Here is a 144,179-nt window from a genome sequence, read left to right on the forward strand (position 1 = left end):
TGAAATGAGAGCCTTCTCCATCATGGTCGGTTTGGAGAAGATTTTCATGCATGCCCACATGCAATCGCCATGGGGAGTTCACTAGGAGACGCCATGTGGAAGGAGGAGGCGAGAGGCGCTGAGGGGGTGTGGCCACACCCAGGTGGAGCTGTCCCATGACCATCTTTGCATGGACGGTTCTCTACTAGGCCTGGGCTGCTGCTACGTTGGTGCTTGGCCTAGATTTGCATGGTACATGGGCCTTTCTTCTATTTGCTTTGAGCGGGTCTGCGTTACGCTTTCTCTGATGGCACACTTTGATCAAATTTTCCACGTATTCCAAATATATGTCCTACAAAACACTGATTCTCCAATACATGTGGAATTGTGTTAATATAAATAACATATGTGTACAAGTTTGCTTAGTTCTCCTATTTTTGTATCTTATTTGGTGGTCGGATTTGGTCAATAAGGACCGCCAACAGGTCATAACCATAGGAATCCTCTCTACTCATACCTTAAACCTTGATTGCTATCCTTGGACAAACTAGTTGTTAGACAACACACACGTTTCCCCATGGATATGATACTCAATAATACTCTAGGTGAAAACTACTTCGATACCCGTGCACTTGGGGATTTTGTCTCTGTGTGCCTCCACAGGTGTCAACAGCCGATAGATCACTAGACCAACCATGGGAACACTCAGAAAAATGTCTAAGTACATGATGCATGCACGGACTGATCGGCAAAACACCAAAACATTCTGCTAGAACACTCAGAGTCCAAACCAAAAACACCACCCAAGAGCACCCCTCTACAAGCATGCTCCTCATCTCCCTCCCCTAGAAGTGGATTGCTAGGTGGTGAAGGAGCTCCCATTAGAAAAGTCTTATTGTTCTTTTAAGGTCGGTATCTGTTTTGAATCATCTCTAGCCCCCTCGAAAGTCCCTAGCCTTGCTCAAGATCAAGGTCATGATATAGGGCTGGAATACCACGAAGGTATCCATCCCTATCCTACACTCTCCCATCTTATAGAACATCCAACTGAGCAGATCCATCCCCTATCTAGTAATAACAACAGTGATGATCTCATAGTAGTTGGTCCAGACTGCGTGCTTGTTCCTGGACTTAGGTGCCAGATTGCGCCTTAGTAGCTCAATAATGAGCCTAGGAATCCTCCTCATATCCTGCTAGCCATAATGTGCAAATGCCCCCTCAGATATAGCTTGGCTATCTTATCATCTAGAATGGTGGGAATCATCTATGAAGCCACCATCTACCTCATCTCTGCATAACCCAATTTGCAAGCCACTACAAACTTCTAGAAAGTCACTATTAGCCTCTTCTTCGCTGCCATCCAATCATCTCCTTGGTATCAAAGTATGTTTCTAAAGGGGAATAGAATTGTCTGATGGTCGAATTGTTCCAATCCAATCAAAATGAAGTCGCCTCTCTCAACCCCAGGGCCACAAACATCTGAACTACCCTAGCCACCTCTGAAAAGGCCTCCAGCCAAGACCTCTCAATGTACTATGTGGTGTGCACTAGCCTCCTATCAAAGTTACCCCCAAGAGCAGATCACACTTTGTCCAAGTGTGGAAGAATGGTGTCGGTGAAGACTACTCCAGATGGTACTACTTAGTTTTGATGGCCTGCGGGAATTCCCTCAACTTCCAAGGGAACCTCTCTGTCGGTGGTGCCCCCAAGTCAATAAGATACAACACCTCTTCCTCATCCTCCTCATTATCATCATGGGAAGAATAAAGTTGACACGGTGATTTTTCTCCTGAGGTTCACATGCTTGCCAACACGCTAGTCCCCGTTGCATCGACCGCTCACTTGGTGGTTCGGTGGCTAATTGGCATCACTCGCCAAGCCCGCACGTCGGGTACCGCAAGAACCTACCCCAAAAGTGAGGGTAGCTCAATGACACACTTTACTAGAGTTGCTCTTCACGGCTCCTGCGGGGCAAGCACAATACCCCTCACAAAGCACTTCTCCAAAGCACCACACAAGCTTCTTGCGGTCTTCGATGGTGACCACCACCAAGCCATCTAGGAAGTGACAACCTCCAAGAGTAACAAACACCACTGGCTTGCAAGACAACCACCTAGTGCCACTCGATGCATCCTCATGATGCAATCGCACTAGAATCGCTCACTCGCTCAATTGGATGAATACTCTCAAGCATATGTGAGATGGAGGGCTCCCAAGCACCACCTGTCGGGTTCATAAACCTGGGGTCCCTCATGGACTAGCTTCACTAGCAAAGGCTCTGTGGCAGAACCTCCTAAGGAATCGGGCCCACATGCACCTATCGTTGTCTTAACAGACCTCGGATAGCGTTCACGAGTTCCCAACAACTCAACAGGTCTGTCGGGTGTCCTCAGGAAACCCGAATCATCCACGATTCTCTTTTCAAACAGGATCCTAATCACAGACATTGTAGATTACAACAGTTTATTCAAATATATCCATCAGAGTAAAAGATAGCGAAAGTCTTAAGGTAACATAGGTTACAAACCAGTTGTTTTCAAACTTACAATACCATAAGTGTTATACAACCATAGTAGCGGGATAATATTACATTAACTTTATTTATCATACAAACTAGTGCCTTGTCCAAAGGCCATTCATCACTCCTCATCGTCATTGACTTCAAACACAGACATGCAGCAGGGACCAAAACAAGCCTGCGCATGCGACTCACCTACAACAAGGGTTAACAAACCCTAAGTACAAAGGTACTCAACAAGACTAACCTGACGTAACGGGGTGTAAGACTTTAGAGATGCAGGGGTTTGGGACAAGGTAAGGATGTAGCAAGATTCAAAAGTTCTTTGCCAAAAGCTTACTATTCTTCATTCTATTTTCAAGTTTTACCCCTAAGTTCTTTTAGTTCATTACCTCAACTAAATGTACATTTCCCATATTCCAATCCTTCTCATTCCATTCTATTCTCATGTTTTAGTAATTCACCAGTCCTGCATTGCTTCTGTAATGAATCGAGTCTCCATATCCGTGGAGCACCGGCAATTCGAATTGATTCAAGTCCCAGCTGGGGATTCCTTATCACACGACATATGTAGAACTTAATCTTGCATATATCAACCTCGCTACCGGATCCTCCTATACTAAGCCGTCTCCACGCCACCCGAGAGCACAGCACACCTCAAATCCGGCCACATTCCAGCCACGAGGGTACATGCTACTCCCGCCATCTCTCCACTCCCAGTGCTGTGGGCATTCGTCTTAGTATCGGATTAGCCGAAGTAGGCTTACCGGAGTATGTGACCAGTACTACAAAGTGTCTCGTTCAGAAGATCCACAATGAGTGGCCTTTAAGCGACATAGTCGGCAACATTACCCAACATTCAAGATAAGTCACCCGACTAGTCTCTAGTTCATTCTATCTTCTTTCTTTCTTTGGCCAGTATGCCATCTTTGATTGTATCGAAACTTTTACTTTGAAAGCCTACCATAAAGCATACTAAGCATTCTACGCCTTTGTAAATGAAAATCATCTTCAAGGATGGTAAACAATTAACAAGGTAGGCAATGCATCAAGTAGGTAACATTTGAATTAATTCAACTTAATGCAATAAGTAACATAGGTGATAAACTTTTCAAAGTAAACAAGGTAAGGGTTTAATGCATAAACCGGGGCTTGCCTTCGTTGACGATCTCGGGTTCCGGATCAGTACCACAATTATCGAATCCCGAGACAACCGGGGATTCTTCCAGAACTTGCTCAACTAGAATCGTTTCACTCTCGGGTTCTACACGAAACGATAACATATGCTTTAACATGATGATAATGTAAACATGATGCTTTCACGGTACATGAAATGTAAAAACACCCCGCAAATGATTTTCCTTCACGGTACAATTGCAAGCCAACAAAACCAACTTGTAATCCTACCGTCAAGAGCCACACATGTAATTTGACCAAATGGATCTTGAAACCCTACTAGTCACAAAACATGACCAAAACAAGATTCAACACTAATCAAGCACTTAGAGTTTGCTTTTATTTATTTTTGAATAAATTGGGAATTAAGCCCAAAAATGAACTTGTTCCAAATGACCTTCAAAATTTTATGTAAGCTTCCTCTTGACAAATTAGTGTACCAAAACAAATTTCATAATTTTTGGAGTTATGCAGTGGCCTACAAAAATCATGGAAATTGCATTTATCAATTAATGGACTGAATATTTGAACATTAAAAATTTATTCAAATTTCAAGTTTCATATTTTTAAACCATACTTGAGCATGTAAAGAAGCTACACACAGATTTTCAGAATTTTTGGAGCTATGATTATTTTTCTACAAATTCCCAAAGTTTCAGCACTATTCACAATTTCAGAAAATACAAAATCGCACTATTCTTCTTCCCCTCTCGCACTGACAGCCAGGCCCCGCTTGTCAGTGACCCAAAGAGGACGCACGGCGGCGCTGTCTGCTCCGATCGGCAAAACGCGCCGGCGGTGAAGCTCCGGCGAAGCAGACCGCACCTACATGCCCTACTCTTTTCCCCGAACCTATCCCAGCTATCAGAAAGGCAAAAGGCACACCGGAGATAGCCCCACGCTGGGCATGGCGGCCTGGGCATGACGGTGTACGGCGTAGCCACGGCGACGTTGCAGTAGAGACTAAAGTGAAATGATATTCACGTTCAGGAGCTCACCGTGATCACGTAGGTAGACTCGGTGAAGGCGGAGATGTACTGGATCGACGGGACCACGGTGAGACCGATGATGGCGGAGCTTCGGCCGGCTCCGAAGAAGACGACGTCGCGCGGTGGCACTGACCGGCTAAAGGCGAGGCGAGCAGGTCGAGAATGAGCGGCAGGGCGAGGCGGAGCTTCTGGCCAACGCAATTGGCCCTAGGTACTACGGTGAGGACGAATTTCACGAGTGCGGGCAGGACACCGGCGGCGAGCAGTCGACGGGAAACTGGGAAATGACGACGGTGTGCTCCTATTTATAGAAAGAAGGAAGGCGTGCGGTGTCGACAGCACACGAGCGAGCTCACCACGGAGGCATTGGCGTGTCACCGCGCGTGAAAGCGGCGAAGAAGGTCAGCGGCGAACAGCGGCGTGTCGCCGATGGCAAACAGGCAATGTCGATTTTGATTTTTGAATTATTTACAGAACTGCCACTGAGTCCATTTTTCAAATTACTCTCAAATTTTCTAAAGAAGTTGAAAATCTCCAAAAATGAAAGTTGTTCAATTTTTCAAACTCTACAACTTTGCTTCTAGGAACATTTTCAAATTCTGCCTCCATTTTGAAATTTGAATTTGGGGTGCATTTGAGCATTTGAATCATTTCAAAATTACTCCAAATTTTATATGTAAACTTGAAAAACTTTGAATACCAAAGTTGATCTACATAAAATAATCTCCAACTTTGCTTTTTGCCTCAACCCCAAATTCACATGGATTTTGAATTAGTCAAAAGGGGCAAAAAGGACTTTTGTGATTTGAATTTGAATTCAAATTTGATTTGTCTTCCTTTTACTTAAATTTTGATTTTTGACCAGTAACATGGCCCATTAGGGTTATTTGAGTCAAATGACACATGACCTCACATGATCACATGAATTTTGATCCATTGTAGTCATGATCTTTATTTAGGGTTTTGAATCACATCACATGAAATAACAACATTATGAAATAAACCTTATTTAGTGAATGCATTCAAAACTTTATACTATATGAATGCTTTGCAATGCATATGATGACATGTCAAATTTTAGTGCTAGGTCAAAACACCAGAGGTGTTACAACCCTTCCCCCTTAAAGAAATCTCGTCCCAAGATTTAAAACTCAAGGCTAAGTAATGGAAAAGGAAATGTGTCAAGCTAACACATCATAACTTTATTCAAAAGGCTAGTGAGGGGGTTTTCCATTCTGTTGACAAACGAGACAAGTTACAATATAGACAAGATATTGCAACTAGATAGAAGCGAAGAAGTCAGTAAAATTTTCTTCTAAGTAATCCTCGGACTCCCAAGTAGCTTCATCTTCAGTGTGTTGATTCCATTGTACTTTGTAGAACTTGATTGTACGCCTTCGAGTAACTCGATCTTTTGATCTAAGACTCTAATGGGGTATTTGGCATAAGTCAAATCAGGTTCTAATTCTACATCACCAAAGTCGATCTCTTGGTTAGGTACTTGAAGACACTTCTTTAGCTGAGATACATGGAAGATATCATGCACAGCTGACATGTGATCTGGTAGCTTGACTGCGATAGGCGACTGGTCCACATCGTTGTTGGATCTGAAAAGGACCTACAAAATGGGGCGCCAACTTTCCCCGAATCCCAAAACGATGAACTCCTTTCATTGGTGATACCTTGAGGTAGACATAATCTCCCACTTTGAATTCTAGCGGTCGTCTCCTCTTATCAGCATAGCTTTTCTATCAGGATTGAGCTATCTTCATATTAGCTTGTATGAGTTTAACTTTCTCTTCAGCTTCCTTGACCACATCCGGTCCAAAGAACCAACGCTCTCCAGCTTCTGACCAATTTAAAGGTGTCTGACATCTACGGCCATACAGTGCTTCGAATGGTGCCATTTTAATGCTCTCTTGATGGCTATTATTATATGAGAATTCAGCTAAGGGAAGGCATTCATCCCATTTAGCACCAAAGGAAAGAACACATGCTCTTAACATATCTTCCAGAATTTGATTTACCCTTTCAGTCTGTCCATCTGTTTGCGGATGATAAGCAGAACTATGGATAAGTTTAGTTCCTAAAGACTCATGTAGACTTTTCCAAAACTTGGATATGAACAATGACCCTCTGTTAGAGACAATGGTCTTGGGTGCCCCATGCAGACTAAAGATTCTATCAAGATAAAGCTTTGCATACTGCTCCGCTCGATATTTATCTCTAACTGGTAAGAAATGAGCTATCTTGGTTAGGTGATCAATAATAACCCATATGGAATTGTAGCCTGCAGATGTCCTGGGCAATCCTATGATGAAAGTCCATACAAATATCTTCCCACTTCCAAGATGGAACTGGCAACGAATGTAATGGACCTACAGTCTTCAAATGAACTGCTTTGACTCTCTGACAAATATCACACTTGGCCACATATTGAGCTATTTCTATTTTCATTTTGGTCCACCAATATCTCTTTCTCAGATCATGATACATTTTATTACTACCCGGATGAATGGAGTATCTTGTAGAATGAGCTTCATCAAGAATCTGCTTTCGCAGCTCCGGATTTTTGGGTACTACCAATCTATCTTTGAACCATACGACATCTGAATTCATCAATATTGAAACATGTTAGTTTTCCAGATCTAACTTTATCCTTGATATGGGCTATACCCTTACTTTTCGTTGAGCAGCAATGATCTGATCTTTGATAGTAGACTCGACTGTAATATTGAATAGGGAACCTTGTTCTATAATTTGTAAATTCAGATGCTCCATCTCTTGACACAATGTTCGTTGCATAGGTTCTACAAGTCAGACAATGGCAATGACTCTTGCGACTCAGGGCATCGGCAACCACATTAGCCTTGCCCGGATGATAGTGCACTTCTAAATCATAATCTTTAATAAGTTCCAACCATCTTCTTTGCCTCATATTCAACTCTGACTAAGTGAAGATATATTTCAAACTTTTGTGATCCGTATAGATATGACATATATTGCCCAATAAATAGTGTCACCAAATCTTGAGTGAATGGACAACAGCAGCTAATTCAAGATCATGGGTGGGATAATGTTCTTCATGCTTCTTGAGTTGTCTGGAAGCATATGCTATGACTCTGCCTTCTTGCATAAGAACACAGCCAATACCAATTCCAGATGCATCACAATAGATATCAAACGGCCTCTCGATATCAGGTTGTGCTAATACTGGTGCAGTTGTCAGCAACTTCTTCAATGTCTGAAAGGCCTTCTCACATTCTGTTGACCATACAAACTTAGTTTGATTTTTCAGCAATCTAGTAATTGGCTTCGCAATTCTAGAGAAGTCAAGGATGAACCGACGATAATACCCTGCCAACCCCAGAAAACTACGAACTTGATGAATAGTGGTAGGTGCTTTCCAGTTAAGGACTTCTTCTACCTTGCTTGGATCAATAGCTATACCATCAGCAGATAACACATGACCCAGAAATTGTACTTCCTCTAACCAGAATGCACATTTGCTGAATTTGGCATATAGTTGGTGATCTCTTAATCTTTGTAGAACAATACGGAGATGTTCTGCATGTTCCTCTTTGCTTTTAGAGTAGATAAGAATGTCATCAATGAACACCACGACAAACTTATCCAACTCGGGCATGAAAACTGAGTTCATCAGGTACATGAAATGAGCCGGGGCATTGGTCAGCCCAAAAGACATGACTAGATACTCATATAGACCATATCGAGTAGTGAACGCTGTCTTCGGCACATCTTCTCGTCTGATCTTAATCTGGTGATAGCCTGATCCTAAGTCTATCTTCGAGAATACCTTAGCTCCCGCAAGTTGATCAAAAAGCAAATCAATTCGGGGTAAGGGATATTTGTTCTTTATGGTGACTTCATTTAACGGCCGATAGTCAACACATAACCTTAAGGTTTGGTCCTTCTTCTTCATGAAGTTGCAGGGCATCCCTAGGGTGATGAACTAGGTTGAATGAAACCCTTGTCTAACAACTCTTGTAGTTCCATTTTTAATTCTGCTAGTTCTTTGGGTGGCATCCTATATGCTCTTCTGGACACTGGTGCTGTCCCTGGTTTTAGATCAATTCTGAACTCTACGTCTTAGTCTAGTGGCAAACCAGGCAGATCATCGGGAAAGACATCTGTAAACTCACATACCACTGAAATTTTCTTGGCTCCTTCAACAATAGTTGCACAGACTGTTTCCACTGTACTCTTAGGAAAGGGAAGTTGGATGAGAAGTTGGGTTTTGCTGCCAGGTGCATTTACCCTTATGGTTCTACGCAGGACATCTATGATAGCCCCATGTTGGGTTAACCAGTTCATACCAAGGATCACATCTATATCTTGATCCTTTAATTTCAGCATATTAGTAGGGAACTCATCCTCCCAAATCAATATGTACATGCTGAACTACCTCCCCTGTATAGATTCATCCCCTGGGCGACTGTATATGATAGGGTTCTTTTGTTTCCCCAATAGCTATCCCATGCTTCACAACAAATGTACGATTGATGAATGTATGGGATGCACCAGAATCAAATAAGGTAATTGCAGGATGCTTAGCAATGGGAAACATACCCATCATTACTGGTTCTCCTTCTGGAATAGATTCCACCTAAGTATAGAAGACCCTTCCAGTTTTCTTCTCGGCCTGACCCTTCTGATTGATCTGAGCATTGCCCTTGTACTGATTCTGAGCTTGAGTAACAGGGGCTTTGGGTGCATCAGGATTGTTCTTCCTGGGATATGGACATTCTCGGGAAAAATGTCCGGGTTTACCACAATTATAGCATGGAAAATTGTGATTCTGGGGAGTAGCATTGCGGTTTGCATTATTTGTATTATTTTGCTGCTGCGGTGCTTGATGAGTAAGAGGCGTATTAGTTGCAGGGCGAATAAAGATCTGCTGCCTGCTTTGGCCTTGTTGTGGGCGGAATGGTGCACGGCCATGATTCTGAGGATGGTAGATTCTCTTTTGACGCTTTTCACTCGATGATCCGGAAGCAAATATTTTCTTCTTCTTCGCCTCCTTGTGTTGGCGGTAATTCTCCTCTGAAGCGATAGCAATATTGATTGTCTCATGATAAGATGCATTACCACAAGTTGCCATCATGGTCTGAAGTTTAGTGTTCAAGCCTCTAAGAAAATGATTCTTTTTCTTCTTGTCAGTATTCACATACTCAATAGCATACTGCGACAGGTGGTTGAAACGCCCAACATAATGCATCACCAGGTGCTCCCCTTGCTTAAGAGCCAAGAACTCTTCTAACTTCATGGTCATCACACCGTCTGGAATATAGTGTGCCCTGAAGGCATCCTTGAACTCCCTCTAGGTGATTTGGTGACCAGCGGGCTGTACTGCTACCAAATTTGCCCACCAGGCACCAGCAGCTCCTCGGAGTTGCTGTGCCGTAAACCTAGGTTTCTGAACCTCAGTACAGTGAATCAGCTCAAACTTTTGCTCTATTGTCCTAAGCCAATCGTCTGCTTCTAAAGGTTCTTCTGCCTTAGAGAACACCGGTGGACGTGTGTCAGTAAAATCAACATAGGTTGACTCGTCATTTCCATTATTACGACAGCCACGATTAGGGTATGGTGCCTGCTGGTTCTACGCCAATTCCCTTAACAGCCTAGCATTCTCTGCCATTGCGTTGACGAGTGCGGCTATGGCATCTGCCATAGTCGAAGGCGTTGGTGGAGGATTTGGGCACTCATCATCATCATGTGAGCCACTAGCACCAGTTCGGGTGATAGGACGAGGCATTTGTTAGAGAAACACGTTTACTTACATTATTCTTTATTGAAAGCATATAAACGGTTTCTTGCTACAAAGGGTTACTTATTTAAATTACATGTCTTGTATCCCACAAGACAACCCTAGTTTACTAGGAAAGCAGTAAAGGAACTATTACTACTCCGAGCTCTCAGTCTTCGGCATCCGTGCCCATATCGGATGAAACCTCATCTTCATCTGAGAAGTACACTAACTCCTCAGGATCCTCCTCCTCTTCATTCTTGATTTCTCCTGGATCTACAATCATTTCTTCATCTGTAACTTCACCATCCCCATGAGGAGGATGAAGTTGAGCATACAGCATGTGGACATTCTCATGAAGAATGGCATTGTCCATCTCTAGGTCTTCTACGTAGAACTCCAACTCATGGACGCGTTCATTGGCCGCATCCTCTCATGTCCAGGCTTCATTCCGCAGCTCCATGGTCATGGTGATGCCCCTTTGCATTTCCGCCAGCTCTTCTTGATCTTTGGCATGAGCTCGATGAAGAGTGTTGAGCTCCTTGGTAAGGTTCTCGATGTTGGCGGGGTTGCTTGAAGATCCTTCATCTCCTAGGTTCTTGGAACTTTCTTCACCAAGCTCATGGTTTCGTGGTGCCAACAGGTGACGAGGGACTCCATGAGGTCCGATGGACTTGCGTGCGGTTATCTTGGTCTTTGCCATAGCCTATAGAATTTAGGGTAGGACTATAAGAATAGCTTGAGGATAATGGAGGTTAGCAAGAATGGGATTGACATTACTTACCCAACCACTATTAAGGGGAATTATTATGCAAGGTGCTCAAGCATGATGCATGAATCGATCTTACGAATCTAAGTACAAAAGATTTATATAATCATAAGTACTAGATTTTGAATACATAGGACAAACCTAAGCATATTATCCGCCACAAACTTTCAAATAAGACAAGATTGAGGCTAGATCAAAGGTAAGAAGAAAGAAATTTGAACTTTAAAATATCAAGTTTACTTTCTTTGATCCAAATCAATTTGAAGGTTTTCCAAAGCAACCTACAATGCTCTTAGATGGGAACTGCTCCGATACTAGCTATGGCAGAACCTCCTAAGGAATCGGGCCCACATGCACCTATCGTTGTCTTAATAGACCTCAGATAGCGTTCACGAGTTCCCAACAACTCAACAGGTCTGTCGGGTGTCCTCGGGAAACCCAAATCATCCACGATTCTCTTTTCAAACAAGATCCCAATCACAGACATTGCAGATTACAACAGTTTATTTAAATATATCCATCAGAGTAAAAGATAGCGGAAGTCTTAAGGTAACATAGGTTACAAACCAGTTGTTTCGAACTTACAATACCATAAGTGTTATACAACCATAGTAGTGGGATAATATTACATTAACTTTATTTATCATACAAACTAGTGCCTTGTCCAAAGGCCATTCATCACTCCTCATCGTCATTGACTTCAAACACAGACATGCAGCAGGGACCAAAACAAGCCTGCGCATGTGACTCACCTGCAACAAGGGTTAACAAACCCTAAGTACAAAGGTACTCAACAAGACTAACCCGACGTTACGGGGTGTAAGACTTTGGAGATGCAGGGGTTTGGGACAAGGTAAGGATGTAGCAAGATTCAAAAGTTCTTTGCCAAAAGCTTACTATTCTTCATTCTATTTTCAAGTTTTACCCCTAAGTTCTTTTAGTTCATTACCTCAACTAAATGTACATTTCCCATATTCCAATCCTTCTCATTCCATTCTTTTCTCATGTTTTAGTAATTCACCAGTCCTGCATTGCTTCTGTAATGAATCGAGTCTCCATATCCGCGGAGCACTGGCAATTCAAATTGATTCAAGTCCCAGCTGGGGATTCCTTATCACACGACATATGTAGAACTTAATCTTGCATATATCAACCTCGCTACCGGATCCTCCTATACTAAGCCGTCTCCACGCCACCTGAGAGCACAGCACACCTCAAATCTGGCCATATTCCAGCCACGAGGGTACATGCTACTCCCACCATCTCTCCACTCCCAGTGCGTGGGCATTCGTCTTAGTATCAGATTAGCCGAAGTAGGCTTACCGGAGTATGTGACCAGTACTACAAAGTGTCTCGTTCAGAAGATCCACAATGAGTGGCCTTTAAGCGACATAGTCGGCAACATTACCCAACATTCAAGATAAGTCACCCGACTAGACTCTAGTTTATTCTATCTTCTTTCTTTCTTTGGCCAGTATGCCATCTTTGATTGTATCGAACCTTTTACTTTGAAAGCCTACCATAAAGCATACTAAGCATTCTACGCCTTTGTAAAAGAAAACATCTTCAAGGATGGTGAACAATTAACAAGGTAGGCAATGCATCAAGTAGGTAACATTTGAATTAATTCAACTTAATGCAATAGATAACATAGGTGATAAACTTTTCAAAGTAAACAAGGTAAGGGTTTAATGCATAAACCGGGGCTTGCCTTCGTTGACGATCTCGGGTTCCGGATCAATACCACAATTATCGAATCCCGAGACAACCAGGGATTCTTCCAGAACTTGCTCAACTAGAATCGTTTCACTCTCGGGTTCTACACGAAACGATAACATATGCTTTAACATGATGATAATGTAAACATGATGCTTTCACGGTACATGAAATGTAAAAACACCCCGCAAATGATTTTCCTTCACGGTACAATTGCAAGCCAACAAAACCAACTTGTAATCCTACCGTCAAGAGCCACACATGTAATTTGACCAAATGGATCTTGAAACCCTACTAGTCACAGAACATGACCAAAACAAGATTCAACACTAATACAGCACTTAGAGTTTGCTTTTATTTATTTTTGAATAAATTAGGAATTAAGCCCAAAAATGAACTTGTTCGAAATGACCTCAAAATTTTATGTAAGCTTCCTCTTGACAAATTAGTGTACCAAAACAAATTTCATAATTTTTGGGATTTATGCAGTGGCCTACAAAAATTATGGAAATTGCATTTATCAATTAATGGACTGAATATTTGAACATTAAAAATTTATTCAAATTTCAAGTTTCATAGTTTTAAACCATACTAGAGCATGTACAGAAGCTACACACAAATTTTCAGAATTTTTGGAGCTATGATTATTTTTCTACAAATTCCCAAAGTTTTAGCACTATTCACAATTTCAGAAAATACAAAATCGCACTGTTCTTCTTCCTCTCTCGCACTGACAGCCAGGCCCCGCTTGTCAGTGACCCAAAGAGGACGCACGGCGGCGCTGTCTGCTCCGATCGACAAAACGCGCCGGCGGTGAAGCTCTGGCGAAGCAGACCGCACCTACATGCCCTACTCTTTTCCCTGAACCTATCCCAGCTATTAGAAAGGCAAAAGGCGCACCGGAGATAGCCCCACGCCGGGCATGGCGGCCTGGGCACGACGGTGTACGGCGTAGCCACGGCGACGTTGCAGTAGAGACTAAAGCGAAACGATCTTCACGTTCAGGAGCTCACCGTGATCACGTAGGTAGACTCGGTGAAGGCGGAGATGTACTGGATCGACGGGACCACGGTGAGACCGATGATGGCGGAGCTCTGGCCGGCTCCGAAGAAGACGACGTCGCGCGGTGGCGCTGACCGGCTAAAGGCAAGGTGAGCAGGTCAGGAATGAGCGGCAGGGCGAGGCGGAGCTTCTGGCCAACGCAATTGGCCCTAGGTACTACGGTGAGAACGAATTTCACGAGTGCAGGCAGGACACCGGCGGCGAGCAGTCGACAGGAAACTGGGAAATGACGACGGCGTCCTCCTATTTATAGAAAGAAGGAAGGCGTGCGGTGTCGACAGCACATGAGCGAGCTCGCCACGGAGGCATTGGCGTGTCACTGCGCGTGAAAGCGGCGAAGAAGGTCGGCGGCGAACAGCGGCGTGTCGCCGGTGGCAAACAGGCGATGTCGATTTTGATTTTTGAATTATTTACAGAACTACCACTGAGTCCATTTTTCAAATTACTCTCAAATTTTCTAAAGAAGTTGAAAATCTCCAAAAATGAAAGTTGTTCAATTTTTCAAACTCTACAACTTTGCTTCTAGGAACATTTTCAAATTCTGCCTCCATTTTGAAATTTGAATTTGGGGTGCATTTGAGCATTTGAATCATTTCAAAATTACTCCAATTTTTATATGTAAACTTGAAAAACTTTGAATACCAAAGTTGATCTACATAAAATAATCTCCAACTTTGCTTTTTGCCTCAACCCCAAATTTCACATGGATTTTGAATTAGTCAAAAGGGGCAAAAAGGACTTTTGTGACTTGAATTTGAATTCAAATTTGATTTGTCTTCCTTTTACTTAAATTTTGATTTTTGACCAGTAACATGGCCCATTAGGGTTATTTGAGTCAAATGACATATGACCTCACATGATCACATGAATTTTGACCCTTGTAGTCATGATCTTTATTTAGGGTTTTGAATCACATCACATGAAATAACAACATTCTGAAATAAACCTTATTTAGTGAATGCATTCAAAACTTTATACTATATGAATGCTTTGCAATGCATATGATGACATGTCAAATTTTAGTGCTAGGTCAAAACACCAGAGGTGTTACAGGCTCGGCCCAGCAGATGACGTTGAGAACGACGCACAACTCCTGAGCCGGCCCAAATACATTAATGATAGGCCAGAAGGGCAACCTAATCTCTGACTGGAAGGTCTGGCCAAGGAGAAACGACGCCCGCTTCCGACTCTGGCCCGCCTCCGGATGGCCTCTCTGACCGAAAGACTTGGCCAAACACCACTTCCAACTCTGACCCACGTCTCCAACAGGGGATGCGTCGAACCCCTGCATACAGCTCTTCTCCGACTGGCGCAATCAGAGTCAACTAGGACCAACCGACCGGGGACGCCTGCTCGGTGAGGACCAGGGAACGGACGGAGAAAGTAAGGCAGGACACTAAAGTCAACTGCAATACCAAGGATTATACCCTGTACACCTGCAGGACAGTACCCTGCAATCTTCCTGACATGATAGAACCCAAGCAGTGTTGTAGGTGCCGACATTTTCCCTACAGTGTTGTGGGCGCCATCAACTCTCATACCAGACAAACATAGTAAGGCTCCCCCCACATGCCTCTGGGGATCAACAGTGTTTTAGGCACTGGCATTTACTATACCAGGCGAACATGGTAAAACCTCCCACATGCATCTGACATTAACAGTGTTATGGGCGCCTACAATCATCTTGTACCCAATGGTGTGGGCAATAAGACCTGGCATACGTATACTCTCCCTCTCTCACTTGTAAGGCCATCCCCTTCATCTATAAAGGGGGATGCACTCTCTCCCAATAGATAGATCCCTCAGTTCACTTACATTGATTCACCCTCTGTAACTTTAGACACTCTAAAGATATACAGAGCACATGCTCGAACACTTAGCACATAGCGGAGCTCCCATCACTCTCAGCCCTTCAGACCAGAGTCCAACCAGACCTCTTATACCCTCATCTTTCTCCCTTTCGTTTGTAACCCCACAGCAAACTTCAAGCACCTGGGCTCAGGAATAAAGTCACCAACCGACTCAAACTGGACGTAGGGCACATTGCCTGAACTAGTATAAACCCTATGCCATTGAGTACTAGGCCACCTCCGATGACAACGTACAGCAAATCTACAAATATTTACGTGTTGGTCATTTTCTGCACCGATAGTTGGCGCCGTCCATGGGGAAGACACTGTACATTCAACACTTTTTGGTCAGTGGATGGCCCACTTTTCCGCCACCTTCACCATGGCGGGGTCGAGCGATATGACTCGCTTTGGCTCGCTAGAGTTTCCCGCACTCCCACCTATTGGGATGTGGGTTCCACCCATCTTCGAGCTGTCCCAGGCCTTCCTCTTCGGAAGCCTAGACTTCATCGACGACCGGCTCGGTGTACTACAACTCCACGAGGAGGCACTCATCCCGGCGCCCATCGGAGGGGCGCCCTCCATCAGCTCCGGGACACATGACGACTTCAACAATGAGGCACCAGCGATTTAATCTGAGCAAACTCTCTACTCAAACACCACTGAGTAATGTATATACTATTATTTACTTGCTATTTACTATCTCCCATAGATTATCCATAGGGACCGCATTGTCCGCACCGCAACCACCGCATGACCGGTTCCCCTATGGCCTCGCATCCCCCGCGGATGCATACGCTTGGGGGCTCCGAAGGACACTAGCACCGCCCCCTCTCACATCTGAATTCATGGGAATGGCGAGCTATGCTCCCACCATGTTCCACGAACTCCTAGATAATGAGGTTGAGAGCGACGGCTCCAGCATCGGCGACATGGCACCTAGCCACCGTCTGTCCCAAGAGTGCGCTATGGTAGACGCTCTGGGACAGCCGCCGGTGGTAGCGGAGTCTTTGCAGACTCACACCCCTCTGGACCCACGTGTGGGGTCCTCACGCTCACACAAGAGCACGCCGAGGAGCTACAACAACGGTGGCAGAACCAGTCGCCGCCTGTGCCGGCGCGCTCGGTGCAGCATGTTACGCCCCATGCATGTGACCCGGCGAGAGGCGCCCGGGGTCACGCCTGCCAGGTCCAGCACGACTTCATGAATGAGGGGAACGACCCCCCCCCCACAGTTCGCTCGGGCTAGCCAGAACATCGCCGCTGCTGTAATGCTTTTGCGCGATGTTCCCGAGCCCGTCGACCCCCAGGAGCGGGCGGTCTACCGGAACCCCTGGGCACTGGTTGAAGCCACTAGCGTTCATCAGGCGGAAAGCTCCGCATCATGAGTTCCTACGAGATTACATCCATAGGTTCTCCCAATGATGCAACTCCCTCCCTGATGTTGTCGACGCGGACATCATCAGCGCATTCCTCTCTAGGACGACCTACGAGTCCCTGATCCACAAGCTTGGCTGCCTGAAGCCCCGTACCACCCATGACTTGCTCGACGTCGCCACTAACCACACCTCTAGCAAGGAGGTGGTCGAAGCGGTCTTCAATGGAGGCCGGGACAAAGGCAAGGCCAAGCTCGGGGACCAAGACGAGGGCCCCTCCACACATAGGGGTAAGAAGAAAAAAAAGGAATGGCGCTGACCAGACAACACAGTGTTAGTCGCCGCAGCCGATCGCGTGGGCAAGCAGCCCTAGCAGGGCCTACCTGACCACTTCAACAAGCTCATGGATAGCCCATGCACCAACCACACCTACCCCGTCAAACACCTCTACAAGTACTGTGAGCTCCTCAAATGTTTCTAGCGATAGGCCGGTGGGCCGAAGGAAGGAGACGACAAAGAGGCGGTAGCCAAGAAAGGAGCAACGGCAGGCAAGGACGGGGATAGCTTCCCTGACCCCGAGGAATGCATCATGATCTTTAGGGGATCCGACGCCATCTACTCCAAGCACCAACACAAGGTACGCTATAGAGAGGCACGCACCACTGAGATGGCCATCCCCTCCTTCCTTAGCTGGTCGGAATCTTTGATCACCTTTGATCAGAGGGACCATCCCTCTCACGTCACCAGACTGGGACGCTACCCGCTCATCGTCGACCCCATTGTCCGTAAGAAGCACCTCACCAAGGTGCTGAAGGATGGAGGCAGTGGCCTCAACATCCTCTACGTCTACACCCTCGACGCCATGCGCATCCCCTAGTCAGAACTCTGCCCTGTGGGCTCTCCCTTCCATGGTGTGATCCCGGGATCGCAGGCATACCCTCTCGGGTAGATCGACCTGCCCGTCACGTTTGGCAACCGAGCCAACTTTTGCTTGGAGGTCCTTGCCTTCGAAGAGGTGGACTTCCTAGGGTCCTACCACGCCATCTTGGGGTGGCCATGCTACGGGACTAACTTCACCAGGAAGAATTTCTTGGACTTCAGTGATGGGTACAACATTAGGATCGACTGGGCCTCGGTCGAACATCCATGTAGTAACAGTTAGGTCGAGCGTGCCAATGTCATGGTCCTCCAAGGACTTAAGCCATGCAACTTCGACTGACTCAACAAGTTCACCGGGCTATGGGTTGTAGAGTTCCCAGCGATCCTCTAGAGCCTGAGAATGACCCCGAACCAATCCATAGGGTTCACACCCTTCTTCCTAGCCTATGGAGTTGAAGCAGTGCTACCCTCCGACCTTGACCATGGCGCCCCAAGAGTGAAGGCTTTCGACCACGACCGAGCCGTGGAGGCTCAGCAAGACGCAGTCGACCTACTCAAGGAGGCCCATGAGACGACCATCATCTGCTCTGCTCGCTACCAGCAAACTCTCCGTAGGTACCACGAAAGGAAGATCAGGGGGGAGGATCCTCGAAGTCGGTGATCTCATACTTTGGAGGACCCAATCAATGAAGGAGAAACACAAACTCTCTCCACCATGGGAAGGACCCTATACTGTGTCCGAGGTGATCCGACCGGGCGCCTACCGATTGAAGGACGACAACGGCAACGTTCTCACCAACACTTGGAACATTGAATAGCTACGTCATTTTTCCCCTAAATTTGGTCTTGCCGCTTTTATTCAACACTTGCTCCTATAAAGCACCCTAGCCTGAACAATTTTAGCTTGGGTCACTCGGGGGCTCCATGAGGGTACAATACTAAATACTACCTCTCTTTTTTACTATCACATGGTAAAAACTTTTTGATCGAACGAAAGCGCATTCCATTCCTTTGATTACCCTACGTGACTTTGTTTTTTACTCCCGACCGAGCGCACCCCGCCATGACCTATGGTTACTTGCAGCTGAGCCTCGAGGGCCATGCCAAGGTTCTTAAAAGCTGCGGCCTACCGAATGAACGGGCAGGTGCAAAAAAGAAAGGATAAAAACAAAGCTATGCTAGGATAAAAAACAAGAAACGGATAGTAATTCTCTCACAAAACAGAACTGATGTATTCATTGATACTGTCAGCATGAAATTTCATCCCATGCCAGGGCACACGAGCAAGCCAGAAGGGTCTGCTCGATGGAGCTAGAGATCCACCTAGCTTCAACGCAGGGATTATCGATCCTACGCACTCCTCCCGAGACGTGCCAGTCAATTTGACACTGCAATTGACAATGAGAGAAAGCTAATCAGTAGTTTAAGGCGAAACATGTCGGTGTTACCCAATAGTCCCAAATGTGCGGCTCTGAGAGCCAATGTGGAAGGAAATTGACTAAATAGCCAACTCCAGCATACTCATAAGAATAAAATAGTTAAAGCTCATGGGGTCGTGGAAGAAAAATCGGTTATCATTCAGGATGAATATCATTATTTAGACAAATATTAATCAATGGTAATAGGATATCAACAATAATCAGTCTATGCTAAGCCAATAACTGCAAGTAACTGAATCCCTTTTTATACAAAAGAAGCAGTTCATCATCATTTAACCATTTAATAGAGATAAATTTAATGAACATGTTAGATCTTATCTATCGTTATGACCAGTGGGACATGAGGCAAATCATGCAGGCCGTAATACAATAATAAGATCATGGGGCTAACACATTTTTCAACCTATCTTTACTTCAACGGTCTCATCACATGAACTGCATATGTGAAAGCACTCGATGTCGGCTAAAATAGCCGATTCAGGCTTAGCGCACAGTTAAGGTCATGCCCTATTAGGAACAGATCTACCAAATAACGATCCCCACTCCACAATGCTAATAGTGGGGTGTGAGGCAGAATCACACAGGCCATGATAACTGGCCATGGAACGGTTTTTGTTAGCCAACAGATCTATTCAAGGCCAGACATGCCTTAACAACACACTATGCACGATCAAGATTGACATAAAACAGTCGATAAACCATAACTCATCATTTAAGATGCAGATTAAATCAGTTTAGATTAACAAACAATGGGTTAAACAGATATAAGGCCGATCTAGATCAATCCCAATCGAGCAAAGTGATATTGCTGTAATTAAATAAATAATGAAAGCAATAAGAAATATCGGTAACTTAATGAATCTATCCGAAGGACGCCACCCTTAGATAGAGCCGATAACTTGACCTTAATCTAGTTCAAGCAGTGGAGGTCGACTGGATCGATGTAGCTGTACTTGAACTAGACAAGAGTCGATAACTAGTTTATACCAGAGTCGCAGTGGAGGTCGACTAGATCGATGCAGCCGTACGAACAGAAGTATAAGCCATGATGGTACTTACAGACAAGCCGGAGGTCGGCCAGACCGATGCAGCCCTGCTCGCTGAAGAACTTGCTGAGATCTACTCTACTCCTACTCCTAAGGGGTGGTCGGAGCCAAAAAAAAAGTAAGTAACTTGTATTTGATTGATTGTGTGTCCTTTACAATAGCCGGAGTCCAATATTTATACCCATAGCCTAAACATGAATCCTATTCGAGCATGACTCATTACAATCTTCAGCATAGAAGAAAACATTCCTAATTTAAGATAACCTAGACCCTAATCTTTCCTTTTTTGTAGAGTCCGATATATAGTTTCCTGGCGCCAACTGTAGCTCAACATCGCTATCTGTTGACGTTATCCAAAAAGATCTGATTCCAGAGTCATATCTGAATCAGCTGATATCGATCCTTATGCAATCGATTCCTTGATCGACACAATTTTAGAAGCTTCGAGTTCCCATGTTTTTCTCTCCAAATTTTGGTGTAAACATGTGCCCCCCAATTTTGGGATAAAAGTGATTTTATTCCAAAATTCCTATTTATCTGCTTACCACGCCGCAACCATTTTGCTCCGAGATATACGCGCGAGTCCTGACTTCTTTTCTAACTCACTCGGCCTGTTTGCTTTGCCATCTTTCTCAAGCAAGTCTCAACAGCCGACGCCGCCATCGCCAAAGCTTCAACCCTTGTAAATCTTCTGCCCCGTCAAGCTCTTAATCAAGTGGTCTTCTTCAGATTCACATCTGTCTCGACGGTAATGGTGACCAGCGACCATGTCCCTGAGGTATGCTTTCAAGCTTTTATTCTCCAAGTACCGGCTGCTACCCTAACTTTCCTTTCTTTTTAAATTTATTTTATCCAATTTCTAGGAAATAAGGAACGAAGTCTTAATTCCATCGGCTGTTGTTTCCAATGTCTATTTTCTTGGGCCTATGGGTGACTCTGACCCATCTGATTTTATTGACCAAGAGACCAACCAAATCCCCTTCAAACAATCTACGGTAGATTTGTCTTCCTGGACTATCAAAACCCCCTTCAGAAACTGGCCTAAAATGCCCAAGGGGTGGAGAGATTGGTTCCATAGGGTATCTGAGAAAAAGGGCAGAGATTGGGAGGTGTATGATTTGAATCAATCTTTGACACTCTCGTTGTCCGGGATGGAGAGGAATGATTCACTCTTGATTTTCACATCTTATTTCTGGTACAATGCCCTGAACGGTTTCGTTTTCGGTCATGGCCCGATGACCATTACCCTAGTCGATGTTTACATGCTGACCGACCTTAGAATAACTGGATCAATGTAGCCTTATGAATACTTGAGCACTGGATCCAAGAGATTAGCCAAAATATCAAATTGCTTAGGATGGGTAAGTTATATTATGAACCATATTGGGGACGAATCAACTGTCAGTGAGAGGGAATATGTGGCTTTTTTGAATATGTGGTTGGAGAGATTCATCTTCTGTGGGTCGTCTTGTGGTCCGACTTACAACCATAAGCTTATGGCAGAGCATCTGACAGTAGGCAAGAACGTCCCCCTTGGAAAGTATCTACTAGGGGCTACTTATCATCTGATGTATCAGGTAGTTGCCCAATTACTGAAAAATGAACCAGTGCATACTATCAGTGGCCCTTGGTGGTTGATGCAGCTATGGCTGAATCTGTATATGCACAAGATTGTAAGACCTGATCTTAGAAATCTTAGCTTTCCTTCCTCCAACTTTGATGAGGAATATAAGGGTGAAGAAGGAAGAACCCACCAGTGCACGAGCTATGGCGAGGCTGCATCGGCCATAGTAATTGATGTCGATGTTGGCCATCTCTTCAAAAAATTTTACAGAGGGTTTGATGTAGACGTCCTTACTTGGTTACCCTTTGATGAGGATGAGAACAATGAGCTAATCTTCTCTTTCAAATTTCGATTTGAATTAGGCTGTTTGGATGAGGCAACGGCTATAATCTTCAATTCCTTCATCAAGCCCTGTGTTCTTCCAGTCGAATTTCATCATGGTCGCGACAAAATGGCTACAGGTTCCTTCATCCTAGGCAACCTTCCAACTTATGAGTTTTACAACCCTTCATTTGTGGCTCGTCAGTTTGGCCTCGGTCAATTGCCTCCTCAACTGTTCTTCAAGAACATACTGAAGCCATGGGAAGATATCAGTGAGGTGACGGAAGCCTCCATAGTCTTTCAATTGGGATCAGATCTTCCTTCCCTTTGCTTGCATGACTGGATTAGGGCTATCTTATCTTCCACTCTTTTTTATTCCTGGTGGAAAGAATGGCGCTCCCACCTCTTCTGTGGGCTGGTTCACCCTTTGTGCATAGCTCTAGACGGGGAATTTGCTTCTGATAGTGTGGTAACTTTTCATTCCCTTCTCAAAGAAATTACTTGGTGAATTCTCCTACCAACTGTTCTAACCGACCATTTCAGGATATTGAATTCAATCCTCCAAGCTTGGATAGGAAAGGGCATCCTATAGATTATTAGCCACCATGCCTAGTCTCAAGAATAGGATTGGCCGCACCTTCACTGAAGAAATTGATGAAAACTCATGCTGCCCCATGATTGTGACTTATCAATCATCCAATCGCAAGATGGTTCAAGGGGCAACTCAGAAAGCCATCATTGGACAAAGACTTCATAGGACAAGACCATCAGCTACTCAAGTAAACGATCCATATTCTCCTCGAACTGACGTTTAACTTCTGATCCCATTCTTTCACAGTTATCGAGCATTGTGTCCCAATCTGCTCTGGGTGCGGAATTGCTGTCCCAGGTGCTTCATTTAGCACCAACTAAACCTCCATCGGCGGATCCTCAAAAGGAGCCGATTTCGGGTGAAATAACTGATGCTTCCATAGCAGCAGAAAATGTGAGTTTCATCCTTGATGCTTGTTAAAGTATTTTCTTTAATTTCTTCATTTACTCAGTTTTTTCATCTTTCATTCGACTTCTTACCATGTCAGATACTCCCTGAGGCAACATCTATGCAAGAGCAGGAGCCTGATAGTCCACTTAATGACCCTGTCGGCATCAAAGGTGATCTTGCTACTATCGACACTCAGATTGTCGATTCGCTAGTTCGGGACATAACTGATGATAAGGAAGTTATATGCTCAATTTATTTTCTCTACAAAAACATGAGCTAAAAATCTTTCCTAATGTTTGCAGATGTTAACGTTGAGAGTCCAAAGTCGATTCAACCAGACATCACCGGTGCATCATCAGCTGTCCCTTCCCCTCAGAGAGAAGCTATCATGGAAAAGGTATTGCGTTCATCTCGCCGTTCATTTCGTCATAAACTGATCCAATCCTCTTGATCAAGATTCTTGTAAATGTAGGCATTTGATCTTTCAGTCCTGAGTTACTCCTTCAATCTTGATGAGTATCTTGATGAGGATGAAATCATATCGTCATCTACTTCTTCCAAGGAAGTTTTCTCAGAAGAGACCAAAAATCAGCTAAGAAATGTTCTGCCAATGTTTGAGAAGAATATATCCGATTTGGTCCAAGACACTGATCCAATGCATAGAGTCTTCTTGGCCATTAAGGGTAATCCATCCCTAGCTCTCTCCAGAGTCTTGCCTCCTTTATCTATCTTTGAAGATCAGGTCCTGAAGGTAAAACAGGCTCAGTGGAATCTGTTTGATCGTGAAACTTTATTGGCCAAGGGGAACTCCAACAGGCAAGAGGCTAAAGAGCTAACACAGTTGATTGATCATTTGAAGAATTACTCCCTCAGTATCGACCTAGAACTATCTCAACTGGAAGCCAGGCATGCGGAGCTTGAGAAGGAGCTAGAAAATGTGAAGGCTACCATTGATCGTCATAAGTCTACCCTGGCTTAAATACCTGATGTCATCTAGCAAAAGAAATAGGAACGGCTGGCCAAAGTTAGAGAAGGCAGAGCCATCCAGAGTAGGCTTGAGAGCATTCCTGGATCAGCCGAAGAAGATAAACAACAGATCACAGAAGTTAACGCCATTCGACTAGAAGTGTTGAAAGCGATCTAGGATGTTCTAGACCTATAATTCATGTATCAACATATGTCTTGTGTAGAACTAATGGCAACCATACTTTCTGCTATCTCACTGTGTTTCTTTGTTTTGGCTAACGAGCCAATTTAAAAATAGCCGATTCCAGACTTCCAATCCTAATCCAATTAAGTCTAAAAACATAGCCTTTATTAAGAGAGCCCTTCGATTTTCTGCCCTAAGTCGCCCAACCGTATTCTTTGGCATTAGTGAGGCGGCGCTTCGCCTTCCATTAATTGTGGTTGCCTTTTGCATGTCCCGAGGCATCTACCTCTTCGCACTGCGGCTTCAAACACCAGCCGAGGGCTCCGGCCTCGAACACATCTGCACTCACAACTGCTCCTATTCCTTTGCACTTCTCCGCCCTCATAGAACTTTGTAGCAGCTTTCCTTCCTTCTTGTAGATCTGATCAACTTCATGGCTGGCGAGGACAACTGTGGCAAGTGTGCGGCGGCGGAGGTCCTAGAGGAGAATATGCCGATGAACCAGCGCCTCCGACGCATGAGGTGAGATCAACACCTTCTGTTTGCGATGATGAACTATTCTGATTTGTTTATAGATTCATTTTAAATGACAGTCTCCATCCTCTTCCTAGGGTCGGCGAGCCCTCTGACGCCGCATCTTCTGTGCTGGCCTCGTCGTTGGATTCTTCTGACTCGTACAACAGTGATGACGCCTAGTATTTTCTTCACGAGTGGAGGGTGGCTTAGAACCGCTATGCCAAGGCGACTTAGGAAAATAGCCAGCTCGAGATCTGCCTCAGGGCCTCTTAGGCTGCCCTTCATGCGGCTGAGGAGGAGGCCTGTGCCGTTTGAGCGTGGCTGACCGAGTCTGACGTCGTGGTGGTGGGTAAGATGAGTTCCACGAACACTTCTAATCTGATTTCCACTGTCTTTATCTTGATAGTTCTTCTATTTTCTGGGATCATCAGCCCAGACAGTACAGTTGGAGTCCCGCCAACTAGCAATGAATGTGGCCGCAGACACCATCAATGCTCAGGGTCCCCTCATCAATAGTTGCCTCCAAGACATCTTGGCCAGCGTTCAGGAAATCGCCCTCCACGGTGTTTGTCGTGGCACGTCGATGGCGCTAACTGCGGCGCAAGTCTAGACTGGGTATGAGCTCCATGCCATGGAGACTGGCTTCCCAATGGGCGATGGCCCTAAGGAACATGAGGACCTACTCGAAGAATTTGTCATTGCAGCGGAGGCCATTGTGGACATCACATCTGCTCAGGATGTGGTGAACAAGGTCATTGACTAGTTTGTACTTAGGGCGAATCAATGAATAAAGTCTCTTGCTCTTCCATGAACGTATCTCAGTGCAATGCCCCTATGTATGTCATGAATGTCTTTGTTTTTATTTTTTGCTCTGGAGGCAATACATATCGTATCGGCTTTCATATATTCGAAGATCTTTATTTTTTGAACTAGAGGTGATACCTTTCTGGTACCGGCTATTAGAGCCGACAACTAAACGAATCGGCTATCAAGTGTTGATCAAATGCTAGGATAACATCCCTTTAAGTATTTTTCGTCGATCGCTATTGATAGGTTGCACCAGAACTTTTCAGACCAAAGGTTAAACGATCGATCGATCCAGGTTAAGCATCTTATTAAATGAAACAAAACTTCCTTTAATAGATCTATCAACTCTGAATTGCACTTATGATTCGACTTAGCGTTCACATACGTCGGCCTATGCCCATCTCCAGGACCAATGCTTATTCTTCCTTAATCCAATGGCTGACATGAAGCCGTGACTATTTACTAAAACAAACTCTCAGAGCTGATTGCTTGCATCAGTTGTTGGCTTTCATTGCTGATTTTAATGAAGCCTCCTTTCCATAACTTGCCAGAAAAGCATTCAAAGTCTGCTAGCTCTCAAAAAACTAGATCAGCTGTTGCGATACTTACAGACTCATCAGCGTGAACTAGTTCAACATCATCTCTATGCCATTGGATCAAACACTGATGCATGTTCGATGGTACACAACAGTTCACATGAATCCAATCACGACCAAGGAGCAAACTATATGACCCTTTTCCATCGATGATGAAGAATGTGGTGAGCAGAGTCTTACTCCTGATTGTTAGTTCGATGTTCATTGCCCCCTAGGTCTTAGATGCATTACTCCCAAAGTCCTTAAGCATCATGTTAGTCTCAATCTGATCTCATGGTCCCTTGCCAAGTTTGCGAAAAGTGGTGTAAGGCATGAGATTGACAGAAGCACCTCCATCCACTAACATCTTATTCATTGGCTTCCCATCAACCAAAGCTTTTACATATAAAGCCTTTAAATGTCGATGGTTGACTGGTTTATCAAATATTGCTTGCTGTATAACTGTCAACTTGGTAACTATCTCTTCATACTCCGATTCATCAAAATCTGAGTAAACTTCTTGATCTACTAGAGCTCTGAACACTGGTGGCAATGGAAAAGCCATTTGAATATTAGCCGATGGTTGCCTTTTATTGGCTGTTTGCTTAGCATGCCATACTTGAGGTTTACCAGATGCCTGAGCCTGTTCCAACTCTCTATTCCTTAGGCGTTGCACCCTTCTCTTCTGGCTTTTTGTCAAACCTCCTAGACACCATTGGCCTTCCTACCAAACATATTCTCTCTTGTTACTTTCTTCTTCATAATTAACCTAGTTTTGATCAACAACTATTTTTCCAAGCCGATTATGAACACTTTGATTTTTTAAGCGCTGATCCAGGTTATCCTGATGATATGCATCTTGAGCATGGACAGACCAGCGGTTGGCTTGAGATTGCCTAAACTCCCAATACAGATCACTGCACTCTAGACAGCTATTCCTAGTAGGCAACTTCAAACCTTCGTTCCAGCAATGTCTGAAGAAAGGATAATTCCAATCAATTCAGCTTGCATTCTTTCATACCTCTCTTTTTCCTATTGACGCTAGTATTCTTGCTCTTCTAACTAACACTGATAATCCTTTTCCTTCTACCGCTGCCATTTATTTAATAGATTTCGAGATGTGACCCACGACTTTGTTGCCCCACCTTTTGACGTTTCTCCCTGCTCATATCAGCTCTTTTGCTTGTCGTGACGTCTTCTAATTTCTTTGTATTCGTCAGCCAATATTTGCATCTCGGGGTCGACTATTCCAGCTTCTCTTGATTTGGTTGATGTCAGGATCTTGGTCTTTCCTTTGAGCAGCCTAGTATCGACCATATTTTGATCTTCTGGGAAAGGATTATCATCAACTTTCATTTTCCAAGGCATATCAAATTTGGGTCTTCCTTGTTGAATAGCCCTCTATATATGCTGCCAAAAAATTCTACATTCATTAGTGGAATGAGAAGTAGCGTTATAGAACTTGCAGAACTTTTTATTCTTCAACTGATCAGGGGGCAACATATCATGATTATCGGGCAACTTGATTTGTCCCTTCTCAAGCAAGAAATCAAAGAGCTTATCTGATTTTGTGACATCAAAGTCATAGCTCTCTTCGACTCCTCTTCCCTAAGGATTTGGTACCATTATTGTCTTTTTGCCCCAATTCCATTCAACTACAGCAACCTCTTCTTCTTCATCTTCATAGCCGTCATCGACTGAATATGGATTATAAGCTTCGGCCACTGTGGTACTCTTCTAGAATTGGGTATCTCTACGTATACTCTAGAATTGGCTATTGAGCGCTGCCACTCGTTGAGCCAAATGACCCAAGTTGTCAATTTTTTGTCTCGGTAGTTTTTCTTTCTATGTTGGCAGCATCCCTTGAATGGCCAAAGCAGCTAGCTGATCATCAGCCAAGTTTAATGAAAAGCATAAATTTCTAGTCTCTTGGAACCTCTGAAGAAACTTAGTGCCCGATTCATTAGTTTTCTGCCTTATAGTTGTCAGATCAGTAATCTTCTTTTCTCCAGTCCCAGTATAAAAATATGTATGAAATTTCTTTTCTAGGTCAGCCCAATTGGCAATGGAGTTGACTGGCAGTGATGGAAACCAAGTGAAGGCTGGTCCTGACAGAGACAAGGAGAAGAAACGAACTCGATGGACCTCTTCAACAGATGCTTCGCCCAACTGTGTAAGATACCGACTGACATGTTCTATTGTGCTTGTGCTGTCTTGGCCAGTGAACTTAGCAAACTCTAGGAGCCTATAATTTGCAGGAAGACCAACCAAATCATACCATTCTAGATATGGGCATTTGTACGAGAAGGTCAGTCCTTTTGGCTTTAGACCGAACTGATTCTTCATCATCTCGGTCACCTTTAGCAACAACTCGTCAGCATGTGAATTTGGATTTCTCTGCCCTTGCTGACCCATCTGTGGATTGAAATCCCATGTGCCTTGATACCCTGGATTTAGAATCATATGAAGGGTGTTATAATCTGTGCCATACTGATACCCCTGTGGAATCTCTATCTACTGGGTCCTTTGCGAGTTTGCTGCTTGAAGTCTCTGGTTATAGACATTAGGATCTATATCTCTACGGATCCTTTGAATTGATGATGCTATTTTTTGAGCCGATGATGGTATGTGGCCTGATTTGCCAAAATTAATCATCTGGTTCTGACCTTGCCCCACCGATTGTTGCACATGCTACACTGACGATCCAGGATTATATTGTATCTGATTTGTAATAACACCTTGAGCTTGTTCAGATGAACTCTAAACTACCTGGACATCATCATTACCAGCTGGCATTGCTTCTTGACAACTGGTACTGACTTGATTAGTCACCTAGGTCGATGGATGTGGAATGTTGTAATAAGCCAGCCCAATCTGATCAACTGGAAACCCATGAAACACCTCTTTCATGGCATTGTGGAATGTGTCTAAGAAAGCTTCATTATGGCTTGATATGGCATCACGAACAGATTTGTTTATAGCTTCTGTGAAGAAACGCCTATCTTCAGCTTCATCTACATCTGTCTATCCGTGCAATAGAACTCTTGGTAGTGGATATTTCTGAACAATTGTGTTGTCACGTGTTTTAGTGTAGGACAACAAACACTTATTCTAAAATTCTTCTATAGCTTTGCCGATGACATCTTTATCTCCATCAGGCAGGTCTTCGTAATATACAATAAGGATGTCATTGTTGTTGTAAACCGCCATGACGATTGTAGGGTCCCACCGAGCGTGCCAGAACGTGCGTCGGCACGAAAGTTCGTCCCGTGCCGGGGCACATGAGCAAGTCTAAAGGGTCTACTCGATGGAGCCGGGGCACACGTGCCAGTCAATTTGACCCTGCAATTGACAAGGAGAGAAAGCTAATCAGTAATTTAAGACGGAACATGGCTGTGTTGCCAGACAGTCCCGAATGTGCGGCTCTGAGAGCCAATGTGGAAGGAAATCGACTAAATAGCCGATTCCAACATACTCATAAGAATAAATTAATTAAAGCTCATGGGGTCGTGGAAGAAAAATCGGTTATCATTCAGGATGAATATCATTATTTAGACAAATATTAATCAATGGCAATAGGATGTCAACAATAATCAGTCTATGCTAAGCCAATGACTGCAAGTAACCGAAACCCTTTTTATACAAAAGAAGCAGCTCATCATCATTTAACCATTTAATAGAGATAAATCTAATGAACATGTTAGATCTTATCTATCATTATGACCAGTGGGGCATGAGGCAGAATCATGCAGGCCATAGAAACAACGATTAATTCAATGACCCTAACTTATTACTAATATCAGTGGGGCATGAGGCAGAATCATGTATGCCGTAATACAATAATAAGATCATGGGGCTAACACATCTTTCAACCTATCTTTACTTCAACGGTCTTGTGACATGAACTGCATATGTGAAAGCACTCGATATCGGCTAAAACAGCTGATTCAGGCATAGCGCATAGTTAAGGTTATGCCCTATCAGGAACAGATCTACCAAATAATGATCCCCACTCCACGGTGCTAATAGTGGGGTGTGAGGTAGAATCACATAGGCCATGATAACGGGCCATGGAACGGTTTTCGTTAGCCAACATATCTATTCAAGACCAGACATGCCTTAACCACACACTATGCACGATCAAGATTGACATAAAACAGTCGATAAACCATAACTCATCGTTTAAGATGCAGATTAAATTAGTTTAGATTAACAAACGATGGGTTAAACAAGATATAAGGCCGATCTAGATCAATCCCAATCGGGCAAAGTGATATTGATGTAATTAAATAAATAATGAAAGCAATAAGTAATATCAGTAACTTAATGAATCTATCCAAAGGACACCATCCTTAGATAGAGCCAATAACTTGACCTTAATCTAGTTCGACCAGTGGAGGTTGACCGGATTGATGCAGCCGTACTTGAACTAAACAAGAGTCGATAACTAGCTTATACCTGAGTCACAGTGGAGGTCGACCAAATCAATGCAGCCATATGAACAGAAGTATAAGCCATGACGGTACTTACAGACAAGCCGGAGGTCGGCCGAACCGATGTAGCCCTGCTCGCTGAAGAACTCGATGAGATATACTCTGCTCCTACCCCTAAGGGGTGGCCGAAGCCAAAAAAAGTAAGTAACTTGTATTTGATTGATTGTGTGTCCTTTACAATAGCCGGGGTCCAATATTTATACCCGGAGTATAAACATGAATCCTATTCGAGCATGACTCATTACAATCTACGGCATAGAAGAAAACATTCCTAATTTAAGATAACTTGGACTCTAATCTTTCCTTTTTTGTAGAGTCCGATATGTAGTTTCCTGGCGCCAACCGTAGCTCATCATCGCTATCTGCTAACTTTATTCAAAGAGACCCAATTCCAGAGTCAATCCTTATGCAATCGATTCTTTGATCGACAAAATTTTGGAAGCTTCTAGTTCTCATGTTTTTCTCTCCAAATTTAGGTGTAAACAGATATAAAAAAAAAACTGTTCACATGGGGGCTCCCCACGAACTTAACGATTACATTTGCTGACTACTTCTACTCCAAATACTACTGTGGCCGGTCGGCAGCATTGGCTGATGCCAAAGGAGAGGCCACGGTAGATGCCGCCGGACATAACCACCACCACAAGGGCCCCGTCCGGTTCCGCTCCCTCGACTTCGGCAAGCACAATGGGTACCTCAAGGGCATTGAACCCATAGATGCTTAGTAGAAGAACATGGAGCTCTGGGCCTCCTCATGTAGTCGAGGCAGCTCCTAGACAGGGACGCTGCCTGCTGAAGTATGGCCGCCATGGCTGAAGGATGTCTGATCAAACTTTATGAACTGGCCTACCTGAGCGGCTGCAAGGGCGAAACCCCCCACCAGCGCAGTCCTAACCGGCTTCCTCTCCGACAAAACTTGCCCGAAGAAGATTCACCAGAAAGAGTCCATGAGCGGCTCCATCCTGACGAAAGCCTCATAGACGATGACGAAGCCGGTGACGTGCAGTACCCTCTAGTGCGCCACCTCCTTCGGTGGAAGCAGCCCCTTCTCGGCGAAGGCGGCCAGCACCACCCCATGCACGCTGGATGACCTCCACCTCGACATTGCACTCCAAAAGCACGAACAGGTCTGTGAGTCCTCCTTTCCCTCTCCCTTTCCCTATTTAAGGAGGAGATGCAGCAAGGATTGGGACGCAAAAACCTCTCCCTTCCCCCATTCAATGCGGATGGGAAATGATGGGACACGCTCTGACCGATGGGACGCACCCTGCCCGACAGAACAGTGCCTAGTCAGACAGGACATGGCCTAGGTATGGCCCACCACTACCACATGCTGGGCGTGAGAAATAAAGCGCCACCACACGCAGGTGGCCCTCCGCCTTCCCAGGTGGGACTAGGAAAGGCCCAACTACAGGATTTCCACCTAGGAGAGACCATCGGGCTTCCTGAGTTGATCAGATGGCTCAAGCAAACGCCGAGAGACAGGTAAGGAGCAGAGGGACGCCCCATGTGGGCCATGCTAACTCTGTCATGAACGACGAGCATGGATCCCAATCAGACATTCCAGATTGGAGCTCCTCAAACCCCGTCACTCGAGTCATCAAGGTAACATTACCAACCCCCACTATTTCTTTATATAATCATTCATACTAGATATACACGCATTCATTCATTCCATACATCCAAAGCATTGCATATGCAGTCCAATGCATCACAACGCTCCGTGTTGCATCACAAAGCAGCAGTTGCCTCATTCAACATGAGCAGCGACCGACCGAGGTTCGAACACCGGCCCACGAAGGGCTCAAGGCTGCCTCATGTCAAACAGAGCCAGGGGAGAAAACGCAGATGAGCCTCGAGCGGCCCTCGTCCAGTCTGCCCTGAAGAAGACAGGGAATCTCAACCTTCTCGTTCGATCCTAACCTCCGCCAAACCCATAGAATCTCCATTGAGGGGAGGCCAGCGGACCACCCAGGTCAGTCTTTAGAACAACCTAGGCATCTGCCGGATTGTAGGTTAAGGAGCAGTGGAATGTCACATGAGGGCTATGTCGACCCCGTCATGAACGATAGACCTGGATTTCACTCGAATGTACCTGTTAGCGAGCTCACCAAGCGCGTCACTCGAGCCATCGAGGCAAGTGACGTTAGCTTAGCCCCTCCGGTTGTGAGAAACCGCGGATAGAGTAACGCACAAAACTCAACAGACCCCTACCAAGCCCAAATAGGGCTCAGGGGCTCAAGACACCAAAAACATCTCGGCTACGCCCGACGCATGCGCCCGATGCCAGGATCCACGAGCTTCGTCTCACCTGATCCCTAAACTACCTCGGCTGCGCCCCACGTGTGCACCCAATGCCAGGATCTGCGAGCTCCATCTCACTCGATAACTAAATTGCCTCGGCTACGCTCGACACGTGCGCCTGACACTAGGATCCGCGAGCTCCATCTCGCCCGATCCCTAAACTACCTCAGCTATGCCCGATGCATCCACCCGACACCAGGATCCACGAGCTCTGTCTCGCCCGAGCCCTAAACTGCCTCGGCTGCAACAACGCGTGCACCTGACGCCAGGATCCGTGAGCTCCATCTTGCTCGATCCCAAAACTGCCTCGGCTGCGCCCGACATGTGCGCCAAATGCCAGGATCCGTGAGCTCCATCTCGCCCGATCCCTAAACTACCTCGACTGCGCCCGATGCGTGCACCCGACGCCAGGATGCACAAGCTCCATCTCGCTCGATCCCTAAACTGCCTCGGCTATGCTCGACGCGGGGGCTCGAGGCTAGGATCTGCGAGCTGTGTCTCGCCCAATCCCTAAACTGCCTCAGTTGCGCTCGATGCTAGGATCCGCGAGCTCCGTCTTGCCTGATCCCTAAACTGCCTCAGCTATGCCCGACGCGTGCGCCCGACACCAAGATCCATGAGCTCTATCTCGCTCGATCCCTAAACTGCCTCGGCTACGCCCGACGCGTTGCTCGATGCCTGGATCTAGGAGCTCTGTCTCGCCCGATCCCTAAACTGCCTCGGCTGTGCCCGGTGCGAGGATCCGCGAGCTCCGTCTCCCTCGATCCCTAAAACTACCTCGGCTGTGCCCGACATGTGCGCCCGACGCCAGGATCAATGAGCTCCATCTCGCCCGATCCCTAAACTGCCTCGGCTGCGCTCGATGCCAGGATCTACGAGCTCTGTCTTGCCCAGTCCCTAAACTACCTCGGCTATGCCCGACGCGTGGGCCCAACGCTAGGATCCGCGAGCTCCACCTCGGCCGATCCCTAAACTGCCTCGGTTGTGCTCGACGCGTGCGCATGACCCCAGGATCCACGAGCATCGTCTCGCCCAATCCCTAAACTGCCTCGGTTGTGCCCGATGCATGTGCCTGACGCCAGGATCCATGAGCTCCATCTCGCCCAATCCCTAAACTGCATTGATCCCTAAATTGCCCGCTGACAAAACCCCCTAGGCGATTCTGCCCAAATGGCATGGGGGCTCGGGGGCTACACCCGCGGGTGCGCTCACGCGCACCCGCTGACGAAACAAAACTTCCCCCACTAGCAACACGAAAAAAAACCCCTAGATGATTCTACTCGAATCACTCGGGGGCTCGGGGGCTACACCCACAGGTGCGCTCGCGCGCACCCGTTGTCAAGACAAAAATCCCCCAAACGATTCTACCCGAATTGACCGGGGGCTCGGGGGCTCCTGTCGGGTTCATAAACTCAGGGTCCCTCATGGACCAGCTTCACCAGCAAAGGCTTAGCCCAGTAGAGGATGTTGAGAATGATGCACAACACCTGTGCTGGCCCAAATACCTTAACGACGGGCCAACCCAATCTCCGACCGGAAGGTATGGCCGTGGAGAAACGGCGCTCGCTTCCGACTTTGACCCGCCTCCGGATGACCTCTCTGACCGAAAGGCCTAGCCAAACACCACTTCTGACTCTGACCCACGTCTCCAACCAGGGATGCGCCGAACCCCTGCATACAGCTCTTCTCCGACTGGCGCAATCAGAGCCGATTGGGACCAACCGACCGGGGAGCCCACTCGGTGAGGACCAGGGAACGAATGGAGAAAGTAAGGCAGGACACCCAAGTCAACCATAATACCAAGGACTGTACCCTGTACACCTATTGGATAGTACCCTGCGATCTTCCTGACATGACAGAACCCAAGCAGTGTTGTAGGCGTCGATATTTTCCCTATAGTGTTGTGGGCGCCATCAACTCCCATACCTGACAAACACGGTAAGGCTCCCCCCACATGCCTCTAGGCATCAATAGTATTGTGGGCGCCAACATTTACCGTACCAGGCGAACATGGTAAAACCTCCCACATGCATATAACATTAATAGTGTTATGGGCGCCTACAATCATCTTATACCCAACAGCGTGGGCAACAACACTTGGCATGCATATACTCTCCCTCTCTCACTTGTAAGGCCATCCCCTTCATCCATAAAAGGGGATGCGTTCTCTCCCAATAGATAGATCCCTAAGTTCACTTACATTGATTCACCCTCTGTAACATTAGACACTCTAAAGTTATACAGAGCACATGCTCAAACACTTAGCACATAGCGGAGCTCCCGCCACTCTCAGCCCTTCAGACCAGAGTCCGACTGAACCTCTTTTACCCCCCATCTATCGCCCTTCCGTTTGTAACCCCACAGCAAACTTCGAGCACCTGGGCTTAGGAATAAAGTCACCAACTAACTCAAACTAGACATAGGGCACGTTGCCTAAACTAATATAAACCATGTGTCATTGAGTGCTAGGCCACCTCCGATCACAACGTACAGCAAAACTACAAATATTTATGTGTTGGTCATTTTCAGCACCGACACTACCACATAAGCCACCAAGGCTCTAGTGTGCTCAGCTACCAGCCCAAGGCCGAGACCCCTTATATTTATAGCCCCCACAAAAAAGAGTCATTGTACCCCTTCACTAGGCACAGCTCGGGGTGAGCGGACGCTCTGGTCATATCGACCTGACGCAGGACCTTAGTGTTCGGTCAACAGATGCTCGCCAGGTGTCGCCTCTGTTCAACCTCAGTCGCTTGATCTCAACGGTCAAGTGATGACCGGACACAGCATAGTGCCAAGACTAGACATAGGACTCCTGTGTTCGGTCACTTCCAGTAAGCTCCCAGAGCTGCTCAACCATGACTAGATGCGTCCGATCGGTCATGATAGGACACAGCATCAATGTTCAGTCCTTTCTCCTTTCCTATGTGCCTCCACGTCAGTGGGACCTGATGCACCCACCCAGCGTCCAGTCACAAAGTGTCCCAGCGTCCAGGCAAAGACCAACACCTGCACCTTCACTGCTGCCACTGACCGGATGCAGGACCCCAGCGTCCGGTCACAGCGTGACCAGCATCTGGTGCACTTTGTCAAACCCTGTCTTTTCTATATAGGGCACCGGTGGCACCGTCGGACTGTCCGCACTCTATGGGCGGACACTCCGTCGGTGAAGTTTCGAACCCTTCTCGCCTCAGTTTCATCGCTGAGTGGATACATCAACTCCAACTTCATCTCCTCTGTAAATGTGCCAACACCACCAATTGTACACCACCATGTGTATGGGTGTTATCATTTTCACAATCATTTTCCAAAGGATTAGACACTCAACTTGCCACACCACTCGATCCTAGCGACGATGCAAAGTTAGATCACTCAAGTGGCACTAGATGACCGATATGCAAACAAGTTTGCCCCTCTTGATAGTACGGCCATCTATCCTAAACCCGATCATCAACTTCTCTACACACCTATGACCGGTGAAATGAAATGCCCTAGGTTATACCTTTGCCATGCGCATTCCATTCCATTTCCTCCAATGTTGATGCAACACATGCACCAACACGATCAACAATGATATGATCCACTTCATATAATCATGTGATCATATTGGTTCATCGATCTTGACTTCACTTGCTTTTCACCATTGCCTTCATCCATCGGCGCTAAGTCTTGCTCAAGCTTCACTACCACGCGGTCCATCACTCCAAAGCCTCTGACTTGCCCTTCACGTTTGCAACCGGTCAATCAAGCCAAGTTATGTCTTGATCTTCTCCACCTTGATCACATGACTCAATGTCATGTCTCATGTGCAATGAGCTCCTTCATCATCACATGTGTGAGCTTTGCAACATCTCCAAGCCATTTTCACCTTCATGGCATATGTTGCTCACACACATGTACCTGTGGACTAATCACTTTTGTACCTCACATAAACACAATTAGTCCACCTAGGTTGTCACTCAATTACCAAAACTGCACAAGGACCTTTCAATCTCCCTCTTTTTGGTAATTGATGACAACTCTACAAAGATATGGAAATTAAGCTCTTTTGGATTCATGTTGCTTGCCTAAGCAATTTTACCATATGAAAATTATTTTGGACAAGTACCACAAACCCGAGATGGTAGTATTAGCTCCCCCTACATATGTGCTAGAGTGTTTGGTTTGAAGTTTGCACATATGCATAGATTGGAAATGTGGGAGAGTAATTACTACCGAATGATGCTAAGGTGTATAGAGTAAACCTTTGAAGTGTGATACCAATCGGAGTTGCACCTTTAAGTTCATCCTTAGCACCATGGTTAGCTAGATAACACTTGAAAAAATAAAAAGCACTAGATACCTCGTGAGATCAACATTAAAAGCAAGGTAGTAGCATTACTTGAAAAACATACCAAGTGTCTAGCTATCATCCTATGCATGCTAGTTTTCATTTCATCAATCAAATTTTACAACTAGCATACATCACACAAGCATGCATAGTGAATTTAAGAACTTATGCAATGCAAGCAAGCACAAGAATATGCACATATCAAATGCAATCAATCAAAGTTCATGAGCTTGCTCCCCCTACTTGTGTGCTTCTCTTGTCCAAGAATTTTGATCCATCTCTTTTCTCTAATATTGCTCCCTCTTTGTCCATGTCCATGTCCAACCTCTTTGTCCATGTCCATGTCCAACCTCTATTTCTTTGAGCTTTCAATCTTTCCCAAAGCTTTTATATCTTATCTCTCCCCCTTGTTCAATCTCAATCTCAAAGCTTTCATATCTTTGTACAATCTCTCCACCTTTGTCATCAATTCCCATAAAAGGTGTGCTTCTCATTGATGCAAAGGTATGCATTTGGGGTAGATGATTGAGGCTTGAATCTTGCATTTTTTATGGACATCACTTGATTGTTGGAATGACACCACTTGAAGATACCACTTGTAACTTGTACCACTTGTATCTTGTGTAGGGCTTCTTGAGATACCACACATAGGATCTTTGATCTTGATATCATTTTGTGGTACACCTCCCCCTATGTGATAGCATGGGTCCATTTGATACACTTGAGCTCTTGTAGGTGAGGGATGCATTCTTCATTTGATGATCACTTAAAGTTGAGGATCACTTGTGGAACCATCGTCTTGCATGATTGATACCATGTGTAGATGTGATACCACTTGAAAGAATCTTCTAGTATGGAACCACTTGTTGGATTTATCAATAAAAACAATTTCTTGAACCTTTGTTATCTTTATGAGTACCACTTATAGGATATCACTTGTGAGTTGATCTAGACATCACTTATGAATTCTTGATGAAATATTTGAGTCTAGATACCACTTGAAACAAACAAACTAGATATCCATTTGCATTGTTGTCTTGTGCTTGTACTCTTATCACTATCATGAGCTTCTATGGTTGACTTGAACTAAATTGATTTGCCTAAGCTTTGAAGTCCGGTTTGAACCAATGACAAGCTTCTTCACACCTCTTGTAAGGGTTATCTTGCTAATGTTGTACTTGTCACTTGTTGGCAATCCAAATTAAATCAAGTACATGGGTTTACTTAGCTCATGAACAAATTCATATACTAACCACTAAATCAATTAATCATTCAAGCAATAGTGGTAGGCTATGAATGTAAACATTTCATTTGTTATGCATGATCCTATGAAGTATATACTATATGCACTAACCACATACTAGTAAGGGATGAAATGATCATGCACATTATAATGATACCTTTGCTATGTTGGAGTAAAGGATAGTCATATAGATTTCAATTCATTACTCCAATAGCAATGTGAAGTCCAATTATAAGCTTGGTGAAGACCAATAGATACCATTTTGAATTCTATTCTTCACCCATATGAAATGAATACCACTTATGATCAAGTGTACTTTCTTGTTGTGGTTGGCTTGCTTTATCTTTTGAACAATGCTTGCATGAGAGCATCAATTTGAGAATACCACTTGAAATATCATGACTAGCTCTCTTTTGGGTGTTGCTTGTTTTTCTTGATCAATCCTTTTGACTGCTTCAACTAAGCATCTCAAATGTTCCTCAGATCACCACTTCCATATTAGCCTTCCAAGTACCACACTTGGTTCACCTACACATAGGCGGCAAGCCCCTACACTAGGGAGAAGTGACCTCTCTCCAAAGAACCATTCTTGATACTCACTTAAAATAGCTTGATTGATCCAAGTGATGGACTTAACTTGATAAGTAACCTTGATTCCTTCTTTAAGTCATTTTCTTTCTACTTGTTTAAGTCCTTTTCTTTCTACCAAATGATCTTCAATCACATCTAGAACTTAAACTCCATCTTCAACTTGAGTTTGATCTTGATCTTCATCTTGAGTACCAAAAGTGTGTAAAGTACACTCCACAATCAAATGTCCTTGTACTCTTTGCTTTTCATGCTTCTAGATCATCTCAAAAACAAACTTAGGTGCCTCAATTATATATAAACATATTTCCAACTTGAGGACCTTTCAATCAAAGTGACTCCAAATAAATCCAATAATCATCACTTTTCTGGTAGATTTTGTACTCTTCAAAGAAAATTTCTTATCTCCCAAAGTACAAATCCAAATACCACAAAATTTGGTGATGTGTATCACTAGGTTGTCTAGCAGCTGTAAATATTTGAACTTCATTTGACTTTTAGATTGCTACCAGTTTCAATTCTTTGACCACTGCTACATGCTGAAAACTGTTGCACTATAGCTGACAATATCCACTATAAAACTGAAGCATTTCTTATCCAATTCTCATAACAATTGTACAACATCTTATACCATAAGTCTAGAGCATGTACACCAATTTTTATGCCAATCCAATAAGTTTTGATTACTCAAACATGGCTAAGATCATAGCTAGCTCAATTTTTCAATATAGGACAGATTTCAATCACTTCAGCTATACTTCATCAAATGTGAATCAAACTTGAAACCAACTTGTTTGAATACTTTCATAAGACATAAATCCATTCAATCCACTTACTAAATGTTATCTTATAAACTTATCCAACACAAATAAATCCAAACTTGATTACTAAGCAATTATCCATTCAATCATCTTATAGCAAGCAACATTGCATATTTATCCAATTCAATCAACTCATATGCACCTAAATGAAATGATCAACAAGAGATATACCTTGGTTAGCTCATGATCATCCAACTAGAAAGTTTTAACTCAATTATTTTCAAGCCATCAAATCATCCAATAAATCACCACAACTTGAATATGACACTTGTATGTTGTAGCACATTTGGACTTCACTCAATTATCATGGCACTGGGTTTGGATGTGCACTAGTCTTCATAACTTGACTCAACATATGATGATCAATATGAAGTCAATTGAATCAAGTCTCCAATGCCAATGGTACCTACAATCAATCATCCACCTTTTGATGGTACCCAAACAATTTTGGGTCCTCTTAAGTTAGGAGCGACATACTTGGGCAAAGCCTTAGTATGAGTAGCGGGATATTTTGTAATAGCAACCATAGAGATACCATTACCATCCTTTCTAAGCACATTATTATCAACAATTGAAATAGGCTTATAATTGTTACCTAGGGGACATGAATGTGCCATGTGTCCCCTTTTCCGGCATGAGTACCACTTTCTCTTTGATTGAGCCTTCTCTTCCTTGCTCATGTTGTGCTTCTCATTGCCTTGCTTCTCCTTGTTTGCTTGAGCCTTCTTCTCAAGCTTTCTTGGACAACCCGAAGCTAGGTGGCCCAATGTGTCACAACTATAGCATCTCATGTGAGCAATCTTCTCCATTTTCTCTTCTTTGTTCTTGCTCATTTGCTTTGCATCTTGATTCATCCTTGGACGTAATGCTCTTTCTCTTGCATTTCCACCCTTCTAGTTTTCTTCTTCTTTATCATCAAATCACCACCATCTTCATGGTTGATCTTGATTTGCTCTTGGGGTATCTTCTCTTGCTCAACTTGTGGCTTTGGTTGAGGCTCTGGTTGAGGCTCTTCTAGTTGCTTCACCAATTGCTTGGTTGGGCACACTGAGGTAAGGTGACCCCAAGTGCGGCACTTGAAGCACTTCACATGCTTGAGCCTCTCTTCTTCTTTTATCTTCTTAAGCTTCTCAATGTTAGGGCAACCATTTGCAAGGTGTCCTGCTTCATGACACCGGTAGCACATGGTATGAGAGAGCTTTCTTTGTTGTAGGTTCTTCATCTTTCTTTCTCTCTTTATTTCGCCCTTTGTCATCTTCCTCTTGAAGCCAAGGCCACACTTGTCACCATAGTTTCTTTGAGTCTTCAACATGTGCTCAAAGGTGACTTTTGAGTTGTAGCACCTCTCTAACTTGTTGCTCAATTTCTTCACTTCATTTTTGAGCTCATTGTTCTCCTTCAAAAGGTTAGTCTCACAAGACATAGAAGTAGAACAAGCATCTATTTGTGAAGAACATGGCATTTCTAATAAATCATCACAAGAGGTGGATACATGCTTCATGCCTACATCACAAGGATTAGCAACAATATGTGATTGATCAATTGACCCATGTGATGAGCTCTCACTAGTTTTTGTTTTTCCATTAGAAATCTCCTTAGTGAGAAAAGCATGGTCTTGTACCAAGTTATCATGAGCAACACTAAGTTCCTCATGAGCCAATTTTAGCTCCTCATGTGAACAAGTAGTAACATAAAGTAGATGCTTTTGTTGTTCACATGTGTTCTTTAGAAAAGAGTTTTCATTTTTCAATTTCTCGGTTTTAGCCATCTCTTTTTCTAAAGCATTGATCATGCAACCATATCTATCTAGAAGCTCCTCATATGAATCAAGATCAATCACATTTGCATTAGATACCTTAGTGTCACCTTGTGACATGAAGCAATGTGATGTAGTTGGAGAGCTCTGAAGAAACATCACTCTCGTACCCCGAGCATGATCCATCATTATCACCATCAAGTGTGCATGGAGTAGCATCATCATTGGCATCACTTGTGGCATCATCATCAATCTTGTCAAGTGATCTTGTGATATGATAATCATCATCATCACTTGACCATAAGGTGGAGCAATCTTTCTCAATCACCACATTGTGATCATGCTCGACACACTCATGCGCCTCCTTCTTTGGCTCATCATCATCATCAGAGACCGTCCCATACTTCTTATTGAGATAACTCCAAATCTCATGGGCGGTCTTCATGTCAATGATCTCTCCAAAGATGTTACCATGCAAGGATCTATACATGATGTTAGTTGCTTGGATATCGAGATCTAGGCATTTCTCTTGTTCTTGAGTTAGATTATCTTCATCCAACACATGAGGAAAGCCTACATCTACCATCCACCATATTTGAATGCAAATAAACTTAAAATTGCATATCATCCAATTTTTCCATCGTGTAAAGTGTGTGCCATCAAAAATGTGTGGACAATCAACATCTAGCCCATAAGCCGCCATCTTCTCAGGTCGGTGAAGACCACAAATGAGAGACCTAGCTCTGATACCACTTGTAGGGTCGAGATGGCGACTAGAGGGGGGTGAATAGTCATTACTAAAACTTAATTGCGTCGGCTAACTAAAACAAGTGCGGAATTAAAACTATTAGTCTAGCCAAGACTACACCCCTCTATCTATGTTCTCTAGCACCTTTCAAAGATCCTAATTAAGCAAGGTGTTGGGCTAGCTAGAGCTCACCTAATCAATTCTAGAAGCAAGGTCACATAAACCTATGCCACTAGTACTTTAACCAACAGGGAGCTCCTACACATACTAGTAAGCAAAAGCACAAAGCCAACTAAGCTCACTAGCAATGCTCAATAACAAGGCAACCAATGCCAAATTAGAGAGCGCAAATACTTAGCTACACAAACTAAGCAAAGTGACTAACAAGGTTACACAAACCAAATTAGTCAAGCAAGTGAGCTACTTCTATGCTACACAAGCAAGAACGTAACTAGTGAGCTATACAAGCAAACTAATTACAAGAGCAACTATACAAGCACAATGTATATGAAAGTAATTACAAGCTTGTGTAACAAGGATGCAAACCAACGGGAAGAACAAAGTTGACACGGTGAGTTTTCTCCCAAGGTTCATGTGCTTGCCAACACGCTAGTCCCCGTTGTGTCGACTGCTCACTTGGTGGTTCGGTGGCTAATTGGCATCACCCGCCAAGCCCGCATGTTGGGCACCACAAGAACCTACCCTGAAAGTGAGGGTAGCTCAATGACACGTTTTGCTAGAGTTGCTCTTCGCGGCTCCCATGGGGCGAGCACAATGCCCCTCACAAAGCACTTCTCCGGAGCATCGCACAAGCTTTTTGCGGTCTTCGACGGAGACCACCACCAAGCCGTCTAGGAGGTGGCAACCTCCAAGAGTAACAAGCACCACCGGCTTGCAAGATGACCACCTACTGCCACTCAATGCAATCTCATGATGCAATCGCACTAGAATCGCTCAGTCACTCAATCAGATGAATACTATCAAGCATATGTGAGATAGAGGGCTCCCAAGCACTACCACATAAGCCACCAAGGCTCTAGTGTCCTCAGCTACCAGCCCAAGGCTAAGACCCCTTCTATTTATAGCCCCACGAAAATAGAGCCATTGTACCCCTTCACTAGGCATAGCCCGGGGTGACCGGACGCTCCGGTCACCCCGACCGGACGTAGGACCTTAGCGTCCGATCAATGGATGCTCGCCACATGTCACCTCCGTTCAACCTCAGTCGCTTGATCTCAAAGGTCAAGTGATGACCGGACACAGCACAGTGCCAAGACCGGACGTAGGACTCCAGCATCTAGTCACTTCCAGTAAGCTCCCAGAGCTGCTCAACCGCTACTAGACGTGTCCGGTCGGTCATGGTCCTTTCTCCTTTCCTATGTGCCTCCACATCCATGGGACTGGACGCACCCACCCAGCGTCCGGCCATGAAGTGTCCTAGCATCCGGTCGAAGACTGATGCCTGCGCCTCCACTGCTGCCACTGACCGGACGTAGGACCCCAGCGTCTGGTCACTGTGTGACCAGCGTCTGATACACTCTGTGATACCATGTCTTTTCTATATAGGGCGCTAGTGGCACCGTCGGACTGTCCGCACTCTATGGGCGAACACTCCGCCGGTGAAGTTTCAAACCCTTCTCGCCTTCGTTTCATTGTCGAGTTGATCCACATCAACTCCAACTTCATCTCCGCTGTAAACGTGCCAACACCACCAAGTATACACCACCATGTGTATGTGTGTTAGCATTTTCACAATTATTTTCCAAAGGATTAGCCACTCAACTTGCCACGCCACTCGATCCTATCGACGATGCAAAGTTAGATCACTCAAGTGGCACTAGATGACCGATATGCAAACAAGTTTGCCCCTCTTGATAGTACGGCCATCTATCCTAAACCCGATCATCAACTTCTCTACACACCTATGACCGATGAAATGAAATGCCCTAGGTTATACCTTTGCCTTGCGCATTCCATTCTGTTTCCTCCAATGTTGATGCAACACATGCACCAACATGATCAACAATGATATGATCCACTTCATATCATCATGTGATCATATTGGTTCATCAATCTTGACTTCACTTGCTTTTCACCGTTGCCTTCATCCATTGGCGCCAAGTCTTGCTCAAGCTTCACTGCCACACGGTCCATCGCTCCAAAGCCTCTGACTTGCCCTTCATGCTTGCAACCGGTCCATCAAGACAAGTTATGTCTTGATCTTCTCCATCTTGATCACATGACTCAGTGTCATGTCTCATGTGCAATGAGCTCCTTCATCATCACATGTGTGAGCTTTGCAACATCTCTAAGTCATTTTCACCTTCATGGCATATGTTGCTCACACACATGTACCTATGGACTAATCACCTATGTATCTCACATAAACACAATTAGTCCACCTAGGTTATCACTCAATTACCAAAACCACACAAGGACCTTTTAGGGACCTATCCGCTACTTGTGAAGTAATAGAAGAGAGGATTTCTAGTGTCCAATGGAAGTATCACTACCAATGCTAGGGCTCTATAGAAATGTGGCAGAATCGCCTAATCTAATGCCTCCCAGGGGTACTTGTCTTCCATTAGACACTAAGTACCCAAGAGAGGACACTAAACTATGCAGTTCCACCGAGCACGCCCCAAGGGAGAACTCAAAAATCCATATTTTTCCATCAGGATCACAAATGAGAGAATAAAGCTTACAACGTTCTTAAGTCATTCCTTACATTACTTTATTACAGTACTAGAATATTACCTCAATTTATTATACAACAAAATCTAACAATGTTATCAGAGTTACAGAGGAAGCAAGATTAATTTAATGACATGGTGAAGCGTTAACATAGTGGACATTTATATACAAGAGATACTAACAGAGTATACATCTTCTCTTATAAAAACCTTTCGTGAGGGTTATAAATAAACACTATGGTCTTAGCATGAAGGATATCCTCTCTAAGCCCACCATCAAGTTTCCACACACAAGAGTCAGCTCTAATTATTCTTCGATCACCTGCAACAAGGGGAATAAAACACTAAGTACTCAATTGTACTCAGCCAGACTTACCCGACAGGAGAAAAATAAAAGACTCCAAGGATATGCAAGGCTATCTGGCTTGTGGGTTACTGCATCTGTGGAAGCATTACTAAACATGTGTCCTTATATTCAATTTCATTAGCAGTCATCATTAGTTCATTAACTAACCATTCTATGTAAGCACCTGTGCTACTTTCAAGTAGGTCGTAAGCAATTAGAACCATTTTACCATCTTTCATATTCCAGTTCTTATTACGGTGCTAGATCATAGACAAGTCGTACTGTATCACATGGCGATTCGTGAACCAATGTATCCCAGCTGGGTACCCCGAAACACACGCCCTGCTTGTACCCCAGGCATAAGCAAGACCAACCAACCACTCTCCTGTCAAGGGGTCCAGGTCCCCGTCCAAACTTGGACTCCAAGCCCCCACTCCTGAGTCCTAGACTTAGTGTGGTGCTTAGACCTCCACCATCCCCGCCTCCAATCAGTCAGTCCGGAAAGAGCAGGAACCAATGACAAGAGAGCAATGAGCCTTCCCACTCCCATAAGCAAGTATGTGCTCAGGATAATAAGTCTGTGACCTGACTAGAATCCACAGCAATGGACGGTCCTCAATCAACATACGTGGGACAAATGCAACCAGAGCCTTACCAAGCCCAAATCCAAATCCAAAGTATGGTCCCGCCTGGTCTCCAATTCTTATCCATATATATTTCATGCGATAGTAGCATGATAATAGTAACAATAATATATTTCCTATCTCTCGCGAGTGACAGGCAATCACTCGACTTCTACCGGAGTCCTATAGCATAGCAATCTACACGATCCGGCTATACTAGTAAGACTCATAGGATAAGGATATATATATATATATATATATATATATATATATATATATATATATATATATATATATATATATATATATATATATATATATATGCAAGTGGGTTTCATTCAACTCCTTAAAACTTAATGCACAAGCATAAAAAAAGTGCAGAATAATAGGGGTTATGCACCGAGGCTTGCCTGGGTAAGATATAACCAAGTTAGCTTTTATCTTAGTGGCATGATCATCAAGTCACCATCTGCTTCCGCTACTCTCGATGACTCCACGATCCAACATCGCTCCTATCATGAAATACGTGGATGCAACGTAGGGACATAAATAATCAACGGTAACTGCAACTTTAACGAGCTAGCTCTAATGACTAACATACTAGGCCATGTATCCACGTGGTCAAGTGAGGCTCGTTTCTAGAAAATGTTTTCGTTCTACAAACCCCCAATTATTTTTGACATTTGATTGATTAAATATATATTTTTATAGTATGGCTCATTTAGTTACCTTAACAAACTAATTCCTATGGAGCTACAAAAATTACAGTGAGCACCTAATAATATTAGGGATCTACTGTAAAAATTTCAAGGCTAGTACTACTACCAATTCATCACAATAATTCCTACAAGTTCATGTTTTACCCATTTTAAGTGCTTCAAATTAATTAGTCTACTCTTGAAAATTCTATGAAACTAGGTGAACCAAATACATTGGCAGATAGGTCATGATTTTAGGAACCTAACAAAATAGGTTTCACAATTTTTGGATTCTTACAAAATTTTATATTAAATTCGCAAGTTTACTTAGAAGCAAAATTAGGAATTGTCTTAGAATTGAAAAGGCCGGCGGTAACCGGATCTGGCCCGGCAGCCCAATACGGCCCACGCGGAACGTGGGCATGCGCAGCAGGCCAGCCCAGCCATAGCCCAAGGCGGGGAGTCCGCGCTGGCACTTTAGCAAATGAGTCGTCGAACTTTTCCCGAACCACAACTAGGTCCTGATACTATTTCTTCCTTTCTCTAGCGAATTCACTTAACCCCCTAGATTTTTTCGAATTTACCCGTGCGCACCGCCGACCGGCGCGGTGAGCGGCGGCACTGAACGTCCACGCTGGCCACCAGAGGCCTACATGGACCCACTTAGCGGGTCGGTTGCCATCTATGTCTACATGCACTACGACGGGTGGCGGTTAGGGACTCGGAGACACATTGGCGTGAGTTGTAGTGGCGAGCGGCTATCCGCGGCGGTGACGTGACTATTTCGGCGAGCCTACACCCTCACAGCAAGGTAGAGATGGCAAAGAAGCATTAGTAGCTCACCGTGGTGCACTCCCCACTGATGGTTGAAGTAGGGGAGCACTGCAACGGTCTAGCCACGGGCGACCGAGTAGGGCGGCGGTGCTCTATGATGGACAGCGGTGTGTCACTCCACCGATGATGAGCACCCTAGCCAAAATAGTGCGAGCACCGAATAGAGGGAGTCAAGGCGAGCTCAGGGTTACGAGCAATTGAACTGCTACCACGCCTACATGCCTTACCCCCAACCTTCTAGTCATGGTGGCGTGCAAAAATGCCAATTTGCCAGTGGGTAGTGACTGGTCGAGCTTGAGGGGAACAGAGCGTCTAGCTGACTACCTATGCTACTCACTGGTGCGAGGAATTGGATTGATAAGCCTTGAGCTAGGTGAATTGAAGGAGAGGAGAGCGCGGTGCCTCGAATGCGACAACGACTCCGACCACGTGCTAGCGTGGCACTACCGATATACACAACATATCCTCTCCTCCCCATCTCATAGGTGGGGCAGTACACGTAGTTGTGGTAGTAGAGGTAGATGGGATGAGTGGTGGGGATCGTGCCACAGGACACAACAGCGACGCGGCGGTATGTGAGGTGCATGGCCGAGAGCACATGCACACAAGAGGGTGGCTGCGACCAAGACACACGACTCGGCATGATAGATGAATTGGAGGGCGGAGCGACTGCCATGCTGACCTGGCAATGATGGCCACAGCCATGGCTCAACTTTGCATGTGGCTCGGTAGCCAAAGGGTGGCGCGCGCACGCCGCAACAGTGGAAACCTGGCCGCAGCCGACCGAAGCCGGCCAACACGAGGCCAAGGCGCTGCACAGCATGACACGGGCGCACGAGCTGGCCAGCGGCAGTAGCCTGACCACGGCCTGAGCCCGGCGCCAGTAGTGCCCACGTGCTTGGTGTCCATGAACTCAGGCCGAGAGGTATCAACTGGTGATGTGCACGCATTTGAAAGCGAAGCAAAAGCCGCTAACGATCACGATCGAGGCTCAACAAATTCCCCTAACCTAAAGTTGATACTAACACCTAGCTAACGAAGCAAACCTCACGTCCAAAGAACGACCAGAGAGGGAGATACAAGGATGCCTACTTGGGTTCATCGCTGGAGTGCCGGTTCGTGAATAGAGCGCCAACAACGCGGTTGCAATGCGTTCTCACGAAGTTTGGGCAATTTTTATGAGAGCAACGTGATCTCCAACACCACTTTGACCTACACCATGCTCATGTACTCACTTTGATGCAATCAACAATACCAAAACATGTAGCTAGTGTTTAAACATTTTTGTTAGAAATTAAATGTCAAAATAGCATTGTCTTACTACTTTTCCATACTTAGAAAAGTTAAGGATTTCAATTGAGGCTAAGTAACCATTAACTCTTTTGCCACAATTTTTAATAGATCTAAACCTTGTTAACTTCAACCAACAAATACTTCATGCAATAGTCCATACCTTATACTAACCTGTAAGAGTATAATATCTAAGCACTGTTTAACTATTTTGCTCAAAATAATTCACCAAAAATGGTATTTTAACAATAGTTCAAGTGTTTGCCGACCTAACGAAAAGAGTTTATCTTAACGTCAAATTTGATTTTTGAGCTCCCAAAACACTAGTTAACAACATCTAGTTTCCAAAAGATAAAGTTGCCTTGTCATCTACAAAGTTTGTACTTCCAACTTTATTTAAGTATCACATACATGTTCTATAGTATTTTTGCTTAATAAAAATTGGTTTTAAACCTACTTGATATACATGAGCTATTGAATCAACATTCATTTAACATTTTTATTGGTTATTTTGGGCTACAAGAAATTTATCAACACCTTCTATCACATGCATTATTACATAAACACGATGTTCATGACATGATTTAGTAGTTGGTTTAGGGTATAACACCGAGGGTGTTACAAGAAAGGACATCAGCTCCTACGCATCCTATGTGTCAAGGTTATAACCCTGGGGTGTCTTAAGGCATTGATTAGTTAACAGGCCGAGCGGCCCATGATACATCAGCCAGCAAGAGCCCGAATGACTGAGGACTAGCTGATCCAAGAAAACCAGGCCAAGCGCTAAGGTGGGGGTTAGCCACAACCCCTTCATCAGACTTCACCACATGACGCATAAGAGACTCACGACCTCCCCATCGCTCCGACCCCTGGGAGGAACGGGGAAGGGTTGAGCCAGACCAAGTGTGCCTACTCTGACAAGAGTAGATATGCCATAGTGACCCAATAAGGACTAAGGGGACATCGGTCAACTTGGTACAGTCAGACGCCATCCTTATGGCATGCAGCACGGACAAGACAACACGGCATGATGGTGGCTATCAGTATGGTGATGCACCATCCAAATACGGACTCACTAGACACAAGTACGATTCCACCCACTATGGGATGAGATCCACAATGAGGGCCTTGACTTAGAGGCCATCTAGACTGGTAGGAGCCATGACCCCAATGATCGGGATCATGGCCAGTAACTCCACAAGCCAACTAGGTGATCGATGACCCAGGGGTGCCTACCAACTCCTGTACGATGCCCTAGGAAACCAGGAGACGATGATGAAGACCACAGTGGAGACCATGTCACATAGGACGGCTAGCGAACCACCACCATGCCTATAGTGCCACCACAGCCGGCATAGTAGCACCATGCCACACCATGCCACAACGTGGCCATAGGACCGTGATGACAACCATGCCCAAACATGCACCACAAGATAGTGTAGCTTGCAAGCTAAGTTAGCTAGGTCCTCCCTTAGGCTCACGACCCTTCGATTGGGAGAACCTTCTTCTTTGTACATGCCCTAGCGCTGAACTCTATATAAGGGCTACCAGGGCACCCATCTGGGGATCCGAACTCATTCACTCATTCTTACACCGTAGAAGGGCTCCTGAAGCTTCCCTTTGGGCAGCCCATCTCCTAGCTCTAGCTCTCCTACCTCTTCCACCATTCTTGCACCCCCCATTGTAAGAACTTCAGAGCATTAAAGCGAGGAACACGCACTCGATCATCTCTAAGACTAGACATAGGGCTCATGCCTAACCCAGTATAAATCCTCGTATCTTTTTTATGCCACCATAATCTTCCTAGAGCAGCGTGGCAATCGTATAAATTTACTAGTCCAGTCTACAAAACACCAATAGTTGGTGTGTCAGGTAGGGGATAGTCATGCACTGCTGTTTGTTGAGAAGGAAGTGATGGCTCCTCGAACCGTTGGTGGACTCACTCATGGAATGGCCCACGGCAGCCACATCCTCCACAAAAACTACGAGTTCATCAGTGTCAAAGGGACAACGCCCACATCCGCTTTCAGCCATGACCCAGACCTCTGCCCTAGTGATCTAGATCCTATGGTCCATGGTGGACACACTCTCGAAACTACCCCCAACGGCAACATCCTAGAGTTCACCTACATAGGAGGGCCAATACCCTCTCTCGTCACCAGCCATGGACAAATCTTCCACCCAAGAGGCCATAGGCCCATGGCTCAAGGCAAGCTCACCCAAGGAATGGCCTCGACCGACCACATCCTTTTGGGAAACCATGAGGTTATTCGCATTGATGGGTCAGTGCCCATCACCAGCTTCTACCCCGTCCAAGCCAACTACATGGGAAGCCTAGGTCTAGCAGTAGAACCATGCCCTGAGCAGCATCTCCGCAACCAATGGAGTGCAGCATGTCAGGGCACGCACGCACGATGAAATTACATGCCGCCACGTGGCAGCATCACCAGTGATTAGGTGGCTACCCAGTGCCACACTTCGCAAGGCCAAGCCCACAACCAGGACCCAGTCCTATGTGGTGGACAAACTGTTCATCACGTCTCAGCAAACTATTAGCCTTCATTCGAAGGCACATGCATCCGAGGAAGCGGGCTCCCTGAGCACACCACGTGTCACGCCGAGCGAACTAACTCGCATTGCCATCAGAGACCGCACCCACAGCGACAGCTCATGCCAGCTCATCGTCAAGAGCGGTAATCATGTCCAGAAGCGAAGGCACGATGACTGTGACATCGTCATGCCACGAAGGCTCAAGCATCAGAACACATGAGCCCTCATGACTAGAAGCCACGATGAGTTGAGTTCAAAGAAGTCATCCTTGGGGGCTCACGAGCTCGCCAAGGACTTCGAGCCAGCAAGGGCCGACCCATGGTAGCCCAGGAGGACAATCTGCACCAGCTATGATCGCTCTGGGTGGTAAAGAAGCACCATCATCGGCTCATGGCCCGGACACCGCAATGACTTCATCATGAGTAGACGCTCGGGGGCTCACCGCACCCCGAGCGATGGCAATCAGTTTCACATCAGCTTTCGGTACATCGGTCAGTCACATCCACTTTGACCTTAGCCTCTCTACCCAAGCACGTTCACATACACGTGTAGGCTCACCTGTAGTTTTGGAAAACTTATAGCCAACCAGGGAGCATGATGTCTATACACTTCACCATAGCAACATCCGAGAACTCGAGCAATTCAGTCCGGCTCACGCTAGCAGCCGAACACGGTTCACTCGCAGGGACAGTACACATAGTCACACACATAGGTTCCATAGTCAGCACTACTTGTCATTGTCCCAGTGACCAATATGCATAGCACATCATTCATGTGTTAGTGAAAATTTTGATATGCATACACTAAAACAAGTTTACCTTTATGTTATATGTGTTGACTTGTATGGCTTGAATTGAGTTAAAAATCTTTGTATTGATTTGAATTTCCGAAAACCCTGATTTCAACATTTAATTTTACCCTGGAAAACCCATTTCAAAATCTAAGCATATTTTGGGGTTGAGCCTAAAAGCAAAAGTGTAGGGCTTGTCAAGTTGTACAAAGTTTATTTTTGGAGTTTTCAAAGTTGTTATGTAAAATTTGAAGTAATTTGAAAAGGCGTAAATTCTTGAAATGTCCCCTTTTTGAATTTAAACTTGCCTTTCAAAATGTACACCGAATTTGGGTATGGTTATAAAAGCAAAGTTGTAGAACTTTGAATTTGGAACAACTTTTATTTCTGGAGTTTTTTTAGTTACTATACAAATTTGCGAATAATTTGAGAATTTAAAACGAGTGGCAATTCTGTAATTATGGCAAACAGTGCCATCGGGCAGTTGTCACCGCCGGCGAGCTTCCTCTGGCTTCTAGGCGCGCCCGTGGCCTTCTCCGGCTTCGCGCTGGCATGAGCAGGCTGCTGCGTGTCGTCTCCTTGCTTCTTTGCCGCACTATAAAGGCCGGGACGCCGCTGTCGCCGTTCTTTCTCTTTCCTCTGCTTTTCCCGTCGCCATAGCCCAACTCCGACGAGCTCGCACCGACGCCGTAGCGCCGTTCCAGTCGCAGCAAAGCCCTTCGTAGCTCCGCTTGTTCCTTGCGCACCTAGCCAACCAGCTCTGGTCGCTTGACTTCGCCGGGAAACGCCGCTCATCGCCTTTCTTCCTCGCGGCCGGCAGCACCACCGTCGAGTGAGCGCCGTCGTGGCCAGCGCTCTATGGTGAGCCTTTGTCCTTGCGAAGTATTGTTCCAGCTTCACCTTGATGCCGTGGTGCTTTATGCCTTGTTGCTTGGTCATTTCTTCCACCACAGCCACCGGAACATCACCGTCGTCATTGCTCGCGCCGCCGTGACTACTGTGCTCGTCGAACCACTCCTCCGTTGATCATCCGGCTCGGCTATCGACTCCAGCGTGTGCGGGGTGAGCTCCTGAGTCTTCCCAGGCCATTTGTTTAACCGCTACCGGTCCCGTTTCGCTGGCGTAGCGCAGCCGCACCGCCATGTCCGCCATGGTCGGCGTCGAGCTCGGTTTGTACAGCGATCGATGCAATTAGTGACATCAGTAGGTGCGCCTAGTCGTGGTGAACATGTTGGTGTCTTCGCCATCGCCGTTGATCTCACCGGCGGCGAAAAATCGCCGATCAGCGCGCGTAGCCGTCGTGGTCAGCACGGGAGGACGGGGATGACAGGTGGGGTCACCCTGTCAGTGACCGTTAGTTGAAATGGAATTTTTCTTTTTCAGAATTGGATGAATAGTATGAGTTTTTGTTATTTTTGTGTAGAATTATGTAGAGCTCCAAAAATTATGAAAATTTTTGTGTGACCTCTTTGTGTTGTATAATATTTAGGAAAAATATGAAATGTTGCTTTTCAGTACTTTTTGAATGTGATAAAAATTGCTCAATTAATTAATAAATGAGTTTCCATGATTTTTCTAGGTTTAAATAATTATCCAAAAAATTATGAAAATTGTTTTGCACTTAGTTATCATGTTATGAACCTTTACAAAAATTTTGAGCTCAATTGGAACAAGTTGATTTATTTCATAATTTTGAATTAAATAATTAATTCATAAAAGCAAATAGTAACCGTTAATGATTTAGGTTTTGTTTGAATTTTTGGATTGAGTGATGACCTTGGGTCATTAGTTGGTAATGATCCTTGGCAATTGAAATAAGTGTTATGAAAAAGGTTTAGTTAGTTTTGACTTGTAACTGTACCGCGAAGGAAAGTTGTATTCAAGTTTTTAACTTTCGCATCCATTATCAAGCATCACGTTTTGTATCTCGCATCATGTTAAACATGGCATTGTTACTACGTGTAGTGAACAAAAGTGAGCACATGGTAGTTAATTAAGTTGAGGAGGAGGTTAATCCGTCTGTTGAGGTCGGATCTGATATAAGTGGGACGACTCCGGAACCTGACTTTTCCGCCAATCAAGGCAAGCCCCGGATGCATTTAAACCTACCTTGTGTTTTACAAATTTATATCGCTTTTGCTTTTCAATACTGCATTAAGTGATTAGGAGTGAGTGAAAACCTAATTGGTGCATTACCAACCTTGTTTTTCCATATCTACCTTGTTACCAGTTTTACTTTGTAAATGCCTAGTTATGCTTAGCCATGCTTAGACAGACAAAAGTCGAGTGATTACCTGCCACCTGCAAGTTTTAAATGGATCTTTGGTTACGTTTGGTTACTTATGTTATCATGAGATATGAGCATGTGGAATAATAAATCTAGACTGGGCGGACTCGGTGTATGAGAGCCACAAGACATGGATGTCTTGTGAGCAGGTTCTTTCCGCCTGTGTCGATTGAGGCCCGTCCGTTGTTGAACTGCTTGAGATGAGACTTTGTAGTACTAACCACATACTCCGGTAAGCCTTAACTTGGCTATTCAATTACAAGAATGGCTACTCGCGCACTAGGAGTGGAGAGATGGCGGGAATAGCGTGTACCCACGTGGCAATGGGCTGGATTGGTGGAGTACTGTATTCTCGGGTGGCGCGGACCCATTCTTGTTTTAGAGGACCTGAGGGTAGGTTGGTATATGTAGGTCAGGGACCTGCATATGTCGTGTGGTCTAGAATCCCCAGTTGGGTTTTAATCGGTTCGAATCGTCGTTGCTCCTCGATTATGGAGACTCAACTCACTGTTCATCATCGTAGTTTAATAACTGGAACTTGAGTAAGGTTTGAGAAAGTGTTGGATACGAAGTTTCATGATCTCCATACGGATCATGTCAGCTTTGTATATGATCTTTTTGATGATAAAAAAGTTGATATAAAGAATCTTGTTAGAGAGCTTTTATGCAAAAGAACTTTGATTATTGCTAAAGCCATACCTTGAATCCCTGAGCCTGCATTCCTAAGTCTTCCCAGTTTTATTTCGGTTAAGTCTTGTTGAGTACTTTTGTACTCAGGGTTCGTTGACCCTTGTTGCAGGTGAGCCTCATGAGCAAGTCTATTTTGGATCGTGCTGCATGACTATTGTTCAGGTCGATGACGGCAAGTAAATGTGTGGCCCATGGGCAGGGCAGTTTAATTGTGTGTTTTGTATTATGTTAATAATGCCACTCCACTACTACTATGGTTTGTAATAATTTTCGAACTTAGTTTGTAAGATCTGAAACTACTGTTTTGTAAACTAAGTTATTGTAAGACTTCTGCTATTTTACTCTGATGTAGATATTTGAATAAATGTTATAATACTGTAATGACTCTGTAATGGGGTCCTGCTTGGAAATTGTGGATGATTCGGGGTTCCTCGAGGACACCCGACAGACTTCTTAAGTTATCGGGAACATATGCATAGTCGTCAGAGGTCATTGGATAGTGACAGGTGCATGTGGGCCCTATAATTTAGGAGGTTCTGCCACAAATTCATCCTAGAGTTCTTTTCGATTGTGCCTCGAGTCATGACGAACTGGTGACCCAAATCCTGATTTCTCGCTCGTGCCAAAAGGGTCGCCCGGCCAAGCCTCATGGACCAGCTCTAGGGCAAGGCCAGGCACATGCGCATGGGTTTGAAAGGAAATGGGGAACTTGTTCGCTCTAAGGAGAAAGGAACAAAAGGAAAAGAAAAAACTCTAGCCACTCGCTCGCTTCCTTCTTGCATCGCACCGGATCTACGACTTTTCCTGACGTATTACCATGTAATCGAGTCGCACACCTTTTAGCCCCATGGGCCATCCCCCATGGCTAAAACACGCACCCACATGCATAGGATGGAGGGGGGTTGCGTACATTCCTAGCGCAAACTAGAAGAGAGCAAGGAAATGGCAAAGTGATAAAGCGAATACACCGACCACATACCATACATACATGAAACCCAAAACATGTTCACCACAATAAGGACACCCATGTAACCCTGGATCCTTACACACGGATCATCACACACTGGAAGCTTGGAACTAGTGATGTATGTAGGCGACTGACGCTTCACCTACAAGGACTGTTGCTCCATGAGCGGTGGCATCACTCATTCCAAAGATATCACTATCCGACCTCCCCAACGCATGACCTCGAACGATGTCGAGGTCGGCGCCACTATAGCATGGGTCCTCCAATGCCAGGGCGGCCAAACAGTGACCAACATGGCACGTTGGAATAAGTGCGCTGAAGTTGACTCTTTATCAGTGCATCCACACCTGGACAACCAGCGTCGATCGGCGCAAACTAGCCAATGTGGCTCGCTCACAAGGACTACACCACAATACATCATGAGCCCATGTGCAACCGAGGACTACATGAAGCCAAACTCCTAGAACCAAACTAGGACAAGGCCCTGCGCCCATGCGAAAGCAAGGGAAAGAAAGCGTCCGCGCAGCCCAAAGAAAGACAAAGAAAGGCATGATGCCGCTGAACCTATCCTACAGATACCATAGACTCAAAAATAGGGTTGCACAAGGTCAAGCCTCATAGGTCGATCCCTAGGTGGGGCCACACGGCCACAGCATTCGAACGATCGATGGCGGTTATGGCAAGACAGCAGCACACAAAAGAAACAAAATCGAGGAACACAAGCCGGCAAGAACACCTTTACTAAAAAAATTCTGAGGGCCCTAGATGCACCCTAGGGCTCTTAGCCACCACCATGGAGAATCTCTTCCACATCCATAGCAGCAACGACGGCATCCGCAGCAGTGGTGAAATCATTAACCAGCACCGCTCACTCTCTCATTCAGACATGCACCAGGAACCCAGGCGCCACCCGATGGAGGTTCACCCCGGTCCACAGTAGCATGGCGGCAAGGGCGACACCTGCCCCATGCTAGATTCTAGCCACCATCACCCGCTCATGGTCCTCTACTATGATGAATCCCTAGAGGTGAGCCGCCTCCTCTTCATGGCAAGAAGCCGCTAACTAGTCCTCCAGCGCTAATGATGAGACAACACGAAGGTCAGAAGCTATGGACGTCACTCAGGACGTCAAGACCAAGGAGGTCCTTACCCACGATGCGGGGTAGAGCACCAGCGACCGCCGCCTATGTAGCAGTGGTCTCACCCTTCGAGGCAATGAGAGCGACTTTGGCAGCGTAAAGGGTGAGCTCCAGCCGCCTCGCCCCATAGGCGGCCATAGAAAACCACCTATTAATTTCGTCCACCTCGTGGATGAGTCGGTGAAACTCTCGATGGGCTCCCGGAGACGACGAAGACGAGCTCGACCCCGCCGACGGTAGGACCCCAGCGAGGGCAACACCAACGGGAGACAGCCCTAAGGAGTGCTCGCGGTCAACTCAGGTCAGCATCAAAACTCATAACACTATTTAAACACTCACCCCTGTTCGCGCAGCAAAACTCAGAGACACGGCGGTGGACCACCAGCCTCCAGAAGATCTTCCAGCGGACTCTCACCGCGATCCATCGTATCAGCTGGGAAGGGAAGTCACGGGCGCACGAAGGCAAGGAGGAAGAAGCAGCAGGGCAAGCGACAGGAAATAGATGATTCCCTCTGCCACTCCATACCTCCTGATTTATAGCCATAAGGACCAGCCACGATGAATCCCTCGGACGCACGCGTGTTTACTTTCATTCACTAACCACCTTGGAAATCGCGCAGAGCAGGTGAAGCAATCGGAGGGAAGGTGGAGTGACTATTGCCCACGTAGCGGTGCGAACCAAGTAACCTTTGCACATCCCCACTCTTTTCATATCATTTTGATTTACACGCCCATATTTCACGGCACGTGACTGCTCACGAGTGGGCGTCATTATGCCACGATGTGACCGGGGAGGCCAACAACCCCCTGAGATCGTGCGCAGAGTGACCCACCGCAACCATGACCCCATGTTGTGCTTAGGAAAACCTCTCTTGGGCTAGCCCTTAGAAGGGCTCGAGGCCACAAAAGGATAGGGGCAGGGAGGAGATGGGTCCTTGCGGCTCTAATCGGTGGTGTGGAGCCACACGACCATCTCTCCCTATGTTCAAGTCGTCCACTTCAAAGTCACCCGGGTTGACCCCCTTTGGGTGGGAGGCATCTTGCCCTCTAACCACTACGGAGGTGGTTGGGGACCAACGGGTTTGACGGTCGACGATTTAAGAGACGTCTCTCAATGAGGCATAGCAAAACACCACGTTGATTGCGGAGGATATCGGGTCCTCCTCGGATTACCCATCAACCACAATGAGGTGCACCGCTCTGACCGCGTGGTTACAATGGACATGCCTCTCCCCGCGTGGGGTGAAACCAAACCCGCCTATAACAAGGCATCACGACCTCTCAAAGTTGGCAGGGACGCCAAGAAAAATAGGAGTCGGGTCCCCACAACCCCATAAGGGAGTCAAAGCCAAGCCATGACCGAAAACTCCTCCCGGCATCTCCAGGTCTAAAGACCTAAGGCTAGCTTTGAAGACTCACAAACCATGAGAGATCGACGAAGCAGATGGCCTGGGCAATGCAACAGTGACTTCCATATGAAGCGATTTGAAACCCAAAATGTGATCATGGCTCGGTCATGTGGAAAAAATAAAAAGGTCCAAGACCTACAAGCCAACATACGATCGTAGAAAACCTCGCGAACGCGCAAAAAGAGCTCGAGGAAATGTTTTATCGCATCAAGCCGAAAGCCGCGACCCTGATCTCGTGGCCCGGGGGCTCACGACAAGCACAAAAGGAAACCCAAGCATACAGAAAAGAGTGTTCTTTTCACTTAAATCCCCAAAAGTACAGGAGCAGTCGAACCGCTTGAAAAAGTACTGAACCACGACACTGCCACCTAGGCGGCGGCGTCAGGGTCCCCAAAGGTGCCTGCTACAAGTGTGGGAGGAAGAAGACAAGAAATCAACTCGTTTCCCTTCTCGTAGCACTACAACCTCTAGGGCGGAAAGGCACGGGGAGAAAAGGACAGGCGTAGGACCGAGCCCACATGCCACCACCATCATGCTTTGGAAGGCATGATGGAGACACCAAGGGATGACAATGCCTCCCCCAAACCTTAGGCTACCCCCAAGGGCAGCCTACAGGCTCTAGGAGGAGTTGGTTGTAGTCATTGGTGCTCGTGTTTCAGCGACCCCAAATTTCAAGTTCGGGGGTGCGCAAGAATCATGAGGGCTTATGGTTGGCCTGAACACCACCTTAATCCTCCCTCGCTCGCAAGTCCCCTTCTAGCACCAGCTATTGGAAGGGGTGACACTAGCTCTGCCCATCACCAGCGACCCCTGGTGGGATGCAAATCGAGAACCACGCGGCTCTCCTCAGACTTTTCTCCTTTTCCTCACCCTCTCCGCTCCTGACCAGTCAGGGAGGCAAAGAGCAATTTGCAATCATAGCCATGGGCGCGTCAAACGGTAGAAAGGCCTCCATTTATAGGCTAGGAATGGGCTGAGCATCCTGAAACCCCCACGCCATGTGGCGAACCATGGGAGGTCACAACCAATGTTAGATGCCCGCGTGAGGTCAGGGAAATCAAGACCTTCCCAAAGGTAGGGCTGGTATAGCGTCGACAAGACCACTTGGTCCCGCCTGGGTCACAAACCCCAATACACAGCACACAGACATGGCAAGGTTCAGCGGTAACGTACCACATTGTTAGGGCATCCTGATGGGACATAGCACAATGGCCACCTACCGCATTGAACACACCATCCTGCAAGGGGTCGAGTGATGAAGCTCGAGCAAGCCACGAACTATGAACCCACATTCGATAAGCACGCAATATAGCGCTTTCACGATCACTTTGCAATCGCAAAAACGCTTGGGGGCTACTGTCGGGGTTATAACCCCGGGGTGTCTCAAGGCACCGATTAGTTAGCAGGCCGAGCAGCCCATGATACATCAGCCAGCATGAGCCTAAACGTCCGAGGCCCTACTGATCCAAGAAAACCAGGCCAAGCGCTAAGGTTCATCGGACTTAGCCACACAACGCGCAAGAGCCTCATGACCTCCCCACCGCTCCGACCCCTAGGAGGAACGGGGAAGCGTCGAGCCTCACCAAGCATGCCTGCTCTAACAAGAGTAGATACGCCGCACTGACCCCGCAAGGACCGAGGGAACAACGGGCACCTCGGTCCAGTCAGACGCCATACTTGCACCATGCAGCACGGACAAGATAACACCACATGACGGTGGCTGTCAGTATGGTGACCCACCGTCCAAATATGGACTGACAAGACGCAAGTATGATTCCAACCACTATGGGATGGGATCCATGACGAGAGCCTTGAATTAGAGGCCATCCAGACCAGCGGGAGCCACGACCCCAACGGTCGAGATCATGGCTACAAACTCCACAAGCCAACCTGGCGATCAATGACCTAGGGGGATACCAACTCCTATACGACACCCTAGGACACCAGGAGGTGATGACGAAGACCACGGCAGAGACTATGTCACATAGGACAGCTAGCGAACCACCACTGTGCCTACAATCCTGCCACGGTCGGCATAGTAGCACCACACCACACCATGCCATGATGTGGCCATAGGACCATGATGACAACCATGCCCAGACGTGCACCACAAGACGGCATAGCTTGCAAGCCAAGTTAGCTAGGTCCTCCCTCAGGCTCACAACCCTTCGGTTGGGAGAACCTTCTTCTTTGTACATGCCCTGCCCCCAAACACTATATAAGGGCAGCCAGGGCACCCATCTGGGGGATCCAAACTCATTCACTCATTCTTACACCGTAGAAGGGCTCCTGAAGCTTTCCTTTGGGCAGCATGTCTCCTAGCTCTAGCTCTCCTACCTCTTCCACCATTCTTGCACCCCCGTTGTAAGAACTTCAGAGCATTCAAGCGAGGACACGCACTCGATCATCTCTGAGACTAGACGTAGAGCTCTAGCCTGAACCAATATAAATTCTCGTATCTTTTGGATGCTACCATCGTCTTCCTAGAGTAGCACGTCAATCGTATAAATTTACTAGTCCGGTTTACAAAACACCGACACTATGCATTAGCAAACCTATGATAAATGAAATACGAATTCTTAGCGCTATTAGGATGAGCTCCTGCTTCCTCGGTTTCCTATCCCATTAGAAATCCTATTATTGCTAAAACCAATCCAATCCACAAAAGGCATCGTATTGTAACACTTGTTACAGGCTATCGATTGTGTTCGAAAGCACATTCCCTTGCTAGAGATGTTCTTTTATTCATGCCAGATTGTGCGAATGCATTCCCACCTATCTCAAGTGGCTATAGTTACGTGGTTAAGTAATCCCTTCCTATGCGAGGTTCTTTGTATGAGAGAACATAAGGAAAGGCTCAATACATCCATGTCTAGGTCATCCCGATCTTTGTGTCATTTTCTTCTTCCTATCTTTTTCTTTTGGGACCTGCCTTTCTAGGATGATCTTCCCTTGCCGCAGGTTTATCACACACTCATCCTCACAATCAACTTTCCATTGCTCCTTTAACCTATTTCATTATACAACCTCATGTGCACAACCAATAGCATTGAACTTGTTCAAAACACTTAGTAAACTCTAGGTCATAAAGTATAGGCACCAAGCTATACTCTGTAGAAAGATGGAAGCTTGGAAGAATTAGCCCTATTCAAAACATAGCTCAGCAAAGACTACAACCATTGCAGGGAGGAGAGTTTGGTGCGGAGAGGTTGGGACACTCCATATTTGTCAAGCCAGGCCTGCGGCGTTATTTGAGGTTGGTGGTCTACTAGGTCTTGCGGCACAGTTTAGACTCCTCGCTAAATAGAGCGAACGGTTACCCACGCTAACCAATGAGGTGAGTATGGGCGTGTGATGTGGATTTTGGCTAGCTGGCTGTAATCGCGATTCAAGTTGCCATCTGTCCCGAATAGTAAGAAACTTGTCCACTGTCTAGCATCGTAGTAACTATATAGAACATGATTATGGTTACATTACTCACAATACGATTACTACTGCACTTGCTTATATTAATTGTGTGGTACAGGATAGCTGCAGAACCTAGCATGAATTAACTAAACTTAAACCTGCTGCTAAAATACTAAAAGTAAGGCCTTGTCTTAGTAAAATTTTTGCTAAATTCTTGTCTTGCTCCACAATAAAAGCCCTGCATATCCTGCTGAGTACACTTAAGTACTCATGGTTCTATTCTACCCTATTGCAGGTGGAGTGTTGTATCTTGACTGCAGTGCTACCTATCCCTCCCTTACTGAGAGTGATTAGTAAAGTGCCGGTGGGCTCGGCTGATATTCAATATATCTCATCCATGCTTTTGCTTGGAGGATGTTATTGAAGCTAGCAGTGTATTTCAAACGTATTGGTTTGTAATTATTTCAAACTATGTCGTTTTAACTTATCAGATTTGGAACTTGATATTGTACTATTTATTTATGAACTCGGTTTCTAATATTGTTTTTATCGCGAACTCTACGTATGTGATATGTATTTGTTTAATTAAGTACGATCTTCGTTGTAAAGTAGATTATCGAGGTCTTTCATAACACTCGACGGATTACCGGGTTTATACGAGTTGAAGTGTGAGCGCGCTGATATCCTCAGTGATGACCATCATACTTGAACTTTTATAAATTAGACAGTTCGTTACACTTGCTTTCCAAAGTGTACACAAGATATAATGAAATTATATAACTGTGCAGAGATATAAAGAGGGATTTTTAGTAGAGTGACTCTGGTGAAGGTTTAGAGAGTGGATTTAAGAAAATTGTTGAAGATACTCTTTTTTTATCAGGTATAACTTGGACACATATAACTCACACACTTACGTGTGCGTCCATACACGCTCAAAGAAGATACTGAGAGGCTCACCGAACGCGCATGTGTGCGTGTATCCTTTTTCTCAAAAGATTTCATAAAAAAGATGCAACACTAGTGTTTGAACCTTAGTGGTTAGCATCCTGAACAGGCCTACCATTGTACCATAGGCCCTTGCATGTCAATTGTCAAATTGTATAGATCCATGGTAGTTGTCCAATACGAAGACAGGAAAAGGGTCAAACGAACAACTATTTGGCCCGTCCACATGTGTTTGCTGTCACATGGCGCCGCTACCGTGCGAGTCCAACTGACACGACTAGTGTAGACCAGGCAAGTCAAACCGACACCTTTCTTTCTTCGTTCCACACACACCTAACCTAACTTGCGGCGTTCATCATGTCGGACAAAGCGAATGGAAGATGTGCATGGATGTCAGTATGTCCCAAGCCACCAGTTGTAATATAATCACTGATTAGGGAACGAGGGCACGAGGCAACCGGGCATGGAATGAGAAACGGTGAGGAGACACGCGCTTCACTTCGTAGTAAGCAGAGAAGATGGACGTCGTGGGAGGATAGAGTTGTTGAAAACAGAGTAGTAGCAACTACAACTAGCAAGACATGTTTGATCTTACTATAAACAAAGGTTGGGAATCGGATCTGAGCAACAGTAACTTGACAATGAGAAAATTAGCGCATGTTTAGTTCCTAAAAAGTTTCCCAAAAAAGTGCTACAGTAGCCATGACATCGAATCTTGCGATACGTGCATAGAGCATTAAATGTAGACGAAAAAAAACTAATTGCACAGTTTGGTTGGATATTACGAGACGAACGTTTTGAGCCTAATTAGTCCATGATTGAACACTAATCATCAAATAAAAACGAAAGTACTACAGTAGCCAAATTTTCAAAATTCGCGAACTAAACACGCACAGTGACCACGCTGGAAGGCAGGAGCAGGACTGGTGCTGGATGTCGTCTCCATTGTTTATACAGTGAGCAACACTACAAGCGCGTGCCGTTGCGAGCACTGGCATGCAGGTACCTACTCCTACAGTCCTACTAGTAGTAGCAGATCTCAGCTGACTTTGAGTTGACTCGTCCATCCACATTTTGGGGCACCCACCTGCGCGCGACACCGTGTCGTGCCCGTCCCGCCACCGCCACCTGCAAATCGACGCGCTTCATGGACTACGCAGCAGAGTAGCGACCTACCTACCCCCCTGGCCCGTCCGGCGTCGCACCCTTGCATTCGCCACCGTCTCTGCTCTGAGCCGCCGTGGATTTAGGGCCTGTTTGATACCCCGCCATAACACGCCATGCCAGGTGTGGCGCGGCCATTAAAGTTGTGTCGTGGTGGCGAACGATGTGGCCGCAACAGTTATGGCGGAATCCAACACACCATAACACGCCATGACGCGCTTCATGGACTACGCATCAGAGTAGCGACCTACCTGCCCCCTGGCCCGTCCGGCGTCGCACCCTTGCATTCGCCACCGTCTCTGCTCTGAGCCGCCGTGGATTTAGGGCCTGTTTGATACCCCGCCATAACACGCCATGCCAGGTGTGGCGCGGCCATTAAAGTTGTGTCGTGGTGGCGAACGATGTGGCCGCAACAGTTGTGGCAGAATCCAACACACAGACCAGCTATAGCTGTCGCAGCCCGCACGGAAACCAAACGCTAGCCATTAACTGTGGCGTGGCAAGCGATGACGGCCAAGTCATATTTTTCTTCGGCGCGCGGCTTTCTCGGGTGCAGGGATGAAAATGGATCGGATACGGATACGGATACGGATACGGATGGATATCACCGATATTATATTTGTTTTTATATTTTTGTCTGGATTTGGATTCGAATACGGATAGTGTCAACTATGTCGGATAGGATACGATTGGATATCGATATCATAAATATGTAATTTGAGTATTTGGATACGGATACGGTATCGGATATTGGATATCTGGACTTGGATATGGACAGATCTCAACCCCTCTAAACGGATTCGGTTTCGAATACGGTCGAAAAATATCCGTACCGTTTTCATCCCTGCTCGGGAGGCAAGGCACCCCGCACGGACCTCCTTCGCCGGCACCGGCAGCTTCAGCTTGGCGTGCCCCTGCTTCAGTTACATACACATACAGCATGTAACGTAATAATCAACATGATGGAATTTAATTAGGAACCATGAGCACGCACATATTCTAATGGGAACGGGGATTCGATGATGAGGACATGACATCCATGCATATGACCATATTTGGCGCATGGCATGGAGAGGTAGGAGGGCAGCAAGGCTGTCCAAGTCAAGAAGGAGGTCTGAGACTAATTCGGTTCGAGTCCCCGAGGTGGAGGTCCAAAGCAACTCAAGTTTGAGTCTGTCTCGGCATCCAGGACCCGTCTGTCTTAAACTGGTCACCCAGGACGCATCCGGACTCCGTTTTCGACGATCCATATATGGTTGGAAAGCTAATTTGATAAGAAAGACAATCCAAGTGGTCTCATGTCAAAAGGCCTTCAGAATCAATGGGAATCGTCGAAACAAATCAGCGTCCAGAATCTGCCAGGGTGCTGCGACACCGTCTTTTGGTCCGTTGGACCGTGTATCGTGTTTGGGCCCATTAAGGGGCGCGTCCAGGGTAGGCGACAACCCTAAGACCTTTATAATCATACGCCGCCGCCTTCATTAGGATTTGGGTTTTGCTTAGATTAATCTGTCAAGAACAGTTTCGCCGTTCATTGGTTTGTGAGACCCAAACTTCGTGAGATTAATTATTCATCTGCAATTTGGTTGCTTTCTTTGTTGTTCTTGCTTGTATTCTTTGTTGCGTAGGCAGGGATTAGCTTTCTTAGCGAGGTCAACCAGATCCGTGTCTCAGTTGATAACCAGAGGAGTTGTGGTGCTAAGATTGCAGGGTTCGATCTTTCGATCTGAAGCCGGATTGGTGTGTCATTCTCCGCCACAACGATAGTTACCACTACCTGACGGAAGATCAGGATCACTGTTCCCATTAAGTGGTAATCAGAGCTTCAGGTATTACCGTCAGGTTTATTATTACCCTAGTTTTATTTTGTCTTTGTCCTATAAATCCAGAAAATTGTCCCACAAAAATATTTATGTTAATCTTTGTTTTCTCCCTATCATATCACCCGTTGTACTGTTGCAATATTTTAATTTCATTTTGCTTTATTGAACGGTCGTCCCTCGCGTGTCATTGTATTACTGTGTCTAGGTCTTGCTCTTGGTCGCCGCTGAGATTAGTTCCATGCTGTTATATGTGCAACAAACAAAGAGCATAGAGGATAGCGATTCACTTTTTGTTTCCTGCGCTGCAGAATTTTTTTGTTTTTTCTCTCTTCTGTGCTGCGCATAAAAAATGATAGAGAGGTATCCTAGTTTTTGGCTGTAAGTTTCGGTTTTTGCACGTGGCACCACTTGACGTATCCTAGTCAAATTATTGAAAGAGTCTTGCAGTCCGAGATATAGGATAGAGAAGGAAACTTTGATTAATCTTGTACTGCGTCACAATTTTGGTTTCCTTTGTCCTTTGTTTAGTCAAAGAAGTCACGGCCATATTCTTTTCTTCAAGTGTTACTTCAAGTTCCAGCTAAATCACGACAGAACAAATTCACATGACCACATAGTCGTTGTACAAGCTATGTCGTCCAGTTGTTTTGTATTCTGTTGTGGCACTTTCTGGGATAGTAAAAAAATAAGAAAGGAAAAGGCAAGAAGGTGCAAAAAAGGAAGGTAAAAGCCGTACCAAAAAAAAGTAAGAGAAGAAAAAAAAGAGAGCAAGAATAGAAAGAAAGAAAGTAAAAAAATCAGAAGTCCTTGCATCTTTTGAGTCCCTGGTTGCATTGTTGCTTGCTTGAGCTAGGTTCCGGACGAGTTTAGGCCGGCGACATAGACTAGCTTGAGACTACTTTTTAATCTTGTAATTTCTAAATTAAATTATTGTTATTCCTTGCTACCATATTTTAAGCCTCCCAAGCTCCACATATATACTTCAGATCAGTACAGAAAAAGGTCCCTACAATCTTAGCACCACAACTCCTCTAGTTATCAACCGAGACACGGATCCGATTGATCTCGTCAAGAAGGCTAATCCCTGCCTACGCAACGAAGAACACAAGCAAGAACAAGAAAGAAAGCAACTAAATTGCAGATAAATGATTAATTTCACGAAGTTGGGGTCTCACAAACCGATAAACGGTGAAACTGTTCTTGACAGATTAATCTAAGCAAAACTCAAACCCTAATGACGGCGGCGGCGTATGATTATAAAGGTTTTAGGGTCGTCGCCTACTCTGGACGCGCCCCCTAATGGGCCCAAACACGATACATGGTCCAATGAACCAAAAGACGGTGTCGCAGTATCCTGGCAGATTCCGGATGCTGATTTCTTTCGATGATTTTCGTTGATTCTGAAGGGCTTTTGACATGAGACCACTTGGGATTTTCTTTCTTATAAAATTAGCTTTCTAACCATATATGGATCATCGAAAACAGAGTCCGGATGCGTCCTGGTTGACCAGATTAAGGTAGACTGGTTCTAGAGGCCGAGGCAGACTCGAACTTGAGTTGCTTTGGGCTTCCACCTCGGATACTCGAACCGAATTAGCCTCGGGCTTCCTTCTTAACTTGAACACCCTTGCTAGCCTCCTACCCCTCCGTACCATATGTCCATATGCATGGACGTCGTGTCCTCGTCACGTTCATACCTGTCGGAGTTGCAGGAGGATGACCTCTTGAGAAGAGGAGCATCATCTCCGCCACGCTTCTTGCTGCTCTCAATGAGGCTGCCGCTGAAGTAGTCCCGCTCCACGACACCCGCTCCACCTGACATCGACATGCATTCAGCTGTTGATGATGTGTACGCGTCCACCTCCTTCTCGGCCAGCCTGGTACTAGCACTTGCTGTCACCAGGTCGGAGCGGGTACGCACGTGGCCCCGCTTCATGGCCGTCATGGACCCGCAGGAGAAGATCTGCATCAGCACCGCCGACGCCCGTATCCGCCCGCCAGCGATCACGCCAACTTCCCTGCTGCAGCTCTCCAGGGCGTCTGGGCTGCTCGAGGACGGCGGCGGCGAGATCTCGTCGATGGCCAGCTCCGTTGACAGGTCGGCGTCCCGATCTGGCCCACGGTGGTCGGTCTATGTGGCCGAAGACCGTTGGGCTACCAGCAGCTTATTATTGCAGTCGCCTAGGTCGAAGGAGCTCTAGTTCTTGCGGTGGCGGCCGGCCCTCTTGTCCTGGCTGAAGGTGAAGGAGGAGGCGTCCTGGTGCGCCGGCGGTGGCTGAGGGAAGAGGAGGAGCGGGGAGCCCTTGAGGACGTACTCGTCGTTGCCGTGGGCGGGGTGGATGAGGTCGTCCTCGGTGAGGTCTTGCTACACGTACCTGTTCCTGTAGCTCCTCTTGGAGGACCAGGAGTACATGCTAGCCATGCCGTTGCCGCGGAGCGCGTTGAGACGGGCCGTGAAATCTCGGAGGTGGAGGCCAGGAGCAGCAGGGTGGGAGTAGCGGGGCAGCTCCATCTCCAAGAAGTGCGGGTGGTCAAGGTGGCCGTCGCGGTGGCAGAGGTAGTACACCACGGCCACCTTCCTCGCCGGCTTGGGCTTGGGCTCGGTCCAGACCACGGTGCACTCGAGGCTCCCCCACCTTCCTCGTCTTTCACCTCATTTTTTTCCTCGACTCGTACAAGCGATGGTATCTGCTCACGCATCTTTCGCCTCGTTGGAATAACGAATAGGACGTCATTGCTGTAGGCCTGTAGTTAGGTCTTCTTTACTCCAAAAGTTTACACTTTAGTGCTCGTTTAGTTCGTGAATTTTAGGAATTTGGCTACTGTAGCATTTTCGTTTTTATTTGACAATTAGTGTTCAATCATGGACTAATTAGGCTCAAAATGTTCGTCTCGTAATTTCCAACAAACTGTGTAATTAGTTTTTTTCGTCTACATTTAATGCTCCATGCACATATCGTAAGATTCGATATGATAGCTACTGTATCACTTTTTAGAAAAACTTTTTAGGAATTAAACAAGCACTTATCCCTTTGAATGTTTGATATATTTATAGAGTATTAAATATAAACTAAAAAATAATTAATTGCACATAATACAACTAATTTGCGAGATAAATCTTTTAAGCCTAATTAGTTCATGATTTGACAATAAATACTACAGTACACACATGTGTTAACGATGGTTTACTGACGTATTCTATAATTTATTTTTTTTATTAGCATCAAACATCCTGCTACACCCTATGGGATACGACATGGCCTTAGTGAGTGTCAGATGTGACGGATGGAGCGTCTGTGTGCGTGTCTACTGCCACTGTGAAGAAGGAAGCAAGAAAATATATCAGACTCGTGAGGCCGGTGGTTGGTGGGTGCAGTATACAGTACTACGGAGCCGTGGAACTGCCAAAGAACGAAGGAAACGGAATCGTGGTAGCCGGCGCGCAGCAGTGTTCAAACTTGAAACCGGGGAAGGACGAAGCACGCACGCACGAGGTAGGCGATTGATTTCTCTACTTTTTTATTATATATATACAAATTGTCCTTTTGAACAACTACTAGCAGGAGCGTGATCAGTTTTATTGGCTAAGAGCAGCCCCAACTAATAAGCTACAATAAATTTTCGTCCTGTTAACTTGGCTTATAAACCGTATTTTTTCAGCCAACGAATAGTATTTTTCTCTCACAACAAATCAGCCAACAGTACTTTCTGTCATGGCTTATCAGCCAAACGAACAGGACATTAATAGCTCTGTTTGGATTCACAGAGCAAATAGTTAGCTGCTAATAATTACCTTCTTTTAATCTAAACAGGTACAATTAATAATCTAGCTAATTATTAGCTAATACCAACTAACAACTATCTTACTAGTTGGATTAAACCAGCTAATAATTAGCTATCTAATATTAGCTATGAGCAATTAGCTAACTAACTATTAGTGATTAATGAATCCAAACCAAGTCTAACTAAGCAAAATGATGATTGGATATTTGAATTAAGACAGATAGAGAAAAAATGGTTTCTTATACAAGAAACAAGATAGAAAAAGATATGGTAGATAAATGATACGAGAGAAAAGATTGGTGATTGGACAAAATATTATTTTGAAAAATCATCCATTGAAAATATGATTCTAATGTTTAGTGTCTATATAACTTGGCACGTATACAAAATATTTTATAGATAATGGGTTGGGATTACCCTAAGACTAATTGTGAAAACATCTTTAATTAACACTTCAAATTATACTCTCTTTATCTTCATTCGAATATCAATTACAAAACGTTCACTATACACATTACTCAATGCTGCCGCTGGCTAGCCAAATCTTACCCTCCATACTATGCCAGTCTATCTTGTATTGACATTCAAATTATTTGTGACAGCTACAGTACGTCTACTATTTACAACTGGTTTCATTATTCAACCTCTCTAATTAGAATGGTACGGATATTTTTCGATCGTATTCGAGATCGAATCCGTTTAGATGGTTCAGATCTATTCGTATCCGAGCTCGGATATTCAACGTCCGATACCGTATCCATGTACTCAAATCGCATGTTGTGCATGCCGTGGTCATTGCGACTTGCGACTGCATTGTGCGGTCAGTTGGTGGTGTGGTGTTGTGCTGCTGTTTCTGACCAGCGGCATGCTGCTGCTGTGTGTACGCCTGTGTGGTGTTGCACGGGCACGGTGGTGGTCTGGTTGCTGTCGACCTTGGCCTAGTGTTTGGGCTCCCGGCTGCGCGGTGTACTTCTGCTCCTCGGGCTGTGGCTCCCTGCTGCGCGGTGTACCTCTGCTCCTCGGGTTGGTGCCGTAGATGTCTCCCTCGGCTCTGACAGTGTCTCTAGTATCTCGCTTGAGCTTGTCTTCGCACGTAGACAATCTACGTGCTGTGAGTTACCCGATGCCTTGCTCGGTTTACAGTTCAGATATTTACTTTTGTGCAATTTGTTAATTCCTGTGACTTGAGCGTGATTGTACTATTGAGTAATTTATTGCTCGATGATATAAAGCGGTGTAGTGAGACAACGTGATGGTCGGGTTGTAGAGTGTTGCTCTGGAAATCATCCGGTCCGAACAACCGGACTGGAGACGCGTGCTGAACAATGCGCTAGAAGCGCGGGAGGCCATCACGCGGGAACATGTACGTAATGTTTCATTTTCCTTTTCTTATTTATTTTGTCTTTCCTTTCTTTTTTCTTTTGTTTTCTTTTTATTGTTTTATTTTCTTGCTTCTATTTATTCTTCCTTTTTCTTTTCTTTTTAGTTTTATATGTTTTCATTCTTATTTTATTTTCTTTCTTTTCCTTATTCTTTTCTTATTTATTTTACCTTTCATTTTTCTTTTTTCTGTTGATTTCTTTTTATTGTTTTTTCTTGCTTCTATTTATTCACCCTTTTTCTTCTCTTTTTAAGTTTTATATGTTTTTCATTCTTATTTTATTTTTTTTTCTTTTTAATTTTCTTTTTTCGATCCTTATTTAAGTTATTCATTTATTTTATTTGTTTATCATTTATTAATCATATTTTTATGTGTATTTTCTTTCTTTGGTTTTACTCTAATTAATTGTTTTAATATTTTTTATTTTCTATTTCCTATATATATGTGAGGTTCGTATAGATTTAATGTTCTATGTTGTGTTGTGTCATGTTCAAGTAGTATACATTAATGTTCTATAATGTTTTTGTGTTGTTTACGTAGTATACCTGCGATGTTCATGTAGTATACATGTGATGATGCTTTTTCAATGTTCACTTAGTATACATGTGATGTACTAGCATGTATTTAGTGATGTTCTATAATATATTTAGTGATGTTCTATGGTGTAGTTAATCATGTTCACTTAGTATACATATGATATTCTATAGTATTTTTTTGACCGAAGTCAGCAGAAAAAACCCCAACCTATTTTTTTATAATTTTTTATTCTAGGCCTGTTTAATTTGCTCTCATGAGGAGTCGAACCCATGCATGTTGGATGCTACTTAGGTGCTCCAACCATAAGGCTAGAGGCCCTTTCGCTTCTATAGTATATTTTAGGATGTTTGAGAAGTATCCATGTGATGTTATTTTAAATTTTTCTCTATTACGTGTTTTTATTTTTTTCCTTATGCTTTGCTCAAGATTTTATTATTTTTTATTTATGTTATGTATTTACTTATTTATTTTTATGTATATTATAATACCAATTTCATAAATATAAAATTAGAATACTATTTTTGTAAACCAAAATATTGTTCTTATGAAAACGGAACATTGTTCTCTGAACCTAGAACATCATCCCTGCTCAATAAAGGAAATGTTCTATGTTCATAAGATAAATGTTTGTTAATAAAATTTTATCTAAATATATCCACATGGAATTTTGTTTTGAAGGATTTATTGTATGAAACCCGATGGTATAATCGGAATTTAATTTGGATGTTTGGTTTAGGAGTTATGACTTTTTTTAGTTTTTTGAAAGTCACTGTGTGCATGCTTAAGAGCTGATGTGTGGCAGAACCGTTCGAAATAACACACATTCGGAGGCGCTCGTCTTCCACCAAACACTAAGCACCCCGAAAGTAAGCTATATCGGACGGTTCTGTCGAGCACATCCTAAGAGAGAACTCGAACAATCCATATTTTTCCTCTATGATCCAATAATGAGAACGAGTTTATAATACTTAGTCCATTTCATACATCAAAAGTTCTTAGAAATACATTATTACAATATCAAGTTTAGAGTGCGGAATTTAAACAGCGGAATTTAAATAAATATCTAGCGATAAGATATAAGGATCTGTCTGTGCCCACCAGAAGAATCCTCCACTCAACAGCTACTCCTCAAGCTGCACCTGCAACAGGGGTAAATAAACTCTGAGTACACAATGTACTCGCAAGACTTACCCGACTAGTGGGCATAATTTTCTGACTCCAAAGGATATGATAAATTTTATGGTTTGCTAGATTTCCTTTTTGCAAAAAGCAACACTAGGAGTGAATCCTTATGTATGTGTTTTATTAGCAGTCATGATTAGTTCATTAGCTAACCATTCTATGTAAGCATCTGTTCTACTTTCAAGCAAGAGTTGAGCAATTAGACCCATTTCACCATCTTTTATATTTCAGTTCTTACTATGGTGCTAGATTGTAAACAAGTCGTACCATATTACACGGCGATTCATGAATCAATTTAGCCCAGCTGGGTACCTCGAAACACACGCCCCGCTTGTACCCCAAGCATAAGTAGGATCAACCTATCACTCTTCTATCAAGGGGTCTAGGTCCCCGTCCAAACTTGGACTCTAAGTCATCACACCTGAGTCCCGGACTCAATGTGGTGCTTAGACCACCATCCCTGCCTCCACTCAGTCGGTTTAAAAAGAGCCGAAACCCATGATAAGAGAGCAATGAGCCTTCCTGCTCCCATAAGCAAGTATGTGCTCAAGATAATAAGTCTATGATCTGACTAGAATCCAATGCAACGGCCGGTCCTTAACCGACACGGACAGGAAAAATAGTGTAACCAAGCTATGCCCCGTTGGCCACGGGACACAACCTATTACACTCACCATTTTATTATGAGAGTGATAATAATAATCACTTATTGTGAGTAATGGCAGGTTACTCACGCTACTGATAACCTAAGCATAGCAGCTACTTGACCTATGCTAGTAGGACTCATAGGTAGGTTATCTATGCATGTAGTTTCAATATAAATTATGTAGCATAAATGCACATCACATATATATCCAGTGATCATTCAAAATAAGGGTTATGCACCAATGCTTGCTTTGGGTAGGCGGGGAGTCAGCTCAGTCAGTCAGTGATGGCTCCGGGACCTCCTCCTGCACTAGGATCTCCTCCTCGTACTCCTCAATTACCTCCTCGAATACGTGGTCTCCGATGGTCACGATCTCTGCCAACTCATTCTCTACATGCATGCGATGACGATGCAACACTTAGTATTTTAACAACAGCAGCTCCTAAAATTAGAATACACATGGTAAACTACTAAGCTAGCTCTAACGACTAAGATATTAAGCCAACTATCATCTTCATCAAGTAAAGTGTTGGGTTCAACTAACAAACACCTAGCTTTACAAATGAAGAATATCTTTATTTCTACTAATGATTTAATGTATATTTGAAACAAAGAGCATTTAACTACCCTTACGTTAAGTTTATTCTAAAGCTATAAAAATTACAGCGAGCACATAATAATACCATGAAGCTACTGTAAAATTTTCAAAGCTAAAGCTATCACCATTTTGCCACAAAAATTCCTACAACATTTAACCTAATAATTTTAAGCACTCTCAAATGATTTAATAGCTCCTAGTATCAACATGTATATATATGAACTAAATACACTAACAGATAGAGCACAATTTTAGGAACTTAACAAAATTGGTTTCATAATTTTTGGATACCGACATAATTTTATATGATTTATCAAAATTCAGCTCAGAAATACAAATGAAAAGTTATTTCTATTCTCCATGAAAAAACTAAACAGATTTTGGCTCAACGCGGCCCACGCGGCGCAATGCGCGCGCGCGAGCACGCAGTGGCCCACAAGCGAGGCGCGGCCCACGCGTAGAGGCGCCCCACGGCGAGGAAGCTCGCGCGCTGGCACTCTTGCAAAAACGCCCTCGCATTACCCGAAAATCACCAGAACACTACACGTACTATTTCTATAGACAACGACTTTGCAACGGAACCCTCGGAAATTTCTCCTCTTTACAACGGCAAGGCCCTCGACCCTTCCCACGTGCTCTGGCGCAGCGAGCGGTGGCACTAGCACTTGCACCGACCACATGGGACCCACTCTGACCTATCTACGAGGCCGATGCTCACCTAGGGTTCGACGCAAGACGATGGGCGGCGGTTGCACGAGCTGGGACGCCATAGAAGGACTTCTCCACGACGACGAGCACCCTATGGCAATGGCGACGGTGTTCTAGTGAGCTGCAGCAACAACAAGGCGGTAGGGGGTGAGCAACAACAACTCACCAGTGACCTTACCGAGAAGCTGGCTTGGTCAGAGACGACCTGAGCAAGGCTGGCCATGTGCACGCTGCGAGGTGAATGGTGGACCACAAAGGCATGGCCGCGTCAGCGGCGAGGAGGCGGCACTAGAGCTGTGACTAGCATGCACACGACGAAGAGGGAGCCAAGGCGAGCTAGTGGTGCAGAGGGATTGGCACGTGGTGAAGTGGTGGAGGCAGGCCACGACACGGGCGGTGATGGGCCTTAACGGCACGGTGACGGGCAAAGCTCCAAAATTGGAGTTCGGCGTGACGCGAGTCAAGGCGGGGTGGGGATGGCTGGAGAGGGGACATGAAGGCAGAGGCGTGAGCATGAGGAATTGATGAGAGGTGCTCGCTCTCTGGCTTCACCATGATGCGATGCGACAGCGGCGGAAAATAGAGGGAGAAGAGGGAAAGAGAGAGATGGCGCGGCAGGTTGGCTTGGCTTGTCCTTGCCTTGGTGGGACGCGAGCAATGAGATTGGGATGCCCATGTGCCGGTGCTATGGACAACGTGTGCGCGCGTCTGACCGGTGTGGCCCGCGTGGCCATAGTGTCATAATTGACAAAGCGATGGCGACGTGCACGGCCACGTGCGGACGGCACCCAACCAGGCCAGGGAGGGGCAGCGCGGTGCAGCAAGCAGACACGCGTACAGGAGTGACGTGACGGCAGTGGTACCATCACGACATGAGGTAGCAGTGGTAGACGCGACGACAGTGGCAGCATGGGATGGGGCAGGTGGCAACAACAGCGACTTCGCCGCGGCGCGGGCGGGGCAGTAGGGCGCGGGGTCAACGGCTCGCTGCAGCCGGCCTCGGCCAAGCCTAGGCGGTTCGATCGGCCAAGCGTAGCGGCACGGTTGACCACGTGGGATGCGACCATGTGCACAGCGTGGGGCATCCACGTGGTGACCGCGCACCCGACACCAACCAACCCGAGATCGGTAACGCGCATGAATTTTAAAGTGCTCAACACGACCAAACGGTTGCTTCTGAACCTAAACCATCTTCACCACATTCATGATGGCATATGGAACTACCAAATCAAATCATAATACTACACCACTCCTTAACCTAATCTCTCACAATAAATTACTAAACATAGCAATGTCTAGCTGTTGGCAGACTTGAAAATTTCTAAGTTTTAGAGCTGAATTTGATTTCCATTTGCGATTTCTAAGCTAGTGGAAATATTAGCTAGTAATATCATTTTTCGACCGTAGGTATTTCATTGTCATCTACAAAGTTTGTATTTCAAACTTTAATTAAGTATCACATACATGTTCCATATCATTTTTGCTTAATAAAAATTGGTTTTAAACCCTAAATGATATAACATGACTATCTAATCAACTTTAGTTTCGCATTCTAGTTGATCATTTCAAGTTACAGAAATTGATCTACACACTTTATCACATGCATTAACGCATAATCATGATGCTCATGACATATTTTAGTAAATGATTTATGGTGTAACACCGAGGGTGTTACAAATCTACCCCCATAAACAAAATCTCATACCGAGATTTCATGTGCCTAGTGTGGGAAAAGAGATAAGAAATAAATTCTGATTTAACACAATTACCTCGGTGAACTAGAGAGACGGTGGAGATAATGCTTTAAGATATAGCTTTCTTGCTCCCACGTTGCTTCGTACTCCGAGTAATTTTGCCACTAAACTTTATAAAACTTAATCACATTGTTTCTAGTCACACTTTCTTTTTCATCTAAGATCTTGATAGGATGCTCAACATAAGACAAGTCGGGCTGGAGGGGAAGTCCTTCAATTTCCATAGCTTCATCGAGGACCCACAAACATTTCTTTAACTGGGAAACATGGAAGATATTATGTACTGCTGACAAAATATCCGGGAGCTAGATACGGTAGGCAGCAGAACCACACTGGGCCAAAATCTTGTAAGGTCCAACATAGAGAGGGGCTAGCTTCCCACGGACACCAAATCGATGTACACCTCTCATGGGAGATACCTTGAGATACACATGGTCACCAACTTCGAATTGCAAGGGCCTTCTTCGCTTGTCCGCATAAATTTTCTAACGACTTTGAGCCGCCTTCAAATGGCTCTAAATAATACTGACTTGCTCTCGAGCTTCTTTGATAAAATTAGGCCCAAAATATCCACGGTCACCTACTTCAACCCAGTTAAGAGGTGTTCTACATTTCTTGCCATACAGGGCCTCAAAAGGTGCCATATGAATGCTTTCTTGATAGCTATTGTTATAAGAAAACTCCGCTAGAGTCAAGCATTTGTCCCACTTTTCTGGAAAAGAGATGGCACAAGCCCTCAACATATCCTTAAGTACCTAATTGACTCTTTCTGTCTAACCATTAGTTTGCGGATGATAAGCTGAACTTCTGAGGAGACTAGTACCAAGACATTGCTGAAGTTGCTCCCAGAAATGAGAGACAAAAACTGACCCTCTATCAGAGATGATAGTAAGAGAAACTCCATGCAGGGTCACAATCCAGTCAAAATACAACTTGGCATACTTCTTGGCTAAATACCTTGTATCCACCAGAAGGAAATGAGCGGACTTGGTAAGATGATCCACAATGACCCAAATAGAGTCATACCCATTTGCCGTGCAAGGCAAACCCACAACAAAGTCCATGGAAATATCCTCTCATTTCCAAACAGGGATAGGCAAGGGCTGCAAAAGTCCTAGTGTATGCATATGGTCTTTCTTAACTCTTCCACAAGTGTCACATTCCGTGGCGTACTTGGTGATATCCTGCTTCATATTTGACCACCAATATAAGTGGCGCAAATCATGGTACATCTTGTTACTTCCCGAGTGAATGGATAACTTGGAACTATGAGCTTCATCCAAAATCTTTCTTCTAAGCTCGTCACTTGAGGGAACAACCAATCTGTTCTTGAACCTCACTACACCTTGATCATCAATACTAAAATGTGGACCACGCCCTTCGGCAATTAACTCCTTGATATGCAGGATTTCTGAAACATCTTGCCTTTGCTCAATAATAATTTGCTCAAGTAAATATGAGACTAGAGCAATATAGGCTAGCACCTCAGCATGGTTGAGAGACAAAGGTGCTTCTTCAACTTGATACAACTTCCAGCTTAAAGCATCAGCTACCACATTAGCTTTTCCAGAATGGTAATGAACCTCCAAATTATAATCCTTGATTAGCTCCAACCATCTCCACTGCCTCATGTTCAGCTCAGACTGAGTGAAAATATATTTGAGGCTCTTGTGATCCATATAAATATGCACTTTATTTCCCAATAAATAATGCCTCCAAATTTTTAGAGCGTGCACCACAATAGCTAGCTCTAAATCATGGGTGAGATAATTCACCTCATGCTTTTCAGCTGGCGTGAAGCATAAGCTATCACATATCCATCCTGCATAAGCACGCATCCCAATCTAGTCCTTGAGGCATCACAATACACATCAAATGGCATGTCAATATCTGGTTGGGCAAGAACAGGAGCAGTGGTAAGAAATTTCTTCAAGGTTTGGAAAGCTTCTTCACAAGCCAGACTCCATACAAACTTGACATCTTTTTGGAGCAACTTGGTCATTAGTTGGGCTATTTTGGAGAAGTCAGGAATGAAGCACCGATAATAACCAGCAAGACCAAGGAGCTAACAAATCTGATGCACTGACTTTGGAGATTTCCAATTTAAAACATCTTGCACCTTGCTTGGGTCCACAGAGATACCATCAAGTGCTAGAACATGTCCGAAAAAATACACTCGATCTAACCAGAACTCACACTTGCTGAATTTGGCATACAGCTTGTGTTTCCTTAATCGAGTCAGTACTATCCGAAGATGTTGTGCATGCTCTTCATTGTTCTTGGAGTATATCAAAATGTCATCAATGAACACCACTACAAACTTATCTAGCTCCAGCAAGAAGACTGAATTCATGAGATACATGAAGAATGCAGGAGCATTGGTGAGACCAAAAGACATGACTAGATATTCATATAGCCCATACCTAGTAGAGAAAGTTGTCTTTGGTATATCTTGTGGCCGGATCTTAATTTGATGATACCCAGAACGAAGATCAATCTTTGAAAACACCTTGGCACCAGCCAACTGATCGAACAAAGTATCAATACGAGGTAAAGGATACTTGTTCTTAATGGTTACCACATTGAGAGGGCGGTAATCCACATACATCTATAGAGTACCATCCTTCTTCTTCACAAAAATAGCTGGGCAACCCCATGATGAAGAGCTAGGATGGATAAAGCCCTTCTCTAATAATTCCTCTAACTGCTTTTTCATTTCAGCTAGTTCTTTAGGAGCCATGCGGTAGGGATGCCGTGAAATAGGAGCAGTGCTAGGTTCTAACTCAATAGAAAACTCCACATCTCTATCCAATGGCAACCCAAGTAGACATCCGAAAACTCATAGACCACAAGAATAGAGGCAAGATCAGGAGAAGCTTCAACATGAGCAATAACTAGTAAGGCTGGATCTAAGGGCATAAGAAGAGACATCATATCCTCAGAAGAAGGAAGCCGTAACTCAACAACTCTCTGCTTAAGGTTCAAGACTACCCCATAAACTTGCAACCAGTTCATGCCTAGAATTGCATCTATGCCTTGCCTAGGCAGCACCATGAACTAGAGGCGGTAAGTGTGAGTGGCTAGCACTAATTTGACTGTGTCTGTCTGAGTATTAATGCACAACTGTGCACCTAGAGTACTGATTCTATAGACAATAGGAATAGCCACAAGAGATATATTGTGCCTCTGTGCAAACCCCATGCTAATGAATGAATGTGATGCACCAGAATCAAACAACACATATGCTGGGTGGGAATCAATGGTAAACATACGAGCCATCACCAGTTCATTCTACAAAATCTCCTTAGCCTCAGTGAAGTTGACTTGTCCAGAGCGGCTTACGGGCACCTTCTTCTTGGTAATCATCCTCTTGACCAAATGGGAGTTGACTGAAGGCTAGGAAGATTGCGTAGGCTGGTTCTGTGGACACTCCTGAGCATAGCGGCCTTCCTTGCCACACTTGAAACAAGCGTTAGGCTTGTTCCCCTACTCCTTATGAGGCAGAACCTGCTATCCCTGAGGCTGTTGTTGCACCTGCAGAGTAGGTGCACGGTACTGAGTGGGAGGTGCATGGTAGGTCTGCTGAGGCTGACAGAATGGCTGCCCACCCAAAGACTGATAGGGCACCTGCCTGACAACCTATACCTTCTAAGCCTAGGGGTGACTAGAAGACCCAGTAATCACCTACTTGAGCTTCCACTCAGCCTGAGAGTCACACTAAAGTCCCTCCATGGTAATAGCAGCATTCATCATAGCACCAAAAGTCTGGTAGTTCCCTATGTATAGCTCCTTCTACAGACTGCAAGAGAGGACACGATAGAAATGGTCCCTCTTCTTCTCATCCGTATTGACATGGGTTCTAGCATACTATGCCAGATGGTTGAACTTGTTCACATAATCCATCACAGACATGCTCCCTTGCTTCAGGTCTAGGAACTCCATCAACTTCCTGTTTAGCACACCAGTAGGAATGTAGTATTCTCTGAAAGTAGCGGTAAACTCTTACCAAGTCACATGGTGGTCCAACGGCTGCATGGCACTGAACGTGTCCCACCATGCACTGGTAAAACCCAACAGCTGCTGCGCTACAAAGCGCACCTTCTGTTCTTCAGTTACAGTGAGCAGCTAAAACTTTTGCTCTAGAATACAAAGACAATGCTCTGCATCCAGAGGCTCAGCAGTCGGCGTGAACATGGGTGGGTGCATCATCAAGAAATCCTGGTAAGAATAGGGCCTCTCGGGACCACAGGCACCACCCCCATTCCCACCATTGCCACCGGGGCCTCCACAGGCGAAGCCACCAATAGCCTAGGCTAGCATCACCAAGGCACAGGCTGACTCACGCTGAGTAGCCAGCATCTCTACCATCATCTCTTCATAGGTCTTCGGAGGTGGTGGTGGTGGAGGAGGAGCCAGAAGTGGGGCCTTGTGGCTGTCCCCATTGGTGCGGCCATTGTCCTCACCACAACCGTTATCACCCTGGTCTTCACCAAGACCACGGCCCATCCTAGCACTGATACTCCCGCGACCAGACCTCAGGTTTATCTATAAATAGATAGGAACCAACCATTAGGGATAACCCTCTGGATTAGGAACAAGAGACTTAGAGAGATGATAGGACTTTTATTAAAGCATTCTTTTAGGTTATCCTATCAATTCACTAATCCAAATTATATGTGTGGGGGGATTTAGTTTAAGCAAGATTCTCTTTTTATGATGCATGCATCGGCCTACTCGTTCACTCAAGCCAGAATATAGCAGCATTCGCAAAAATTTTTGACACATCTCACACTCACTTTCCGCTTGCTAAACGATTCTTACGCAGCGTAAGTTAGTGTACCTATAGAAACTTGATTAGATAAAACCAGTGCCACTATCCTAGATAGACCATATTGCTAGGGCTATACTTATTTACATAATTTTATCGCATCCTACTTTTCGCAAAACTTTTGTTGGTCAAATTTTAGGTTTTGAAAAGAATTATGAAACTCATAGACTCATTATTGGCTCTGGTACCACCTATGGTAGCACCGCCTGAAATAACACACCTTCAGAGGCGCTCATCTTCCACCAACACTAAGCACCCCGAAAGCAAGCTATATCGGATGGTTCCATCAAGCACACCCCAAGGGAGTACTCGACAATCTATGTTTTTCCTCTAGGATCCAATAATGAGAATGAGTTTACAATACTTAGTCCATTTCATACATCAAGAGTTCTCAGAAATACATTATTACAATACCAAGCTCAGAGTGCGGAATTGAAACAGCAGAATTGAAATAAACATCTAGTGATAAGATACAAGGATCCGTCTGTGCGCACCAGAAGAATCCTCCATTCAATAGCTACTCCTCAAGCTGCACCTGCAACAGGGGTAAATAAACCTTGAGTACACAATGTACTCGCAAGACTTACCCGACTAGTGGGCATAATTTCTCTACTCCAAAGGATATGATAAGCTTTATGGTTTGCTGGGTTTCCTTTTTGCAAAAAGCAATACTAGGAGTGAATCCTTATGTATGTGTTTTATTAGAAGCCATGATTAGTTCATTAGCTAACCATTCTATGTAAGCACATGTTCCACTTTCAAGCAAGAGTTCAACAAGCAGATCTATTTCACCATCTTTCATCTTCCAGTTTTTACTACGGTGCTAGATCGTAGACAAGTCATACCATATTACACGGTGATTCACGAATCAATGTAGCCCAGTTGGGTACTCCAAAACACAAGGCCCGCTTGTACCCTAGGCACAAGCAGGACCGACCCACCACTCTCCTGTCAAAGGGGTCTAGGTCCCTATCAAAACTTGGATTCCAAGCCCCCACACTTGAGTCCCGGACTCAGTGTGGTGCTTAGACCTCCACCATCCCTGCCTCCAATCAGTCGGTTCAGAAAGAGTCAAAACCCATGACAAGGGAGCAACGAGCCTTTCTGCTCCCATAAGTAAGTATGTGCTCAGAATAATAAGTCTATGGCCTGACTAGAATCTAATGCAACGGCCGGTCCTTAACCAACATGAACACGGAAAACAGTGTAACCAAGCTATGCCTCGTTGGCCACGGGACACAACTATTACACCCACCAATACCCGTACCATATCCCTGTCTGGTCTCCATTTTTCTTTTCACCATTTTATTATGAGAGTGATAATAATAATCACCTATTGCGAGTAACGATAGGTTACTCACGCTACCGATAGCCTAAGCATAGCAGCTACTCGACTTATGCTAGTAGGACTCATAGGTAGGTTATCTATGCATGTAGTTTCAATATAAATCTTGTAACGTAAATGCACATCACACACACACACACACACACACACACACACACACATATATATATATATATATATATATATATATATATATATATATATATATATATATATATATATATATATATATATATATATATATATATATATATATATATATATTGATCATTCAAAATAAGGGTTATGCACCGGGGCTTGCCTTGGGCAGGCGGGGTGTCATCTCAGTCAGTCCGTGGCGGTTCCAGGACCTCCTCCTACACTAGGATCTCCTCCTCGTACTCCTTGATCACCTCCTCGAACTTGTGGTCTTCGATGGTCATGATCTCTGCCAACTCATTCTCTACATGCATGCGATGATGATGCAACACTTAGTATTTTAGCAACAGCAGCTCCTAAAATAAGAATACACATGGTAAACTACTAAGCTAGCTCTAATGACTAAGATACTAAGCTAACAATCAACTTCATCAAGTAAAGTGTTGGGTTCAACTAAGAAACGCCTAGCTTTACAAATGAAGGATATATCTTTATTTATACTAATAATTTAATGTATATTTGAAACAAAGAGCATTTAACTACCCTTACGTTAAGTTTATTCTAAAGCTACAAAAATTATAGCGAGCACACAATAATACCATGAAGCTACTGTAAAATTTTCAAACCTAAAGCTATCACCATTTTACCACAAAAATTTCTATAATATTTAACTTAATAATATTAAGCACTCTCAAATGATTTAATAGCTCCTGGTATCAACATGTATATATATGAACTAAATACACTAACAAATAGAGCGCAATTTTAGGAACTTAACAAAATTGGTTTCATAATTTTTGGATACCTACATGATTTTATATGATTTACCAAAGATCAGCTCAGAAATACAAATAAAAAGGTATTTCTATTCTCCATGAAAAAGCTAAACTGATTTTGGCCTAACGCGGCCCACAGCCGAGGCACAGCCCACACGCGGAGGCAGCCCACGGCGTGGAAGCCCGCGCGCACCGGCACTCTTGCAAAAATGCCCTCCCATTACCCGAAAATCGCGAGAACAATACACGTACTATTTCTATAGACAACGACTTTGCAACGGAACCCTCGGAACTTTCTCCTCTATACAATGGCAAGGCCCCGACCCTCCCCACATGCTCCGGCACAGCGAGCGGTGGCACTGGCGCTTGCGCTGGCCACACGGGACTCACTCTGACCTATCTACGAGGCCGACGCTCACCTAGAAGTTCACATGCGAGATGATGGGCGGCGGTTGCACGACGTAGAAGGACCTCTCCACGACGGCGGGCACCCTACGGCAATGGCGACGGAGTTCTGGTGAGCCGCAGCAACTACAAGGCGGTAGGGAAAGCGGGTGAGCAACGACAAAAGGTGACAAAAGATACTTTCTTACCTTTATAGATGATGCTACTAAATTCTATCATATTTATTTACTCGAAACTAAAGATGAAGCTCTAGAATATTTTAAAACCTATAAAGCTGAAGTTGAGAACCAGTTAAACAAAACTATTAAAAGGTGGCGAATACCTTTCCAGCCTGTTCAATGAATACTGCAAGGGAGAATGTGGGATCATTCATGAAACCACTGCACCATACTCACCTCAATCAAATGGGGTGGCTGAAAGGAAGAACCGAACGGTGTGTGACTTGGCAAATGCCTTGGTACAAAGTTCGGGGATGGCTAAGGTATGGTAGCGCGAGGCAGTACTCACTATGAACTATGTCCTCAATAAGGTGCCACCTCGCAATTGTGAGGTTACACCCTTTGAAGAATTTAAAGGAAGGATGCCAGATCTCTCATTTTCGGACTGGGGCTGCCTTGCAAAGGTAAATCTGTCGTTGTCAAAGAAGAGAAAGCTAGGCCCTAAGACTATAAATTGTGTTTTTCTGGGCTATGCAAACAACAGTGCAGCTTATTGATTTCTAGTGATCCTTTCCGAGACGAGCAATATCATTGTTAATGTCGTTATGGAGTCTCGAGATGTGACATTCTTTGAGAGAATTTTCCCAATGAAGGGTAAAGAAGTAGTAGCCCTAGATGGTCCAGATCAGACATACTCTCTGGCTTCGAGTGTTTATGACCCAACTCCTAATGTGGAGTTGAGTAGGAGCAAGAGACAAAGGACTGAAAAGTCTCTAGGAGATGATTATATCATTTATCTAGTGGATGAAGAACCACGTACCCTCTCAAAGGCATATGCACTACTGATGCAGAGTACTTGAGGGAAGCTGTCTGTAGTGAGATGGATTCCATCATATATAATGGAACATGGGAGATAATTGATCTCCTAGCTGGTTGCCAGCCCATGGGCTATACATGGATCTTTAAGAGGAACAGGAGACCTGATGGTAGTATTGAAAAATACAAGGCCTGCTTAGTGGTTGAGGGTTTGACTCAAAAGAAAGAGGAAGATTACTTTGACACGTATCCTCCTGTAGCTCAATTGCCCACAATCCGTGTGCTTTTAGCCCTAGATGCTGCCTATAAGTTTCGTGTTCATCAAATGGAAGTGAAGACAACATTCCTAAATAGAGAGCTAGAAGAAGAAATTTATATGCAGCAACCAGAGGGATTTGTGCTTGAAGGACAAGAGAGAAAAGTGTGTCGCTTGATTAAATCCTTATATGGTCGTAAACGAGCCCCTAAACAATAGCATGAGAAGTTTGATAACGCGTTGACCACTACTGGCTTTTGTGTAAATGAAGCAGACAAGTGTGTGTATTATCGATTTGCTGAGGGTAGAGGTGTCATCTTGTGTTGATATGTTGATGACGCATTATTGTTTGGGACCGATTTGGCAATAATCATGGACACAAAAACATTCCTCTCCAAGAACTTTGACATGAAGGACTTGGGTGAAGCTGATATAATTTTAAACATCAAACTAATTAAAGGTGAGGATGGAATTTCTTTAACAAATCCCATTATGTGGAGAAGGTCCATACTCGTTTTCTACAAATGGACTGTAAACCAGTCTCCACATCTTATGATCCATCTTACAAGCTTTGTAAACATAAAAATGCCCCCGTAGACCAGCTACGTTACTCGCAGATCATCGGTTCTCTTATGTACCTTAGTAGTGCTACTAAACCAAATATCTCCACACCTTATGCAGGCTAGCTCGTTACTCATCCAGTCCAGGAGATAGACATTGGGTTGCATTGCACATAGTAATTCGGTATTTAAAGGGAGCAATGAGTGTCGGTATTAAGTATATCGGATATCCGTCGGTACTTGAAGGATTCAGAGATGCAAAGGGGATCACTGACTCGGATTAAATGAAGGTTACAAGTGGCTATGTATTCACTTTAGCTAGTGGGGCTATGTCATGGAAATCGTCTAAACAAACTTTGATGACACATTCCACAATGGAGGCTGAATTAGTTGCACTTGATTCAGTAGCACTGGAGGCCGAATGGTTAAGAGACTTGTTGTTAGACCTTCCAATGATAGCAAAGCCGATACCTGCTGTCCTAGTATATTGTGACAACATAGCTGTACAACTGAAGGTGAACAGTAGAAAAAGACAACCAAAAATCCTTGAGGCATATTAGAAGACGACTAGATTTGTGTCGGCATACTAGAGAGACTAGTGTAATAATTGTAGATTACATCAAATCTAAAAGGAATATACAGATCATTTCACTAAGGGACTAGCCCATAAGCTAATCCAGACAGTGTGCCAGGGAATGGGACTCGTACCCTGTTAAAGGTTTCAACTATGGTTAACTACCCTGTATGACCGGAGATCCCGAGTTGCGGGCTCTAGGAAACAAAGCACTGTGCACCAGGAGCACAAACTCTAAAAGAGTCCCATTAGCTGTCGTGCTTCATCTTTATGGTAGGTTGAGCAATTCGCTCTTAATGAACTTAATGCTAGAGGCAGGAAAATTGTTCTACAAAATTTCCTAAAAAAAGTTCACCTATATGAACTAACTGTGGAGTCGCAGTCCAGGAGAGTCAGGGTTTCTCTCTAATGAGCTCATGACAAGATACTAAAGGCAGGGCCGGCCCTGGGGGTGGGCAGGGTGTGCGGCCGACCCTGGCCTCTAATTTTGGTGGGCCTCTCCCCATATAGTAGGTACTAGTATATATATATATATATACGATTTTGTCTATAATACATATATACATGGGCTTTTGATTGCTGCGTGTTGCCTATTGGGCTGTTGGCTAAATATAGAAGCAAGCAAAAGTCAAGGAAGAGGCCCTTCGACGCTTCAGTTTCCATTCACCTCGCGAACGACCTGACCGTGCGGCCGCCGGAGGTAATCGTCCTCATTCGTGATCGAGCAGATGCAGATGCAGATGTTGCTCGTTCAATTTCGATCCCAATTCCCATCATCCTCATCCGTGATCCCTGATCCATTTGCAGCCGCTTCAGTTCATCAATCATCACGGATTAACTGGATCAAAGTATCAAACCACTGCACAGGACAGAGAGGATCACATCCATAGGTAAGCACCGCTCGGTTTGACAGTAACATATTGATGATTAATTTATTTATTGTAGCCTACGTACCCTTATAATTGTAAACTATAATTGTCTATCGTTTATTTAATTTTAGGATTTGGATATAATGTCATCGAGAAAGTTTGAATCGGGTGCTTCCAAAAGGAAACGGAAAAGAAATGCTGCAGCATTGACAGAATCACTGAGAGGATCTCTTGATAAATTTTTCAAGACTAGTACGGCTGCTTTGACGAATCCTGATTAGTTGGCGATAGTTGCTGTGGATGTAGCAACTAATGAGAATGATGAAGAAAATGTTGACATCGGCGTCGGTGATAACAATGTAAGTGACCCTGAGAACACCGTTCCTGCATCGGGTGCGCAAGAACAATATACTAGTATTGATGAGCAATATTTTAATGTTGTGGTTGATATGGCAAAATCTTCTTTAAATCATAGATTTGATAAACTCATGGAGTTTAAAGATATATTTGGTTTCTTAATGAGCTCAACTGCCCTAAAGTCATTAGATGATACTGAACTTGAAGAGTGCTGCACTAAATTTGCCAAAAAAAATTCGGTTGATGGATCATCCGATGTTGAGGTACATGATCTTATTTCTGAATTGAAGATTTTGAAATTCACATTGCCAGAAGGTACATTGTCTGCTATGGAGATTTTCAAGCATGTCAGAGAGTTGGATTGTTATCCAAATATTTCCATTGCTTATCGAATCTTATTTACTGTTCCTGTGACGGTCGCATCAGCTGAAAGAAGCTTTTCAAAGTTAAAATTATTGAAGAACTATTTGAGGTCAACAATGTCTCAAGAAAGGCTAAATGGCTTGGCGACTTTATGCATCGAGAAGAAGTTGTTGGATGAGATCTATATCAATAGTATAATCAATGATTTTGCATCTCAAAATGTAAGAAGAAATTGCTTTAGATAGTGTCAAGTGCCAAGTAAGTAATATATTATTACATATGTCCATTTTATTAACTTTGAGAGATTATATATAAGCTTTTTTGGTGCTTTGAATATTATCTAAATTGATGTGTATTTGTGAGACTATATATATCTATAAAAAATCTATATAAATAATTTTTTGAAAGTAGACTATGGGCCTCCATATTAGTTCTCGACCATGGCCTCGAAAAACTCAGGACCGACGCTGACTAAAGGGCATGACCGTAAGGCACTACCCCGTAAGAGAAGCAGTCTAACTGCCATGTACTATGAGCCTTTTGGTTGAAGTCTCTCACACTAAGGCCTGTGGATCAAGGCATAGTCCTTCGCTTGCCTGTGCAGAGGCAGAGATCGTTATGATAGGCTTTGGTTCAAACCTAACAAGTACCTCAGCCAAGAAGTAATACAAAAATAGTATGGGGGCTCAATGACATCAGCCAGAAAATAAAGAGTGAAAATGGTGGGGATTGTTGCTTATTTAAGGGTTTTTTCCCTTTTATTTTCTATTGGAAAATGAAGAAATGAATAATAATAATACAATAAAAAGGGTCGTGCTAGGCCACTCAAGGCCCATCAAGCCGACCAGCCCAGCCGGCTAGCAGTTAGCCTTATCCTACCTGCTGAGAACACACATATGGGCAATTTGCTCCATTAGAGGCCATGCGACTGCACACTTGAGGTCCTATCAGTCGTTTGTGAAGCTCGTGATGATGTGGGCATACCTCCTCATAGTAGTGTGCCCAGTCACCTGCTTCTGTCGTCGGCTATCACCTCGGGTGGTGGTCTATCGCTGGGCGACAACCGTGCTGTTCATGTGGGCAACGGTCTTGTGGGTAGCGTCTTGGTGCCTGTGTCGTCGTCGTTGCAATGGCACTGTGTGCGGTCTGGTGGTGTGCTGCTGGTTCTGACCGGCGGCGGGTTGCTGTTGTGCATGCGCCTGTGTGGTGCTGCACGGTGGTGACCTAGACCTGGTGTTTGGTCTCCCTACCGTGCGGTGTACCTCGGCTCCTCGGGTGGGTGCCATGGATGTTTTCCTAAATGGCATGTGCAGCCAACAAAGACATAGATGTCTGACAAAGTGAGGAGCTAACAACCATAGAATTGTTAGATGCATTAGAGACATCGTCACTTGAATCATAAAGTCATTCATCAAAGTTAGCACTACTGATTTCCTCGGTGGCATGTGCAAAAGCCTCGCATGAGGTATCTTTTGAAGTAGTAGAAACGAACTGATGAGCCAAGTAATTCAGTCCAATTCTAACTTACCATCTTCGGCAACATACTCATGAGTTTCAATGTTTGCATCACTTGGGTCAACTTCATCTTCCTTGTCTATCTCTTCACTCTGTGAATCATATGTGCCACCAGCGAGAACAACAATGACATGACACTAACGGCACTCAGCTTGCTTATGCCCATGACCACCACACTTAAAGCATTTGATATCGCTTGTCTTCTTTGTAGCTTGAGAAGATGAAGAACTAGATTGGTATGGAGCAACATTCTTGTTCTTTGCTTGAAATGCAGTGTGAGCGTGAAGGTGCACGAGACGAAGGCATTCATGACCCAGAATTTTGATATTGTAGGGGACGACCTGGAGTGTTGCTGTTAGATGAAAATGATACACGACTTCTTGTAGAATCAACAACCTACCGTTCAGCTCTCTTAGCAAAATGTAGCAATTCATTGAGAGTGGTGTAATTAGTCATGTCCACCTAGTCTGCGATTGGTTTATTAAAACCAACCAAAAATTGAGCCATCAAAGACTCCTCATCTTCAGCGATACATATACAAAGTAGACGCATTTCCATTTCTTGAAAATATTCATCCACACTACGATGACCTTGGGACGTTTCAGCCACAAATGTAGCTCATGAGAATAATGTGCAGGAACAAACCGGTGCCTCATTTCATGCTTCATGTCTTCCCAAGTAATATGATCATGTTCTACACGACGAAATTCAGCACACACTTGATTCCACCAAGTGATTGCATAACCTGTGAACTCAATTGCAGCAAGCTTTCCTTTCTTTTTAGGAGGATAAGCATATAAATCAAAGATTTGATCCACCTTTGTCTCCCACTCAAAATAATCATCAGCACTTCCTTTCCACTAAATTTGGGAATAGACACTTTCACTTTGCCTAAACCATCATCATCACTATGGTGATCAGCATTAGCCTGACGGCGTTCACGATAACCATCATGGACACCATGTTGGTTATCATCCATGTCAGACAACATATCTTCATCACCATCTTGATAATTATGATCAGCATCAAAACCTCCTCCACCTCTAATAGGAATGTGCCGAGCACAACCAAAATTAGCAAAACCATGACCAAACCCACCACGTGCATGGCCAGCAGCATGATGCCATCATCCACCTCATTGTCATCAACCTCATTTGGTGGTTGTTCCCCACATTGCATGTTCAATTGAAGAGTTTGTAGCTATTGCATCAAATCACTCATTTGTGTACGCAGCTCCTGGAATTCCTCCACTGAAACAGCGACACCATCTTCACGTCCTAACAAATTAGTACAAGCAACAATATAGGATAGAACAAGATGTGGAATCACTCCCTCACCACTTACTCAATAAGCTCTTTGTCTCCCTAAAAGAGAGAGAACCGGGGTAGCAAATTTGTGGTGGAAAAATGATATATCAGAGATGTCATATGCAGCTCGCGATGCTTTGGGTGGAGCTAGGTGGGATGTATTGTCACTGTAATTTGAAACTTTAGTGATGCAAAATTGAATAACAATCGAAGTGAACCACAAGCCTAAGTTGCTTGTAGAAGGAAGAATTATGTGGATGATAGAAAATAGCACCCAAAATTAGAGGTGACACACTTTGCATCAACTGAATCACAGTTCAAGCCCCCTCGCTTTTTTGCGATACTTTTTCTAGAATTAGGAACACTCCTTTCTCTTTTGTTTTTATTTTGTTTTGTTTTGTTTTCTTTTACTTGCTGCAATATGGATGCAGTACAACTAAAAAATTGCAGGTTGGGTGTGCAAAACAACAAAGGAACTTGATGCAAAGTGTTTGGTGAGAAGAGAAAGTTGAGGACAGAATGATCAAGTTTATGTATTTGTGAACCAGAGATAGCAATGCTCAATCACAAGGAAAAAATTGGAGCATATAAATGATGTGATTTCTGATCAACAACGGGGAAGAACAAAGGAGAACCAGCAACTAGACAAGACTGAATGGACTAAAACTCAAAACTTCAAACTAAAATTCAGTAGCGAAATTGAAATGATAGGTATATAATTTGCTGGTGGTGTGGCTGTTTGTGGACTATAGGAAAAGGAACAAACTATCCTACCGAAATAAGAATGATCCTACCGAGTAAAGGGAGGCTTTGGTACCGGATGATGTGCACACGTCTATGGATCACGTGTGACAAGTAGTTGTGGCCCCATCTTCTTGAAGGATGCGAGAACTTGATAACTATTGCTACACAACATGATGGGCACCACGAGTTCTACACATGCAATGAACTACCGAGACAATCGCTCTTCCAAACACCAAAGAAGCCAGCCCACCCAATCACGCCGTAAAGACATGAAGGCACAAACTAGGTGAACCGCAGTTTGACATTCTACAACTCCCTTAGGAATTGAAAGAACAAGTTTTGCAAGCCTCTCAAGACTCAATGAGTGATTGTTCTGAACTGAACACAAGTGTTACACCAATTTTGATAGCCCAAAAAGTCCCCTCCCATGTCCTATTATATTACAATCATACTTATAGTTTAATTGAGTGGTTTCAGTTTACACTCAAACATAAGTGATAATTGCTAGTGGGAAAGTAAAACAACATGACTATTGGCTTCCTAAAGTGGTTGGGCTTCCTAGGCATGTAGAGTGATGTGAATAGTAGTATATGGTCTCCTTCCATCTCCTTGGACCTAATTAATATGTGGCATTGACATCCTTGACTTGCACATCCATAATTAAGTGGAATCTAAAATAGAAGTGACAACACGATATAACAATTCAAGATGCAAATTGTAATGTGTATCACCTTTTCAGCCCCAAATTTTTGCACTTGAAGAATTCATTAGAAAAACACTTGTTGTTGACTAAAATTTTTGTCATCCCATGCACTTTGATATGCTCCATCATTCCTAAGAATAATAAAGCAACAACCTAAATGCATCGATGAGTCTTCAACATTGTTTGTAAAGAATGAAAGGTTAGCATTCACCTGATCATTTATTTCCTTCTCCAACTATTTTGTCCATTGTCTTGTAATAGGTCCAACAATGTCAATAGCATTTTGTTTAGATATGGGAGAAGTGTCAACGCTGGGGATGTCCTCATCAAGACAGGCAATTTTCAATGATTTATGCCTGATGGACACTCCGTACGATTTGACAGACGCTTCGCCAGGAACTGGCTACTCTAGGGTTCTTTAGAAATTAAATTTATTCATTGACAAACAGTCCATGATTATTCACGGACACACTGTGAACTCATTTACAGTGAGGGTTGAGTGTTTGGCTATGAGTTTTGGCTAAGTTTTTGGATTGACGAGCACTCCATCCTTTAGTCAACAGAACCTAGGTTCCTAGTTCCTCATGTTGCTTTTTGTGATTTAAAGTCTAGATGGTGTGTCTTGTGGTTCATGCATGTGTGAGATGTTTCTAGGTTGGCTTTGGTGGCATGATAGGCTAGTGGTAGCTAGGTTTTAGGCTCTAGTTATCAAGTGCAAATACTGATTAGTGAATCATTTTGTTCATGAGAAAAGAGGGTTAATTCATGAGATTGGGCAATGCGAACTTAGCTATGAGATTTGGTGGTTTCCAAGCCACCAAGATTGAAGATATGGACTTGAGCAACCATGCTTCCAAGCTTAGAGAGATGGATTTGGCCATTCATGATATTTCATGCAAAAATCCATAGAAATTCATTAGAGAGAGATTGAGGGAGCCCATGAAGAGATCAAGCAAGGGTTGGTCTTGAGCTTACCCTTAAGATGGTGGACAGATCACCAAACTTCATGCTCCATTCATGCATGAAGAAGAGATTGAGAGTTAGGGTTTGAGAGAAATTCAAGAAAAATTGGCATGAGAGCTCTTGAGCTTACCATAGACATAGATGGAGATGGAGATGCTCTTGAGGTTGATGAAGTGTTGATCTTGCTGCCCTTTGATCCTTCCCTTCCCCTCCTTGCTCCATTCCATTTCCTCTCTCTAGTTCTTCCCTTCTCCTTCTTTCTTGAGAGAGAGTGGGAGGATGAGGAATGGGAGAGTAAGTGAGAGATGAGGCTAGTTCTACTAAGATGAGGCTCCAATTCATGCTAATATGTGGGTCCACCAAGTGAGAGTGGAGGACAGCTCACTTTCCACTCACTGCTATCTGATGGACAGTCTGTTAGTATCACCGAAACGTTATGTCGGTCCTTTGTCTTTGAGAATTTTGATTCTGAAACTGGGGTTTTTGGCATTGGGGCCATTCTGAAACATGCTATGATCGAGAAAGCGTAGGTGATCGGCTAAATAGCCGATGCGGACATAGCATGCAGCTAGAGGCTATGTTTGACCATAAGCAAGACTTACTATTTGATGATTTCCAATCTATAGTGCTAATAGGTGGGGTCAACCGGATCGATGACAGCCATAATAGCAGTTCTAGACCAGATTTCATGAGCTAGCATGCTTTACTTAGGGTTAAACACGTCTTGACCACATGTTATCTTCAATCAAGATTGGATCAAAACGACTAAGCTAACTGAAACCATCGTCAAAGTGAGATGTAAACAGGGAAAAGCAACAAGACGATGATTTGAAGAGATGTAAAGTCGATCCATTTCAATCTTAATTGGGCAAGGGGAGATTTTGTTACAAATAGTGACAAACTAATTATAACAAGATCTATAACTAGCAAATCTATTAAAACCAGCAAGGAAACCCTACCAATCTTAATAGATTTAGCCGATAACTAATCCATATCAAAATTTGTATGAGATACGAGCCGGACAGATGCAACCGTACAAATTTTGATAAGAATCGAGGGTAACTTGTATCAGTAATTGTAAGAGATACGAGCCAGACCGATGCAACCTTACAATTAACTGATGATAACTAACTTATACCGAGCTTGTAAGAGGTCAGACCTAACCGATGTAGCTTTACAAACAAAATATAAGTGGTGACGGATACTCACAGGCAAACCGGAGGTCGAACTTAACGATGGTAGCCCTGCTTGCCAAAGAACTCGCTGAAATCTACTCTACTCCTACTCCTAAGGGGTGGCGTAAGCCACAAAGTAAAGGTACTGGTTTTTGATTGATCACTGAGATGTCTATTACAATAGCCGGGGTTCAATATTTATACCCGAGGCTTTACTACGAGTCCTGGTCGAATAAGCCCGATCACAAAATTTGGAAAAGAAACAAAGCTTCGTAAATTATGATAACTTGGACCTCAATCTTTTCTTTCTATAAAGTCTGACACGTCTTCTTGCTTCATATCTTGTCGTTCCTGCCAATGGGGCCCATTCCCTTGAAATGATGATGTCATCTTATCCTGTTGATGGCAATTTAGTTAGCCGATCTTTCTGAATATCTCGGCTTTCCCTTGATAAGTCTCTAACCTTATGGCCTCCTTATCTCGAACCAAATTTTGGTGTCAACACATGCCCCCCAATTTTGGGATAAAATGATTTTATTCCAAAATTACTTCTTATGACCGTTGCATGCGCCACACTTCCAACCATCTGCTCTGACCTCATGCTAACTTCTTTGGCCCTTTTGTAGATCTATTCCATTGGTCTTTCTTGATCAAGGATATATCGAAGATCATGATGTTTGGTCACTTGATGGTGATCATCCTTTTGACCTTTTGATCCACCCTTCTCTTTCCCAACTCGTGCTCCACAGCTGATCTCTTGACATTCCTTAAGCCTGGCAGATATTGTACCCTATTGTGCACAAATTCTTCTACCATTGTTGACTATCACAACAGTAATCAACCTTTTGGATTGATCGCTTTTGTTGATAAGATCCCAAGCTTGGTCTATTAGCTAATTTAGCCTCTGGTCGATTGAACTCTAGCTGATCAATCCCAGGACCCGCCTTCGGACGCGCGTGAAAATGCAAAGTTGAGTTGGATAACCTCTGAAGTACGTGACCTAGAATCGAGTGATCATGCAGAAAACCCCAATGAACAAAATCTTAAGTCCATAGTGTCTGCAACCGCTGCACCCCTATTAGGCCACGCATGGTTCCCTCGATCCTTAGGTGGCCTCTCACCTTCTCTCCACTGTTCTCAATTCCATATTGCTTTAGGAAATCCATCGGTTTTCTGGTTTGGCTATAAATACGTCAGCCAGGGGATAGTCAAGATGTCACATTTGCACTTAGCCTCCACCCTTTGCCACTACACAACTTCTTTTCTTTCTCCCCTGATCTTAAACTGACCCCATATATCAATGGACTATGGAAAGCGCATCGCCGGTGACCTCCCCGAGGAGAACCTCCCTCCACACCAGCGTCTTCGGTTCTAGGGGTATGGAAAGATCAGATTTGATCCCAATCTCTCATCCAATCTTATTGATCCCCTTTTTGCTTTGCAGTGGTGATCATCTTGGTGCTGCCCACGACGCCCGCTTGGTGGCGCAAGCGGGCTCCTCTTCTGGTTCCACCAACTCCTACGATGGAGATGACGCTCGACGCTTTCATCATGAATGGAACACGGTGGTCGACCATTACTCTGAGGCCACATAGCAGAATGGGCAACTAGAGTTTGCCTAGAATGCTTCCCAAGCTGCTCTCTCTATGGTAGAGGGGGAGGTGAACATAGTTTGGGCGCAGCTAGCAGAGTCGGACGCCAGGGTTGCTGGTAAAGTCTTCAAAGTCTTTGCTTTCTTCGTCACCTCTACCTTGCCAATCTTCTAATGATTCTTTGTGTCCCTTTGATCTCAGCCTTGACGGTGCAGCTAGAGACCCTCCAACTGGCGGCGGATGACATTGTCGGTGCCCTAAATGCGCGGGGTGACACACCGGTGGCTCGTCTCCAAGACATCCCCATGCATGCTATGGAGGTGGCCCTCCACGGCATCCGCCATGGTGCCGCCGTCGCCCTGGCAATAGCCCTAGTGCATTCGGGCCATGACCTCCATTCGGTGGAACCTGGCCTCCCAGAGGGCGAGGACTTCGATGACTACCAGGACCTGGTGGAGGACTTTGAGGGGGCCGGTGATGCCATGGTGAACAAAACCTCAGCCGAAGTAGTCATGAACAGCGTCTTCTTCGGCCCTTAGTTTGTAACGAGGGGTTATATTTAATAAAAAATTCTTTTGCACCTATTCTTCGTGCTTCAATTCTGAGCGTACTTTCCTTTTGCTGTTGTTGACTCCTTTATCAATAGCCTCCAAATTTACAACCAAGGAACCCATCAGATAACTTGGATTTCGGTCGTTTAGTCAATCCAAAAATAGCCGATCTAACTAAATCGACTAATTTTCTAGGGTCAGACAGCTCCAGGATAAGCGAGGACATAAAGCCATAGCGAGCAAATTTCTTCCAAATCCATGGTCTAGAACTGAGTAATAATGCAGTTGCAGAAACTGATATTATTTGCCTAAATGCTCTGAATGCAACTTGCGCGATTCTGAACTTGTAACCTTCAACCTTTATGCATATCTGATCTAGTAACCTTCAACCTTTATGCATATCTGATTTGTGACATTTGGTGTAAATACTTAGCCGATGCATTTTTCTATCTTGTATAAATTCTCTGTTGTTTATAGATCGACTTTCAATGATCCTTCCAAAACTTCAAAACTAGCTTCTTGCAAACGTCTTCAACTGATTAACCCTTGGAGCCAGTCTTCAGGTTCAGGTTGTAACACAAAACTGCAGCGAATAACTTTTCAAATCCGCAGCCTAGAACTGAACGAAAAAGCTAAAAATCCCAGTAAAATGGATATTGCTTGCGTCCATGATCTCCACAACTGCTGCTTTCCCATTTGGCCACGTGTGGCCTCCTCGATTCTTGGAACGGCCTTTCGCCTTCCATTACTGCACTTTATTCCGACGTGGCTCAATAAACCTACCCATATCAACTTCAGCTATAAATATATACTTCTAGGGGATAGCCGAGAAATCACATCTATGCATGCCTTCTTTTTTCCACTGCACAACTCCTCCTTCTCCACCCTCAGATCAGAAAATTCAATTCTAGCAAAGAGCAATGGCGGATGGCAAGCGCCCTGCTGGTGACGTACCAGAAGTGGATCTCCCTCTGTGCTAATGTCTCTGCATCCCAGGGTATGTTGGCATTGCATTCCAGATCTTCTGATAACCATCTGAATTTAATAATTTTTGTTTTGCAAGAACGTTACTCGGCTCGGCATCCAAAACCTGCTGGCGAGGTTTGAGGTCTAGCTTATGGTATCTTTGACCTCCTCCATCGATTCCTCGGACTCGTATAATGGAGATGATGCACAGCGTTATCTTCATGAGAAGGACGAGATGTAGGGTCGTCATTGGGAGGCGACCCATGAAATCGAGCGCCTGGAGGCCACCTTGGCTGCCTCCCAAACCGCTCTCGCCACCATGGAGGGGAAGAGTAGCACCGCACAGGCGTGATTAGCATATTTCAACGCTAGGGTTGCGGGTAGGATCCTTAGAAGAAACCCTGTCCCTCTATCATTCTGCTCTGTCGTGCTTTTCTTGATGATTCTTTCTCTTCTTATTATAGCCCTAACGGAGGAATTGGAGGCCCTCCAACTGGCGAGGAACAATGCCATCGGGGCTTTGAACGCCCAAGGTGATCTGCTGGCGAATTGCCTCCAGGACATCCCTGTATGCACTGGGCAGATCGCTCTTCATGGAGTTCATCATGGGGCTACGGTCGCCCTGACCATTGCCTAGGTGAACTCTAGGCATGAGCTCCGGTGGCTCTAGCCTAGATTTGCCAACAGCGATGACCATCATGAGTTGGTGGAGGACTTCGCCAGGCACGCTGATGCTGTGGCGAATACTTCTTCGGCTGAAGGAATTGTGAACAACGTTTTCTTTGGCCCATAGTTTGTATTTAGGGTCCCAACTATGAATAAAACTTAATGGATTTCCTCTGTGTTTGTTTCTCTATTTGATCCTATGTGAATGTTTTGCCACTGACACTTTCTCCATATGACTTTTTCTTTTTATTTTTGCACTATAGGCGATGCATACCGCACCAGCTCTCTCCTACTTAGGCCAAATCAGAATTGTTAATTTTTGTTCTAAAGGTGACACTTTGCTAGTATCGGCTGTCAATCTTGGCAATGATCTGAATTAGATCATACTTGAGCAATAATCCTAATCACCAGGGTTAAAGTTCCACAATAAAAAAATTGCTTCCAAAATAGTCGATGATGATTCAAGTACTAAATCATTAATGAAACCCCAAAAATCATCGGTCGTCAAGCTCTTTCAAAATGTTGTGTGTCTGAATCCAATCCTAACTCCTTGAAACAAAACGGCTACATTCTGACGAACTAACTCTTAAGGGCAATGTTTAGTCATTTCATAATGACCAACTGGAGGAGTCATCAAAATAAACTCTTAGAGCCGATTGCTTCGATCGGCTGTTGATGTTCATCATTGACCTTGATAACACCTCCTTCATAGATTCTACCAGAGAAGCACTCATAATCTTCAAATTCCTAGTAGGCTAGATCAGCAGCTGCCACACTTACAGATGTGTCGGCCTGAACCACCTCAATGTTATCTCCCTGCCATTGGATAAGGCATTGGAGCATTGTCGAAGGGATGCAACAATTAGCGTGGATCCAGTCACAACCAAGGAGCAGACTGTATATTCCTTTACCATCGATGACGAAGAAAGTAGTGGGTAGAGTCTGACTCCCAATCATCAATTCGACATTAACTACCCCATGGGTCTTAGATGCATTGCCACTGAAGTCCTTTAACATCATGTCAGTTTCAAGCAAATCTCTAGGGCCTTTTCCAAGCTTGCAGAATGTGGTATAAGGCATCAAATTGACTGCAGCACCTCCATCAACTAACATCTTGGTCATTGGCTTCCCATTAACAAATCCTTTCATGTATAAAGCCTTCAAGTATCGATGCTGAGATGGTTTGTCAAATATAGCCTGTTGAGATTCGAGGGTTAGCTGAGCTACTGCTTCTCCCAATTCTTCCACATCAAACCCTTTTTCGTTAGATTCTTCTTGTTCATACTTAGAGGGAGCTCTAAATTCTGTAGGTAAGATGAAGACCATATTAATATTAGCTGATGGCTTACCCTTGTCGGCTGTTTGTTTGATGTGCCATGTCTGAGGTCTGCTATGCTTCTGAGCTTCTAATTCTCTATTCCTCAACCATTGGACTCTTCTTTTCTGGCTCCTTGTTAGACCTCCTGGATACCATTGGCCCTCTTACCAAACATACTCTCTCTCTTTATCATGATCGGTCCAATTCTGATCATATGCACGCTTACCTAGCTGATCATGTACTCCTTCATTTTTTTACATGCTGATCCATGCCGTTAGATTGATAATTCAAGCATTCATGGATGGACCGACTGTTGTCTTAAGATTGCCTGAATTCTGAATACTGGTTACTGCACTCTGGGCAGTTACGTCTTATAGGCAATTTCAAACCTTCATTCCAATAGTGCCTTAAGAAAGGATAGTTCCAATATAACTTAGATTGTTCTCTTTCATACCTTTCTTCTTTGCACCAATGCTCATATTCTTCTTCTTCAAGCCAGCGCTGATAGTCCTTCTCCTTTTGACGTTGCCATTTGTTCAACAATATTCTAAAAGTCACACGAGTACACATAGCATCAACTCTGGTTGTCTCACCTTGCTCATATCGGCTCTTTTGCTGATCGCATTGTTGCTTAGCCTTTTTATACTCATTAGCCGATATCTAAACCTTAGGGTCGACTGACCCATCTTCTTTGGCCTTAGCCGATGTCAAGACCTTCATTTTTCCTTTAGCCAACTGAAGTTCTACCATATGCTCTCCTGGGAAAGGATGCTTATCTATGTCCATTATCGGTTTCTTGGCTAGCTCAAACTTGATCTTTCCTTGTTCAATGGCCTTTTGAATATGTAAGCGAAAGATCCTGCACTTGTTAGTTTTATGATTAGTGGCATTGTGAAACCTACAGTATTTCTTCCCTTTAAGTTCCTCAACCGAAGGGATCACATGATTTGTAGGCAACCTTAACTGCTTCTACTCTAGGAGCAAATCAAAGATCTTATCGGCCTTCTTGACATCAAAGTTGTAGGCATTTTCTATCTCCTTCACCCATGGACAAGATATAGGAGCATTGCCCCATGTCCACTCGACAGTTGCAACTTCTGGATCATCCCCATCAGAGTCTGCATCATATGAATCAGACATAGCAGCAGTACCCTTCAAATACTTATCTTTGCGCAGGGACCGATGCTGACTCTCAAAAGCAGACACCCTCTAAATTAGGTGGGCCAAACTCTCAAATTCTTGGCCATCAAATTTTTCTCTGATCACTGGAGACATCCCTTGAAGGGCCAATTTAGCCAATTGGCCATCGGACAGATTCAATGAGTAGCAACGACTCCTTACGTCTCTGAATCTTTGAATGAATTCAAAACCTGACTCATTATTTCTCTGCCTCATGCTTGTCAAGTCTGTAACCTTCTTCTCCTGTCCCACTATAGAAGAATGTATGTAACTTGTTCTCTAGATCAATCCATCCAGTGATTGAATTGGGTTCATGTGATGAAAACCAACTGAAGGCCGGTCCAGATAGGGACAAGGGAAAAAATAAACTTTATGTGCCTCCTCAACAGATGTATCTCCGAGCTGAACAAGATAGCTACTGATATGTTTCGTGGTTGTCATCTCATCTATCTCGGTAAATTTAGAGAAATTTGGGACTCTGTAGCGTGGAGGGAGTTACACAATATCATACCAGGCCGGGTATGGACACTTGTAAGAGCCAACCTGTCCTTTAGGCTTTAGACCAAACTAGCTCTGCATCATAGAAGTTATTCTATTGATGAACTCATCAGCATCCATGCCAGTGACTTCTTGTCTCAGCTGCCCTTGAGTCTGAGCCTAAGAGCCTTGTACTTGAACTTGTTGATCCTGAGCCAGAGACCATTGTCCTTGGACCTGAGATTGATAGAGTTGTTGCGCATTATAACTATAAGGATTCTCATACCCAGGGTGTGGCATAAGCTCGTACGTGCTGGCATTAGAAACTAGGTGATATCCTTCTATATAGTCGATCTGAGCATTGTGAGTTGCATATCCTTGCAATCTACTATTGAAGTAGTTAGGATCAACATTATTAATGATCCTCTGCACTGATGGAGCAATTTTATGGGCCGACTGAGGCATTTGGTAGGAAGTATCAAATCTTCCCTGAGCCGGTCGTTGCACAACCTATTGAATGATTGGTGAGGTTGGCTGCTGGACTGAATAAGCTTGGTTTTGTCTAGTAGGCTGCTGAATTGTCTATGTGACAGGGGCATTCGATGACTATTATGCTGCTAGTTGCCCCCTATCATCTGACCTTGCCCCTACCATTGGCAGGGCTTGACCCTGCCCCCCTACCGTTTGTAGGGTTTGATCTTGAGCTTGTTCTCCTAGAAGCTGCTGCGCTGGTGGCTGCTGATACTACTCACCATTTGGCTACTGACTAGAACTAGGTACACTGCTTCCAACAGCTGAAGGATTATAGCCATTGAAATATGATGGTCCCACCTGATCAACTGGTGCTCTAAAGAAAACTTCATTCAAGACATTGCCAATTGTGTTGGCTAACACCTTATTGTGGTTTGCAAAGGCTTCGTGAACAATCTTGTGGACCAAATAGGCAGTAGTTCTTGCTTCAACATCTTCACTTTGTCCATGCAGGAGGACGCTTGGTAGGGAAGTCTTTTGAATGACTGAATCACATGTCCTGTTGTAAGACAGTAGACATTTCTCATGGAACTTCTCTACCACTTGCTCAATGAGTGCTTTCTGGTCATCAGGCAGGTCTTCAAGGTTGACCTTGAGGATCGCTCATTGTCCATGTTGATGATTGTGGTCCCACCGGGCATGCCAAGAGTGTGTCAATGGCAAAAAGTGATGTCCCACCACCGGCACACGAAGCAAGCCGAGAGAAACCACATGGAGCAGATCTTGAGCTCTCCTCGGACTTAGGAGGACATCGGACCGGATGATCATGACATAGGGCGTGCCAGTCAATTTGACCCTATAATTGACAAGGAGACAAAATTGGCATGAGAGCTCTTGAGCTAACCATTGACATAGATGGAGATGGAGATGCTCTTGAGGTTGATGAAGTGTTGATCTTGCTACCCTTTGATCCTTCCCTTCCCCTCCTTGCTCCATTCCATTTCCTCTCTCTAGTTCTTCCCTTCTCCTTCTTTCTTGAGAGAGAGTGGGAGGATGAGGAATGGGAGAGTAAGTGAGAGATGAGGCTGGTTCTACTAAGATGAGGCTCCAATTCATGCTAATATGTGGGTCCACCAAGTGAGAGTGGAGGACAGCTCACTTTCCACTCACTGTTGTCTGATGGACAGTTCGTTAGTATCACCAAAACGTTTCGTCAATCCTTTGTCTTTGAGAATTTTGATTCTAAAACTAGGGTTTTTGGCATTGGGGCCATTCTCAATGTCCCAAGGACTAATAATCACTTTGTAGAAGGATTAATGATGTTGATTGGTACCTTCCAGTGAATGACCTTGTGAGGTTGACCTTAGTTTGACCACGGTTGACTTGAGTAGACTCGGGGGAGTTGATAAGGTTGGTTAGCAGATTTGGGATCTTTGTCCTAGTACAAAGCACTAGGGATTTCCACAAGAGGTCAACGAAATGATCATAGAGGAATTCATGGTTCCGATAAGGTGTTATTAAAAGTTTTAGTTGGAACGACTTCGGGTCGTGACACAATACAAGTATGCCTTACATCATGGCCTTGGTGTGATTTCATACACTATCGAGAGACTTAAGAGTACCATCTTATCGGCAGCAAAAAGTGACGTCCCGTCGCTAGCACACGAAGCAAGCGGAGAGAAACCGCGTGGAGCAGATCCCGAGCTCTCTCCAGACTTAGGAGGACACCAGACCGGATGGTCATGACCTAGGGCATGCTAGTCAATTTGACCCTATAATTGATAAGGAGACAAGATTTATCAGTAATTTAAAGTGGACCATGTCGGTGTTTGTCCAGACAGTTTCAAATGTGTGGCTAAGTAGCCGATGAGATAAGGCTATAGACTAGAGAGTCGATATCCAGCATGTTCATGATGCATGATAATTAAAAACAAGCATATCGGCAATTATCATTTACTCAATTGCATAGATCTAACTTGGCCAATGATCATGAAAGCATGCAAAAGGTGTAAAAAGTAGACGTGGAAGCATTCATATTCAATAAGAAACATACTAGCTTTTAACCAAGACAAAAACAAGTAAAAGCAAGTAAATAGCCAATATATTCTTAATGTGCGGGCTATCGGTTAAAGCAGCCGATTGCGATGAAAGTAAACTCGTAACATGCAAGCATTCAACCATTGAACGTGGATAAGTTCATACACCTATCATATTCAATCTAATACCTCTAATAGTGGGGTTCGAGCCAGACCGATGCAGCCATAATAAAGATAACAGGTTAAACCTTCAAAGGATACGAATCTATACACGCTCAACAGAATCGTGAAAACATGCTACGATCGAGAAAGCGCAGGCGATCAGCTGAATAGCCGATGCGGACATAGCATGTAGCCAAAGGCTATGTTTGACCATAAGCAAGACTTACTATTTGATGGTTTCCAATCTATAGTGTTAACAGTGGGGGTCGACCGGATCGATGACAGCCAAAATAGCAGTTCTAGACCAGATTTCATCAGCTAGCAAGCTTTACTTAGGGTTAAACATGTCCTGGCCACATGCCATCTTCAATCAAGATTGGATCAAAACGACTAAGCTAACTGAAACCATAGTCAAAGTGAGATGTAAACAGGGAAAAGCAATAAGACGATGATTTGAAGAGATGTAAAGTCGATCCGTTTCAATCTTAATCGGGCAAGGGGTGATTTTGTTACAAATAGTGAGAAACTATTTATAACAAGATCAATAACTAGCAAATCTATTAAAACCGGTAAGGAAACCCTACCAATCTTAATAGATTTAGCTGATAACTAATCCATATCAAAATTTGTATGAGATACGAGCGAGACCGATGCAACCGTACAAATTTTGATAAGAATCGACGGTAACTTGTATCAGTAATTGTAAGAGATACGAGCCAGACCGATGCAACCTTACAATTAACTGATGATAACTAACCTATACCAAGCTTATAAGAGGTCATACCTAACCGATGCAGCCTTACAAACAAAATATAAGTGGTGACGGATACTCACAGGCAAACCAGAGGTCGGACTTAACCGATGGCAGCCCTGCTTGCCGAAGAACTCGCCGAAATCTACTCTACTCCTACTCCTATGGGGTGGCGTAAGCCAAAAAGTAAAGGTACTGGTTTTTGATTGATCGCTAAGATGTCTATTACAATATTCGAGGTTCAATATTTATACCCGAGGCTTTACTATGAGTCCTGATCGAATAAGCCCAATCACAAAATTTGGAAAAGAAACAAAGCTTCCTAAATTATGATAACTTGGACCTCAATATTTCCTTTCTATAAAGTCTGATGCGTCTTCTTGCTTCATATCTTGTCGTTCCTGCCAATGGGGCCCATTCCCTTGAAATGATGATGTCATCTTATCCTGTTGATGGCAATTTAGTTAGTCGATCTTGCTGAATATCTCGGCTTTCCCTTGATAAGTCTCCAACCTTATGGCCTCCTTATCTCGAACCAAATTTTAGTGTCAACACATCTAAGGAACTTAAGCATGTTTCTTTTCAAAAACTTAAAACCTCAAGTAGGTTTGATCGTACCAAGGTGGGAGAATGGGCACTTTGTCTAGCTATTTTGTCTTTCAGCTCATAACAAGGTGAAAGCTATAAGCCCCATAATGACTAAGTTAATATGGGTGAGTTTCTACTTACCAACTTATTCAATTCAAGAGATAGAGTGTTGGTTTGTACAAGTATTTATAGGACATTCACATTGTAGCAACTCTTGGTCAAATGCTAAGTCCGCATCTTTGCTAGGGATGAGCAAACAGCTAGCTTGGGGGAGCTTGTTGATGGTCCAGGAAACCCATTGTTGAATATCAACATTGCAACCTAAGTGATGGCAAATCAACATCATTGTTAGATATGTGTCGAATATGTGTACATTTTTGGTTATGTTGGACTTGAGTTGTATTAGGGGCTAGGATAGAGTTGGATTTGAACTCTATATCCTAGGGGCTATAAATATGAGGCAACTGTAAGGAAAATGGACCCTAGGCCCATTTACTTTGGATTTTGGTGTTTCATGACCAACACAATCAAATTGGACTAATGAATTTGCAAGTGTTTGTTTTGTAGTCCAACAGGGTGCAAGAAGTGACTTGGACGAAGGCGACATGATGATCCGATGATCAACACCTTAAGCAAGACCATAGGAGCACAAGAAAAGACCCAAGATATCAAGCAAAGTCCAAGCATGAAGATAGGAACCAAGCCGTACGTAAGATCGTGAAGAAACGAGCTCGCAGAGGCGACCGGACGCTGGACCGGACGTTGGAAGCGCGACCGGACACTGGACCGGTGGCTCGGTAGACAGGCGATTGGACGTGAGGACCGAACGCTGGCGACAACCGACCGGACGCAGAAACATAGCGTTCGATCGAGTACAGAGAGGTTCTAGGCACGCGAAACTGCGACCGGACACGTCCGATGGCAGGCGACCGGACGCTGGCAGTGTCCGATCGGTGGTTCGTGGCTGCAACGGTCGGGACGACCGGACACGTCCGGTCAGGACGAATCAGCGTCCGGTCAGTAGCAGATTTGCGGGAGTTCGACCCCAACGGCTACTTTCTCAGTGGGGCTTATAAATACAACCCCCAACCGGCCATTTGAGGTGTGTGGAGCTGAGGAAACATACCAAGAGTGTTGATACACCATTTGAGTGATCTCCACATGCATAGTGCTTAGTGTTTTATTAGGTGATTAGCATAAGTGCTTTGCGAAGTGCTTAGGTTGATTAGACCACTGCTCATGCGCTTGCTCTAGGTGTTTGCCTAGTGTTTAGTGAGGTTTGCATACCTCTTGCCACCCCGTGCTTGCGAGCACAAGTGTTGTACATCAGAGGGGCTTGAAGTCTTGCGAGATCACACCAACCATGTTTGTGGTGTGGCCGCCACCGTGTACCAGAGGGAACAAGGCCCGCGGTGTTTCGGCTGAAAGCTTGATAGTGAAGACGGCGGGGAGCATCCGGGAGAGGCTTGCCAGAAGGCACGTTGGAGACCCACTTACGCGTGGGGAAGGCCCGAGGCTATCCATAGAGTTACCCGACCGGGCGCTTGGCCCTTGCGAGGGATTCCTTGCGAGGGGCTCCAACGAGGACTAGGGGAAAGCTTGCGCGCTTCTCGATACCTCGGTAAAAATACCAGAGTCGTCGACGGGAGTTTGCATATCTCTACCTCGCTTTTTAGCTTCTGTATTTACATTGTTTACTTTACTACGTTTGCGGTAGAGATAGCAACACACTAGCTAAACCATAGTTGCACATTTAGATAGTTTATCTTTTGCATAGGTTTGGCTAGTGTTAGAAAAAGAGGCCACAGTTTAGAGTTAGAATTTTAAGTCGCCTAATTCACCCCCCCTCTTAGGCGTCATGGTCCCTTCAATTGGTATCAGAGCCGGTTGGCTCATATTTGGACCTTTGGCTTAACCGCCGTTGAGCCGACGCTATTGTAGAGTGGTTGGGATGGATACCGCTAGGCCTCCATAATTTGACGGCACTAACTTCCCATACTATAAAGCTAGAATGGCTTGCCACCTTGAGGCGGTTGATTTGGGTGTATGGAGAGTCACTCGTGACGGGATGAAACCCATCAAGAATCCCGAAAAACCCACAAAGAGTGACGAAAAAGAAATGAATTTCAATGCTAGAGCTAAGAATTGCTTGTTTGAATCATTTAGCATGGATGTGTTTAACCAAGTGTTCACCTTAAATACGCACATGAAATTTGGTTAAAACTCCAAGAGCTCCATGATGGCACAAATAATGTCCGTGAGCAAAAACATTGTCTAGCTAAGCAAAATTATGATTCCTTTGCTATGAATGATGATGAGCTTGTTCGTGATATGTATTCTCGATTGAATCTAATTATCAATGAGCTCCATTCAATAGGATTATTAAAGCTAGATGATGCGGACATCGTGAGGAAGATCATCTCCGTTCTACCACAAAAGAAATATGCAAGCATCATCACCATCCTTCACAACATGGAGAACTTGAGAACCATGACCCCAGGCATTGTCATTGGCAAGCTAGTGGCATTTGAAATGTCACGTAAGATGGGTCAAGGAGAAGCATCTTCATCAAGCAAAGGCAAAGCTCTTGCTTGTAGCGAGAAGAAAAAGATGAAGGGCAAGAAAGTTGAGTCAAGCTCAAGCTCAAGCTCCTCAAGTGAAGAAGAAGAAGATGAGGATGATGATGATGATGAACAAGAATCAAGTGATGATGATCAATCTTCCTCCTCCACCTCCGACCTTGATGAAGAATCAATCAAACTTATCAAAAAGGTGGAGAAGATGATCGTAAGGCTCAATGTCAAGGGTGTGCCCATTCAAATTCAAGACCACATTTTCACTAATCAAAGAAACGAGCAAAGAAAGAGGGGATGCTATGGATGCGGCGAGTTGGGGCACTTTGTGGAAGTTTGTCCAAACAAGCCCACACCCAAGACAAAGAAGAAGGCATGCAAGAACAAAGCCCTCACAACAATAAGGTCATGGGATGATTCTTCAAGTAAAGAAGAAAACCATCACAAGAGGCGAGGTCACAAGCACTCATCATCAAGCTCTTCTCGTGTGTGCCTTATGGCACGAGGTAACGAAAGCTCATCCTCTAGTGAGAGTGATAGTGATGATGATTTGCCTTCTTACAATACAATTGTGCAACAAAATCTTAAATATGCTAAAGTTTGCACTAGTCAACAAAAGAAGCTCAAAACTTTAAAAGAAGAGCTAGGTAGTTCACAAGAAGCATACAAGAATTTGCTTGAACAATATGAAAACTTTGCAAATCTCAATGTTGAACTATCTACTAAAATTGAGCAACTTGAGGCTAGTGCAACAACAAGAGCATGCACAATTAATGATAAGCAACTTGAAAAGAAAAATGAAAAATTAAAAGAAAAGTTAGCTAGCTCACAAAATGATTATCAAAGTTTGCTTGCTAAAATGGAAATCATGTGCAAACATTGTGATGAGCTAACAAATAAAGTTGCTAATCTTGAGGCCGTCAAAAATACCCCCACCAAGGCATCTAAAAGAAATGACATAATTAAAAAGGATGCATCTACCTCTTGCAATGATTTATGTTTAGACTCACCTTTGTGCAACCAAGCTTGTGTTGAGAAAGTGATTGTAGATACATGCACACAAGAGGTTGCAAAAGAGAATGAGCAACTCAAGCAAGAAGTAGCTCGCCTCACCAAGGACTTGACTCAAGTGAAAGGCAAGGCAAAGCAAACCCAACTTCATCAAGATAACACCGTCAAGGGAGTAAAGAAGCTTGATGAAGGACAAACCATGGTTTGCTACATGTGCCACAAGGAAGGTCACAAGTCCTATGAGTGCAAGGTGAAGAATGGGGGAGGAGCAAAGAAGAAGGAGAAAAAGCAAACAAGCAAGCTCTCCAACACCTACACCAACAAGGTGGACAAGAAGGCCTCCACACCTTATCTCTTGAAGAAGAAGAAAAATGACAAAGTGGTGGCCATCAAGGTGAACAAGCAAGCCAACAATGGGGTCAAACGCTTTTGGGTGCCAAAGGAAATCATTTCCAACATGAAGAGCACTAAGAAGGTTTGGATCCCGAAAGGGAAGTGAGAAGTCCATCAGACCTCGGGGAATTTGGAGACTTGGCAAAGTTTGGGTGCATTACATGGGGTGCATCATGAAGGACAAAGTCATTGCCAAGTAGGTTAGTGAATACTATGGACCCAAATTCCTCTTCCCATGTTAGGTAACTAGATGTCATTACTTTCAATTAGCATTTATTTCAATTGGTATTGTCTTTCAATTGGTATACTCTTAAAGCATCTAGTTATCTTTTATGCCTAATATTTGCATTTACATGCTTAAATATTTTGTCATGCATTCAATAGGTATATCATATGGTAGGCTTGCTCGGTTTCATTATCAACCCTTGAAGCAAACCTACATGGTTTAAAATTGTTTAGGAGCACGGCACATAGCTTGTTTTACAATTAATTATCTAATATGTGCCAAAGTCCAAATTGTAGATAATCTCTCCCAAATATCATCTTTCAAGTGGTATTTTGATACTTAAATCAATGTGCACAAATTTAACAAGTATTCAACACTTGTGTGCACAAATTTAGGGGGAGCTTAATCTACAACTTGGATGCTTTGAGACTAACACTTTTTCAAATGGTATCAATTTTTTCAAACATATGTGTAGTAGTCTCATTGTAAGGAAATTGGAGTCCCCGGAGTTAAGCATCATTTTTTAATTGGCATCATCATGTTGATTTCTTTTCATATTTATATGCTTTCTCCATGCATTATATAGATTAAACTCTCTTGTGCAATAAATTGCTATTTATGCATATGCTTTGCTTTCTACCATATGTATGCATACATTTAGGGGGAGCTTAGTCTATATAATGTGAGAGTCAAATTTTGTGATCCATTTCATTCTATACACAAAGGATCACGAAATTTGACCCTCCCTTGTGCTACTAATGTCTTCCTTTTCGGTGTTTGATGCCCAAGGGGGAGAATTTGAAGGACCAAAGGCAAGCATCAAGTTGATGTCTACAAGTCATAATGGTCCAAGAAAGGGAGAAAAGTGGGTTATGGATTAGACTAAGTAATGATAAAATTTGTAGGAATCCATAATGACACATAGGGACTTTTGTAAGGGCAAGATGGTCTTCGATTGGTATCTAAGTAGGAGTTTCTAGCATCATATAACCTTGCCCTTTGCATTGCATCCTAGCAAGTATGTAGTTTTTTAAATCTCAAAATCTCTATCATTTGCTTGCTTTGGTCGTGTTGTCATCAATCATCAAAAAGGGGGAGATTGTAAGGAAAATGGACCCTAGGCCCATTTACTTTGGATTTTGGTGTTTGATGACCAACATAATCAACACCTTAAGCAAGACCATAGGAGCACAAGAAAAGACCCAAGATATCAAGCAAAGTCCAAGCATGAAGATAGGAACCAAGCCGTACGCAAGATCATGAAGAAACGAGCTCGCAGAGGGGACCGGACGCTGGAAGCGCGACCAGACGCTGGACCGGTGGCTCGGCAGACAGGCGACCGGACGTGAGGACCGGAAGCTGGCGGCAACCGACCGGACGCAGAAACGCAGCGTCCGATCGAGTACAGAGAGGTTCTAGGCACGCGAAACTGCGACCGGACACGTCCGGTGGCAGGCGACCGGACGCTGGCAGCGTCCGATCGGTGGTTCGCGGCTGCAACGGTCGGGACGACCGGACGCGTCCGGTCAGGACGAATCAGCGTCCGGTCAGTAGCAGATTTGCGGGAGTTCGACCCCAACGGCTACTTTCTCAGTGGGTCTTATAAATACAACCCCCAACCGGCCATTTGAGGTGTGTGGAGCTGAAGAAACATACCAAGAGTGTTGATACACCATTTGAGTGATCTCCACATGCATAGTGCTTAGTGTTTTATTAGGTGATTAGCATAAGTGCTTTGCGAAGTGCTTAGGTTGATTAGACCACCGCTCATGCGCTTGCTCTAGGTGTTTGCCTAGTGTTTAGTGAGGTTTGCATACCTCTTGCCACCCCGTGCTTGCGAGCACAAGTGTTGTACATCGGAGGGGCTTGAAGTCTTGCGAGATCACACCAACCGCGTTTGTGGTGTGGCCGCCACTGTGTACCGGAGGGAACAAGGCCTGCGGCGTTTCGGCCGAAAGCTTGATAGTGAAGACGGCGGGGAGCATCCGGGAGAGGCTTGCCAGAAGGCACGTCGGAGACCCACTTGCGCGTGGGGAAGGCCTGAGGCTATCCACGGAGTTACCCGACCAGGAGCTTGGCCCTTGCAAGGGATTCCTTGTGAGGGGCTCCAATGAGGACTAGGGGGAAGCTTGCGCGTTTCTCGATACCTCGGTAAAAATACCAGAGTCGTCAACGGGAGTTTGCATATCTCTACCTCGCTTTTTAGCTTCTGCATTTACATTGTTTACTTTACTACGTTTGTGGTAGAGACAGCAAAACACTAGCTAAACCATAGTTGCACATTTAGATAGTTTATCTTTTGCATAGGTTTGGCTAGTGTTAGAAAAAGAGGCCATAGTTTAGAGTTAGAATTTTAAGTCGCCTAATTCACCCCCCCTCTTAGGCGTCACGGTCCCTTCAGCAACCCCTATTGTAACTGTGAGACGACTTGGCGACTGGTTTTGGTGGCGGCAAGGCCATGGGATGGCCTAGATACCGGTATAGCTATTGTTCTATGGAGAGGAGAACTCGTAGTCATGTCCTAAGGATGTAGGCACATCGCTAAACCTCGTTAAAACATCATGCATGGTGTCATTCACGTTTGCATATTTTCTTTTATGATGTTTATGCTTCGACATTTGTTGGTTAGTAGATCCGTTTGGGTCTGGATCTAACTATGCACTCTAACAATCATAAGTGGTGTATTATATTTTTAATTGACCTAATTCTACTTGTACAAGGAAATTATTTGAATTTAGGAAATTTTGCTCAAAATTCATTAAATTCAAGCAAAGGAGGCAAGTGGACGTGGCAGGGTGACAAGAGACCACCTGGTGTAGTTGGTCGACCCCACCATGGGTCGCCCGACCTAGCCCCACCACTACCACATCACTGATCCACCCCCAAGCTAAGAAAAAACACTTTGGTGCAATCCTAAGCTTTGATTCATGGTCGGTTTGATCCAAGGGCTGGTGTGAAGCTTCACATGGATTCAAGGGCCCACAAACCAACTTTGGACACATGATCTACAAACAGCCATTGGGATAATTGTCAACCACCTTGAGGAACACCCATACACTGTAGGATGGAGAGGCAGTGCTACATCGATATCTTCTCTGCACTTGTGGAAATATCCAATTGCCCCATAAGAACTATCAACATCCTCCTTCTCTAGAAACAAAGCTCTTCCACACTTTATGCAACCACCACAAATTCTCCCCCACAAATTTTAATTTGATGATTTTGGTACATAGGGTCTGTTTGGTATGGCAGTCCATGGCTCTAGCTCCTCCTCCATTCACTGTAGTGCTACTGTAGCAAGGAGACATTTTACTTCCCGATACAAAAAACTAGACAGAGGATGAACCGATGGAGCCACATTTTGTAGCTCCATGAGCTCTGTGCTATAGTGTCACTACAGTATTCTATAGTGCTGGAGCTGAAGCTACAAGGAATTGTGCCAAATAGCCCCTTATTATGGGATGGGTGATATGCACACGTCTATGGATCATGTGTGACGAGTAGTTGTGGCCCAATCTTCTTGAAGGATCTGAGAACTAGATAACTATAGTTGCATGACGTGATGATGAGACAGTGCACTGCGAGTTCTACACACGCAACAAACTGCCAAAATAGATGCCCTTCCATGAACCAAAGAAGCTAACCCACACAATCACCCCATAAAGACATGAAGGCACAAACTGGGTGCCATGGAGTCAAAACCGTGGCAAGCATTATTATTCATCGGGTGTCACTGAGTGTGTGTCTCCGGTGGCTCGGGTGGACTCAAGAACATAAAGATCACAGAGAGGACGCAACGGTTTATCCTAGTTCAGGCTATCGGGGCCCTACATCCAGCAGCAGATGATCCTTATACTCAAGAGCACCCAAAATCGAGGGGTTACAATAGAGTGTAAGAGAGAGATTTGGTAGGGGATCACTTGGTGTTGATCCTAGGCTTGTTGGCGATGAGGTCTCCTCCTCATCGGAGAGAAGGAAGACGATGGAAGTAGGGAGGAGCTCTCGGTACTTCTCTCTGGGTGGCTCTACTCTCGGTGTAGTGCTCGAGTTGTCTGAGGAGGACTTGAATGATCTGTCTCGGATCGCTCTGGATTCGTCCTCCAGATTTCGTCCTCTACCCCCTCTAGGATCTGACCTCCCCTTATATACCGAGGTAGGTCGGGTACATGGCGGTTTGGGAGAGCTTAGCCTATGGTCTATGTGCGCCAGAGTCCAAGAGGTTCTTACAGGGCGCCGATGGACCGTGGTGTTGTTGTGGAGCCGAAGAAGCTTTGGGCGTCGTCCGGCTGCACTATTCTGACACGTTGAGTGTTAGGCTTTGTCGGCTTTTGGACCGGCCTCTGCCAGGTGCACCTTCTGGAGGCTTCTTAGCGATGAAGGCATTCGGCATGAGAAGCTAGCAAGCGGGCGCGGAAGCCCCCGAGCTTCTAAAGCCGGCGGAGGGTTTTTTTGTCCCCTTGTGTCACACCCCATGCGTGACCTTGTTAGAGAAGTGGTTGACAGCGCCATGCCAGTTGGGCAACACTGGGAAGCCCCCGAGCCTTGGATGCTCGGGGCACTTGTCTTCAGCCCGGGCCTTGGCTAGCGCTAAAGGCCGGGAGGGGGCCAAGGATCGGGTTCAGACTCCTGTCGATCGGGATCCTAAGGCTCGAGCGAGCCCCCAAGTCCCGAGCAAAGGTAGTGGACGTGCTCGGGCTCAGCCTAGTCCTTAGCCGGAAGGTGCGTGCGAGCGCACCTGAGGGGTGTAGCCCCCGAGCCCCTAGGCGATCCTGGAAGGATTGGTCGGGGGTCCTGTGGTCGGGAACTTTTGAACCCATGGCCTAACATACCCCTATGTTAGGATTTCGTCACTGGGTGAACCACAATTCGACATTTCATAGCTCACTCAGGAATCAAAAGAACAAGCAAGCCCCTCAAGACTCATGAGTAGTTGTTATGAACAGAACGCAAGTGTTTTACACGAACTTTGATAGCTAAAAGTCCTTTCCCACATCCTATTACATTCATACTTATAGTTCATGTGCGTGACTTCTGTTTACACTAAAGCACAAGTTATGACAGCTAGTAGGAAAGTAAAAGAGTAGTTCGCCTTCTGAAGTGGTTGTGCTTCCTATGCATCTAGAGTAGCTTGAACAGTAGTTTATGGTGTCCTTTCATCTCCATGAACCTGATGAATAGGTGGCCCTGACATCCTTGACTTGTAGTTGAGCATAATCTTTATCTACTGGTTCTCTTTTAGATTCTTTGTCTTGATTGTAGTTGCAGCAACTGCTTCATACTTTTAGCACCCTTGCACGTCCAGAATTAAGTAGTCTAAAATAGAAGTGAAAACACTATATAACAGTTCAAGATGAAAACTGTAATGTGTATTTAGGGAAACCTTTTACCTTTTTAGCCTTGAGTTTTTGCACTTGATTTAGAACAACACTTCTTGTGGATCAAAATTATTATCATTCCATGCACTTTCAAATTCTCGATCATTCCTAAGAACAATAAAGGAACAACCTGAATGCATTGATGAATCTTCAACATTATTTGCAACGAATGCAAGGTTAGTGTTCACCTGAGCATGCATTTCCTTCTGTAACTATTTTGCCCACTGCCTTGTAATTAGTCCAACAATGTCAGTAGCATTTTGTTTAGGTATGGGAGAAGTGTCAATGCTAGGGATGTCCTCATCAGCCTCCCCTATCTTGAGAAGGCGTCGTCCTTGACTCGAACTCACCCACATGTGGAAATAAGTCTTTGGTGTTAAATGTCACACTAACATTTGAAAGTTTAAGTTGCAGCTCTATTATCTAAGCATTATCCAACACCTTGAACGGACCATCTCCTCGTGGTGATAACTTACTCTTGTGCTATTTTGGAAAGTGATCCATGTGCAAATGTGGCCACACAAGGTCACCTAGCTGAAATAATGCTTGTTTCTTACCTTTGTTAGTTTGTTTTGCATATTGTATCGACTTTGTCTCTATGCTCTTTTGTGTTTTAGCATGGAGTTTCTTGATCAACTCGTATCTTTTGGCGGCATTCAAATCTCTGCAATGGTATGGGCAAAAGATCCATGGGAGTATGTGGTTTGAAACCATAAACAATTTCAAAAGAACAAAACTTATTCGTAGTGGAGTGGATTGCCCTGTCGTAAGCAAATTCCACATGTGGAAGGTAGTCTTCCCACATCTTTAGGTTCTTCTTTAGCATAGCTTGCAACATTTGTTGATAACGTGCGGTTCACTACCTCAGTTTGTCCATCTGTTTGCAGGTGGCACGTAGTAGAAAACAATAATTTGATGCTGAGTTTGCCCCCTACAATGTCTTCCAAAAGTAGCAAGAAAACTAGCATAACGGTCAGAGATAATTGTCTTGGGCACTCCATCTCTGAAAAACAAACTAGCAGTGTGTGAAGCATCATCGATCTTACGATATATGGAATGAAATACGCCAAGCAAATAATAAAAAAAATAGCAATTTATCTATCCCTTAAGTTTAACATCAAGGAGTGCATGCAGTTTCGTTGAGCTTGGAATCTTTTCTGCAGCATTTTTCAAGTTATGACCTATAACTCTAAGTCTCTAACCTGTTTTGCAGGTATGAATCTATCCTTTAGAGACCGGTGTTCATCGATGAGTGAGCAATCCCTTGGGCCAAACTTAATGACACATTAAACTGTTCGCTTTTTCATTTATTAATGGTAAAGAGAAACAAGGATACTCTACAGCAAAATAAAGTTCCCACAAGGCAACAGTAATTAATTTGGAAAAAGCGAGGGAATATTCCTGTGCTTTGCTGTAAAGTTGTTCTTGAGGCAAAAGGTTAATGTGGCAGTGCTCTAAAAAGGCAGGGTAATGAGTATTAGAGCTGGATTTAAGAACACGGAGTGCAAATTTAGACACAGTTTATAGCATTACATAAGTTGCTCGCCCCATAAACAAGCATATCTCTATCCTTTCCTTGTGTAGCAATCAACCAGGACCATTTGGCCCACACTTGATTTCGCTTAGCAACTTTGAAGCTACTAAAGGCTTTCTGCTCTCTCTCCAAACTGCACTATCTCGGTTTCATAATCGTGGAAGAACTTTCTACATCATTCCAACTACAAAGTCATAATGACTGAACCGGTACGACACTGAAGCGGTTTCCAAAGGTGCTGATAGCATCGAATTGGTTGTTGAAAAGACTTCCTACTGAAATTGTGTACTGACTATGGTACACATATGATCGATCTTGGCTGGTTTCTTATTCTGCCAACTTGTAGCGCGGGCGTGGAATTGTGTACATAATATTTTGGTGTTCTCAGCTCAAAGTCATGTACCTCCCATTATATTGCCGCACTTTCATGGTATATAGACGACAGCCCTCCCCTCCCATGTAATGCTCCATGGTGCACATCAAACCGTATTGAGAGAGGGGGACACAGAGAGAGAGGGATGAGCAACCATCACAGGTTCAAACTATCCCATCTCATGCCAAACTCTTGGTTCTACAAGCTGAGGGACATGAAGAAACCCAGGCCAGCAAGCAAAAGAAACAGGGAAACAACAAGAACCTCTAAGAGATCAAGCCAGTACTGCCATGGAAGCATCACTCCCAAACCGCTTCCATTATCCCCACATCGTTCCTACTCCTACTACCTAAACACAAAGCATAATATGTCACTCGATGAGAAGCTACGCCCCTCCACTCTCCATCTTAACCCAAAGGCATCAGACATCCAATTCCCTAGAGATTACCACCACCACCACCATCGCCCGGCAAACACCATGGTCATCGAAGCCAAGCACGAGTTTCAAGACTTGCAGCTACGTCCGATTCGTACAAGGGCAGTGCTTACCGGATCTACAAGCGGTACATGCCCGAGCTCGCCGAGGCTGAGGAGCAGAAGGTTACCTGCTCTGATCAATGGCGGTAGCGTCAGTACCACGAGTGCTATTGGTGGCCGGAGAAGCGCTGCTAGGAAGAGCTTCGCCGTCGTCAAGGCGTCGACAGACCCGCCCAGGGATTTCAAGGAGAGCATGGTGGAGATGATCGTCGAGAATGACATGAACGCACTGGAGGATATGCAGGAACTTCTTGAGTGCTACTTGTCACTCAACTCGAGGGAGTACCATGGAGTTATAATGGAGGTCTTCAGGGAAATTTGGCTTGAGATTGTCCAAGACATTGCTGAAGATTGAGATTATTATGTGATGTGAAGATCGGTAGTGTCGGTGATGAACTGTAAATTAAGCGCAACTGGCCGGGCTCTATATGCCAGTGAATGTGAATCTGTAAAGAAATGCATGCATGTGTTATCAGAGTGTATATGATGTTACATATGAGTAAACAAGAACCTGTATATTCAAGCTTAATTATTCGAACAGTATATGGTCGTATTGATTTCATGATCGACTTGTGTTTGTGCTAATTAACTCAAAAGGTAATGTGGGACCCTTTCACACTGCGCTTCTGCGATGTTAGCGTAAAGGAGCTATGGTCCATAGTCCATACGCCATAGCTTTCGCTTGGGAGAAAAAATAAAAACAGCTTAAAGAAGCTAGCTAGTTGGAGGCGGCCGCTTGCTCTTCTCAGTTCAGTATTACTTCGTTTCCACCTTTCTACTATTTGATTTCAGAATACTATGTCTATGCAGCGGCGACAATCATGTGAGCAAGATTAGAAAAATGTCCTCCAACAACTCTTTATCTCAACTGCCAATCTTTCCGCTTTGGGGAAGATAGATCCAATCGCGATGAAAAATACACACGCATATATGGTGGTGGAAGAATGTGGGGAGGAATAAGAAGTAAGTACAAGGTTTTCAATGCAAATGTATAAGAGAGAAAAAATATATAAAATTAGTTGGAGTTATTTGAAAATAGTTCCGCATTCCTTATCTTTGCACCTAAAAAGACTATGGCCCCGTTCGCTTCACTGAAAAAAACAAACCGAAACACTGTTCCGACTGATTTGCTGTGGGAGAAAAACACTATTCTAACTGAAAAAACAAGCTGAAAAAAGACGGATTATAAGAGAAGCGAACATGGCCTATAACTTCATCGTGATACCAAGTCCTGCCTACCTGTCTACCCTATAGCACCCAATCCACTAGGGCACTAGGCACTAGGCACTAGGCACGTCGAACTCGTATCTCTAATGATAATGGTAAAAGAGAATTCCTTATTTGACACCAGAGAAATAACCGTTCCTTTCTTGGTCCTCAAAAAAATTTTGTTCCCTATTTGACACCGAGTTCAACTTTCGTTCCTTCCGTGACACTCTGTCGCGTTTTCCATCCAGCCACCGTTAACTGCGATGTGAAAAGACGATTTTGCCCCTGTGGGCCCCACCACCCTTCTCCCTCCTCTCCTCCAGGCCACCGTGTCCTCCCCCAGTCCGCGGCCGCGCCACCTGAGGGCCCCACCACCCTTCTCCGTCGGCCGTCCCCGCTACCCATGGGCCCGCTCGCTGGATCCGCCGCCGGGGTGCATCCTCCACCGTCGAGCCGAATCCGGCTTCCCCACCAACAGATCCAGCCGCTGCCTCGCCCGTGCCCGCCCTCGATTTGCCGCTGGCGAGCTCGCCAGATCCGTGGGTGGATTCGCGCGCCCCGAGGCCGGATCCACGTGCCCCGAGGCCAGATCCGTGAGCCCCGAGGCTAGATCTGCTGGATCCGCGCGCCCCGAGGCCAGATCCGCGAGCCCCGAGGCCGGATCTCGTCGAACTCCACCGTCGTCGTCGCGGCCGCCTGCTCCACCGCGCCACCGTCGTCGCCGCTTCTAGTCCACCGCCGGTCGCCATCGAGGAGAGGGAGGAGCGTCGTCGCGCCATGGGATGGGAGGACCACCGCCATGCTCGGGAGGGAGAGGGGCTCGGAATGGAGAGTTGGAGGGAGAGAGAGTGGAGAGAGGGAGAGGGTGGAGGGCGCCATCGGGAGGGACGGGTGCGCCTTTAGCTGCGTGACTGCGGGGAGACGGAGGGAGTGAGGCGACTGCCTGGAGGAGGAGAGGAGGGAGAAGGGTGGTGGGGCCCATAGGGGTAAAATCATCTTTTCACAGCGCAGTTAACGGTGGCCGGGTGGAAAACGCGACGGAGTGTCACGGAAAAAACGAAAGTTGAACTCGGTGTCAAATAGGGAACAAAAATTTTTTGAGGGCCAAGAAAGAAATGAGTCATTTCTGTGGTGTCAAATAAGGAATTCTCTCTAATAATAATGACCGGTTATAGGATCCAATTAGTTGTCAATATCGGACAGGACTCTATTCTTCTAATAAAAAAGCTCTTCTGACTAACCTTGATATACACGTAGTAAGCCTTATTTAAATGTTATCAGATTCACCTCAACCCACATATGTTGGGGTGGATTGGGGTAAAATTATGTTCAAGTTTTACTCCAATCAATCTCAACACACGTGGATTGATACGATCCGACTACATCCAAACAAGATCATACTATAATATATGCTTCTAGAGCATCCTAAGAGCATCTCCAAGAGATTAGCAAAAAATGCTAGCCAAATTTACTGATTTAAGTACTCTGTAAAATAGACTTGACAAAAAAATATTAGAGTATTCCAACACTCTATAAAGGATGACCGGTAAGATGGGCTATCCAAAAGTAGAGAGCGAATGAGGTGGAATGAAAAGCTACTAAATTTGAAGAGTCATTTATAGAGCCTATTGGAGACGTTTTTATTTAAATAATAGCTAAATTTACCTTTAGAAAATGATTTGGCTAATCTCTTGAGATGCTCTATGGCCCTGGTCGCCTCTCTTATAATCCGTCTTTTTAGCTTGTTTTTTTCAGCCGGAACAGTGTTTTTCTCTCATAACAAATTAGTCAGAACAGTGCTTCGACTTGCGAACCGGGCCTATATGGAAAAAAAATTAGGTGGAGCCTATATGCTGCATACACACCTGGATTCGTGCCACGTGGATGTCGATGAAATCCCACGAACGCTGCTGGCTTGCATGGAGCCGAGCGAGTTGCGCGAGCATGCGAGTTGTGCGAGTCGTGCGGGAGAGTTGCTAGGCCAACGAGTGGTGTTGGTTGGATTTTTTTTTACGTCCACGTGGCAGAAATCAGAAGCCTGCATGCACGGACGCGCATTGCATACTGGCTCCACCGATTTTTTTTTCTATAAGTTTTCCAAAAAGTGCTACAGTAACCATCACATCGAATCTTGCGATACGTGTACGGAGCATTAAATGTAGACGAAAAAAACTAATTGCGCAGTTTGGTTGAAAATCGCGAGACGAACGTTTTGAGTCTAATTAGTCCATGATTGAACACTAATTGTAAAATAAAAACAAAAGTGCTACAGTAACTAAATTTCTAAATTTTTCGAACTAAACACAGCCTAAGTATACGACTAAAATAGGTAGGTCGAACTCTATAGCTATACGTGCAGTGTTCAGACGGACTTTGCGTAATTTCTCCTTCAACCCTCCAAGAGTAGTATGTTTCCTTCTGACCTTCTCCAAAATATTTAGCACCAATCAAAACTTGGCACTTTCATCCAGAAACCACTCATAATTGAATATTTGACTCAATCAAAAAAATTAACACGGAGGCCCATCTGTCATAAGCTCAACCACGATGAATAAATGGCTTTGATATAATATGTACCAAATAAATATATTTTCGTAATAATTTTGTCACACGTGACATGATTATTTTCGATACTAAAGTTGCACTTTTTTTTTGTAGACCGATGCTCGTGACTTAATCCAGCCAATAACCAGCCCACACAACCTCATGGATCTATGTCAATGTAAAGATCTATACTTCACACTTCAGCCTTCGCCGTCATTACGCTCGCTGGTATGCCTTCGCACCTCATGGATCTATACGCTCGCTGTCTCTGTGTCCATCGATCTTGATTGTGGCTGTCGCTCAAGAATGCGCTAAGATGGTTGGACATTATTTTGTTTATGTTGCAACGCACACGAGCATAACCTTAATGTAAAATTATTTTCTATTTTTTAGGAACTGGCCTTTAGAAATAGTTGGAATAACCTAATAAATATGCTCCTAACTTTTTAGGCACTTAAAAAATTCATTGATTTACCTATTTCTTTTTTAAAATTATGAGATGCTCTTACTACCTCTCTTTCTCCTATTCTTTCTTGTCTTTCTTTTCATGTTCCTCTATTTTTCTGTCCTTACTCTTCTTCATCTATACATAAATAAATAAGATGTTTGGTTTGTAAAATGAGTTTAACTTACTGGCATGATTTATTGTAATCTTAGTCAATTATGTGTTGTTTTTTAATTTTGGCCGATAGTGATTTTTACTCGTGTTCACTGTTCAGTTACCTGGGTCGGGAAAGACTCGCTGAACCCAATCCTAAGAACTAGCCGCATTCCCCCCGCTCCTCCCGCCACCATGGCCGCCGCCGCCATCTCTTTGCCCCGTTCTCCCCCTCTACTTCAACCCACGCGTCGCCGCCCAGCGCCACCAGCCTGCACGCACTCCGAGCGCGGCGTCTCCTTCGACCCCGGCTCCGCCTTCTACCGCAGCGACAGCGCCGCGGGCCGCGACCTCGCCGTCCTCGCAGCCACGCTCCACCGCTGCCGTGGCCGCCCTGACCCTTCCGCCCCATTTCTCTGCCTCGATGCGATGTGCGGCTGCGGCGTCCGCGCGCTCCGCTACCTCGCGCAGGCCGGCGCCGACTTCGTCTGGGCCAACGATGCCTCCGAGGCGCTTCGCCCCGTCATCCTCGCCAACCTCGCCCGCTTTGAGCGGAGCTCGGCGGAGGCGGAGGCGGGGCGCAGGAGCTGGGTGGTGTCGCACAACGACGCTACCCGTCTGCTTTCAGAGCGCTACCTTCGGCGTGAGTACTTCGACGTCATCGACGTGGACTCGTTCGGCGGCGACGCTGCGTACGTAAGGGCAGCGCTCTTGGCGCTCAAAATTGGGGGCCTGCTCTACCTGACGTCCACGGATTGGCGGTCCGCGAGAGGATATGGTTCGAGAAGGTGAGTTCTTGATCCATTTTTGTTTTTCATTTTATCTAAAAGTCTTTGGATTAAGTCCCGAGGATTATTAGAAATGTATTACACGTTTTTATATTAGGTTCATCAATATTTATACGATAGGATCTGGCAGAGCCGCAGAGGTATCCGATGTAAATAGTTTTTGTAGCTCAACTTATGGTTGCAGAGTTGTCTCGTAAACGTGTGCTATATATTAATGTGAATGTTTTCCATTCCCCAATACAAGTAATAGAAGTTAGTACTTATGCAAACAGAAATGAAACACTGAAGTTAAATTGCTTAGCTAGATTTGGTATGTATCTGATTAATAATTAGATTGCACGGAGCATCTTTATTGTTGGTATAGTTACTTCTTGTGTCAAGTATGGTGAGCCTACCTTCAAAAAAAGTATGGTGAGACTGCATTACCCATTATATGCTTTGCTGCCAACATGTCTATTTAAATCAAATTTTCTCTGTACTTTGATGGACAAGTTATGGATCATTTTTTTGTCAACTATGTAACATGTCGTCTGTTTTAGCTCTCTGTCTTCATATGGAGCGTACGTTCGTCCAATGCCATATCCAAATGAGGTTGGTTTGCGAATGGTTCTAGGTGGTGCTGCACGGGAAGCATCTCTTTTGGGATTTCACATAACACCCATATTCTCGTATTTTGCATATCACGGTCCTATTTATCGAGTAATGGTACAACTATGCAACGGAAAAGATGATGGCATCAGGTAATGCATTGTGCTTTTCTATCTAATAATTACAGAGCTGATCAGTTGGAATGCTACCTCTGATGCCCTTTCTGTTTTGACAGTAATTATGGCTTCATTTGTCATTGCAAGAGTTGTGGCCAGTCTCAAACTTTTGGATTTGATGAGCTGGGGCAAATTTCTTGTGGGTGTACAGACAGAACAGTAGGTACAATGGATCATTGTGGCAGGACTAAATTATTGTTTTATTACTGGTGGTTGATGTCAGTAAAGTTAGGCCCTAAGCTTTTAACTTTGCCAGTATTAATTAACACAAATTAACATAGGAGTCAAGTACTCAAGTGTCATCTAAGAAACGATATCATTTGTAGCTAGCCCTGATGTTGATTTCCTAATGAATAATCTTTGATGATAATTGTATGCCTATGCCATGCAAGAAATCTCATCGAGTTGTGTTGTTTATTGAGTACTTGGCCATGGAAGTGTGCTAGTATATAATTGTCCCTTTTTCACAGGATGCCGATTCAATCACTGTAGTAGGCCCACTTTGGACAGGTCCTCTCCATGATGCCTCTTTCCTTACCGAAATGCTAAGCTTGGCCAACGAATGGGGATGGGCATGCACAATTGAAAATGGTGTCACTTTGGAAAAACTTCTTGGCATGATGATTGAAGAGAGTGACCCGAGGTTGCCTCCTGGATATATAAGACTTGATGAGGTATGTCTTGCAGTTCAATATTCGCTTATTCATCAATCTGCTGCGTTCAATTATTGGCTTAGCAAAATTTAACTATCCACCGATGCTAATTTTTCAATTAAATTCAGATTTCCAGACGAGCAAAAGTTAACTCTCCCCCACTCGGTACCCTCATCAATTCACTGCGGAAGGTATATCACTATTACATGCAAGTATTAGTGTTTGACTCATGTTAGTAGATCACAGTGATTTGAGGGAACGGACAATTAAATACTAAGACAATTGCATAACCACACACGTCATTTGTTTCTGACAATCTTATATAAAAGCTTAAAAGGGTTAGGTTATAGTTATGTTTTTGTTAATAATATGTGTCAAGTTCATTGGGTCCATCTTATGTTAGTTATACATTTTTAAATTTATATATGACTTAAAAAGCTAATGTATTTGAATATGTGTGAGCAGGAGGGTTTTTCTGCTTGTAGATCTCATATAGGTGCAAATACAATCAAGACCAACTGTCCAATTGCTTCTTGCATTAATGTCGCCCGGGACATCCGAAACTTAAGATGAATACCAACTACGCTGCTCGCTGTGTGATTCCCAAAGTACAAAGTTCCTTTGTAGGCAGCACAAATGCAGCTGTGAGCTGAGCACTTGTTCCTGGTTCTCATCATTATTCGCCCTCTGGAATCAGAGGGGACCTTTCGCTATGGCAGTAGTCGGCGGATGGCAGTCATCGTGCCCAATACAAGCAACGAAGTTTGCTCAGTTAATTTTGCATCAGCTTTTCTTGGGTTTTTTTTTTTTTTTTTTTTTTTTGCAAATGCTTGTGATAGGCATCCACAGTCCACCTGTTTTCTATACAGGCTACCGTTTTTTTTCTTTTATTCTAATCCTTTGTCTCGGTGATGATGTAGAACCGTGTTAGAAAGATGCAGGTTCGGGGTGAACTGCTACACAATGATGCAAAATGTAGCTTTTTTTAATGTGAGTTTGAACTTTGGTCAACATTGGAGATATACGCGGTTTACAACATAGAGGCATGGAGCTCAAGGGATCCTCCATGCAGAAATTTCTGATATAGGATTGCTGCAGCTCATCCGCACCCGCCCAACAATGGCGAAGTATCCACAAGATGCTGATAAAACGTCGCTTTGGGGCTCTACCACACCTCTTTAGTTGATATATTGCCTCTTAAGACACTACGGAGTAGTAAATTGTGGTTTTACTGGAGCTGCATATTGCATAGAAAAAGAAATTTCAATAGATGTGAAGGTGATGGCAAGTGACCTGTACATAGAGGTGAGTACGTGCGTTAGTGTCCGCATTGCACCGTGTAATTGCAAAAAGTTCAGGTCGACTGAATGCCTATGGTTAGCTGTTCTTGAAAAAACAAATGTCTATGAAAGTGCTCCTGGACCATAGCGTTAGGACACTTATGACATTTAAATTTCACAACAGGCAGCTGATGCTCATCTTCGTTTCCCAAACAAAAGTTTGTTTTGACGATCAAGGTCATCTCTGAGGCTCACGAATAAAAAAAAATGCAGCAATTTAAACTTAAGGGTCTCCGTTTTCCCAACACAAGGATTTTTGGATTTTTTTTTCCTTGCGTGTACTTGCAGCCTGAGCACCTGGCGATCGTATAGAATTGGCATCTTGTTAACAATAGGCAGAATAAGAATGATGCCTTACGGATCAGGATAAGATTGTTTCCTTCTCAACGAATTGTGCGCAAGCATCGTGTGAAAATTCAGTGATGAACACGCAATATTGTGTAAATGTATAGCACAGAGAACAAAGGGCAAATGTGCAATGAGACAATGAGTCCGTGTAAACTGTTTAGGCTAAGCGGCCTGAATACTGAATACTGAAACTTATAGCCAAAGATATCTTCAAACGGTAATTTCAGCTCAACATAAACATGATGCCTATGAACATGATTTGCAAGATTTTGCTCCAAGTGGAAAGGCCAAAAACTGGAAACGCATGGCAACAAATTCAAGCAAACATCGGAAGATCAGCAGACTTCATTAATGGAAACGAGAGTAGGAATGGCTCTCTTGGCCATCACCCTGCTCGAAGGATGCACTAGGAGCAGAGAACAGAGTACCACGCAAGCAGGACGAACAAAATCGGCAGGCCATTGTGCATTAGTCTATCTCAGCGAAATGTACACAAGGTCCAGCGGCTCGACAGGTCCATCTTTATTTCACATGGTCAAACAGAGGAAACCCAGCGCAGATGAGTATTGTCCATTAAGACAATTCAAGCAAGAACATTTTCGTACACCTCTCCAGCATATTTCCAGTTAATCACCTTCCAGATGTTGTTCAGGTAATCCGGCCTAACATTCTTGTACTGCAACCAAGAAAGCAGTGGAGATTACTTAGCACGACAAAAAGTTTCTTCAAGATTGACTCACGAGAAAACTGACACTGATATTGGGAGACAAATAAATTTGAACCAAAGTCTACTCAGAATGCAGAACACAAGATCAATTTGAATTCGCTGTTAAAGCAGGGGGTGGCATGGCTCCCATAGACTGGAAAGGAGAAAATAAAGATTGCCTTGTATTTCAGTCAAAACTGCAATCACCTTCGAAAACATCTTTGTCAAATTGACCTTCTACATGCATGACCAGTTATCCAAGAATTCAATTCAACTGTTACTTCTAAATACTTTGATGTATGTGGCTTTTGTGTTCATGCCGCCGCTTCCAATGCAAATGGTGATTTTACCATCTATTTTTAAACTTTATGATTTTACCCCTGCATTTTCAAATTAAAGATTGAGTTTGCCCCTATTCCGGTAAAAGCACTTAACGGTGTCAGGGCGCGTTTGGACAGTGTCCAGAAACTGCCGCACCGAACGTTTGGCCGTGCCGCAACTGCGGCGCTGAAATCGGCCGCCGCACCTCCGGCACGTTTTGGCACCCAAAATACACTAGAGGACCATGGTAAGGCTGCGGCATGCCGCAAATGGGGCAGCGAACCAAACGCATGCCGCAACTGCGGCGCTGAAGTTGCGGCCCGGCGCGGCATCCTTTGGACGCAAACCAAACGCGCCCTCAATTCAGATGTAAAAATAAAAAGAGTTTGTCCATACAGATTCACCTCTAGCTTTCTGAGTACTATATGATTTTACCATTATTTTAACATCAAATTGGACAATCAACTAATGTGCAATCACTCACTTCATTTCACCAACGAGCAATTAGGTGAAATGGATTACACGGCGTCCAGAAAAAAACAGACTGCCATCTTTAGTATGTCGCTCAATCGTCGAAAAAAGTAAAGGGCGTACCCAGTGCAGAGAGCTCCCGCTCTGTGCGGGGTCTGGGAAAGGGTGTCAGTGGCAAGCCTTAAACTCGCCTGTGCAATGCGAGGAGACCGCGACTCGAACCCGAGACCTTCCGGTCACAGGCGGTAAGACTCTACCGCTTACACCAGGCCTGCCCTTCAATCGTCGAAAAAAGTAAAAGAGCAAAACAATCTCCTCTCGTCTCTTGTAATTAATTAATCGATTAATTACCCCAACTACAAGTTCAACACCGCCTGTGACCTCCACCTAACCAAAACTTACCCTAAAGCGTCAACCGCTTGCGAGATCCGCCAGCTCCACATGCTCTGGTTCATCCGGTTAACGGTGGACAGGAAGAACTGTCACCAGTTGGGCAGGACGCTACCATCGGACTACCTCCGTCTGCTAATGCTTGAGCCTTGAGCTTGGTACAGGCCTCCAGGCACAACGGTCTTACACCTCCACCTTCCGGTGGAGAAGGCGGGCGCTCACATCTGCAGCAGCTCCGGCCAAGAATCAGTGAGCGAAAGAGAAAGAGCTCCCTCTCCCTCTTGTTTGTTGTCCCCACTGGAAAGCCTGGGCGCTGTCAGGCGATGTGGACACACGCACCATGGTGTGGTTGGGATTTGACACCATCGCAGCGCCCCACACCTGACGAGACTTGGCCTGCCCCGTGCCGCGCGAGCCGCTGCCACCTCACGCGCCTGTCCGAGTGGCCGCAGCTGTCTAACATGCCGTCGCCTGGGAACGGAAAACGTGTGGCCTTGGACTGAACGAGTGAGGAGCGAGGGTGAAAAGATAAGGGGTATTTTGGTACTTCCCATTCTTTTGTTTTATTTTTCCTATTTTTCGTCGCTTAATCCATCGTTAACTAACGCCCGTCCAAAACAGGGGCAAACATCAGCTTCAAATCAAAACTATGAGGGTAAAATCACAAAGTTTGAAAAGTAGGGGTCAATGTTTACAAGTCGTCCGATTAATCGCGATTAGTCGGTCTGGTCGGTACCATGACCTCGATTAGAGACTTCGACTCGATTAGCTCGACTAGAAACCTGGTCGTCCGACCAGGCTGGGCACTGCCTTCTTTGGGCTTGCCTGACTGGGCTTCCAGGTAAGTAGTTGGGCTGCCAATTTGGCCCACTAGGGTCTGTAATATATATACAGGAGGCCAAGTCTCTAGGGTTCCCATCTCTCATTCTCTCCGGTGCGTGACGGCTGCTGCTGCTCTGCTCTTTCTCTCTTCTCCTCTCCTGTGCGTGACGGCTGCTGCTGCTCTGGTCTCTCTCTCTTCTTTGCTCCTGTGCGTGACGGCTGCTGCTGCTCTGCTCTGCTCTTTCTCTGTTCTCTGCTTCTCTTCCCCAGCCAGCACGCCTCTTGGTGAAGCTCTTCCCTGGCTCTCCGGTGCGTGACGGCTGCTGCTGCTCTACTCTTTCTCTCTTCTCCTCTCCTGTGCGTGACGGCTGTTGCTGCTCTGGTCTTTCTCTCTTCTTTGCTCCTGTGCGTGACGGCTGCTGCTGCTCTGCTCTTTCTCTCTTCTCTGCTTCTCTTCCCCAGCCAGCACACCTCTTGGTGAAGCTCTTCCCTGGCTCTGCGCCTCTGCTCCCCCCTAGCTCACGAAGATGAGCTCTTCCTCCAATGATGGTAGGTGTGCCCACTGCCCAGACCAGACTCGACTGGTCGTGCTGGTCGACGACTAATCGCGACTAATCGTCTGGTCGGTCCCATGGCGACCAGAGTCGACTAGACGACTTGAAAACATTGGTAGGGGTAAAATCACATTAGACTCTATAATAAGGGCAGAAACACCAAATTCCCTTTGATGTATTAACCATAATAATGATATAATAATCCATAAGCTGCTAGAATTTGGGATTATCTAAAAGACTGCAAGATGTGAGAACTATCTTCAATATAAATACCAATTTGAATGATAGCAACTTATAAAAAAGAATCGAGGGGGTAATTCATATTGCTAATATAGGGGTTGTTGAACCAATATGACGGCAAGATGCAAGGAGCCAGTAACAATCTTTGATGCGGTCTTTCCATATGACTCAAGCAATAGTGTTAAGTCATCATCAGTTTAGGATCAACAAGATTACCTGCAGGTAGTATGCATGCTCCCAGACATCAATCCCCAACAGCGGAACCAAGCTTGCACCTTTAGTCACCAGAGGATCCTGCAAGATACTAAAATCAGCTATGCGCATGAAGCCACCTTTTGTAGGATCTAAAAAGATAAGATATGAAACTTAAGGTTGAAAACCAGCATGTGACAGAACACATGCATCACTTAAGGTAGGATGATAAAGCTCTCCACAGTTCACAATTTCACAGCAGTTCAACGCAGCACAAATGTGAGATACTACACTCTTGACATGTTCTCAGAAAATTGACGAAGGGAAAAACTTTTGGCCACTTGCTGCAACCATATCTTTATCTTACAGAAAAGCTTGCACCGATATTGTGAAAACGCATACTAACTTGTGAGTATCCTTCTACACCCCATTAGTGGGTAAGGTTTAGGGCAAACATTATGATCAACAAGCATTAAAACCACTCGGAGATGGACATTACTCTAACAAAAGAGTGGCAAAGGAGAGATGCAATTTTTCAGACATCAAACAAATGGTTTTCAAATCGTCTAATCGACCCTAGTTGCATGGCACCCACCAGACAAACTAATTGCAACTAATCGTAATGCATAACTGATCACCATGGCACTGATAAGCCCTACTAACCACGATTAGTCGGACGACTTGGTAACGCTGATCAAATATATTTTGCTGATGTGGCACACTTGAAAACAACAAAATGAAACTATCCATTGGGATTGGCCTAACAACTAGAAGGCGGGAAGCACAAGGCACCACTCTGTCTGAACCCAGCTGCATCCCCACCAAAGCATTTGATCCCTGAGACAAACCGAATGAGAAAGAAAGGAGGGTGGGGATGGGATCAGTTCTCTAAGAGTCTACATAAAGAAAAAGGGGTTAGTTCCAAAAAGAAAAAAGGAAATCAGTGGCCGTGCTAATGGCCTTATAAAAATTATGTTGGTCAGGAAAAAAATTACAGATTGGTTAACAGATGAAGGTAAATCACTTGGTCTCAAATCACACACTTTTTTATACAATATCATAAGCAACCCAACAATCATTTGCCATTAGATGTTTATTTTGATGATTATATTTTCTAATTCTTTCTTATGTCATATTAGTGATACCTTTCTTAAGCATGCATACAAATGGAAGGCCTGCATATAATCACACTCAACAACAATTGCAGCTTGCCTATGGGCCACCAAGGTGCAAGGAAGTTGCTATAAACACAACTCCGATCAAGAATGAGAACTGGGCATAGCCATGCTGTATCATAGGAAGAATAAACAGATGTGGAAAACACCTTTCACCTGATTAGCTGTAGTTTCAACTGAAAGCTTTTTTGCCTCTTTATCCAAAGCTAACCACTGCAGAGAAGCATGAGATTCATGGTCAACAGAACACATCTTCGACTATTCTCGATAAACATAAACAAAGCATAACATACGTACCACCCATCCAGATCCTTGTAAAGCAGCGCCTTCTGCATTCATCTTCTTTACAAGTGCTTCAAACGAACCAAAATCCTCATCAATGGCCCAGCCAAGTTTCCCATGAGGCGACTCCCCACCACCCTCCTACAAAGCATCCAATATCCCCACAATTTTCCATAAAATGACACAAAAAAGGAAAAGAAACACAGTTGAAACAACAAATTGTCTTAACAAGATACTCACACTAATAGGCTTGAGGTTCTTCCAGAAGATTGAATGGTTCACATGACCTGAAAAATGATAATTATCTTAGTAAAATTCTAGAGCAGAGAAACAGTTAGTTGGCAATCTCAATACAAGGAAATCTTCCAAAAAGGTTACATGTGAATAGGTTAAAAAAAAAGGGCAGACCTAGTGCCGGAGGCTCCCACATGAGACGTCTGGGGAAGGGATAAACCGAGACAAACCTTTCCCCCGCAAAATCTACGGAGAGGCTGCTTCGAACCCACGACCTGGTGACTCAGTGAGACACCTCTCACCACTGCACCAGGCCTGCCCTTCTACATGTGAATAGGTTAAATGTGAATAAAATCAAGAGGTTAACATGCCATGCTCATGAACAAGTTAAATAGGCCAACTTCTTGCCAATAAGTGGTCAGGGGCTTCTTCACCTCTCATCAATCTAGACCAACAAGATGTGCTTAAACCAATTTTACTAATGAGAAGGGTTTAACAGGCTGCAGCTTACAAAACAAAATGAACAGGTTTCAGTGTTGCACAAACAAGTACCCCATCTATTCGAAATTATAAGTCGTTCTGGCTTTTCTAGATGCGTAGCTTTTACTATGTACCTAGACCTAATGTATATCTAGACGCGTAGCAAAATCTATGTACCTAGAAAAGCTTACAATTTGGAATGGAGTAAAATATAGCCATAACCCCAAGCAAGTTAGGGGTATGCTCGAGCAGGAAAGGAACTAAATGTAGTTCATAGTGTACAAGTGTGAGGACATCCCATGAAACCACTTTATAGGTCTGAGCATCAGTAACTACAGCTCTAATAGCCCACCAAATAACACTGATTCCTGCACAATAATAAAGTTCTTATCAACCACAACCTGGCAAATGCTACTCGCATCATCAGTCCTATAGTAGCTAGCATGAGAACAATACAGTAAAGAAAGTCATACAGAAAGATGCAGCAAAATAAACAATACCCAAACCACATAATAATAGAGACAAGACATCAAACAAAAAAAAAATAGAGACAAGACGACCCTAATGGTACCACGAACCAATCTAGAAAATTCGACTGTTACAGAAGCACTAATAGAGAGGGGGAAACTCGAAAATGTATCCTAATTGGAGACCATCGAGCCATGGATGGTCCATCAAAATCTGCACTCGTGATCTATGAGAATCTCCAGCACACCCACCTGAAAACCTCAGGTATAGGGGCAACCCGAAATCAGGGAGGTCAACATACTCCCCTCCCGCGCTCAGATCACTCGAGATCGGCAACAAAAGCGCACTAAACCCCCATCGAACCCATCAAATTAGCCCCGCCCTGATAGTAATAATCCCCCAAAATAAAACAAGGCCTAGAAGACGACAGATGTGGGGCGAGTACAGGGCCATGACTCACCGCCGCCGTTGAACTTGATGGCGCCCTGGAGCTGAACGACGGCGGAGGCGTCGCCCTTGGCGACGGCGGCGTCGAGCTGCTCCAGCGCCTTGTTGTAGTTGGCGACGTAGGTGGCGTGGTGCTTCTGGTGGTGCAGGCGCATGATCTCCCCCGAGATGGCCGGCTCCAGCGCGCCGAAGTCGTAGGAGAGGTCGGGGAGCGTGACCGTCGTCACCCCCCTCGCGGACGCCGCCAACGGCCGGGCCGCGCCGCCGAGCGCGAAGGATAGGGCCTTCTTCGATGCCAGGGTGCGGAGAGCCATGGCTTCGCTCGCTTGTTGTCTCTCCTAGGTGCGTATGCGTGTGACACCGAGATGGAGGGGAAGGGGATGACTGAGGACTGATGAGCGGCGGCTCGCTATGTGATGTGCTTCACGGAGAGGAGCTCTTGGAGGGTTTTCTGGAAGGGGAGGTTTGGGGGACAGACCCTGCGTCGCGATTCGTGCAGGTGGACGCGTGCGTGGCGCGCTGATTTGTTTTTGTTGGCGAGAGTACAGTGGGCTTCAGGAAATTGTTTCCTGCGAATCAGTTATTCGTGTAGAGGCTTCACTGGATGACGTGCCTGTGAGCTGATACAGACATTACAGAGAGGAGGGGAGAGGAGGGCTCTCGGCTCTTGATCAAACGCTGGCCAGGTTCGTGTCCGGTCTAAAAAAAACCGCGGCGGCCGCAACCTTTTCATCAAATCAATGGAAGTAGAGATTACAGATGTGCCGTCGGGATAACAGGTCAAGAAAGTAAACAGCCGGTGTCTTTCAGCTGCAGCCGATTTCCTGCCTGTGTACGGGCCAGGGGCCACAGAGTTCGGGAAACCATGGGCAGCCAATGCCAAATCCTGAAATCATACAGCACGACTACGTGGAGAAGTGAACTGGACACGACTTGCCACATATGGCACGCCGCACGCCTCGTGGAAAACTGGCGGCGTCGCTTTCCACATGTGTTGCTCTTCACTCTTTTCACACGTCGTTCCATTTGCTACTCCGGTACTCCCCAACCCCAACGCACGGTATATCCTCGTCATCAATAAGATAGGGTGTGTTTGGTAATGTGTTAAATCTGATTTGGCTAGCTAATTAAGTCCAAGTAGATAAAGCTTGTCTCCAGCTATGTAAGATACACTTATTTAGTTGTAGTGGCTAGCTTTTTTTTTAAGAGCCACCAACAGGAATATGCCGGGCATATATTAATAGAGAAGAAACGTGTTACAAATGAAAATAAAATAAAAACAACCTCACGAAAGAGCCAACAATAAAACTACCGCCACAAGAAACTCAAACCTAACGATCCTCGTAAGCAACAACTCTTGAATGTCACTATGCACGGCACATATAGCAAGCACTATTGTCCCGTTCGCTTCGCTGAAAAACAAGCTGAAACACTCTTCCGGCTGATTTGTTGTGAAAGAAAAATACTGTTCCGGTTGAGCTGAAAAAGACGGATTATAAGATAAGCGAATAGAGCCTATGAAGCTGGCAAGGGAAGTAGGTTTTCCACAGCGATGCTTCAAGGAGGGCAATGACGTTCAAAGATGCCATCAACGCTGAAAGGAGAACCAAGGTTTTTTAACCAAACTCCAAGAGGGTAAAGGGGTCTCACGACAATGCCTCCAACGAGGGATGTGCAACCAAAGGCGTCACCATTGTCGACCAAAGCCAAAGGCTTGGCAGGGCCTTCGCCCGACTACCTCAGCACCCAAGCCCAAACCAGGCACATCGTGGAAGACCACAGCCAACCGCCACCAGCAGGAGAATGTTGTAGCACCGACAAGGTCACTAGCATGTGTGACCTGTGTTGGTATATTTAACGGACATAGATAAATCCGCAAGCGCACGAATACCATTGTAGCTTTCACCCGGGGGTATTCCAAATATCGTATCCACAGGAAAACGTGTGAGACTAACTACGGTCTAACTTAACTAAGGGTAGCAAGAAGGTTAGGATAAATAGGAGCCATAGAGAGGATAACTAAAATTCTCTAGTTCTGACTTAGAAAAGTTTATGTTTTCTACTATTCAACTAGGGACATTACTAGGGAAAGACACCAGCAGAGGGTGCTTTCCTTCGCAACCACGTCCTATGTGCGCCTACAGACGGGAGGTGGACTACAAAGGATTAACGAAGCTATATAGTACAGGCTATATTGAACTTATGTCACTCACACGATCTACCACCTTCCGGAATGCAGGGTGCATCCACGATTAACCTAAGTCTAAGCACCACGCTTACACTTACGATTAATACTCTACTCCCCTTAGGAAGAGAATAAAGCACTCAAAAGAGAATTGTGAACCTAAAGAACGATATAAACAAGATGCTTACTTGAATCAGAAGTTGATTACTAGAGAAATCTCAGACGCAAGCTCAGATAGAACTTGAATCCGCCGAGGTACAAGTTGTAGAGAGAGCACCGACAGGCCGGTGATGGCGGGGAAACGGGCGGCTATGACCCGTCTCCGCATCAGCAGAGACAAATTTGGTTTTGGTTAAATTTAATTGGGACAAAAAGAGAAAGAGCAGGTATGCGAGTCCATACTTCTATAATTCTTATATTTGCATAAAAATTATGTTAATTACATCACGGAAGAGAACACCCCTGATTAAGAGTTCCAACATGAGTACATAAAGAATAAGATTACATCATATGGCTTTCTATTACAAACTACAAAAGAAAACAAAGTCTTCGATCTTGTAGCCGTGGATGGATGAACATGCATGCTTGGCATAGCCTTGAACTTGATGCATGTTATTTTATTTAAACATGACATTTTCATTTGTTGAGGAGCTAATGTATACTCCTTATACGATTGGTCGTTAGCTTGTTTAGCTTTCTAGCGACCCATGATATGCATGTATTTAATCTATGCAAAGCATGTGTGAATATATTATTATTTGTTCATATCATGATATGACGCTAAATTTAGCTAACTCAGCATGCGGCATCTTGACCATGAGAAAATGATTTGTTTGTTTGTATGGACATTTCTTTGGTGCATAGTATCAGATATGTATGCACGTAATTTACTTTGAAGACTAAATTTGACATAGTCTTTTGGATCATTTAAGATCATGATTTAGCATGTTTTTTAGATGCCCGTTCATGGATGTACTTAGCATATGGTGCAATATTTTATTTTATTTAATTTGCCATGGCCTGGAAAGATATGTTGCATCATCAACTCGGCCGAGGCACGTGCAATTAATTTATTTTATCAAAGTTAGCATGCATACTCATAGTACGACGTTTGGCCAGGGATTTGCATGCACGTGCTATATGATCCCATTTAATTTGGTTTGTCCTTTTTAACGACTTAGCTAGGCATGAACATTCATGGATGCAATCTAGCTAAGATGCAATACTTAATTTACCCATTATGCATGGCACTTGGAAGGCCTATGCTAGGCATGGATGATGCACTTGGAAATTATGATAAATATGACAAAGCTTATTTGGCTTAGCTAAATCTATATCGATGTTCATGACACTTTGGTTATTCTAACCTGGGGCCGTAGCAGGTTAATTAGCATGGGCGATCATGGTATAGAATTTGATATGATGAAATGAATTTAGTTAAGTTTATTTATACGGTCTAGCCATCATTTAAAATGACGTAATTTTATCTAATGCATGATTAGGCATATTTGATTCCACAACATGACCACACCATAGTGTGCAGGTTTTCTTATTTGCATCCTAGCTTTGATTAGTCCAGGACCAGGTATATGCAAGTGCGCCGTGTTGATTTTGATGCAACACTAAATTGACTTCATCTATGTGGTATAGGCGGTTCGATCATGCCGCCGTTCATGCAAAACGGAGCAGGCAGGCTAGTTTGCATTTTGGCCAGAGGGATGCTAATTAACTAGCCTATGGCTTGCACATATGCAACATCTTTTACTCGGTTCATTGATTTAATTAAGGGTTTTAAACTTTGAGCATGCAACTTGATTAGTACTGATCACATACGCCCAACTAGGAGACATAACGTGATGCACAAGTGTAGGATGCAAGACAACACTGATATTTTTTTTCTATCAGTTTTAATTAAGACTTTATCTTTTAGCATGCAAAACCTTGGTGATTGTAGCATGCAAAATTTGTTCTCTTATGAACCGTATGAATGGAGATAGGCCGGCAAAACCGTGGCCGTGATCAACACAGACTTATTTGGGGTTGCAGTACGTTGTCAATGTCTTGTTTTTTATATAATTTCATTTGCATATATGATTGTTTCTTTGATTTGATAGAAACCCATGCATGATCTTTCTGCATGGCAGTAGCATGCGAGTTCTTTATTTTCTTTGATACATGATAAGAATGGGCCGGCGTTGCCGTGGCCAAAACACATGTAGGTTTGTTAGATATGGAGTCGATTCGCGTCCATATCAAATTTACCATGAACCGGGTGGAGCACGTCCACCAATTTTGTACCATGAACCTTTAACCAGGTTGGACCCAAGATCGCATCCAACCGAATTTTCACCATGAACGTAACCGGGGTGGAGCCACAGCGCGTCCAACCCAAATTTCACCGAGCCAAATTTGCTGGCCTTTCACACCTTTACCGGGGCACAAAGCCCATGCGCATAGCGCGGTCGTGGCACTATAGGCCGACCTTTTACCGGGGCTTGCAACCCATGCATATAGCACAACCATCACCATTTCTTTTACCTTTTACCGGGGTAAGACCTACGTGCACTGCTCATCCGCAATGACATAGGCCAGCCGTATATCGAGGCACGACAAGTTGCCGGTGAAGATTTGGTTGTCGCCGAGCACTGTGAAGCCGTGAAGATGGAGAGAGAGGAAGCAAATCAGATGAATGCCATGATGCGCTTCTCACCTTCCCTGAAACTCCAACTGGTGCAGCAACGGCGTCGTAGGCCTCTGGCCTCTGGTGATGCGGTAGAGAGGCAGCCTAGCGCCACTATGATCAGAGAGCGGGTGTATGTGTGTATGTGGCAGCAGCCTGGCGGCACTGTGATCAGAGAGCGGGTGTGTATGTGTATGTGTCAGCAGCCTGGCGGCACTGTGATCAGAGAGCGGGTGTGTATGTGTATGTGTGAGGACGTTTGCACTAGCTTGCTACTTATAGACAAGCAACGAGCGGTTCGTCTGATTTGAAATCACGTCAAGGTCTAAGGCGGCGGGAGCGGTTGCTGGACTGCCTGGCGCTCTAGAGTTTGATTTCCCTTCGCTAATGACGCCGGCGCGCTGGAGTTTGAACTTTGCGCTCGCTTGTTGAACGTGCATGGGAGTTGTGTATGACTGGAGCTTGACTCAGTTTGAATGTGTAGAGCGCGTTTAGGAGCTCCCTCCTTGCCGGCGTGCACATACGTGCTATATGTTTGCTGTGTATGTACACACACGTACGTACTTGCATGGCCTCTTTTTTTTAATCCATGGGTATGGAAGCGTGTATGTATTTACGGCTGAGCGTTTTTAATATGACATGTAATAGTCGTGCTTTTGTCACTATACTTTGCCAAGATATAGTCATGCTCATGCATATATGTGTATATGTCCTCCTTTCTTTATTCTAGCTTTCTTTTCTTCTTCTTAATTTTTCACTAATCACCACACACTACCGCAAAAACGTTCTTTGCCCAGAGCCGCGATTTTTGCCGAGAGCAAAAACGCGGGATCTCGGCAAAGAAACCGTTTGCCGAGCGCCGCTCTCGGCAAACAAGGGCCGTCGGGAACTCACAAGATTGCCGTGGGCCTGCATCTCGGCAAACAACAACTCTCGGCGAAGTGGTCCATTTTGCCGAGAGCCCCGCTCGGCAAAAAATGACCTTCGGCAAAATGGGCCTTTGCCGTGGGCCGCACTCTCGGCAAAATCAGGCTCTCGGCAAAACATTGCCGTGTGCCCATCGCCGTGACTTGCCCTGACGGCGTCACCACTTTGCCGAGAGCCCCACCGTTATGGCTCTCGGCAAAACAGTTTGCCGAGCGCTGCTCTCGGCAAATATTTGCCGAGAGCCCCTCCCAGGCTCTCGGCAAACGTGGTTTCTATATTTCATGTACATGTGTTTCTCTTCTCCTAACTCTCTCCAATCAAATTGTTTTTTCTTTCATATGCTCCAAACTTTTTTTCTCTATACACATACTACAGGTTGTACTCAATATTAAAATTTTGTGTATTTTTGTAATTATTTGCTATATATAATTAATTAATTGCATTTCAAGGAGTTTTTTTAATCGATTAAAATTTGAACAACGATTGATTTAAACACGGGAACAAATTAAGTAGAAAATGATATTCATGCTATTTATGCATTATTGGGGGCAAATAACATCTTGTTGACGTTTTTTTTCACCTTTTATTTTACGAATCGAAGACCACGAACATATGTCGCTGAACGATTTAAAAATTCTTAATAAAAGGAAACGAATTCGGAAAATTGTGATATTTGCAATGAAGTCATGGTATCACACTTGGAGGCTGTGGTAAAAAATTGAAAATGTTTCGCGCAAGTGGTTGCGTATGATTCTTACAATCTGAGACATCTCCGAATAAGTTTCATAAAGTTGAGAAGGATCCATTAGGATTTTCAAACAATGTCACGGTCGAATTAGTTTTGGAGTTCCAAACTTTTTGTATAGCCATTAGAGAGCATAAGTTGCAACACAGCAAAAATTCGTATTTTTCCGGAGCCGTTTGCTATTTATTAATTTTTTTTGGATATTCTTTGCCGAGAGCTTCAGGGGATTGCTCTCGGCAAAGCTTCTTTGCCGAGAGCAACTGGGCCCGCTCTCGGCGCAGATTTCTTTTTTTTTTACCTAGCCTGGATCAATGGTTTGCCGAGAGCTGGCTCTCGGCGAAGAGGTTTGCCGAGAGCTACTCTCGGCAAATAATGATTTTTATTTTTTTTTATATTTTTTTGTGCAGTTAGCTAGTTAAAAAATTCGAACGAAATTTGAAAAAAAAATAACTGTACCGAGAGCCGGATCTGTGGGCTCTCGGCAAAGGGGCTCTCGGCGAAGAGATTTGCCGAGAGCTACTCTCGGCAAATAATGATTTTTATTTTTTTTTATATTTTTTTGTGCAGTTAGCTAGTTAAAAAATTCGAACAAAATTTGAAAAAAAATAACTGTACCGAGAGCCGGATCTGGGGGCTCTCGGCAAAGGGGGAAGGTTTGCCGAGAGCCTCCCAGATCTGGCTCTCGGCAAAGTGGCTTCACCACTTAAACGTTTCGGCGCAGCCCCGCAAGCCGCGCAAGTGAACCGTTTCGGCCGCAGCCCCGCCGCCGCCGCAGCCCGCCACGCCCGGCCGCGCGCGCTGCCGCCGCCGCTCCGCCCGAGCCTCGCCGCCGCCGCAGCCCACGTCAACATACACACCATCGGTCAGGAGTTTTCTCACCGCCATCGATCGGTCTTTTCTCCTTCCCAGCAGGAACTCGTGCCTGTTCTCCTTCCCGGCGGCACAGAATCTCCCGCCGAGAAAATCCTCACGTTCTCATCTCTGCCACCACCCTCCATTCAGGCAAGTGGCCAGGCAAGCGTCCGTTCTAATTTTAAGCGCCTCCTACTTTCTCCTATGATCCTATCAGGTTTCATGATTTCGCGATTGCGCTGTAGCTCCAAAGGTGCTCGACGATTTGCCAACAAGGGAATCTCTGCAGAGTTTGTGCTTCATTAAGCTCTTCCGGCTCACACAGGTACACAAATTCTCATCTCATTTACGTTGGATGAGTGTATGCATCTTTTCTTTTGTTACTCTTGCTGCTCGATTCACCATCCCATGCCTGAATTTTTATACATTGGATGAGCAACAGCAAATTTCTTCAAATATATTAGCTACACTTGGCCACCTCCCACGTCCCACCAGACAAAAAAAAAATAGCAGCCATGGACACTGGACGCCGTGGGGTCATGTTTGTGTTATTCTACTGAACTAAGCAGCACGCTCGCATAATCTATTTCTTCTCAGAACTAATCATTTCAGATTTTTTTGTGTCAACATAATCAGCAGTATTAAGCTTTATGCTATGTATATAAAATGCAATTAAATTTAAATAACTATCAGTACAGCAGTCTATATCAGCACAGCTGTCTAATTGCGTTTATATTTTGGGCATCAGCAAATCCAGGGCACCTCAGTCTATATCAGCAAATCCAGTTCTGCGATGCGCATGAGGTGACCATGGTTGATTTGATTTGATCATTGTGCAGTCCAGATAAAAATACTGCCCCTGGTACTACCAATTGGGCACTTAGTGATTCATTGTATTTACCTAGATAGGTAGCTTGATTGGTTTTGAACTGCTCACAGCCTGTGCAGCCAGTTCAGATAGAAGAATTTCTCCGGGGTTTCCCCCTTCGCTTCTTCCTTATGCCATTCCAAATCGCTCCAGTTAAGTTTCGGAAAAAAAAAATCGCTCCAATTAAAACCAAAGAGAAGCGGCATCTAACCACAAGGATCAGCGTTCTTCCCCATTCGTACAATAGTATATGATGAGTCAATGTTACAATACCAAGCAAACAAAAATCGAACAACCTTTTTTTTCTGTACAGACTAAAGAGCTACACCGGACATGTCTGCAAATCACCCCATTACATCATACCAACTAAGGGGATAAAAAAAAATCTATGGACAGCTCTACTTACAAACAACCCATTTACAGCAGGTCAGCACGTTGTCACAATTATGTTAGTAGTAGTTAGTGTAGTAGTAGTTGTAGTAGTTAGAGTAGTAGTAGTTGATAATTAAGCTGCATGTGGTTCCTTGATATATATGTGGTTGTCGGCCATCGTGCCGTGGTTTTCTTTCAGGTTTGGAAACCTCACCGTTCAGGGGAGATGCTGCCGAATTTTTGAGTTGACGTTATTTTGCTTCTTTCTTTCTTTTTGCAGGAGCCGAGTCGGAGTACCCCGGTGTCCCCAGGTCTGCCCGCACCGCGTCGCCTCGCCACTGCACCGACCCGCCATGGCCCCGCTAGCCTGACTTCACCGTCACCTAAGGTATAACCACTCTTTCTTTGTCCTGGTCATGTATCTCAACGTAACCCAGTTAGGTGTCTCCCGTTCGAACTCCGATACGGTTAGAAATATGCAGATCTTTGCATATCAATAATCGTATCTGTTTCGAATTGTCCACGTTTTTTGGACAGCCCGAGGATGCGCAGATGGTGTTAGTTTCCATGGTCTGCTCCGATCCGAGACAGAGTTTCGACAGTACCTTCCTGTTGTTCTCCGGATACACAATCTCCCTGTCGGGACGTGTATTTGGAGAACAGCGGGGAGGTGCTGCCGAAATTCTATTTCGGATAGGACCAGACCATGGGAACTAACACCATCTACGCATCCTCGGGTGGGATTAGGACTTATCCTTACATATTAGATGGTAGGAACGACATGTAGATGCAAGTCCATGGTTATATTTATTACTTGGTGATATATATGTTAGAGGATGGATGACCGTGAGTGGATGTACTCGGGCCGCCGGAGCGCCCGTGAGATTACCAGAGAATGGGTCGACAAGACCGAGGCTTTCATCAAGCAAGTATTTGACCAGGCTCCCGGAGCGCGTGCCGTTTTTTGTCCCTGCATCAACTGTAAGAACAGAAAGAGGCAGACAAAGGAGGTGATGACTTCACATCTGGCTAGGCATGGATTTATGAAAAACTATACCCAGTGGACCCACCACGGTGAAGCTGATCGTGTGAGAGAGGAGGTGGTGAGACCACGTGTCGAGGATTACAATGCTGATGTCGGGGTAGCAGCTTGGTTAGATGACTTTCACGAAGCACACTTCGCTGACGGACATAGGCAGCAGGAGGAGGAGGAGCCAGAGGCAAGCGCAAAGGCGTATTACGACATGTTGTCTGCAGCAGGGAAACCCCTTCATGGCCACACACAGATTTCAAAGCTTGATGGCATTTCACGATTAATGGCCTTAAAGTCCCAGTTCAACCTCAGTCGAGAGAACTTTGATGAAATGTTGACAGTTATTGGCTCCATCCTTCCGACCGGTCACCTTCTGCCACAGAACATGTACGAATCGCAGAAGGTCCTTCGTGCACTTAAGATGCCGTATGAGCAGATACATGCTTGTCCGAAGGGCTGCGTCCTCTTTAGAAAAGCACACGTGGATGCAAAGTACTGTCCAAAGTGTAAATCCTCTAGGTATCTGGAGGTAGACTCTGGTGATGGTGAGAAGAGGCAGAGTCCGTACCCCGTGAAAATCCTACGGTACCTTCCATTCATACCGAGGATCCAACGGTTATTCATGACAGAGGAGTCCGCGAAACAGATGATATGGCACAAAAATGGAAAAAGATACAGTCCTGAGAAGATGGTACATCCAGCCGATGGTGAAGCATGGCATCACTTTGATAACATTCATCGTAACAAAAGTGGGGAGGCACGTAATGTGCGTGTTGCACTGGCAACAGATGGGTTCAATCCTTATGGAATGATGGCTGTCCCATACACTTGTTGGCCCGTGTTTGTTATCCCTCTCAATCTCCCCCTTGGCGTCTGCTTCCAACGACAGAATGTGTTCTTGTCGTTGATAATTCCAGAACACCCTGGGAATAACATGGGTGTGTTCATGGAGCCTTTGTTCGATGAACTGGTCCATGCTTGGGACCATGGTGTATGGACATACGATCGAGCTACAAAGACAAACTTCAACATGCATGTTTGGTATCAATACTCCATGCATGACTTCCTAGCATATGGGATATTCAGCGCTTGGTGTGTTCACGGGAAGTTTCCATGCCCCTTGTGCAAGGCAGCTCTGCAGTTCAATTGGCTGCAGAAGGGCGGCAAATATTCCGTGTTCGACAAACATCGACAATTCCTCCCTGCTGAGCATCCATTCAGACGAGACATCAAGAACTTTACTAAAGGTGTCATGGTTACAGACCCCGCACCACAGATGATGACCGGTGCCGAGGTTCATGATCAGATAGATGCTCTTCGGATCAATGAAAAAGATGGTAGGTTCGTGGGATATGGTGAGGAGCATATGTGGACTCATAAGTCGCCCTTGTTGATGCTCCCCTATTATAACGACCTTCTTCTTCCACACAACATTGACGTAATGCACACCGAGAAGAATGTTGCCGAGGCGCTTTGGGCAACGATCATGGACATTAAGGATAAGACGAAGGACAATGTAAAGGCGAGACTGGACCTGGCAACGATATGTGATAGACCAAAGCAACACATGCAACCTCCTAGAAGCGGCAAGAAATGGACAAGGCCTAAGGCCGATTACAGATTGAAACCGGAACAAAAGAGAGAAGTATTAGAATGGTTCAAAACATTAATGTTCCCTGATGGGTATGCAGCGAATCTGAGGAGGGGAGTGAACTTATCTACCTTGCGAATCAACGGCCTGAAGAGTCATGACTATCACATATGGATTGAGTGTCTTCTTCCGGCGATGCTCCGAGGCTATGTCCTTGAGCATGTGTGGAAGACGCTAGCCGAGTTGAGCTATTTCTTCCG

The 144,179-nt window shown here is 44.6% G+C and overlaps 3 protein-coding genes and 1 pseudogene across 3 annotated transcripts; 2 read left to right on the plus strand and 2 right to left on the minus strand.

Moving 5' to 3' along the window:
* Window positions 1–29,781: 29,781 nt before the first annotated feature.
* Window positions 29,782–81,515, minus strand: LOC136510734 (protein SOSEKI 4-like; annotated as a pseudogene).
* A 35,720-nt stretch (window positions 81,516–117,235) lies between these two features.
* On the plus strand, window positions 117,236–118,142 carry LOC136510055 (transcription repressor OFP1-like). The gene has a single exon (XM_066504628.1). The coding sequence runs from the start codon at window positions 117,249–117,251 to the stop codon at window positions 117,993–117,995; it is 747 nt and encodes a 248-aa protein (XP_066360725.1). The 5' UTR covers window positions 117,236–117,248; the 3' UTR covers window positions 117,996–118,142.
* Window positions 118,143–122,140: 3,998 nt separating this feature from the next.
* Window positions 122,141–125,467, plus strand: LOC136513073 (tRNA (guanine(26)-N(2))-dimethyltransferase-like). The gene is made up of 6 exons (XM_066507070.1): window positions 122,141–122,779; window positions 123,319–123,519; window positions 123,603–123,702; window positions 124,014–124,217; window positions 124,325–124,387; window positions 124,662–125,467. The coding sequence occupies exons 1-6, from the start codon at window positions 122,187–122,189 to the stop codon at window positions 124,767–124,769; spliced, it is 1,269 nt and encodes a 422-aa protein (XP_066363167.1). The 5' UTR covers window positions 122,141–122,186; the 3' UTR covers window positions 124,770–125,467.
* Window positions 125,468–126,199: 732 nt separating this feature from the next.
* Window positions 126,200–133,102, minus strand: LOC136513182 (superoxide dismutase [Mn] 3.4, mitochondrial). Its single transcript, XM_066507172.1, has 6 exons — window positions 132,680–133,102; window positions 131,278–131,324; window positions 131,053–131,178; window positions 130,912–130,968; window positions 129,605–129,682; window positions 126,200–126,560 (listed from the first exon to the last, which is right to left on the minus strand). Exons 1-6 carry the CDS (start codon window positions 132,978–132,980, stop codon window positions 126,468–126,470), a joined length of 702 nt encoding a protein of 233 aa, XP_066363269.1. The 5' UTR covers window positions 132,981–133,102; the 3' UTR covers window positions 126,200–126,467.
* Window positions 133,103–144,179: the final 11,077 nt, after the last annotated feature.

The sequence above is a fragment of the Miscanthus floridulus genome, chromosome 16, assembly GCF_019320115.1.
Source record: "Miscanthus floridulus cultivar M001 chromosome 16, ASM1932011v1, whole genome shotgun sequence".
Taxonomy (NCBI): Eukaryota; Viridiplantae; Streptophyta; class Magnoliopsida; order Poales; family Poaceae; genus Miscanthus; species Miscanthus floridulus.

Coding starts and splice junctions, on each gene's coding strand:
- LOC136513182 (XM_066507172.1), bottom strand. CDS start 132,980: ATGGCTCTCCGCACCCTGGCATCGAAGAAGGCCCTATCCTTCGCGCTC. Junction 130,969..131,052: donor TACAAGGATCTGGATGGGTG/GTACGTATGTTA, acceptor GCTTCTCTGCAG/TGGTTAGCTTTGGATAAAGA. Junction 126,561..129,604: donor AGCATGCATACTACCTGCAG/GTAATCTTGTTG, acceptor TCTTGGTTGCAG/TACAAGAATGTTAGGCCGGA.
- LOC136510055 (XM_066504628.1), top strand. CDS start 117,249: ATGAGCAACCATCACAGGTTCAAACTATCCCATCTCATGCCAAACTCT.
- LOC136513073 (XM_066507070.1), top strand. CDS start 122,187: ATGGCCGCCGCCGCCATCTCTTTGCCCCGTTCTCCCCCTCTACTTCAA. Junction 123,520..123,602: donor GGAAAAGATGATGGCATCAG/GTAATGCATTGT, acceptor CTGTTTTGACAG/TAATTATGGCTTCATTTGTC. Junction 123,703..124,013: donor GTGGGTGTACAGACAGAACA/GTAGGTACAATG, acceptor CCTTTTTCACAG/GATGCCGATTCAATCACTGT.